Below are 121,896 nucleotides of genomic sequence, written 5' to 3'. Positions count from 1 at the left end.
TAGCATAAGGAGAAACCAACTATCCTAAAAACATTGTCAACTCAACAAACCCAATATTCTTAGATGCCTAGGAGATCAGTAGCGTAATGTACATCAAATAGTGGCACACACACATAATTACAGAGGAGGAACCATAACAGAGTGGGGAGAAACAAAAAACAAAACCAGATAAGCAGAGCTTCTAGCGACCACGTTTCTAAAATAAATAACATGCTTACCGAGGGAGAAACAACTGCAAAAGAGAGGTATCCACAGAGCAAGGAGTAACTTTGATAGAGTTTCCGGGAACACATTTCAGATCATACCAATGCCACTATCACTAATTGTAGACCTGAAAATCAATGTGGTACTAGAATTACAACTCGAAGAGAAACCTAAGCAACAAGCTATTCCAAACAAAATCAGCCCTTTTTCCTAAGTCCTGCATGGGCTGTATATGTTCCCCACCTTCCATTTAGGAGGTGTCACAATTTGGGACGGTTGAACACCTACAAATCAGGACAATGGATGGGATTACTTAATCTAGTGCACTACATGATAGGAGTGTAGGCATATCAAAAGCAAAACCATAAACACACCATGACGGGCATAATAGAACTAACCATCGTAGAAAGACAGTGAAGGTCCGAAAGCCAAATTGTAGAAATACTTAATGAACTAACCATCCAAGGATTAATTTTATCATTGATAACAACAAAATTACAAGTAAAAGACCAAGCTGTCGAAAACATTGATCACTTATTAGCAGATTGAAAAGCCTTCGGACAAAATAACTGATGGAATATAATTTGTAGATTGAGCACTCAAAAGATAAAAAACCAGGTTCTTTTGTGTGTGTGGGCCCAAGGCTACAAAGTAGGTCGACTAAACTGTGAATATATAGTGTGAACGACAGTTCTCAATATTGTAGCTTCCCGGACTACGTAATTATAGCTTGAGAAGCATATTTGTGGGCCCCTGAAAGTACTCAATCTAATACTCAACCCCTCAAATCACTAATCAACATTTATTATCATGATAAAGCAACAATCTAACCTGCTCCATACAAGTATCTCTGCCTCAATCGGAAGACAAAAGAAGAAATAATAAAACATGTCTAGCATCCACAAGCAGGGCAGCATCAAACATTCTCCATGCACAGGGTGAAAATTAGAGGACTTTCAGAATCCTAATTAAAGAATATTAACAGGAGATCATACATATAACAGTTAAGTGCCAAACTGTGTTCAATCTTATGCCTTCGTTGATTGTTAACACAATACAAGTCACAAACACCAAAAAGCTAGTGTTGGCTAATTCCTAGACATTTTGTTAAATTAGATAAAGAGTGTGCAGTCCTGCTTAGGTATTAGGGCTGCACATTTAAACAATTTGTAGTATCAAAATCAAACACAAAAAGTTTAAAAGATGACAAAAGTTTAAAAGATGACAAAGGACCCATGCTCCTAAGGCTAAAACTATCAAACCATATTGGAAAAAAGCTCCACAATTCACATCATATTTACTAGTGCAATCAGTTGAACAAGGCTTTTTAAAGTTCAATATTTTGGCTAAAATGCGCCAAAACAGTTAGATGCAGACTTGTATTCTTCAATAAGTTTCCAAATAACTCCAACAAATCTACTCAACAGATCAAAATTCAAATAAAGTTCACAGTGATAACTTTTGACGAACATGGATTAAAACCCCTATGAAAGGCTAATCATTTGTATACCTTAGGTTCCTTCCCTTTGGAGGGAAATCCTATGCTACCTGGACAAAACAAAGTAGCAGGATTACCCTATATGGAAGCCCTCCTTGCCATTTGAACGATGCACATTTTCACCTACACACATAAAGGACCAATTCAAAGTAGAACTTGTGACAGGAAAATCAAAGATCGTAGTCGAGGAAGTGTGCAGATAATCATCTAAGACATACAATGACTTAGTACATACAAGCATGTTTTGTGCATCATGAAGATGCAGAATATAACCTAGAGTTATATTCCCAACACATACCAGCACAGGGTCGCATTTGTGCCATGGCGAGCTTCTTGCCATCTTGGTGTTGTGGTGATGTCTTTTATATGGTTCTTGAATCTCCACCAAAGCATGCAAGGAACTCGTATTATGTCCTAATCAAAGCACATGTGTATTAAAAGTTAGGTCTTCGGTCGAAATTAAAATACATGTCCTAATCAAAGAACATGTGTATTATCAATTTTTTTATAAGAGCGAATTAATTAAACATACAAAAGGGTTCAAAGTGGCTAAGACATAAAAAGGGGAAAAGTTAACCAACAATTACTGTAAACCATCACAATATCCTAAACCATGATTCAAAAGTTTTCAGTCTACACTAGCTACGATCAAACAATGATTCAGACATTTTATTTTAAATCTACACAATGTTTCAGTCAAGCTAAACTAGGTTGAATTACAGGCAATCACACCGGATCTATATCTTTCCCATTTGTTGTTCAAAGCTCCTACATAATATCGAATGCAAAATGTGGTTGAAAAAATGAAGAAAAAGTATCAGATTTGTCATCAACTCATCACAAAAGTAGCAGCTCGATTTTGTGATAAGAAACCCCAACAAGAAGAAGGAATGAATTAGCATCAAGCACACTGAAGTGTAAAACAAAGCATCAAAGAATATGAAGAAACAGTATACTAGATACATTGCGTCTGTTGCCGAAAACCACCACATCATCACTGACGGAAAAACCATCAAAAGCCCATCGGACAAGAGTATAGATCTGTATATATGCTTACACTGCCTCACTAATCGCCTTCTCCGAAGCCCAAGAAAAGTTTCCCAACACTGAGAAATCAAGATGATTAGATAGGAAGTTTAAAGGGGAGGCTTATCCGAGATAAATTTCTGAAGTTGAAACCCCAAATAGGCAAATACGCAAGACAAATCTCGAAAGTTTAAACCCCAAATAAATTTCTGGACCCGATCAAGAATCAGAAACCCGGAATTCCACCACACGTATGAAAACCCTAGAACAAGAAATCATCAATAAGATATACTGATTGTATCTTACCCAGAGATAGAAGACGAGTGGCGAGCTCTTTTCGATTAAACAAGTTGGAGCTTGAAACAAAATCGCAGATATTTAGGGGGAACTGAATTTCAATCGTGCGGGAGTGCAAAAAATTTCAGCGCCCTTTTTCCTTCTTCTTTTACACGCTATGGAAAGTGAAAAGAACGCTATTGATTTCCTCCCTTTTTTCCGCTCTCTTTATCATAGCATTTTTAAGGAACGAAAGCCAATCACGCTTAACTTATTATAGCGAAGACCAGAAAATGTTATATTCTTATGCTATAAATACCCTTATTTGTTGTAGAGTGGTAGAAACTTTTCACCTTCCGGTAGGACAAGTGAGAAATTTCTAGCTAACCAGCTCAAACGTACTGCAGCAGCTCAAAAGCCCATTCACCTACCGGCAGGTCGAGTATAACCGGTAGGTCGAGTATAAGAGTTTTACATTCGAGATGTTGGCCTTTCTGTTTCCGGTAGAAAGTTTTGCATTCGAGATACTGGCCTTTCTGCTTCCAGTTTCTACCGGTAGGAACCCTTCACTTACTAGTAGGTCAAGTGCATAATTCTCTACCGGTAGGACTCATTCACCTACCGGTAGGTGGTTGTGCTGCTACAGTGTCTTTGAGCTGCTTTTCCTATGTCTTCCAAATTGCATTCTAAAGTTTCTCATCGACTCTAATGGGTTTGTTTACACATTCTTTCAAGTGTTTTGGAGAGTATTACTTGTTTCTCACTTAGAGTGGTATCCAGTGGGCTAGAGTGAACTCATTGTGTTAAGAAATGAGAAATGGACGTTATTACACATTGAAATACGAACGATACACCTGAATATGTCAAGGGATCCGATGAGTAGTATTGCAATTCGTTTTCTCTCGACTCATAGAATTCTTTAGATTCCTTTAGCATATGCTTTACAGACTCTAATTATAGAAACTAGAAGACCAGGCATCGTAGAGTCTAGTCATGGGTTGATATGTGGTATGTGAAGGTACGGTGAGAACGTGTGGTATTGTGGTATGCTTAACGGGAAGGGCGTGTATTAATTAATTAGTCGGAATCTTGATATGGTTGACAATTTGGAACGTTTTGAAATGTAATCAATGTGGTGGATTGATAAATCGTTTAGGATGCTTGAAGTATAATCAATATTGTGATAGAACTGTTTGGGATGATTGAATTGTGACTGACACGTATGGATATGACTAGCTTATATGTGATGTGTCCCAGAGTTATAAATGGGCATCACTTATATGTGATGTGTCCCGGAGCTTATGAATGGGCATCACTTGTATGTGATGTGTCTTGGGGATACGTGAGATTCATGCAAAAACTTTGATTGATGTGATATGAGATCTTGTGAAAACAAAAGAAAGATTGGTTTTTACTAAACTGGATTATTTAAAAAGGGAAAAAGATTTTTCTATAAATAAAAAAAAATCCTTCGATTTTTTTTGAGCGAATCAACGATTTTTGGTATTTGGGTACAAATCAATGGACTCCGGCATTCAGCCCGAATCAACGGAGCTCAGCCTACAATGGTCTTGAGTTTTCTTTGAATTGTTTTGAATTCAAAAAGAAAGGTTTTGTAATAAAGGAATTTGATGATAATCAATGTGAACGCGAGAAAGATTGTAGTACCGTACAAAGAATAATAAGATGATTTACTTAGCCAAAAAAATAATAAGATGATTTTGAATTGATTATAGGCAAATGTGGAACGACGTGAGTTTATTAATGTATTTAGTCAAAGAATTAAACGGTTAGTGATATTTATGTGAAGTCTATGACCTTTAGACTATAGCTTGCAGCTTGTTGGTAGTCACTCGTACTTTGGGCGTATCTGTCAATATTTACTCATTCATGGTGCATGATTTATCAAATTTACATATAATTTGAGCATAAAATTCTTTACTGGACTAGTGTAACTCAACCTATCATTTTCAGGTACATTACAGGTCACTGTCATGGAGTGCTTGGAGTGCATGCTGTAGTTATGGTTTAAAGCTATTTTTGGAAAGTACTCTATTATCCTTGTAAACTGAATCGCACTATTATGTACTGTATTTTCTATTTTGATTCGTTGTAGAATGGAGCTGGGCACCGTATCGTATTTTGGGGTAGTGTATGTACTATTGTGAGGATTTTGTATTTCAAATCTTATCATTATTTATGTTGAAAAATTGAGGGCGCGACAAAAGGAGGCCATCATTATGCTTTCAAAGGTAGTAATCATTATGCATGCCATGCATGCAACCTAAGGTTATAGTCTTAAACCTAATTACCTCCCCAAGGTCACTTTCCTAGATTTCCTAAGTACTTTTATATATATATATATATATATATAGAGAGAGAGAGAGAGAGAGAGAGAGTTAGGTTCCGGTGAGGGATCCCTCATTTTATTAAAATGCGGGACTTCCCTTCCCGATTGAATTTCGATGATCCGAGCCGCTCAAAGTGATCAGAACGTGATTTTAAGGGTCTCCGCGAGAAATCAGCAAAAAAAATGACCGGGCAGGGCTTCATCCGAGCAGTTTTCATTGAACGGTTCAAAAAAAACTGCTCGGATGACGCCCTTCCCGGTCATTATTTTTGCTGATTTCTCGTGTGGACCCTTAAAATTACGTTCTGCACACATTGAACAGTTCGGATTTTCAAAATTTGATCGGGAAATGAAAGTCCCTTATTTTAACAAAATGAGGGATCCCTCACTTGAAAATTCCTCTCTCTCTGTATATATATAAGTATATATACCTCATAGGCTATTTTAAACATCCCTATATAAGTTTCATTGGTGGGTATTAATTATCAAAACACATCATTGGCCGTCATTTTCCATTTTATTTTTGTTCGTTGTTTTCTGTATTTTCGGACTGATAGTGTCCGTTTTTATTGTACGGTGTCTTTCTTATATATAATATCTGGGATGATTTGGTTTGTCGAAAAAATAATGGTAAGTGCTTGGTAAGTACTCAATTCTTGGTGGTCCAAATATTGGTGCAATAGTATTTTGAAACAAGCCAATTGTTTCTCAATCAAACACTTTAATGCATGAAATATAATGAAACGAATCATTCATCGCTCAAAAAACGTGGTTGCAAAATGGGAAAGTAGCGGGACCCGTGAAGTATGGGCTATGGCCTGCAATGTAGCCTTTAGTTTGATGATAACTAATAAGTTATGATCACGATTAATGGAACGTACAATTATTCCGTCCCCAATCATCTTCTCTGCCACAAATGAATTTGTGAAAAGGGATAAGGTCTGGGGCACCACGTGACAATGTTCAGGGACACTAAATAATCTCTCTGGTTAATCATTGACAAATTAATAGTTTCCTTTCACCGCAAAAGAGTAAATAGAGAGTACCAGAGTACCTTTGTGGTAGGAATTACCATTGTGGAACTAACCTGGGGCCCCATGTTGTCCGTTAGGGTGTTGGCTCCATATATCTGGGCCGTTTATGCTCCGTAATGGATGACTCAGATTTCATCTCGGCTGTCATGTTCGGCAATGGACGACTTTGATTTCACCTCGACTGAGCGGTTGAGATCTACTTGATTGAGGTGAAATTTGAGCCGTCCATTGTCGAGCATGAATGGCTCGAATGAGGCCAACACCCATGCTAGACAGCAAGGTCCCATTTCAATTCTTTTGTTTTTGGTTATATTAACAATTTGTGTCCTTTCAAAAAAAAACAATTTGTGTAATTTTGAGCTGTGGCATTATTAATCCAAAAAATAAATAAAAAACCTCTCTCTCTCCCCTGAAACCCTGATCACCACATTTATCTTTCTTCTCCCTTCTTCTCTCCCCCGGGGTTTCACAACCCTTATATGGTGGCGAGAGGGGAATGTCATGATACTAGTTCTCAATTTCTCTTTCTATTTTCTAGTCTTTTGGTTTGTTTTTCTTGTGTCTCTTCATATCAACGACTTGTCGTCTGATCTGTGAGAATTTTGTCTCTTCTTTTGTGAGAGTTTTTAGTTTCGTCTTTGAGCGAATATTATGTCAACATATCAGGTTCTTTCAGATGATGTTACTTCATAACAGTATCTATGTCAAAAGTGTTCTATCCATGTATGATGTCTTTGTCGGAGCAACTCATGGTGGCTTGTTAGATCCGTAGCTTGAGAGTTCCTTAGCGCATTCATACATGGTTGGAGTTCATCTGAACGTCTAGGTATTTGTTATCCTTTTTCTTGGCTAAGACTTTATTTCTTTTTGAGACTGCTAGAAAATATGAAATTTTAGCAAAATATGTGTCAGGCGAGAAGCCTAGGTTGGGATGAATTGACATCACTTATCTCGTACTTTTCTTGTTTTAATTTGTATCAGTTCGATGATTAGTTTGGCTTTGACTAAGATATTTGTAAAGAATTCCGTTTTGTAAGTGTCATTAGGCTTATCAATACAAATTCTCTCTTTTGTCTCTCTCTCAAATAAATAAAATAAAATAACTTTGAGCTGCGTCACAATTTGGTGCATCACAGATTGATGTTATTTCTTATTCGTGTATTAAATGGAATAATCAATATATGTGGTTGGTGGGTTAATTACTGGAGCACATTATTCGAATTAATTAATGACATAATCCTATGAGTCTGGCCGTTTGATTAGGACTAAAAAGATAATCGAAAATGAATGTGATAGAAAGTATAATTGAAAAGGGTTGAGAGATTTAAATTAATGTCCTATTTCAGATAACTACTTCATGAGAGAGCTGATTTTTTATTTTTTTTTTGTGTGTGTGTTTCTTACAATAAAAAATAAAAAATACAACTTCTTGCATTTTTTCTCATCCTCTTTCACTTTTTGTAACTAAAATAGGCATTTTTTTTTATTTTTTTTGTTGGTGCCCTGAAGGTATCGATTGGGCATAATGTTTATACTATTTGGTTATTTATTTTTTGTTTTGTAGTAATCCAGTGGAGATCGAAAGACAATTAAGTGAATGATAATTGAAAAAAGTTGATGACAGATACTACAATAAAGCAATTCAGGGAGAAAAAAAAATGGTGTTGTTTTAACAGCAAGTCATTACCAAAGACATTTGTTCAAAAACACATGTTACTGCTAGCCATAAAATTGGTGCTGAAATAGACAATTGAAATGAAGCTTTACTTAATGAATAGACCATCTCGGCTGAAAGCTAATCGACAGATACCAACAATGAATCTGGCTTGTCTGCTGTCTAGTTTTGGACTGCAGGGACGCGGTCCAAGTGATCGCAACCGTCGGATGGTATTTTTAATGGTCAAGATTTGTTTTTATATTCTTATCGGTATGGATATACTTTTACCGGTAGAAATTTCAGCAAATCTGAAACATTGACTATCAAGATAAACTGTTCAGATCGAACCGCATACGCTTCTCTGCGGTCAAGAGAAGCCGGATCCACCAACAATTATTCGCAAAGAAATTGACTGATGAGCTAGCATGAGGGGACCCGGATCCTTGAATCCAACGGTACACTTTGATGTTTCAACTTCAAGATCATGTGGCTCAAAACCAACCATGCATTTCAACATTTCCCCCGGCCTCAAGTTTCTGTGATTCCATTGGGATTTCGTACAAGACGGCCGATTGCATGTGCAAGTAGATGACTTTAATCTGGCCGACAGAAAATTACTGAAGAATGCCAAGCAAATTTGTATCGGCCGGGACGGTTGTTTTACATTTTTTGTCATCGCGATCTATCTAGCTTTTCGTCGCTGGCCGGTGACTCAAGAGCGAATAAAAGCTTCATTTTCTTAACGGTAGGGGAGTTTTTATTCTATCGATTGGCCAAGATACGTCATCGACAGGGAGCTGGCCTTAGAGCATCCACAATGTAATAATCAAAATTGAATAGTCAAAAGTTGTCACATCACCTTTTGATTATCCATTTAAGAACTTAGCAATGTAGAGATCCACAATGTAATAATCAAAATTGGATAACCAAAACTTACCACGTCACCTTTTCAAACTACAAATTTCTAAAAACTTAAAACTGTGATAATAATTTGAATAGTTTTTTTTGAAAAAAATAGTTTAGTGATAAATATTAGTTTTTTTTGTGTAAAAAGGGTTTTTGAAAACAGCTTCTTCTTTTTTTGAAAACATTGTTGAGAGAGAGAACGTTTTGTGTAATGATGGGTGTACTTGATTAAGAAAATGTGGGGACCATTAAATTTGATTATTGGCAAAAAATTGTTAGTTTTGATTATTCAAATGCCAAAATTTGATGAGTTGCTAAGAGGTTGTTAAGTTTGGTTATTACAATGTAAGTACTTTTTTGAGCAAACATTGCTAACTTTAGCAATCTTTTGGTTTTGATTATTACATTGCGAATGCTCTTAGGCTTGTTCGTTCGCTTTGTCCGTCAATTTTTTGTGTGTGTGAAAGGATACATCGGTATACTTGTTTATTGTAACAAGCAGTGTTGAATTTGTAGTTTTTTTTTTTTGGTACAACAGAAAACCCAAAGACTACACTAGATCTCTCAATAGCCACTTCTCTCAAGTCCGCCTCTAGCAGAAGAATCATATATATCATCCGGCGGAAAAATGTGCGACACCATTTTCTATTAATTGCAGAAGAGAAAAATGTGTCACAAGCTATTCTTTGTTTCAAGTTTGGGTTTTGCATTAATTTTGAAGGGAAAGGGGAATTAATTGATTCAAATAAAGGAGAACTAAGTAAATTTTTTGTATCCCATGGATTGGCCCAAAAAAAAAAAACGAAAATGAATTGATGAATTAAGATCGAGGCATAGCCTCCCATCGGGGAAAAAAAATCACCAAGGCATAGATCAAGAATAATGATATTAAAAAATTAAGTTGACCAAACATCGTTAATTCAGTCACTGTGTAAGATAATTTGGTTCCTTTTTTGTTGCAAATATTGTATACAAAAAATAGTAGTAGGGGTTAAAGGGGAGTCACTGGGGTACAACTAGATAGCCACATCTTATTTGCATGGTTCATTCATGTGCTTAATTATGTCAAATCAATTTGATTTATTCCAATATTGTTTCATCCGTTGAGTTTTATGAAGTTAACGGTCAGAATCATATTTTTGAGCTCGGGAACGAGACATTTTTTATGGTTTTACTTCAAAAAGCTAGCTCACGGTCAAAACCAATCTAACAATAACAAGATCCCATATTGACAAGCTTTTGCTATTCAATTCATTCATTCCAGAGTTGTTATATATCACATTCCAGAGTTGTTATATCAAACTAGCTAGCTAGCTACATTATTTCAATCTAGTAGTTTTTAAGATAGATTTTCGGCAAAAAGAATGTGGCTTGATTCTTTAATAAGCAAAAAATAAATCATTAATGACGAAGACAATGATTATAAATAGTCAGCGTCGACGACACTTTCAAGCTAGCTTTTGTGTACGTAATTAATCTCTATCATTTTATCTACGTATACTTTAATTAGTACTTGCATGTAATAAAGTTAATAATTTAATATTTTTGATCCTTTCAAAATCTTGTTGATACTTGCATGTAATAAAGTTAATAATTTAATATTTTTGATCCTTTCAAAATCTTGTTGATAGTTTTACTTTACCTAGTTTTACTTTACCTAGCTCCTTTACTACATCTTTGCCACTATCGTCACCACCGTCGTCGCTACTACCACCACCCAAACTCCCCCACCCCCGTCCCGTTAGTACTACGCCATGTACCACAACCATTGTCGCACGTGCCCACCACTATCTTTACCCCCACCACCACCACATGCAGTCACTACCACCACCTCCTCCTGATATCCGTTGCTCCGTTAGTAAAACTAAATGAAAACAATCACAAATAATTTAACAAAAATCCATTTTATCTTTGTATCAATTGTTTTAACTCAGCTCTTAAGGTTTTCACTTTTCATCAACAGTTTTCCAACTTAAAAAATTTAACATTCAGTTTTTAGTATTTCTTATTAGCTTTCAAGTTGCGGTTTCGGATTCATCAAACAACATTTTAATTATCTTGTAAACATATTTCAACTTCCACCAAGTATGGAACATAGGGAGAAAATCAAGTACACCCAACTTCTGATTTTATGCCTTTTGATATGACATGATTTCAGCTCATTAATTTGAAACCTTAAACCCGACAAATGTTATATAATATACCCCCTTTTTTTTTTCTTGCTTATATAATATACCTTGTCTTAGCTAAAAGCTAACTATTTCTTTTCTTTTTAAGAGAGATACAAAACACTCTTTTGGAATTACCTATTTGTCAGCTTTTATATTGGATATTGGTAAAAAAGTAAAAAGCTGAAGTTCAAGAGTGCATTTATTGAAGAAATTAAAAATAGCTGCCTAAGATGTGTTTGGAAGAAATCATTCAGTATTAATAATGGCCATGTCTATTTAGTACTCTTCCTTTTTAATCTTTGCGAGGTTTGCGTCATTTTATGAGGTTAATCACACGTCTTGTTGAACAAAAATTTTAAAAGTGGAAAATAATGACCGATCGAAAACATAAATTTTTTATTATTATTTAAGATGACAAAAATTTGAAAGAAAAAACAACCTTTAAATTTTTTAGGTGGCCTTTTTTTAATTATCAGTCCATAGTTTGATACTTTCAACTCAAAAAACTTAATGAAAAATTAAACTAAAAATCGAATAGCCATTTCTTTTAAAAAGATTATTGCTATATCCAAGCACATCCTAGTCCTAAGGCTAAGTTGTGGTAAGGGTTTTTTTCTTGTTTTGTTCTTATTCAAAAAAAATTGCATTTGTTAGTTTTGTATCCAACTTTTAATGGATTATTGATTCTAGTCGTCAAGACGAATCGAAAAAATAAAAAATTATGACTTTAATCCATATATTTTTTAAAATATCCAAAATAAAGTCCAAAAAGCCAAAATGCGAAAAAACGGATTTTTAGGACTTTTCTTAGATATATTTCAAAACATATTTGAGTAAATGTCCTTTTTTTTTTTCACTTTTTCGATTCGTCTTGATGAGATAAACCAATAATCACAAGAGTTAGGTACAAAACTAACAAACATAAATTTTTTTTAAATAAAAACAAAACAAAAAAAAAAACTCAAAAATCTAAGCAGAATTTAGGCTCCGTTCCGGAAAGGAAAATAAGTACTTATTTTTTAAAAAGGCAATTTCAAGCTTAAAAATCATGTGTTTACGCAAATTATTTTTCTATTAATATGGATCTTATTTGATAGATCACACTGGAATCTTTAATACGGTGCAAAAAAAATTGAGAAAATATTTTTCATTTACATTATTTTTGAGTTTGAAAATGTGAAATAAATAATTATTTTTTGAAAAGGTGTTCTGAAACGGGGCCTAGCCTAACTAGTGTAATTGGAGTACATCTGTCATAATCCACAGTGACAAGGCCATTTTCGTCATTTCGTTATCATAATTCTGTCGGTATTAGTATTTTATTATCACAATTCTGTCGGTATTTAACTCTGGTCAATTTAACCAGAGTCACAAGTTAGCTGTTGTTAAGTACGGGTCTACCGGGCCGCTCGTGAGCTTCAGGAGACGAGCGTCGGTGGCCTTGTGGGGTCTTTATACTCTTAACCGCGAGTTAACTTAGAGAGAGACAGGGACACAGAAACAAACAGATCACTATATAGAGCGAGAGACCGATATATGTTCCCTGTACCTATATGTCTCCACATCTATAGAGAGAGAAGAGAGAAGAGAGAGAGAGAGAGAGGCGTGGATTCGTATTTAATTCAATGGGAGCCAAATCCAATGCTTCTCAGGTGGTAGCGAGTTTTTAGGAGCGAGAAAGCGAGTTTTTAAGGGGGAGAGAGAGAGAGGTTATGGCGGATTCAAGCGATTCTGTTTCCATTGATGTGGAAGCAATCTCTCTTGGCCGAAAGGTTAGTGTTTTACAGAGTTTGATAGAAATGTACTACACTACTTCTCGAGCTACATTTGGCTTATACGAATTTCATTTTGAAGTTTTGTTTTGTTTTTTTTTTAAAAACAATTTCTTTTTTTGAGATTAGAGAGCCATTTGGTTGATTTTGATTGAATAATGAATGCAGAGGAATGGAAAATTCAGTGTTATTGATTTTATTGGTGATTCATTATGTATTTGGTAGGTAGGATGAACTTACTTCTGCAGCATTATTCTGTTGCAGCTTCATTTACTCTTTTAGTGATCAATAATAACGTTGGTTTATTGTTTCATTATTGGAAGTTTAACGTGATAGCCATTTGATAAACGTTGGTTGATTGTTTCATTTATTTTATGCTAATAACAACTCATTGGGCTGTCAATACGGCAAGGAAAAAGGCAAAAAATGTCTTGAAAAGTGTAAAAGTGCATCGGAAACTATGTTTTTTTTTAATTTATTCTTCTTGCCTTGTAAATGGGCTGTCAATAGCATAACCGATAGATATAAGATACTATTCTCTTGGTACGGGTATGCATATGCATATTTTGTGTGTTTATGCTGCTATGCATTATGAAGGTTTTGCAGTTCATAGCTGAAATGGATGGCCATTGAATTAAAGTAATAGCTGAGTGAAAATATGCAAATATGGGCGTCTTTTATTCGAAATGCGTGTATTTGAACATTTTAGTGGAATGAGGTAGTTAGATTATGTTTTTTGCTTGTTATATCCTAGTCTTGACTTCAATTAATGTTCTACATATTGGTCTTGTTGCAATTTGATTTTGGTGTCGTGTCTGGACTCTTGTATTGTTGGGCTAGGAGCAGTGTTCTAAAAGAAGGATTTAATCGCCGATTAATCGGAAATTTGGCCTAACCTAACCAATTAGATCAATGCCTAGTCGGTTGAATTAGTAGGTCAAGAGGTTAATCGGAGTTAGTCGGTGATTAACCGGTGATTAGTCGGTTGGCGTCTAGCTGAGATTAGTCGATTAATTGGTTAATGAGCGATTAGTCGGCTATTCGGCGATTAATAGGGGTAAAATCTATAATTTTGGAAAATCAAGGGGTGTAACTGATATATATTCATACCAGTTTAAGGGCTTCGAATCACAGTTTTTAGGGCTTGTTCAACACCCACTCATCGATTGATCGATCTCGGAGTCACCTGTCATATTTCTGTGAAACCCTGAAACACGAGATCTCTGAGCCGCCTATCGCCCCCCCCTCTCTCTCTCTCTCTCTCAAATTCGAGATCTCCTCTCACTCCACTTCTCCACCGACCTCGAACATTAGTTTTTTTTTTTTTTTTTTGAAAAGCCCATACTCATATTGACACGTTAGTGATTTTGAAAACAAAATGTAGTAATATTTTTTTTATTAAATCTTAACACGAAGTGTAGTATTGTTTGGTGTATGTAAATAAAGTTATTATAATTGGTAAGTGACTAATAAATGAACGGCCCATACCCAGTACCAGCTGGTATTATAATCATGTTAATAGTTTTCTGTAAAGGAGAGATTTCTATGTCATATTTGAAAAACAATTGATGTTGATGAATTGATAGATGAATGTTCAATTTTTATAAGAGTTGTCATTGGGGAGTATTTATATATAAATAAATAAAAACCCGACTAATTGCTACAAGCCGATTAATCGGCGATTAATAGGTCTCGAAGCTCGAAGGTGGTCGACCGAGCGACGAACGCCGAGCGACTTTTAAAACATTGGCTGGGAGGGTGTATGACTGTCTTGGATGTGTTGCGTAGTGCTCAGTGATCATTTTTAATGTGGAGTTCTTGCAAGTACTACTGATGTCATGAAAGCGTGCAATTTTAGTCTTTTTTCCTTATTGAATCAAAGTGGACTACAAGTCAATAACTAATTTCTATCTGGTAATTAATCCTTTTACAGAAGTCAATGAGCTGTTTTAAGTGGAATAGTAAGCTATAATAATGATATCTTTATGGATGCAGAATACATTCAGAAAAAAATATGCTTGACTTGGGCATGCCTTCAGGTTTTTGTAAAGTTACGGAATCTCGAAAGATATAACGGAAGGTTTAGCTTTTTATTGGATAGCATACACTTATACTGTGTCAAATTTTTCTGGTATATTAGCTCCTGTGAATTAGGACTTCTGATATGTGATTTATGTTCCATTTTGATTATTTTCTTTGCTGTGCAGAAGGTTATTTGTGTGATTATTTGCATTTTCTTATCTTCTTTCAGGAGTACCTCGTAAAAACTGGCTGTGGTCTCGTATCTGTTCTTGTCTGTGGAGATCCGGATAAGCCAGCTCTTGTTACTTATCCAGATTTAGCATTGAATCGTAAGCACATTAAATGCTATGCTTATCAGTTGTTAGAAACTTCAATCTTTGACCCAATCGACGCTGATAGTGCTGTGTATTCTTTTGCTGCTGCCCAACGTGTTATTCATCAGTAATCTGTTTGAAATGTGATAAGAGTCGTAAGAGTTCCTACTTTTTTGGTGAAATGGTTGTCCAAAAATGATTTTGCATTTTGTACAATGTTTGTGCTAGTATCATATTTGTCGTATTATTCAAAGGAGATTGAGTTGATTGACCAAACTGTCCAAATATTTGGGAGGTTAAAACATATTTTAAAGAAGATGATTAAAAAAAAAACATATTTTAAAGAAATTAAGGACTTCTGTTTGTCACCCAAAAGAAATTTGAATGTTTGTCTAGTTGGAGTTTGCTTTCCTGTCACCATGATCTTCACCTAAAGCATCCTGTGCTTGTACAGTCGTACTAACTTCTCGTCCTTTGAGCAGATATGTCCTGCTTTCAAGGGTTATTCTTTTGTCCAGAAGCATTTTCCTTGCTGCTCCACAACTTCTGCATCTACCATATAAGTCCTCCTGGGCATGAGGTCTGTTAACTTGATACTTGACTGCTAATTGGGGGTGTGCTGATAATTCTTTCCTTCTTTTTCGCTTCTTTTTGTATCTGCAAAATTCGCAATTCTATTATCCACATTGTTTCTCATATGGTACTTTCTTCAAGTGCTATTGCAGTTGGGTGCGGCTATACTTAATCCTGATGACCCGGTGCTATCCGCGGAAGACTTAGCAGATCAGATTGCAGAGGTTCTCGACTATTTTGGGTAATTGTTGTGTTACACCTTTCTGTAGTATTTCAGGTATTTTTATTTTATTTTATATGGTTGTATGCTGTCAGCAAGTAGGCCTCTGGCTGTGGGTTTTGTCTGGAGAATGTTTAGATTGACACGTACCTATTGTACGACGAGAAACAGCTTTAGCCTTTTCCTCATCTTTCGACAATCAGTTTATCTTTCGGTGTATAAATGGAAACAACCTGATGTTTGTTGTAATTGCTGTTTGATTTTCTTTTGTAGACTCGGTGCAGTGATGTGTATGGGGGTGACTGCTGGAGCTTACATCTTAACTTTATTTGCGGTAAGATGAATCTTATGTAGACTGCCTAATTTTTTTCTTTTCTACTTCCGGCAATTTCCTTCTTTGGGAGGTTGTTGACTTGATTATTATACAAACTTGGTCACAGATGAAATATACACAACGTACTCTTGGTCTGATACTCATCTCTCCTCTATGCAAAGCACCATCATGGACAGAATGGCTGTACAATAAGGTTTCCTCTCTTAACATTTTGGTCATTATGTTGGTAAAATGCCATTCTTGCCTAATATAGCACATCTTTGCAGGTGATGTCAAATTTAATTTACTTCTATGGCATGTGTAGTTTGGTGAAGGATTTATTGCTGATGCGGTACTTCAGCAAGGTATTGTTCTGTGTCCAGTTAATGACAAAATCTCCGGAATTTTTTTTTCCACAGGGGTTGATTGGATTTTATATGATATTTTAGGAAGTTCGTGGTAGTTTGCAAGTACCAGAATCAGATATAGTTCAAGCATGCAGAAGAGTGAGTATTTCAGCTCCCCTCCCCTCTAGTTTTCTATATGCTGCTTGAGAAATGTGGAAAGCTGTATTCGCTAGTCAGAGAAAGGTCGGCACTTGTCTGATTTCTGCTTTGAATCTTATATTTGCAGCTACTGGATGAAAGGCAGGGTCCAAATGTTTTGCAGTTTCTTGAAGCTATTAATGGGTAACATCCGTCTCCATGGAAGTTATTTAATTTCAATTTAAACAAGAGCAAAAAATTGCAAGAGAGAGAGTGGGAGGGAGAGGGTTGGCATGATTGTTCTGGTATATTTGGACATTGGGTCGAAAAATCTGGAGTGTCACTGCCAAAATCCAGAATATTACTCTCCATAGTCTCATATGAGCATCGTGAGGAATTTTTCTGCTTAGCTTTATCCTTATACTAAATGAGACGGAAAAAATTGGAAGGTGTGTATACAGTTAACTTACCAACAAGTTTCGGTTTGGGCGTTCTTTTGTTTGGCAGGAGACCGGACATTACTGAAGGACTCAAGAGACTAAAGTGCCGGTCTCTAATTATTGTTGGGGAGAACTCTCCTTTCCATTCAGAGGCTCTACACATGACTTCAAAGCTAGATAGAAGATTCAGTGCGTTAGTTGAGGTATGCACTAGAGGCATCTACAATCTGGTTATGCACTGTTTACCTTAGTCTGTGTTTGGATCCAGTATTCATAGATACATAATATGTAAATAAACACGAATTTTGATTTTTGGCAGATTAAGTTATATACTCAATTTCCTTGCCCAATCAATAAAGACAACATGATTTGGCTTCTACTTGTCTCTTTCCTCCATTTTATTTTCCCTCCACAAGTTTTTAGATCCTAACACAACCTTTATGGCGGAGGAGCGTTTTCTGAGATTTTTGCTTAGTGACGAGTGTTGTATGTGTTTCTACAGGTTCAGGCATGTGGATCAATAGTGACGGAGGAGCAGCCCCATGCCATGTTGATACCATTGGAATACTTCCTCATGGGATTTGGCTTCTACCGGCCCTCTCAGTTCAACGTCAGCCCAAGAAGCCCATTGAGCCCGACATCCATTTCGCCGGAGCTTTTCTCACCAGAGAGCATGGGCTTGAAGTTAAAACCGATAAAAACGCGAATGTCGGTTCAGGTTTGAAAGAAGATCTTAAAGGTAGGATCAAGAATTTTGTAATCTATGTTTCAAGAAACATTAAATGTATTTTGCTTGATTGGATGGGCATTGTAAAGAAGGAAATTGCTGGAGGATTTGTAGATAATAAGAGAGCGGTAAAAAGGAAATGTGTAGAAGGAGAGATGGAAATTCTTTCATTTGTACATCATGAATGTTAGTTGGGGGCCGAAGTTATTTGTACATCCTCGAAATAAATCACTATTTATGTTGGCAAAAGAACGATATTAATAAGATTTGAGGCTATGGTTTATCTGTTGGTTACATTTTTCCCGTTAAGTTTGATTTATTTGTACATCCATGCCTCCATTTTCCCTCAACCGTTGGATCTCTCTTTTTCAATCTCAATCATTGGTTCAAATTCCATTCATAGTAAGTGTGACCGCATATTGTGTTTAATGTGTGTGCATAGTTTGGCCATACATTGTGGTAAGTGTGATCATAGTAAATTAGTAATGTTATGCTAAGTCAGTTCGTGTGGTCACTAGTAAGTAAAATTGATTTTTTTTTTAGAAAATCATAAAACCATCTCGTTTTTGTGACTGGTTTTGATCTAATGGCCGAGACTTATCTATTTTTCAATCTAAAGGATTATTTATGGGGGCATGATGCCCCACTACCACTGTGGCGCATGGACGAAAAATTCCCAACTATGGGATGGGATGGGATGGAAATAGGCAAGAAAGTTATATTAGCGGAAGATGTAAGCCTTTTTGTATTGTTGGTTAGGGCAGGAAAATAAGAATGGGGGCAGTAGATACTTCTGATAAGTTAGCCAACAAATGCCTATAAAATAAAAAAATAAAAAAGCCAACAAATACTATCTATCTGTATATATGGTCTCAATCCCTTTCATTTTGCTTTACTTGGAATTTACGTGATAATGCAAGCGATTAGGGTGGTTCATGCATTATGAAGAGTCCAACAGAACCCCCTTATGGTCTCCAATCATTTGGCGTATGGGCGAGACAGGATAACTGAGGGGAATATTATTTGTTTGTGAATGAAGAAAGAACCAACTGTAACGTAAGCATTCGCATTGTACACTACCATGGAATTCAAGTTTCGTTTTGATATCCAATATTGCATGAAATACTCGCGGCGAATAACAATAGTTACCGGATTTTACCTCTAATTGAGACAAACGCGTAGGAGTATATACAGTTTTAACCATGTTTAGAACATGTACTACTTCCACCAATTTGACGTTCAAATAACATTTGCTCCTATTTTCATTTTGTCGGACTTTATTTTCCGACTGTCAATTCATACAAAATCTTCGACGGTCGATGCTCAACTGACTTCTATGACTGGTGTCTGTTTCTTCATCGATCGTTCTCCCTTTTCTTCTACTCATCTCTGCGTACATTTCATCAATCATTGGCTTCCAGAGTCGAACTCGAGCATTTATAAACCAATTGGATACCTGGATCATAACCCACTCAGGGAAATGAGACGCCAATAAATGAGTTGAAAAAAATCGATGGGAATTTTGCATATACGTGGGTTCAAACTCGAGCGTAACTCAAGGTTCTGACAAAAATTGAACACTTTGTAGTTTCTATTTCTCCTTCAGAACATTTATGATTCTTTGAAAAAATTCTTGCAGCGAAGGAGAAAAATACAAAACCAGAAGCGTATGAACTACGATTGAAACCTATTTTGCCAGTAATGGAAAGCATGTAAAGATGCACCTCAAATACTGCAAATACCATCCAGTAAAGCTAGAGTTTATGTACCTGGCTCTTTGTCAAGCCACTTTTCACTGCAAGCAAATGCTTCTCTGCATCTTTAGGATACCTGAAATCCACAAAATTCCTCACTCAGACAGTCTATCTGACCGTAATAATAAGCCCAGGATCTCATGTTCTCCATACTAGAAATTTGTTGCTAGTCAATGAGCCAACTTTCTTAGTCATGATAGTAAGCTAATAAAATTTCGAATAATGGAACTCCAAAAGAAGGAAAATAAAGGCAATTAACATCATCGAAAAAGAAGAAAATGACGGGGTACGTATTGTCAATCTACAATCGAAAACATTAACTTCCACAATGTTTTAGTTTGGTAACTTACGGATGAAGAAAATTCTGAAACATCCATGTTCGCAAAACTGAGACAGATCTTTCAGGCAAGCCTCTCTGGGGCCTCCATAATGGATGATCTTTTCTCCGTAGCTGCTGAAGAGCCCATTGCTTCTGAACGAAAGACATCTCAAACGATCTCTCTTGATCTTCTTCCCTAGTGCCTCCTGTGTTGAAATATCCCCCGATTGCGAGGATTTGATTGCTAATCCTCTCCCTCAGGTTCTTATAAAAGGAGGAAACTGTTTGTAAGGCAAAACAGGCATGTATGTGGGGATCCAACTCAGTTGCAGCATGAAATAAGGATATTACTGAGTGAATTTCGTCCAAGCATCGGGTGTATTGCTCATCAACCTGAGTTCCGTAAAATTGAGATTGAAAAACCATTCAGCAACATATTATTATGTTGTGATATACCCACTTAAGATAACAAATATTGACGCAAAAACAAATACCACAACGGGTCAGTGGGACTAGAAGGAAACGAATCAAAAATTATGGCTATTAGCAAGAAAAAATGCATGTCCAGCTTGGTTCCGGCATAAACTAAACATAACCAAGATTGTTGAATCAGGTCAACTTGATCAAGTAGGTCTTTACTCGAGAGAAATTAGTATTAAACAATCTGCAGAGATGTTAGGAATTACAATATTCATATGACTTAAAAAACTGGCTACAGATTGCCAAATAAGAACTCTTACATACAAGCATGCAAATCTTTAAACATAATCCAAGCAACAAAAAGCTCCAATTTTATCATGTTCGGACAATAGAGTCCAAAAAATCATTTTCGTTACCAACAATTAAGAATCAGTTTCCCATACTGGCTGCATGGAAAACCAAATAACAAGTTTCTGATCGAAAAACAAAAGCAGCTACATCAACATACCATTTGAAGGAGAGCCAATAACTGTTTTTTCTTCGTTTCAACTTCCGATTGTTGTAAGCCAAGGTCATTTTGAACTTCACATTTACCATCTCCATCAGAACTCATCAGTGCATAGCCTCTATCAGAAAGGCAAGTTGCAGAGAATGAACAGCTCGCAATTTCTGCAAGTATTTCTTGAATTACACGAAGATATCTAGATTCAGATAAAAACTCCAAATGTTGGACCGGTCTATGAGAACCATTGCTGTTGCAAGACATTTCTGAGCCAAAGTGCTTTTGATCAGAACGACTGTGAGTAACACCAGAACAGCCTATTTCTGAGCAGTTATCTTGAATACTAGTTCTATGAATTACAGAAGGCTTGAACGTGGCAAGACTTAGACAAAGCTCATTACTAGATTTTGAGGAGCCAGAAGAATTATCTAAGGTCAAATTAGCAGTGTCTGATGGAGTCCAACAATTGGGAGTACCATTTCCTACTAATTGAAGTGGATGAAACTCTTCTCTCTCCGAAAATTCCACAGCAGTGTCTGAATAAGGAAGAAACTTGTCGAAATCCCATTCGTTGTTGATACTGCCAAGTATTCCGTCGTATCCACAGTTCACAGAAGTTGCGAATGCAAACTTTAAGGAGTCTGAGAAGTGATTTTTTGAACTAGAACCTTCCAAAAGCTCCAGAGGATTTACAATTCCACCAAGGAATTGCTCTTGATCATCGTCTGTGTTACTAATTGGTCGGGAACTTCTCAGTGAAGGATCTGTAATCTTGTTCATTTCAATGGGCTTATCACTAAGAATCAATGCATCGGGATGAACAAGGTCAATGGGATTCGATGTCATGTAACCACTAGGGAGATTGTTCATGGGCTGGCCTTGCAAAAGCACAGGGAAATCAGCCATTACATAGTTTTGGTTATTCAAAACAAGTGAGTTGGACTGAGGAAGGGAAACTGAGGTCGCGTGGGAGAACTCCCCATCGATAACACTGTAGTTGTGATATCCCATACCCATTGTCGCGTTGAGTGCTTCATTCTCGGTCATGTTATGCGAAATGGAGGAATCAAAAGCTTTGGGTGTAAGCAACCTCTAAATTGTTTTCAAGGCTTTACATTTTGATCTGCATATAACACCAATTTTGCACCTACAAAAGTAGACTTCAGAATCACCAAAATGATTAAGTACGAAAAATCGCAACACTTAAGAAAGGTCAAGAAAATGATGAAGAAACTTCAGAATAAATCACGATCGACTAGTTCCGGTAGTATAGCATGATATCAAAAACATCTTTGTAGAATAACGTATTTAAACCGTCCAAACTTCCGTCCAAATTGATATGTCAATTATGCCTTTTGAAGTCAATGGAACTCGTTCTGAAATTATAAAGGGAGAAAAGTGACTAAGGAATCAAGATTAGTAAGCATCTTCTAATGCTTTTCAACTTGCTGTCATAAACTAGGAAATTCATGCTCAGAGAGAAAAGCAGCAACCATGTTTGTGGAAAAACTTTACTTAAACATGGGCAATTTGGTAAAAAACATTATGCATCTATCTTGAGCACCAACTCTCATGTTTCCTTGTCCATGTTACATTAAAAGCCAACACAGGATATACCCTTATTAGGAAACTTGTTTGCAAACAGAAATTTTCAACAGAACACATGTTCATTCACTCCAGAATGACGTGACACTGGCATTTTGAAACAAGGTAACACCCAGTAAGCAGGGTATGAAAACCTCAAAAGTACCTTCTTGTTCTCTTCTCTTCTCAAAAAGAATTTTTCAAAAAATTCCTCCTAGATTCCTCCTAGATTCTCTCTACTTCCACTATTTTTCTCTCTATCTCTCTCCACTTATTATTCCTACTATTTTTCAAAAAACTTTTCAAAACACAATCCAAACACAATTAAGATTCCAATTGAAGGGTAAAAGGGGAAAACTAAAGGATCTTCCATTAAATTAAAGGATCTCAAAAGGCCACATCATAAAAAAAATTCTACTTTACGTTAGGAGATTTTTTTTCTTCTTGGTAACGGAGGAACAATCCTGCAACCAAGCTATTATATGGACCCAATTGCGCAACCCAAACCTCCAGAGAGTTAGCATAGCCACACAAGTCACGGCCCCCACTTACTGCAGTGTACTCACCTGGTAGGGAATCGAATCTCAGACCTTGAAGAGTACTCTCAAAGTCTGGGCATCCGCCCGAACCACTGCGGCAATCATTGGGTGTGTACATTAGGAGATTTTTGTCACAAGAAAAGCTAAAAACACTAAAACAAAACAGATAAGTTAATTACAGTCTTCCAAAAGGACCAAAACCCACCCCTATCACAGTTGGATATGCATTGCAATAAATAGAACTTGTTCAATGTAGGATGCAGTGGACCTGAAACCATGGCTAGCTAGAACAACTGGGTACACAAATCAGGACCAAGCTTGTTTGACTCCCGCCGCCAAGTGAAAAAACACTCTTGGAGTAACCGGAGCCTAAAAGTTTACTCGGTCATTAACCTCACCAACTTCAGACTCAGATAGGGATTAGTCGAGTTCCAAGCAAGTGGCCCACACATTCAGCTATGAGAAAAAGCTTACACAATCGCCAACATTACAAGCTAAGAAAGATAATAACCACCGTCTAGCGGAGTCAGGGGTCAGCAATATCACTTTGGAAATACAAGATACGGAATCACATATATTTGAATCAAAACTAAAAATGACATTTGACAAAAGAGCAAGAGGCAAACATGAGAAATGTAACCAACCTAGAAACCACCCGACAAAGAACCCTTTCTCTGCAACGCAACTTCCTTCACCCAGCTGCTATGTGTCAAGAAAAAAGAACCCAATATTCTGACCAACGATTTTGCATTGACAACTTCTTAGAATCTTTCGCACTATTCAAATCAAGAGACAAATTGGCTCGATTCCATAGCGATGGACACTAAGCGCAGATTTCGTCAGAGGACCCAAAACAAGCAAATGAAGTGCAAAGTTCAAAAGATAATTGGTTTTCCTTTCTCCCTCAGACAGTACATACGAATGGAACGCCATCAAACAGCACTTAAATGAGGCTGTTTACTCGTAAGATTAAGAAGGAAAATGCTAGTAACAGCTCATTAAAAACCCACAATTTTTTATGTGTTAAATAGCTTGAAAAATGTAAAAGTGCATCAAATATTGTTATTTTAATCTTCTTACCTTTGTTGAGGCGGTCAATTTCACAATCGTAAAAAGAAAAGGGGAAACAAGGTGGGAAAGCTGTAAAGGAATCATGCACAACCCCGGCTTTCCTCAAACCCACAAAAAGTTGGGGTTGTTTTCCTTTGCATGAGGGGAAAAGTGGTATGTTCAATCAAGAACCCAAAACCCAAGGGACTATAGAGTTTCAGACCCCATGAAGAATCAAGACCTCTTGTCTCTTTCTTTTCTCTCTATTTCACTCCACCCACAAGATTATGAGGCTGAAATGGGTCTTGGTAATTAAAGCACACACCCATATCGGAAGACCCACCAAAAAGCAAGAAACTGTGTGTCCAAAAAGCCAAGAAACAAGGAGTACAGCAAAGTGCAGAGAGGTGAGGGATGTATGCAATGGTATGGACCCATGCATTTTTTTTTTTTTGACGGTCGAAATGTCTCAGCCAGTTTATGTTAATTTCAACTAATTCTTATACTGATTCGGTCAAAGATAGGCCAATCATGTCGATATTAAAGAATTCACAAAAAAAAATTTCTCACGGTTTGACCTTGAAAACAAAACCCTGATCAATTATGTAAAGAATAAATCATTAACCAACTGAACTAATCCTAGGAGCTTGGACTCATGCATTTATGGAAGATAGAGATAGATCAGCAGAATAGACAAACAAGGGTTAACGTCAAGAGATACAGTATATTGATAGATACAAAGATACAGAGAGATGGGAAAAACACGTTGCTCTATTTGGCGGTGCAGTTCCACTCATATCTGTTGCAGGCCTTTCACTAATCATTACTACTGATACAGTATTTTGTATTTTTCATGTGTCAAGAATAAAATGTATATATTCAATTTCAACTAAACTCATTAACAAAAAAGAAATTGACTTATACACTCTCTTTCTATTACATATGGAGTATATATTTTTTTGTTTTTATTCATGTGAATTTATCTTTTTACCATTTATAAGTTCACTTTTTTACACATTAAAAGGCAATAAAGTAAATTCATATCAAATAAAGACAAAAAAAAGAGTGTAAGTTATAAAAAATAGAGTGTAGAAATCAATTTCCTAACACGAATCTTAACTTTATCTCCGTACTAGTTGAACCATTAACCTCTTAACACCTGGGACAGAGTAATGTTACTGGAATATGAACGCAAGAGATACGAGAAGTAAAATCAAAAGCATGATTAAACGTGATTTTCCGCTTTACAAAAAAAAAGAGCATAATTAAACGTGTAGCACTTGATCATGGTAGACATTGAAGCTCATTTTGTAAGACCTCATGCCAAATAGTAATGGTTTTGGATTGAGAAATGACTAATCATTGGATATATTTTTAGGCTGCTTCACTCCCTTTTTTGTTTTGGATTGAGAAATGACTAATCATTGGATATATTTTTAGGCTGCTCTATTCATTTTTTTGTTAACGTCACTTCCAATGATTAGTCATTTCTCAATTCAAAACAATTATTGTACTTGCAGGAAAGTGACGTTAACAAAAAAAAAGAGTGACAAAATTATTTTCCTATTTTTAAGGTGTCAAAGCTATTTTTTCACCTTAATTTTCATTTCTCATCATTGGATATATTTTGATGGTGTCAAAACTAGATATTTATTACCTTAATTCATCGCAGTTGTACGTACGTAGATCATTTTGAGGATAGTTGAATAAAAAAAGATGGTACTTTATTTGTCCCAAATTGCTCGTCCTTTTCAGAGAACTTTACATTTTGCACACGAAAAATAATGTATTAGCATGAATTTATTTCCCAAAAAATTTACACTGCTTTCAAAATCTCATTGAGGAGAAAAAATTAGTGTACATTTTTTTGGAAAAAATCTCATGCATACATTTTTTTCATGCAAAATGCACGATTCTCCAAAAAGGGCAAGGGATTGGGACAGAGGGAATAACACATAAATATTGATGTGACAATAATAAATGGCAAAGCCATAGTTGGTATAGTAAAGTGAATGATTTGATCAAGTATATTCAATTGAATTGATTTTCTATGAAGACGCTTTATAAAATTATTCACTACGAAATTTACCGTATGTGTGGGGCCTTATGGGAGCCTAACACATTGCATCGATACAAAATCTGTATTTCTATGTCCCTAAATTCTTACCTTTCGTAGACTGCATTGCTTGTGTCAAGTTTAGTTCAAGAAATGGCAAAATTATTCTTTGATTATTGGAGAAATTGATTTTCGCACTCTACTTTTTACAATTCACATTCCTTTTTTTTTTGGTTTTTATCCATATGAATTTACAATATTATTGTGGAAAAGTGTATTGAAAAAGGAGAAAAAAAGGCAACATTGTGAATTTGTTGAAATAAAAACAAATAAAAAAGAGTGTGGACTAATAAAAGGTGTGAAAATCACTTCCCTTCGATATTTTCTCCGTTTCTATGCAATATAGATCTGTTTTGGAAGATCTCGATGAGATTTTTTTATACGATGCAAAAAAAAAAATTGAAAAAATATTTTTCATTTACTTTATTTTTGAGTTTAAAAATGTGAAATAAGTTGCTTATTTTTTTAGAAGGTTTCTGGAATGGGGCGTTAGTCACATAATCCTTCAAAATGACCTACGATCGCGCTTTTCAATCCTCGCTATGTACCCACGCTATCGATCATCGCACTCACGAATCTAGTTCTTTTAAAGGTTTTTGAGCAACACTCTCACGCTCGTGCTTTTGCATCCGCACCAGCCTGCGCGCTTTACGTGACTTCGCGTTACTCCCCACCTCTCACTGTTCAAACTTTGACTCATTGGCAGGTCTTCTATTGATCTCTAGGGACACAAAAGAAAAGAGCCTTTACCGTTTAGCTATTTTAAGACAACAATCTAATGTGATGAGAAAGAAGAGAGTAACAAAACAAGGTAACGAAACAACATACTTTTGTTCCTCAGTCCTTTACTACTACTAATAAATGGTTATGGCAATTTTTGACTGTGTGAGAGAACAAGTGCAGCAATCTCCAGTTGTGTTTCACTAATTAAAATAAATACATAGTTTTTTAATTAAAGCTAGGTAATATATTGTGAGAGAATAACCTATCTCGTAAAAGCGAAAAATAAGTATTTAAAAAATAAAAATCTTAGTGGAACAAACCGTACATCTAGAAAGAATAATGTAGAGAGAGAGAGCCACCAGTGGGTTGTTCAAGTGGACAACCGGATCAAAACCCTCCATGGCTCCATCTTCTATATATCGTTATTGAGTTTGAGTTGACATAAGACCAAATGATTGGGGTCTCATGTTCATTTGTAGTTTGGTGGTTCAGATGATTGAGTTACGGGGGTCTCATGGGTCTCATGTTCATTTGTATTTTGGTGGTCCAGATGATTGTGTTATGGGGGTCTCATGTTCATTTGTAGTTTGGTGGAGTTTTGGTGACGGATCCCCCAATACGGTGGACAAACATTTTTTTTCTTTCCGACAGGTTCAACTATGGCTCAGATTCAGACAATTTAGCCACCTTTTTACGAATTTGGAAATCCTGTAGCATGGCAGCCCGCACTATACGGGTTGTAGGGCAATCGATCCGACCGTTTGTTTTGACGCCGAGGTTCAGATTTAATTTGAGCTCCTATTGATCTGAGCTGTCCATTCCTCGGATTAAAATATATGCCGTCCATTGCTGAAATAAATAGCTGGATCGACCGTCCTACAAAATCAGAAATCCTGTAGTGTAGTCCGCACTATAGAAATTGTAGGGTGACCGATTCAATCGTAAGAAAAAAAAGGAGAGGGGTGAGAAGGGAAATGTCATGATGATGCAAGCAAGGGGTGGAGATCGAGGTGGCATAGTAGGAGTATTTACTAGTGTGGGCCCCCATCTGTGTACCGTATTTTGGCTTCGCGTAGTGTAGGGTCTTGTATAGTGCTGCTGCCAGGTGAACGTATCGTGTGACGTGTGCCTATGGAAAAATTATTGGATGCCTCAGGGGCATTGTCACGACCACACATATTTTGTAGGAATTTAAGATTAAGTGTGAAAATCTCCCATAATAATGTATGGTGGGAAGAGACTTGGATCATCACCAATGGTCGCTTTTGATTGGGTGCAGGTGAGATCCCACCAATGGTCGAAGATCGTTGGGATCTGCTTCAGATCTGGCATTCCGAGAGCTGCCGGAACCAAGATCTATACCTCCAATTACCCATGAATTAGTGGGCGGATAAAGGCAGTGGTTGGGATTATTATTATTTTTTTTCCAGCCGATAGAAAACTAAGAATTAGTTGTTAGTGATTACCACGAAAGCTAGGATTTTGTTTTGAAGGGGATGGGTGGTGTTTTTGTTTTTTAAAATTATAGATCATATGAATTCATAACTGTGAAAGCGTTTAAAAGTATTTCAAATAGATTATGCATTCAAATAGTATTTCATAGAATAATAGAATTATTAGATCGTGAATGTACATTTGGTCATTACATTCTCATTTATTACTTATTAAACTATAGTATAGATGTCATTATTATTTTTAACAAAGAAGAAGGAGGTTCTCCATAATTTTTCGCAAATTGACTTCTTATTTAGTCAGGTGGCGTTCTTCTGGACTTATTTTTGAATTAAAAGTCCCAAATCAAGTTTACTTTATTCTCCTTAACTTAAGTCAAAATAAGTGTTAGGTTAACGCTTCCCAAACAAGCCCGTGGCTGCTTATGAAATGACAAAAATGCCCCCTTGTATTTCCCTTCAATGTGGATAACTTTCAAAATGGGAAGGGTAATATTGGAATTGTGTTTGTCTAGGCCAATTAAGTTTTTAGGAGAAATAAGTTTAGAAGAACACTTGATATAAACTTATTCCCAAATATTTCCAAAAAAAGTTTAGCTCCTATTTTAATGCCTACTTAATTTCCAGGAAAAAGTGATACGATTCTCCTTTTTTCCGGTAAATAAATGGGATATGATTTAGTAAATAAAAGTATAATCGTGAATTAGCACTGATTCTTTTTTTTATGGTCATAAGAAAAGTGCTGAATACTTAAAGAACAGAAATGACCAATATTGGTCTTTGGCAGATGGGAGGTCTTGAATGAAGCACATGTAATTCCAATGGAATCCTAAAATGGCTCTTAAGTGAGCCTCCCATCGAAAGAGCAATCATTTTGTCATTTTAGTACTACAATAGGCTCTCTAAATGGACTATTTTTTTTATCAGCAGAGAAAAGTTTTGATATCATTAAAAAATGATACAAAACATAAATACTGTAGTAATATACTAGGGAGCATCATGCACATACGATAGTATCTCACCTATCACTATACCTCATCTCATAGTTTTGTTTTTTAAAAAAAGGAAAACCCCCGAAAGAAACATCCAAATCTCTAAATGGACTATTATAATGGACGCGGGGGCTCTGCTGCCCGGGGGGCGCAGCAGCCCCTACCCACTCTCTTTAAACGGCACCGTTTTTATTAAATAAAAAATCTCAACCACCAATTTGCAATCCTATGGAGCAGAAACGTGATTATGAGAGCTTTAGAGACAAAATTTGATTATGTCTCTTTAGAATAATATGATCAGAATAGTAAGATCTTCACACCCGTTCAAACAAATTAAAAATTGGACCACTTAATTTTTTAACCATATTTTTTAATATATAAACGGTCTAAAAAAATTATTGCTCAAATTTTCACTCCGATTGAATCGGTACAAAGATCTTGTTATTCTTGTCATATTAGAAACAAAGATCTTGTTATTCTTGTCATATTATTGTAAAGGATCATAATTTATTTTTATCTCTAGGGCTTTCATAATCACACTTATGCTCCATAGGATCCTAATAAAGAATATATACTTAATATGAGAGCCCTAAAGATAAAAATGAATTACGACCCTTTAGAATAATATGATAAGAATAACAAGATCTTTGTACCGATTCAATCGGAATGAAAATTTGAGCAATAATTTTTTTAGACAGTTTATATATTAAAAAATATGATTAAAAAATTAAGTGGTCCAATTTTTAATTTGTTTGAACGGGTGTGAAGATCTTACTATTCTGATCATATTATTCTAAAGAGACATAATCAAATTTTGTCTCTAAAACTCTCAAAATCACGTTTCTGCTCCATAGGATTGCAAATCGGTGATTAAGATTTTTTATTTAATAAAAACGGTGCCATTTAAAGAGAGTGGGCAGGGGCTGCTGCGCCCCCGGGCAGCAGAGCCCCCGCGTCCCTATTATAATAGACTCCTGGGGCATATATACAATTGCTTAAGTATTGAGACTTGAGAGGCAATCCGAGAGAGAGAGAGAGAGAGAGAGAGAGAGAGAGAGAGAGAGGAATCCATCACATCTTCTTCCAATCAAGCTTTTTCAACCCACTCCAGGGCCGGCTAAACACCATTCTAGGGGAAGGATGAAGCCCCGATTCAAACTTTGTTTATGTATAAGATTAGGTTTATTTATTTGAATCGATTGACTAAATAAGAACCCTTTTCACTATGATCGAAACAAATAATTTTAATACTTTCAATCTGTTGAGTATTAGACTTGTCAAAAAAAAAATCTATTGAGTATTGGTGTGGTAACTCTCACATACATAGTTATTCAATCGTTTTTTTTATGCTTGTGCTTGGGTAACTGAGATGAATTATACTTGTAAGACGAATCGTGCTATTGAACATTCCGTGAAAGAGACAGATTGTACTAGTAAGACGGTCTATGCTATGGGATAGTCAATGCTCAATCTCAACAAATACCAAGCATGCATATAATATTGGCCCACTTATACCAATTTTAGGAGCGAAATTTAACTATTCAACTGAGGATGCTCTAATGTATAGAGTTGGTGGCAGCACCAGAGGTCTTGGGCGTCCCTTCATCTATAAGGATGGAACTACTAGCCCATTTACCGATCAGCAGGATAAAAATAAGTGTACATGGAACAAATTAAAGATTAGTCAATGCATTGTTTTGTAAATAAACAAAGTTAGTAAAGATTTCCCTAATCGGAAAGCCACACGACATAAGAAGACCAGTGCAGTTTACGTAATCCTCAATTAATTAAAATATATACTATAAGAGAAATTCTCTCGCCAAGAGGGGGAAAAGTGGGTTTTTCCTCCAAACCAATACTCTTCTGCCACGTCATCCAACAGTACACAACTAAAGCAAACAATACAAAACCAAGGGGAAAATCACGTGCTGTACTGTGTTTTGGACTTTAACTTGGGTTAAAGTTAGGAAAAATGACGGTTCATGATGTGTTTTGATAATTAATACCCGCTAAAGATATTTTCAGCATTAACAAATGTTAAATAAATGCTCTCAGCATGTCCTAAGCGAGTATTAATTATTAAAACATGCCATCGACCGTCATTTTCCCTTAAAGTTATAGAAAAATAGTCTTAGGTCCATTTTGTAAACTTTACAAGCCTACAAGTCCATTTGTTAATTTTGTAAGGTCTTAAGTCTATTTTAGGGTACCCTAAAGTTTAGGCACTTTCATAAGATTTTAGGGTGCACTTTTTTATTATAGAATAGGATACCCTAGGGTTTAGGCACTTTTATAGGGTTTTAGAGTGCACTTTCATATTATAGGGTTTAGAATTTTAGGCACTTTCATAGAGTACCTAAGGTTCAGGTTTTGTTGACTTGTGGCTTTACAAAACTATTAGGTGGACTTGTAAACTTATGAAATATCTATAATGGACATATCACTAAATCTCCCTTAAAATTAAACCAACTCCACATTAAACAGTACAACTGTACAAACCTCCATCATTTCCCTCTTTCAGCAAGTTAGCAACATTTTGAGCCAAAATTGCTATTGATCAACAGTACACTTTTTGAATTTTACCTGCTTTAACCCCATGCTAATACCCTCTATTTTATCTATTTTCTATTATTATAATGTTACTTTTTAGACTCTTTGAATATTAAAAAATATGATTAAAAATTATATGCTTCAAATTTTAATCCTTTTGAACAGGTGCGAAAATCTTATTTTTTTGATCATTTTATTATAAAGGATCATAATTAATTTTTGTTTCTAAAGCTCTTATAATCAAATTTCTGCTCAACAGGGTCCCTAATAAAAAATAAATACTTAATTATGAGAACCCTAAAGTCAAAAATTAATTATGACCCTTTAGGATAAAATGATAAAAAAAATAAGATCTTTGCATCAGTTCAAACGGTTTGAAAATTGGAGAACTTAATTTCTTAATCATATTTTATAAAATATAAACCGTCTCAAAAAAATAAGTGCTCCAATTTTTAATCCGTTTGAACCGATGCGACAATTTTATTTTTCCAATCATATTATTCTAAATGGTTATAAATGAATTAAAAATTAGAACGCTTAATTTTTTAACTATATTTTTTAATATCTAAACAATTTAAAAAAAAATAACATTGAGAGTAGGTAAAATAGAGAATGTTGGTGTGAGGTTGAAGTAGGTAAAATTGAAAAAGTGTAGTGTTGATCAATAACAATTTTGGCTCAAAATGTTGCTAATCCGCTGGAAGAGAGAAATGATAAAGGTGCATGCAAACAAACTCAGACAGACATGCATGACCATAAAGAAAGAGAATCTTTTGTACTTTTTGATTACGTGGAGGAGGAGTGGGTTTAACCCAAGTTAGGTTCAAAGCTCAAAACGTGATTATCCTCTTGATTTTGTACAGTTTGCCTTGGTTTTGTACTGTCGGCTGACATGGCAGAAGGTTATTGGTTTGGAGGGAAAACCTACTTTTCCTCCTCCCCTCCGGTGGAGAGAATTTATTCTCAAACTATAAATAGTAAAACGTCCTAATAATAAGCCAGCTATATACGTAGTAGTATATTCGAGTGAATCGAGCGATCATTCAGTGCTTTTAAAACATCATCACATTGTGCTCTAGAGCACTTACTTTTGCGCCACGCAGTGCTGTGGCCTTGAGAGATGTTCTAGCTAGAGCACGTGGTAGTGGTGCACTTACATATAAAAATTTTACGCGTCCTTTATTACTGAATTTTATGGACATGATCGTGATCCAACTTTCTATAAAGAACCCTAGCTGTGATTTTTTTTCCACCCGAGCACAAGGTCCTCGTCACGTCCGAGTTTGGGTGGGGTATTTTTGTCACTGTTTCACATGGGGTGTACTTCTCTCACTTTTTCACGTACAGCATGTGCAGAGTTAGAAACGTAGAAAACGAAACAGTTCGTGAGATGGTAAGTGTAGCACCTGTAGAGGAGAAATTGAGGGAAAATAGGTTAAGATAGTTTGGGTATATGTACCGTAGATCAGAAGATGCAATAGTTAAGAGAGCGGATAGAATAGCTCTAGGTAGCAATACTACGAGAAATGATAGGCCTAAATTGATAGTAGATACTGTTGTGCACAAAAATTTGAATATAATGTGTTTGTATAAGAGAAACACCATGTGCAGAGTTGAAAACACATTAGGGACGGAGATCTCTCCATTCCCCCAACGGAATAATGGAGATCAAATATTCGAATCCTCCTCCATCTTGTTGCATGTCTATAAAATAAATACCGTAAGAAACACTACAAAGCGCTTAAAAGGCTAATGCCTTGTTTGGATGGCGCATTTTGAAAAAAAAAAAATTTAATTTAAAAAAAATTTATTACCCGTATTTCTAATTATTATCTCATTTCTCTCTCTACCCTTTTTCACTCATTGCCTCTATCTCCAATTATTATCCTAATTTCTTTCTTCACTCATTATCCAAAAACTAAACTAAAAAATTTTCAAAACACCATCTAAGAATTGTTAATGTTGTTTGAAGTCAGTTTGCTTCCATTGATAAATGATCATTGGTAAGTGAATTTGCTTCCTTAGGCTAATAGTAGTATTTTGTTGTTTTATATACTCCTACACTAGATGAACATGTTTTTCTTTTTTCTTTCTTTCTTTTCTGTTGAGCTTGTGACTGAACATGTCTGGTGAGCCACAAAACAATTGGGTTACAATGCAAGAAGATAGTATAAAAAGAAAAAGAAGACAGAATGGATAACCGCAGAATTCTAAAAAATGCTTTCTTCTTTTTGAACTGCGAGCTTTCTCTAATCCATTTCTATTTCTTCAAAATAGAAGATGGATGATACAGATTGAGGAGAAATTTTGTAATTTACTCTATTTTTTCTTTACTTTTTATATTTTTTGCGAAAATTTCAGAGGGACCTATATCCCTTTTGGATATTTGATCCTCTACATCTAAATATGGTCCTCCGAGTTCAGAGGACCAAAAGTAAATTTGGAGAACAAAATCTCGAAAAACAAAAAAAGGAGATGGATCCCGCGAAATTTTTTCAAAAAGTACAAAAAGTAAAGTAAAGAGAGTAAAATATTACAAAATCTTCTCTCAATGTATCTATTCCATCCTCCATTTTGGATAAATACAGATGGGTTGGAGATGCTGGATAAAATAATCTATCTATCTATATTATAAAACATAACGGTTTTTGTCTAGGCATACAAAAGCATACAAAAACCTAGCGTCCTCTGAAACGGTCATACCACCTTTATATGTTGATCCTAGCTGTTCGATCAATAAATGTTTCCTTATATATAACCCTACTTAGAGAGATGTTTTCTAATATTTTAAAGTTATGTATTGACCTGCTGGAGGGTAATTATACACTTTTCTTTTTAATCTATTACCTTTTAGGGAGTATTTTTTTCCTCTTTTAAGTTGATTTCATTCGCTTAAAGAGTGTTGATAAGAACAAAAAATCATCAAATTAATGTGTTATTTTTAAATATTCTTTAATGTTGCATTGAACTGATGTGTGTCATTGTTATTTTATGTAGCTGAGATTAGATAAACTCTGTTTAAGCATATTTGAAAACAATACTTCTAGGAGATGTCAGTTTGGTTGGCAGGGCGGCCAACAATAGAGAAGGAGAATTCATTTAAACCGTGTTCAGAACGTGTTACATCGTGTCTTTAGACACGGGCAATCACTAGTTTGAATACATTCTATGCAGCTATTAAATTACCAACCAATAACTGCACTTTCCTTTCCTTAAGTTACCTTAGTTTAGCATTTTAGTTTCTAGTCCGTGTAATCTCCCTCTCTCTCTCTGAAATCTTATGTTTTTTTAGTACGCAAATGATCATCTCCAAAGTCAATATGGAAATCAAGTGTAATCTTACCAGATCAGATTTGCTTAAAAGGCATCCAATCACAAACAGTGCACATTCATGAATCCCCTTTTTCCATGCAGGCTTACTTTGCAATATACTCTTGCATGCTCCAAACACTCACCCATCAGTATATATACCACCATCGGTCATCGCATAAGTAATTAGAGCTCTCTTTCTCTATCTCTGTTCTGTTTTCAGCCTGACAATTATAGGAGGTCGATCGATCTACTTAATTGTGAGGCTGAAAATGGGCAAAAAATGCTCACATTGTGGGAATATTGGACATAACTCAAGGACATGCACCACTCACAAAGGAAGCCTTGTTAATGGGTTGAAGCTATTTGGGGTGCAACTAATTGACATGTCGTCTTCTTCTTCTTCTTCAACTGATTTTATTTCCATGAAAATGAAGAAGAGTTTGAGTATGGATTGGTTATTATCAGCTTCATCAACACCATCTTCTCCTTCTTCTTCCTCTTTTGCATCTAACTCGCAGGTTTCCCTGAATGATAATTCAAACAAGATGCCTAATGGGTATCTCTCTGACAGCGTTGTGGGGCGAACTCTGGAGAGGAAGAAAGGTGAGATGCCGATCGGATTGACTTTGTCAAAGTTATTTTATGGCTTGCTACAGTACTATTGTTACAAAGTAGATGTTACTGCACTCATGATTTGGTGCATGCTATTTAATTTTGGCACAATCTCAAATTCAAGCACTTCGATTAAATCCATCTCATTTCTGAATGTGGCATATTTGGTAAAGCCAAAGTTGCTACCAAATTTGACGCCAAAGATGACGTCTTTGGCAGCAATTTTAACTCACTTGTGGACATAATCAGTGCTTTTGCTATAAAATTTTGCCGAATTATGACATTGGCAGCAATATATTAACGGGTGAACTTGCTCTTTTTAATGGCTTTCACCTTGACCCATGAGAATTTTTCAACCCCAAAGGAAATAAGCATACTAATGATTTTTCTGAACCTATTACTTGCTACTCAGTTGCAACATTCCAATACTAGTCCTATTGCTTAATTATTTCCTTTCCATTATTTTGAGTTGAAGCGCGCAATCCAAATTTAATTGTTTTTTTTGTGATGATGAAAATGGTGGACATATGATACAGGGGTGCCATGGAGTGAAGAGGAGCACCTAATATTTTTGGAAGGGCTTGAGAAACTTGGCAAAGGCGACTGGAGGGGCATTTCCAGGAACTTTGTCACCACAAGAACTCCAACCCAAGTAGCCAGTCACGCCCAGAAATACTTTCTCAGGCAAAATTCTCTCTCGACGAGAAAAACCCGTCCCAGCCTCTTCGATTTGGTAACATTCGTTTCCACAATATTGTTTTCATGAAACCAAAATCACGACTCTGAATTTTTTGTTCATCAAATCTGTCTATGATGTGGCAATTATGACATTACAAATATTGAAACCATGCATGCATGATGGGTGTTCTTGTTTGAAATGAAAAGACCATATATAGCCGGCATCGATCATTTTTCAGGAACACCTTCATATTGTTTTAATTCTTTTGAAAGAGAAATGGCAAACTGAAATTTTGTTCAGAAAATTTATCAACGATGATGCGATAGTGATATTACTAAAACCATGATCATGAGGGTTCATTCTTGTTTCAAAACGAGAGGACCATTAATGAAAGGCGCATCATTTTGTTGGAAAACTCCTTTGAAATAATCTATTTTTTTTTGTTAAGTAAAAAGATTTTATTAATCTTTAGAGAAGAAAACAAAGATTAAAGGATCTTGGACACACCTGTAAAATGCCACCCGAGAACCAAAGTCAAAAGAAGGCAAGAAGCCAACTGCACCAAAAAACCTGAAACCTACCGCCAAAACCAAACAATGCCAAAAGCACCCTAAGGCAAACCTGAAACCAACAACAAAAAAAACCGAATCAAAATGCCAAAGAACAAGAAAACGACCCGAGGGAAACAAACCAAAAGCCGACAATCCTCGAAGTTAAAGTTCCAAGGAAAGAGAATTCCCTTCCTCGAAATCAAAAGCCGCCTCCAAGAGATCATCTACATCCAAATTATTGAGAGCACCGATTCTATCCCCTATTTCGATCTTTTTCCTCCATCTCAACGAATTTCTTTAACAAGAAATTTCTCCCCCCTCTAACCTCGATGCCCAACGTGGCATCTAGATCCAATGTTCTGCGAGCTTTCCGAAAAAGAGAGTACCTCTTCCATATATCATCAAAAGATTAATAAGAAGACGGGACCTTCTTTTTTTCTAGAATTCAAGTTATCAACCTTAACCCCAAATCAGCAAGAAGTTTCTTCTTTTTAATCTTTCTCTTCGATCTTCTCACTCTCATTTTCAATTTGTGAATTGCCTCAAGGGATGATTCTATGAATGCTACTCCCAAGGCCCACACAATTGTTCAAACGAGATCCATTAAGGGCACCTGACCTTTGAATCACCTTAGAAGGCCCAATATCTTCAAAACTATGGTCCAATGATTTAAGGCCAGGAGGGCCATGATCTATAGAATCTTTTTTTTTGTTTTTGTTTTTGATACATCCTTAGAAATAATCTTGAAAGTATCATAACCAATCGGTAATTGATTTCCATACTCAGCTTTTATTTGCCGTTTGCATTTCTTTTTTTTTTTTTTTTGAGGCTGTCAAACTCGACAGCACGTCAGCACCATATATATAAACAAAGAACAAATATCAAAAAAAAAAATTAAATTAAATACTAGAAAAGCCGCTTTACTTCAATGTCAAACCCATCACTCTGCTTGTGAAGGTGGGTGGAGAATCACCACTGGATCTGCGTCTTGATGTCTTCAGCTTCGCCATTTGAGAACTCAAGAAACCGTTGCCCTAGCCGACCAGATTTAAGAGCCAGACCCCAAATTTAGAACTTCAGATCTGAGTCTCCGTAGCAAAAAAATTGAGAAAAGTGGTAAATTTTTCTTTTCTTCATAGGGAGAGAGTGTCTCAACCATCTCCCCACCACAGAGATAAGGAAAGGAGAGAGTTTGAAGCAGTAAAGGGACAAGAGAGGAGAGTAAGAAGGATAAAAAAAACAAAAGTGCTACACACACAACGGTTGTGTAAAACACAACACACAACCAATCTCTAGCCGTCCATTGTTGTAATAAATGGTCAGGGTTCGCTCAAACTCTTCCCCATAAAAGTTAAACTTTTTCTTGGAAGAGTTTTTATAAAATCTAGACCGTCCAAATACATCTGGATGGTCAGTATTATGCACACAATCAACACAATGGTTGTGCAAGTAGTATTTTTGTAAAAAAGAGTAGCAAAAAAAAGGATAGAAAGATAGGAAAAATAGTGTGGTTATAGGGGGAGAGTGCTACGTACAATCACTTCATTTTTTCTTTGTTATGAGGAAATTGATTTTGGCATTCTATATTTAGCCATTGGTACTTTACTTTTGGTCTTTTTCTGTTTGAAATTACAAAAATACCCTTTAGAGTGGATGAACACTAACAAAATAAAAGGGTAATTTGATAAAATCACATAGGTAAGACGAAAAGTGGAGTGCCAATGGCTAAATGTAAAGTGCCAAAATCACTTTCCTTCTTCTAATCCAAAGGCTACCATTAAGTCTACAGCCACCGCACAAGTCCATCGCACGCATACGTGGGGCCCTCTCTCAGTTTTGCTCTTACGAATTCAGAAAACATGACTACCGATATCTAATTGAGCTGATTTTTTATGAGACCCCATAAAAAAATATTTTAAAATTTACGAATATTTTTGTGTGTTTTTGTTGGGTCCGAAGTGGGCCCTATGTACATGCAGTGGACTTATGCGGTGACATCTTTGGAAGGCTACCTAGCTAGAACCTCCTTTTTTGGCCATCACATTCTATATATCAATTGAGTAGTTGTGTTATTCTAGCAGGTCACGAGGAAGGAAGAACTGGTCCTGCAGTCTCATGCATCTTCAATTTCTCTGGGCTTTTGGCAAAAGAAACAAGCTTGCAGGGCCACCTACCAACCTTCATCAATTCCTGTTTGGCTACATGGGTCATGTGAATCTCAGTACTATATTGCTAATTCCAGTTTGGCAAAGTCCTCTGTTCACAGTGTAGCAGTACCTGATCTGGAGCTTACTCTTGCAGCCTCAAGGCCAATCATGAACCCGAGTCAATATTCATGTACTTTTGGTTTGAGCTATTAGGGGTGTCTAGTAAAACAATCCTCCAGAGCTCATGCTTATATACAGAAGTTAATTACATACATAATGTGATGTGTGTAAACTTATTTTCAGTTTGTATCCACAAAATAATAAGATCTTTTGAATGATGAACCTCGTATATATACAAAATAAACGATTTCGATCATCAAAATAAGACTCATCATAGGCTCACCTCAACAATACCATCCTGGACTGGCTCTATTCCTTATAGGTGTGATATTATTTGAATATTTTTAGGTTAGTAATATAAAAAGAGCATATGAGAGGATCGAAAGGATAGGTAATTATTTTTATTGTTTTTCTAGGTTCTGCTATTATTTGTATCTATTATGCTTTCTTTCTTTTTTTTTTAGCTTTTCTTGGTTCTGCTATTAGTTGTGACGCAGCGGAATTCACAAGAGACTAATTAGTGTATTAATCCATTTCTTTCCTTAAGTTGAGGAGAAAAGATTGGTTTTAACAAGAGAGGCTGTGTGATTTAAGTTTAGCGGTGACAAATATACTAAAAGAAATTGGCATACAATATATAAAGGGAAATGATTTTGCCACTCCATTTTTTGTTAACGCCACTCCCCGTGTATTTTTCCACCAAAAATACACTTGCAGGGGAGTGGCGTTAACAAAAAAGGGAGTGACAAAATCAGCAGCCACTATAATATATGCAATATCGTTATTTATTTTGGTTGAAAATTTAGAAGGCTACTTTACTTTTCTTTTTGGTGAGTTATATATTATCTACTTACTAATAGAATTGAGCGACTTTTTAAGTACTCTGACTTTGCACGAATGATTCAATGGAGACAATATATCATAGAAAAATCAACTTGTATGTCAGAAAATAAAAGTTATTGCACTTTTGAATTTGGTCGGTGGGCTTGAACCCACCAAACACAATTGTGGAGTCGCCACTGGATTTTGAACAAGTCTGGCTTTCCTAAAACCACCTCTTAATTTTCATCTTATTTCTGATTTTATTTTTCCAGATCACTTGTACACGAGGCCAACTGTGCACTCTTTCTATTTTATTTTAGGGTAGTGATAATGCCAAAACTGTCTTTATTGGTGCCAAAACTCTAGTGCATAAAAATCTTGTACATTGCACATGATACTAGCCTTTTGTGCATTGAGTTTTGACACTAAAAAAAAACAGTCTTATTTTACTTTTGAGCAATTGGAGCTTTGTATTGCTTCATTTTAAACAACAATCCCTTCATCCGAAGCTGGAGACTTCGAAGGACGGTTTTGATAGTTGTTTGTGGGATGGGGCTCAAAGAGCGGCTACAGGATTTTAATTAAACGGCGACAAAAATGTGCAAAAAAAAAAAAAAATTACATACAAAACACTATACAAGGTAATGATATTTAGCTTGAAAACTTATCAGGCCTAATTTAGTTTATTTTTTTTTATTGAGCTATTATTTACTCACCAATTTGAGTAAATTTTCATTTTCCCTGGCTTTGCACGACTTTGTTGAACTACATGATCTATTTACTCACAAATTTGAGTAAATTTTTATTTTCTCTGGCTTTGCATGACTGATTTAGTGTCGGCAATATGAAAGAAATATCAAATTACACGCAAAAATATACAAATTTTTAGTACATTTTTGAAACTTAGGGGTCCGCTTGAACCCCTGCAACCTTAGTGGGGCCGCCTCTGATGGGCTCGATTGTGATTTGTGAAAAAAGAGACCGGTCAAGTAATTGGACTCAACCTCAGGTGCAGTTAGCTGGCTTCAAGGAACCATAACTCAAAATAGCAGCTTCTTCCTTGGCTGCTGCAAATGTGTTTCGCATAAAAAGAGAAAGTGCAGGAAGCACTTGCTTGATTGCTGCAAGTGTGTTTCACATATGTATGGTGTTTAATTTCGAAATTGCAGGCTGAGGTCGGTCGTCGTCGTTTTCACATTCATTCATGATTATGAAATATGGTTGCCGGCCAAAGTTTCTCGTCGACGCATGAAACACGAGCTCATTAAGTCAAAACTTATATGGTTGCCACTCCATGTTGTTTTGGTTCTCGGTAGACCTCCTAAAACCAAATTAGAACTAGCAATTTAATTTTTGTTTCCCACACAAAGACTGGAAAACAGGAAAATAAGATACCAGGATAAGTAAAAGCATGAAAAATAAAAGTCTTCAGGTTAGCAGTCTCTTGGGGAGGGCGGTCCAGGCGCAATAGTAAGATTGTCCCAATGTGACTTGGAGGTCATATGTTTGAGTCGTGAAAATAGACTCTCCGCTTGTGAGGATAAAACCTAAGAAGTAGCCAAAGGTTGGCTACATGGGGCCGAAGCCACACCCAATTTGATAAAACCTATAATTACCTAGGAATTTTTTCCATACAAGACTCAACATTTTGGCCCCATAACTATACAAAAGAACTTAGATAAGAGTTACAAACTTGGATCATTTTCTCAGACATTTCTTTCTCTTTTGGGACAACAAGCCCACCACTCATCTCTCTCTTCGACCACTAAAAGAAAAACTCACTAATCACCTCAATTTTTCTCTCTACCAGGTATTAATTCAACATTAGACTTTTGTTATACTTCTAACCCTTAAAATTTCAATTATTATTATTTTTGCTTATGGCCCCTGCGTATATGAAATTCTAGTTCAGTTCTGGGTAAATGATATATTGATATGTACGTACATACAATCCTTCCCAAGACGTTGCAGAAACTGTAGCCTCGTGTATTGCGTGAGCTTAATGTTAGTTATGTCTTCTGTCTTCTTATTAGGCTAGGGATGACAACGATGTGGTTCGGTTCAATTATTGTCAAAACCAAAACAAAAATCGGAATATATACATAGAACCAAAAACATAACCAAAACTGTCGGTTCTCATTTTATTTAAACCATAACCAAAGCCATGATTACCTGTTCGGTTCCATTTTTCACCAAAATCGGTGGGCAACATATTTAATGGAGTTAAGGACACTAAATATCCAACAACAACATATCCGCAAAAGCTAGCAAACTGATACACTTCAAGAGACTAAATGAGTATGGGAGGGAGAGGGGCACAAGACTTTGACAAACCCAAACTTTGTACTTCTAATTTTATAGGTAGGTAGGCATATGTATACGGGTATTTGCGTAAATATTTTGTGGTTCCGTCATGGTTACGGTTCAATTTGGTTTTTGGTGCGGTTATCACATGAAACCAAAATCATGGGTAAAAAATCCGTAAAAACCACCCCAATCGGTTCGGTATGGTTCGAGTAACCAACAGGACGAGATTACCATCCCCATAAAAAGCATTCTTTTCTGCTGAAAATAGGAAACAGTTCGTGTAAGAAGACATGTTTGCAGCGGATGCCTACAAAACCTTTCGAGTAGTTCCCCTCGTTGGTGTACCTTTCTTTTTTCAGTGTTCAAGAGGATAGATGGGTTGTGAACAAGTATGGCTTTTCTACAATCCACTACTACTATTAATCTCATTCCTCTTTCTCTCTCTTTCCCAACTAACTTGTTTGCATGCCCAACTCTGCACTCAAGAACAGAGCTCTGCGTTGCTGCAATTTAAACGAAATTTTTCCTTCAATAAATATGCTTCTCAGCTATGTTACGATTTTGGAATCACTTCTTTTCCAAAGATGGAGTCTTGGAAAACAGGTTCTAATTGTTGTTCGTGGGATGGGGTCGATTGTGACGGTCTAATAGCAGTCTATTCCTTTCTTTTGCCCACCTCCAAAAGCTCAACCTCACTCACAATGACTTTTCCATGTCTCGCATTCCACCTAAATTCACTCAGTTCATCGAATTGACACACCTCAATCTCTCTGCATGTGGTTTTTCGAGCAAAGTCCCCCCTCGAGTCTCCTTCCTAAACAAACTGGTGTCGCTTGATCTCCGTGCAAATTATGGTTTGAGATTGGAAGAAGGTGGATTCGAGTTACTCATTCAAAATTTATCCAAGTTAAGAGATCTTGATCTTAGCTTCGTAAACATGTCTTCTCCCCGAATTCCTTGCTAAATTTGACTTCTTTAAGAACCCTTCGTCTTTCCAACTCTGGATTACATGGAAAATTCCCTAGCGGCATCTTCCATTTACCTCATCTACAGGAGTTGGATATAGGGTTCAATGATGCTCTCACATGTTATTTACCTGATTTTAAGAATTTGAGATATTCTCTCCAGTACTTGCTTCTCCCCCGCACAAGTTTTTCTAGAGAATTACCTGACTCAGTTGCTAATCTGAAGTCCTTGATATTTTTGACAATCTTTGATTACAAATTCTATGGTTCCATTCCTACTTCTCTCTGGAACCTTACACAAATTGCTGTTTTAATCCTCTCATCTAACAATTTCAGTGGTATTCTCCCATCTTCGATTTCAAACCTTAGAAATCTAGGGCAATTAGCCCTTTCAGATAATAACTTCACAGGTCACTTCTTTTCATTGGATGCAAACTTGACAGAACTTGAGCTCTTAGATTTGTCAAACAATTGTCTCACTGGTCCTCTTCCTTCACAAGTATTTGTACCTCCAAAATCTATTCCAGTTGGACATAAGCCGAAACTTGTTCAACGGTACAATTCCATCTTGGGTCTACGAATTACCCGCACTCATCTCCTTAGATCTCAACTAGAACAAACTGATTGGTCATACACTAGACTTTCAATCCTCTTTCCTGGAGATTATTAATTTGAGCAATAACAACCTACATGGTACGGTTCCAAATTCAACCTTTGAACTATGTAACCGTACCCACCTTATTCTTTCTTCAAATAGCTTTTTTGACACCATTCCTGAATCCAATAGATTTGGTGAAAATCTCCAACTGCTCGAACTGCAGATGAATAACTTCTCTGGCACCATTCACGATTCATTTAACATGAGAAATCGCTTGAGAACTATCAATCTTAATGAAAATGGGTTTGAAGGGCCAATACCGAAATCTCTGGTTAACTGCACAAACCTGGAAGTGCTAGATCTCGGAAGAAACAAATTCTTTGAAAAATTCCCGCATTGGTTGGGAAATTTACCAAACTTGCATGTCCTAATCTTGCAATCCAACAAATTCCATGGATCCATCGTGACTTCCACGACCAAATTTCCATTCCCCATGTTGCGAGTTCTTGATATGTCGAACAATCATTTTACTGGTCCATTGCCCATAAAGTACTTCAAAAGTTTCAAAGCAATGATGAATGTGTATGAGCAATTTGATTTGGAGTACATGGGATCGACCATTGAAATGAAAAAAAATCCATACAATTTTCACAGCCATTGATTTATCAAGAAACAAGTTTGAGAGTGAGATCATCGGTGGGCTACATTCGATTAGAGGACTCAACTTATCTCACAACAGCCTTACAGGTCATATACCAAAATCGCTTGGAAATATGACAAAGCTTGAATGGTTAGACCTCTCGTCAAACAAGCTCACTGGGGAGATCCCTCGACAACTCACAAATTTAATCTTTCTCGGAGCTTTTAACGTTTCGCGAAATTGCCTAACGGGGCCTATACCTCGAGGCAAACAATTAGATACATTTTCGAATGATTCTTACATCGACAACTCGGTGTTATGTTGTCCTCCTGGTGCTCCACCTCCTCCATTGTTGCCCTCGCCCCAATCAACTTTTTGAGGTTTGTTACATTTAGGTTTACGTTCATTGTTGTTATTGTTACTTATGTTTTACTGATAGTGGAGACTAGAAATTTCTTCCCACCTGAAAGAAGATTTTCACTCTTCAGTAATTTAAGGATGAACGCCACCTAGCAAGAACCTCCTCCTTTTTTTCCCATCACAATCTATCAATTGAGTGAAGATTTAAAAATAATAATAATAAAAATCTATCAATTGAGTTGTATTACTCTAGCAGGTCACAAGGAAGGAAAAACTGGTCCAATCTCATGAATCTTCAACTTCTTTGGGCTTTGGGCAAAAGACACAAGCTTGCTGAGCCACCCACCAAGCTTCAATTCCTGTTTGGCTACATGGATCATGTGAATCTCAGTCTATTGCCAATTCCAATTTAACAAAGTCCTCTGTTCACAATGCAGCAGCACCTGACCTGGAGCTTACTCTTGCAACCCCAAGGCCAATGAACCTGAGTCAATCCGGGGAAAAAAAAAACCCCGAGTCAATCATTTACTTTTGGTTTGAGCTATTAGGGTTGTCTGCAAAAACAATCTTCCAAAGCTCATAATACATTCTAGTTACATACTAACGTAACGCGTATGTAAACTAACGCATACGTACACTTATATTTAGTTTTTTGTTTTTTTTAATCCTCCACTTACGTGTAGTTTGTATCCAAGAAAGAATAAGATACTCTGAACGATGAGCATTGGTGTATTACAAGGAACTCAATCTTTATCAAGATATAGTTCACTTCTTCAATTGCAAACTTGTGTATTCCCTTGTAGTCCTATTGGTTTCCATGATTTATTTAGTTCTACCAGATCCATCAAAGAATGTGGAAATCAGAAAGAATCAACTACCAAATTCGAAGAAGGCCATCGAATTTAAGCAAGAGAAGAAGAAATCGAACCAGAATTACGAAAGCAGACTTCCCTGCCGAATTGCCCTATTTTTACGAGAGGAGACCTTCCCCACACCGCATTTTTATCTGTATAGCAGGCAACTTTATTTTGTGACGAGACTCTAGAGAGAGAGAGAGAGAGAGAGAGAGAGAGGAGGTGTGTGTGAGAGAGAAATGCGAGTGTGTGTGGTGATTTTGAGATTTTGCTAACAAAATCGTATTTGAGTTGTGTTGCAAAAACTGAAAATCAAAATCGTATTTGAGTTGTATTTGACTAACATGCGGTTCAAACACGGACAGTTTTAAGATTTTAGTTCAACAGCAACAAAAATATACAGAGTTTTAATGACACAAGATTCTATACAGAAAATAACATGGCAGTGAATGTGCGTAACAATTATACAGCATCAAAACTTCGAATGACTGACATGTACACTTCACTTCTACGCGTTGAACATACTGAATAACAAAGAAAATCTCAGATATCAATCTGTATTACATACAACAAGCTGAAGTTGTAGTTACATTTGAAACTGAAGTTATTTCACTGGAAGGTGAAATTTCTATTTGTTAGTTGCTTTGTAAGTCAGATAACCGCCATCCTTTTTGCCATTTTTTAGGCTCAATTTGCTTGATTTTCTCTCTTTGGGTCAGGCATGCATAGCAGAAAATAGCATGTGGGAGTTCTTCGTATGGCACAAAAAAGGGGATGATCAACTTGAGCTCTTTGGCACAGAAGGGACTTGGACCAGAGCAGAAGATACAAATCGGGCAAAACTGGAATTTCTTTCTACGAGTATACACAACAGTCATGAATCAAGAGGTCCCTTGGAAATTATGGATATCCGCTGCTTAGCTGTCTCCAAGCGGAGGTCGCCTTTGAATCCAATCTGGAGTTCAGGGACATGTTAAGGATGTAGTTCAACCCCTTTTGCCAAAATTGAACAATCAAAGAGCAGATGTATAGATATCACCACATGATTACCTCATTCTGAGTGTCAGGGTTGAACCACCGTAGTAGCACCCCAAGACGAACCACAGCAGGGATTAGCTTGAAAAGCAATGGAGTAGTAACCTGCGCTAAGAAAATTAGAATAATCAAACTGCAACATAAACAATCATCTGATTCGTCGTCGCCTTGACATTTTTGGTAAGTTCAAACAGTTAAATGTGCACGTTGACCTTGCTACACTTATATCCGTCAAGTCACTTTTATAACCTCACAACTTATACTGATGCCTCTCTTAAATCAAACATAATTGATGTATGTGGCTTGGATTGTTAAAAGATTTCAACCTCAGAGAAAGGGAAGACGACTTTTTATTTATGAATAAAAAAGAAACTATCAACATGCCGAATGACAGAATTACTCTTCTATGAGCAATGAAAATGATGCATTTAGACAAGAAACCAAGTTAAGAATAAATAAACGAAAACAAGATGTGGTGTAACTAATTAGCAAGATTGCATCGTACAATTCCCATTGAAAGGAAAGCGACTCAAATAAATTTAGGCAAAGAAACCAAGAGTAGCAACACATTGCATGCACTCGAGGAATGTACATGCCAATGATCACAGTGAATTTCATACCAGACTAAGAGCTGTTGTCCCAAGAAGCAGGAGGTACAGTTTCCCCTGGAGAAGGAAAAGTTTCACATCAATAAAAGCTTTAGTTACCACTTTCGTAGACTTCAGTATGGTGGATGTTAAATTATGGATTCAGATCCTCTCCAGTCCACATTTTGAATTGGACTAACAGTCCCAATCCTGGCCACTAATCTTGGCAATGAAGGGTCAAATTTTTTGATAAAAGACTATCAACAAGTCTAGACCACTAATCGTCAATATGGGCTGCAGATAGTTGAACTGTACGATTGAATCCAAAATGAGGACAGGACAGGATCCATTCCCGTTAAATTATCTGAGGATCTCATATAACAAATTCATTATGAGACTGTCCCAATACACACAAACAGGAACAATGTCTCAAAAAGATATGCTTTCCAACTTTTGCTTGCCACGGGAGGGGATTGAAGAAGGTTTTACACATACCAGGATGGAAAATATGAGCAGAATAAATTGCAGTTGCTGGACTCACCTCAACTAGATGTAGATTAGAAGCACGACTGAGAAGAACAAAAGCGAATTCCCCAATTTGTGCCAAAGACATTCCAACCTGCAGAAGAGAAACCAAGGTACCTCAGTAACGACACAACCCCGGGGACGGACAAAGATACAAAGTTGCCGTGTAATGTTTTACAAGAACTGAAGTCCTGTTGTTGTAGCCGAACCCCTTCACAACTACAGTTATTAGGATTGACTTTACGATGAACACTAATATAACTGATGCTAGTAAGATATCCACGTGGTTCCAGAGAAAATGGACATGGATCAGCATCCCAATACTAGCAAGAAAGAGGGCAGCAAATAAATTGCGAATGGGTTCAACCTGTGCAAACAACAACAAACAAAAACACTCCAGTCAGGTTACGAAGGACAACATAACTGGCATTACGGTTCATACATACACGAGAGTACTCTCAGTAACGGGGAAACATATTTCTTCAGGAACAACCATGGTAGATAAATTGATGTGTATATAGAAGTCATATGTATTGATGTTTAGCGGCATCTAGAGAGAGAGCACTAAGGCAAGGCCAATGCTATAGAGTCATCAGTTGCTCTAACAGTTTCAACAGAAAATGGACCACCTAACTCAAAACTGCCAATAGTTTAACCCCGACAAGCAGAGTGGCATCAGTTTCACCAATTGCTTATCTAATAATATAGCTAATCCTCCCCCGTTGTAGCTTCCCTGATATCTTCTTAGTAAAAAAACTAACATGGGCAACTTCCATGATCTCAATTGATAAACGCAATACGGAATGAATGATGTTACTTAAAATAAAAGGAAGGATGACACATTAATTACTTCCACGTGCAAACTTTATATGAGAAGCCCTAAATGCAGTGTAATCTATGCTACATTAGTTGATTATGTACCGCATGCTCGGTCCTTTAATGTGAGCCAAAAAATCATCCCTGTTCCAACTTGCAAGTAAGTAATCTTATACAGCTCAATTTCTACATTCACTACGATACCAATTCCTGAAGTTTCTAGATGGTCTTTCATGTTTTTTAGGACATGTTTTGTTTTAAATAACGATTCCGATACAAGGCTATTCTTCCGTCATATGGTAAATGCCTGCAGGTTAGAATCTGCAGGCAGACACTTCAGGTAAGTAATGCAAAAAGTTGAGCAAGTTATATCTTAGCTAACCATTTCTCTCAGCACTCTCAATGACTGCAGACCACATTGGCTATTAGCACTTTGTACATCTCTGTAAAAGTTTCTATTACCTTACAGTCAGTGGCTCATTTCAAGCCAGAAAGTGCAATATATCGTACTACAATTAAGACAGAGACAATCAGACAGTGTATTAAGTCTAGTGACAAGATGAGGTAAAAAAAAAGTTGGAAGCTGAGCAATTAAAAAAAGCCATACTTGTTCAAGGGTATGCTGAGCAAGATCAGTTGTCGATATCATCACTCCAGCAGCAAAGGAACCCAGTTCTAAACTTAGTCCCAGCTTATCACTACACTGAAATAATTATCCCAAGAAATAAGATAGTGCTGCTTGATATGCATCCAGGAATTCTAAAGCCCATAATACAACTCACGCAATCATATCCATAATCCCATAAAGAGGCAATAAACTATCAAACTGCATTGTTCCAACTTCCATGACAATTTTGCAGTTCAACCTCAATGAAGCATGGATACTCCACAAAAAGCACTAAGTATCTGATACATCTTGGACCCAGATAAGCACCCATATAGCCCGCTACGTATCTGATAAGGCTATACATTCCGATACGGATATGAGTGATACAGCCCGATAAGTATTAGATACGCCAAGGATTCTCTATCTATTTTATTATTTTTCAATTCAGGAAATGGCTCGGATCAGGAAGGGATGCAAAAGGGATGCAATTTTCAGAAGGTCATAGCTGGGGCAAACTAAATATATTGAGCTGATTTTTCGCAGGTACCCTTAAAAACATATTTTAAACAAGTTGAATGGTTTGGATCATAAAAATATAACCCGGAAGGCTCCAAACTATGAGGTCCACATTTAAGGTCCTTATTAGAAGCTCACTGTATGTATATGTGTGTGTGTAATATGCAGTCCGAATCAGGCAAGGGATCCCGGACGAAGCATTTCGTGCGGACCTCGCGTCTCACCCGTTGGATTGTGTTTTCAATGGTCCAGATCTGTTGATGGTTTATGAACAGTCATAAATGGTTTATGACCATCAGCAGATCCAGACCATTGAAAACACAATCCAACGGCTAAGAGCAAAGTCCAGATTTAAGCCCAAATCTGGGATCCCTGATTGGATCCGGACTGTGTGTGTGTGTATATATATATCGGGGTGGTTCCGGAGAAATCTATAAAAACATCTAAAAAAAACATCTCATAATTCCCGATCAAATTTTAATGATCCGAGCCAATCAATGTGATCAGAACGTGATTTTAAGGATACCCGCGAGAAATCAGCAAAAAAAAATGACCGGGAAGGGCTTGATCCGAACAGTTTTTTATTGAATGGTTCAACTAAAAACTGCTCAAATCAAGCCTTTCTCGGTCATTTTTTTTGCTAATTTCTCGCGGACACCCTTACAATCACATTCTACACACATTGAATGGTTCGAATCATAAAAATTTGATCGGGAATTATGAGATTGAGATTTGAGATGTTTTTATAGATGTTCCCGGAACCGCCCTATATATATATAGGGAAAGTTTCAAATGAGGACCTCTTAAAATGCGGACTCCCCTTTCCCGATCGAATTTCGATGATCCGAGCCGCTCAATATGTTCAGAACGTGATTTTAAAGATACCCGCGAGAAATTGGCAAAAAAAATGACAAGGGCGGGCTTGATTTGAGCAGTTTTTTACTGAACCGTTCAATAAAAAACTGTTCGGATGAAGCCCTTCCCAGTCATTTTTTTGCTGATTTCTCACTTTCTCACGGGTACCCTTGAAATCACGTTCTAATCACATTGAGCGGCTCGGATTATCAAAATTCAATCGGAAAATGGGAGGGGAGGTCCATATTTTAACTAAAATGAGAACCTCATTTGAAATGGACTGATATAGATATATATAAATATAAACCTTCCAGAATAAATCAAATCGAAGAATAGATTAAAAACGAGAAGGAAATGGAGAGAAGAAAGTGATGAACATATAAATCTGTATACGACTCAGTGGAGTAGACGGGTCCCTTGGTCATCTTTCTTCAAATTGGATTGTTCTTTGCTTCTGTTTGAGTCCATGGAGTCCATAGGTTCCCGGAGTGATGGGTTCTGAGAATTTACCCTTAATCTTTTATTTACAACAATAGGTCTAATATGTGACGGAGAATATACATATACATACATATAGCCATTTGCGTCCCACATTTCCCACTTAGAACTTCCTATATTGTTAAAAGCCATTTGCTTGTGCACTAGGCATACCACAATATTATTAATAAGTAAATGACTGTACTTCTATTTTTGGTTTCTTATCCACGAATCACATAATACTACAAGTGGTACAAATAATATTTCACAAAAGTGTCCCAGCCCTATCCATATCCTACCTGAAAAGATTTTGGCATAAGCCTGCTGTATTTGTTCCCGTACCCATGTTCATGCCCATAGTCCACCCTTACAACTACCCACATTAACCTTTTTGGATGTTCAAAACTATTGTGCAACAGAAAAATGAGTAGCTTGCATAACATGCCACGCTATACTTTGGCAAGATGTCAATTAAAAGTTTTGCACAAATAGCCTACTAAGAAATGAAGGCATTTAAATGAAATTACGAATGAGAAGGCATTCGATGTCTTTAGTAGTGCATCATCGAAGTGGGATATGTTTAATTACACAGCTTGTAGTTTAAATTCAGGTAACAATGACTCCCGCACTACCTCTACGCACCACCCTGCTGAAAAGCAAGGTCCTCGGGACTAAGGGGAAGGAAGCATTAAGTGCCTCTACCCAAACTATAGGAATAGGGCAAAAGGGTGATTTCCCAGGTCAAGAGTGTCACGACTTGAGTGCTTTTGCTTATGCTTCTTTGGAGGCAGCATTTCAATCTTCTTCCACCTAGTCCGGTTTACGTTCAGATCAAGTATTTCATATACCTGTCTGTGCTCCCCATTATATAAGCTTTGTACAGGGATCAGTCAATAACAACCTAGCCAAGAGGAATTTTTCCACTTCCAGGAGAAAAAGGTAGGGATGAGGAGTGCTAGGCTGCTAAGAAACAAGATGTGAGTAAGATGAGTATGGCTGAAATGAGAATGTTGAGATGGATATATGATAAGAATTTGCGAGATTTAGAATTGAAAATGAAAATCTTCATAGAATGTAAAGGGTGACACCGATAGAAAATAAGATGCGAGAAATAGAGTAAGGCGGTTTGGACATGCCTATCATAGATTGATTTGGTTGTTGGGATGACTGTTATAGTTATGGTAGATGACAGCACTAACAAGAGGGGTAGACCAAAATTGACAGTAGAGATGACAGTTCAAAAAATCTAGTTCTTTTGGATAACATGCAACACGATGCCCTCAATATAGCTCAAAGGAAAAGATGGATTCCTGTAGCTGACCACAATTGATTGGAACTTAAGGCTCAGTTTGGTCTAGGAGAAAAAGGGAAAGGTTGCCCATAGATCAGGTGAGAGGACATCCAACTCGTTCCTCTCCTCTCTGACCCCTTTGATTGTCCTATTGACAAGGATCTCATCAGCAGACAATTTTATCACCCCTGGCGCCATGACGTTGCAATCCTCATATTCGTCCCTCCCCACACTATTTATTGGCTCCTTTTGTACGAATACAGAGTATTCAAGGGTGGGTTTTTCTTTTTCTTCTGCTTTTAGTTTGCCGGCGTCAGTCCGGTTGTCTTTCCGATCTAGGTTCCTCTAGATTCGGCCCGTGCTGGTCTGGGTTTCCCCCAGGTCCAGCGGTTGGGGTAGGGGGCGTAATAAGGTAGTTAGGGTTTGGTGTGTGGTTGGAGTGAGGACTGCAGAGGTCGATGACTGTGTCGGTGGTGCTTCTTGTGGGTTTCCGACAGTGGTAGCAGTGGTGCTGTTGTTGGGGGTGTTCCGGTAGCAGCTCGGGTCCAGTTTGTTAGCCTGCATTTGTCATTGTTCTTGGTGTGTTCGGCTTCAACGACTCGATCTGATAGAGGAGGTGTGCAGATCTTCGGGAGCCATGGGTGAATCAACTAGTCGGTGTTTACTCCAGCAAGAGAGCTGTACTTTTCTTTAGTTGTTTCTTAGTTGTTGTTGCTTGTTTTTTTCAGATTTCAGCTATGCTTAATGTTACTGCGGGTTTGAGTTGGGGGTCTATTGGGATTCTCTACTACCTGGACCTAGATTGGTTCCTAATCTAGGCATTTCCTCAGTCTTGGTTCTGCAGGGGGTGCCTTGGTTCTGCACGGGGTGCTTGTGTCGAAGTTTTGGTAGTTTTGGTTCATTCTTGTATCATTTGATGGAATCTGTATTGCCTTCGGGCTTTGATATGATATGAAATTGACAGTTTCAAAAAAAACAAAGGTAATTGCGAATATATACGTAGGAATTTCCTTTCTAGCAATCAGCTAGGGCAGACATTTTGTGTTTGCTTACTCTGGCTGTCAAAGCCCGGAAAGACATGCTCGCAATAGAGTGTAACGTTCTGTTTAAGTCATGGACACTTGATGTAATGGTGGTGACCAAACACATTTACTATTAATGCTTCCTTTCCAAACCACTTTTTACTAATCAATGACGGGAAAGAAAAATGACAAGAAGACCAGACAGAACACAGAATTCAAGAGACCAATTTTTCTACTAACTTATGCATTGCAATTCAGATGAAATTTAAGCATGTCGATATTGATGCAAAGATCCAGAGAGATATGGGGAAGTAAAACAAACCCAAGCTACGAGTAGGCAGAACGCGACTGATGCCAACTGATAGAGTTCATTGGTCTGCAATAATGGCATTTGATCAACAAAGTTAAAAGTACATAAGGTAATGATCATGAACATGTACAATAACAGCCACACAATGAGAGAGAGAGAGAGAGAGAGAGAGAGAGAGAGAGAGAGAGAGAGAGAGAGAGAGAGAGAGAGATGACTAAAGGATATGCACACCTGTGATGATTTGGAAAGGTTTATCATCAGTTTAAGGAACCATGGTACGCAAGTACGCGATAGTATTGACAAAATAGCCAAAAACGCAATCAACACCACCAACCTTATCAAAAAATAAACCTTGTCATAGCACAAATATATAACCAATAGGAATGCACCAAACCACAAATTTCTTATATCAATTTACATGCATAAACATCAAATGGAAGAAGAATAACTGATATTGTATTTCACTTGGCTTTTAGCTGCATTCAGTGAACCATTAACCAGATAATTTTCCCAGTTGCACGAACACCACCAACACAGCACAAGACAACTACATTATGTTAGATGCCATAGCTATATTTGTTCCACTTAACCTTTCCAATGTGCTCATTGAAGTTATCTTCTTAAATGTATTCTGATTCTCCTTAATAAACAGAAACTTTTCGTTCCCTCAAATTGGGTCAGAAACTTACAGGGTTGTCATTGTTAAGTTTATATCATTTTGACAGTGTAGAGTCTCAACCATTGAATCTCATGGTGACATCCAGAGAGTTGGATAGATTTTTATTTTTTTTCCTTTTCTTTTAACCTTCCATGCTGAGAATTTTGGTTGGCATCCGCAAACCAAAATTTGTAAGAAGTTATCAAAGCTTTGTAAAACGATAAAAAATATATGAAGAGCTTGTATCTCATCCTTCATGTGTAACCCATAGCTAACAACGGCACTAGGAAAGTTGTGAGAAGTCATCATAGCTTTGTAAAACTAGCAAAACTTTTGAATAGTTTGGATCTCATCTATCACGGTCGTCACACAAATGTAGTACATATAACTTGTGGTTTACAAAAGCTTGAGCTGCACAAAGGAGCCAAGGTCTCCTAGACCCTGAGGGCCCATTTGTTTGACCAAATATGAGGCATATAACTTGTGGTTTACAAAAGCTTGAGCTTCACAAAGGAGCCAAGGTCTCCTAGACCCTGAGGGCTCATTTGTTTGACCAAATATGAGGCAACATATATTCACTGTGACAAAATATCTGGTGTTTGGTCAAAATCCCACAAAGTATGGGATATTATGAGGTGTGGTATAGTCAATCTAAAACTATTAATCCAGAGGGATTATAATACCGGTCACTATTAGGTCTGTCAAATAAACAGGTCCTAAGTATAAGACAACATAAAATGCAACCTGCACGAAGTAAGACGAATGTGCGATAGCAAGTACAATCACATAGTTACAACTGAAAGCAAAATGAAAGAACTTTTGACTTATCACTTGAGAGGAACACATCAATGTCCATGAAAAAATTTTCATTTTTCAGCTCAACTAATAGTAGCCTTGAAATTTCGCAACAATCAAATAACGTTATAACTTTGCATCTATACATTCTACACCAAGAATTACGCATCAAAAATATCTATCCCAATGAGGTAGCCACGGGTTCCTGAATCAAGGTTAAAATATACTATTTAAAATTAATTGAGCAATACTATCTACCTAAATACCCTGGACTATGTTACATGGAATAGGTGTCTGATGCAGATATGCGTCCAAGCGCCAGATGCATCTAATTCGTGCTCCCAAGGTTGTGTAGATAGCGCAAAATATTCATATTGCTAAAATGTAATATACAATATGAGAGTTGTATGTGCAAAAAATGGAAAACTCCTAGACATCTTTGCTAGATGATTGTAATATACACATTTTAAGACAATTCTCTTACTTGTGTCTCAATAAAAAGACAAAACATCATGTAACAATTGGATTAGTTTATTTTAAAAAAAGGTCCAAGGCCCTTTCGTCAAGCCCTAACGAGACTTGGGCTATTCTTGCGCCCTAGGCACACCTTTAACAACTACAATTGAGCAGTACAGCATTTGTGGAACCAAAGGGTTAGTACATTGGCCATCTCACTGTCGTTCGACAAACGGTAGCCGACACTTGCCAATATTGGTTTACTTCAACTTTCTCTAAGGTTTCATAGTGCCGATTTTTGTGTGTTTGGAGATCCTCCATCTTAAATGGGGACAAAATCATGATATATAGCATTTTCTCTAACTTTTTATACGTGCAAAACGATGCCTCGTGTAAAAGCCTCAAACACAAAGCTGAAGGCATCGAGGATTTTCAACTCAAAAAGATATATTCCATTATAATGATTTAGTCACTATTCAATGTAAGGCTCACATGCACTATACAAAAGAGATGTAATCAGAATGCGTCCATATTGGTCTCCACAAAATGCACATAATGACACTGCACATGAATTGGATGCATGAAAGGTAGGATTTGTAAGAATTCAAAGAAACAAAGAGAAAATGGTTTTGCAAATAGGAGATTCCACGAGTTACAAACTTACGATTTTGTCATGGACATTATTCCTTGTAGGACACCAGAGGTTCCACCCAGAACAGGAAGCAAGGCAAACAGCAAACCCACAGCACAATCCTACTAGGCATTTCAAAACTCAGCCCGTGACCTCCAAAATATTTAGATTAAATGTAGCAATAGTACTAGCATTATAAAACTGGTAAGACAACGAAAACCACTTCTAAACAAACAATGCAGCCAATGAGCTGTAGCTACATTGAAATCTGACCACGTCCCCCTGAGCTCAAACCTCTTTAACAATGTTCCCATTATGGATGACAAGATAAATGAAGAAGGGATGCCAACAAAAGGAACATGAATAAAGAACATACCTGCAAAATAAGGATTCCTATGGTAACTTGGCCATGAAGGGAATTTGTGCTGTTCTTCTCCATCAAATATTTTAACACCTACAGCCCAACATGATGTATCATCCATGAGTGTTATGAAGTAATTATATAGGAATAAGAGGGGAGGCCACGCTAGTGACAGATCCCGATAAAGAGTTACCACTGCTGTTGAGGACATTGAAAGAAATACACCAACAAATATCCCCTCAGTTAGTTTACCACCGCATAACTGCAAGTAGCATCCAGTTGTTAACATCAGAAGACTCACAACTGCAGCATTGAGGTTCAGAAAGATCATATGACAGATGTAAACAATGCAATCGCAAAACTTTCTAGGGTTTCTATCTGTTTATTCTATCACAGAAACTGCATAAATAGCATTACCACCCCATGCATGAACTGATAGGGTAGACTAACAAAGAATACAAAGACTATTGCAATATAAAAGCATCTCCAGTCTCACCATTTTTATTTTGGCATCTTGCTGCTATTACGATATCAAAACATATGGTAAAATTGTCACCATATCATCCATAACTGCCATTGAAGTAATAATGCAAGATACATGAATGCCCGCTACATCAAGATACGCCATGACGCCACGTAATTAATAGCTCAAAAGGTGTGGAATCCAAGAGCCCAAAATATACAAATAACCGTGAAAAGTTAAAGCAGTTGGTACAGTGCAAAGTAAGGCTCTTAGTAATATCTAATACTTCGTATTCATCTTTTGGTACCTTGATTTCATATGGTTCCTGTTAGTCAAGTGACATACTAGTTGCTCTACTCAAATAACTATTCCTAAGAAAAAACTCATATTGTGGAACCAAGTGGTAGCCTACCCATTTAAGGGGATCTATGCAACAAGATGAACTTGGCAATTAAGATTTTCTGCTAGATTAGAAGACTTACTGCTGCTATAATTCCACATAAGAACATGAATAGGACAATTTGGAGAAAACCTCCCAGAACAGCAACCGCGCGAACAACTCGAAGCTAGAAAAAACTCAGACATCAAAATATGAAAACTAATCTGACGCTTGGATATTTCTCAATGGAAGTATGAGGAGGCAACTCACCTTCGCTGTGGAAAACTCCAATCCCAAAGCAAAAAGAAGAAAAATTACACCAAACTGAGCCACTGTCTCTACCTACATCAAAAGTATTGTAAAGAAAGGGCCATGCAAAATTGCAAATTAAACGCAGATTGTAACAAGGGATAGAATGGGAATGAGGCAGAGGGCACAATCCAGCATAGTTTCAACACTTCGAGGTACTCTGAGCCGTAATGATGATATTAATTTTAAGGGGAAAAAAGTAAAGATGAATGACACAATATCAGTAAAATACACGAGTCCAAAATTTGATTTCTTTAACCAACTATGTTAAGTGATTACTAAGTACGTAAAATGACAGAGGACCAAGAGTAGTAAACCAAGCGTTTGATGTAATTATTTAGATAGCACTTCATTGAAAATTAGATTAAATTTCCAAATTTATTAGGAAAAAGACATTCAGATTGCTGTATATAGCGCCAGCATGAAAGTAAGCCAAGTTCTGGAGTATACATGTTTTGAAATGTAAATGGTTAGGCTTTTGATAAGTAATAGTATCATCACGTAAACTTCAAATAGGGCTCGTTTGTTTGACGGGGCTAATAGTGAGGGAAGATACAATTCCATCGGCTTAATAGTGAGGGATTAATAATACCATATCCCCAAGGTGTTGTATATCCCACACTTTGTAGGATTATATGTCCGAGGCATGTTTAATTTGGGTCGTAAATAGCATAACCAAACACCAGATATTTGGTCACCTTGGAGATATACTCCAACACAATGATACGTATCCAGTAAAACAAACAGGCCCACAAGGAATGGCAAAAATTGTGGATGTGCAGGTTACATGACATGGCCATTGGATAGGAGATTTCGTAGAAAACAATTTGATAGAGAACATGAAACATCTTAGCCATGGAGAAAAGCTACATACTTGCACCATTTCACTCACAAAGTCCAGCCCTCCAGGTCCTACAAGAGATCCCGCTAGCAGGTATCCAGTAATAACCTGTGATGTTATAAAGGAAAACGGTAATAAAAAAAATCCCGAGATTCAGTATGGAAACGTGGAATAGATTCAACTAGAGTAAGAAATATCAGACCGGTTGTCCAGCACAAGCAAATGCTATGCCACCACCGGTTGCAGACACGATGACAACAACCAGATCTGATATCAATCTATGGAAACCATGAATCAAGGAGTTGGGTAAGTACAAAAGTTGCCTAAGGAAAATCATTTTCAATATAAACTATGTCAACTTGGTAAGTTACCTCAAGTCTAATTGGAGCACTGGATATTTTGATTTGAAGTTAGATATGATAAAAACATTGTCCTGAAAATACATCACACCTGTTACAACACAAAAGTAATGGAATACGTACTAAGCGAGCATCCAATGATCCAATCTAACCTTGCGATCTATCAATGTAGGGGTCTCTTCCGCTCTGTTTTCATTATCCAGATTGAATACATGATGAAGTTGAAAGGGCCTAAAATAATGACTCGATTAAGTCAGGAAGCAAAGCTTTTGAAAAACAATCAAAAAATGGATAAAGAGAAAGCTCCTTATCCTAACAAAAAATCAAATCATTAATATAATTCCATAGATTAATGTGATAGAAGCATATACTTGTCCTCTTTCGTGTCATTTTTCTTGGTCTTTACTCTAGCTACAGTTTCCAAAACTGCCTGATAAAACAAGTAAAGATGATCTACTCAGAAAGAAGCTTGAAGATAGAAATCTTTTTCAAATGAAGCCAAGAGGAGAAAACCAAAAAGTATTTGTAAGGCAAGCTATTGATGAAACAAAAACAATGATTTGGAGTGAAAACTCCCAGAAGAGAGAGATGCAATGTCATAGTATGAGTGAGAAGAGAGACAATCCATGCTAACGTGATTGACCAAGTGTTTAAAAAAAATGATATGTGATATTCATCTTCCTCTTACCAAGGACTTCTGATTGAAGTCTAAAGATCTTGTCATCAATCAGTGACAAATAAATCACATCGGCACTGAATATATGGACAGTGTATTCATTCCCCACTAAGAATGTGCACCATAGTTGTGGAAATACTGAATTCAAGAGGCTATGCCTTGTTCTCTTTGCTTTTCAAAAAGCATTTTTCAAAAAAATTCCCCCTACTTCCAACATTTCTCTCTCTCTCTCTCTCTCTCTCTCTCTCTCTCTCTCTCCACTTATTACCCCAACTATTTTTCAAAAAAAAATTCAAATCCAAATCCAAACACAGAAACATGGTATCACCAACCTGTTGTTCCGCAACACTATTGTTGAAGCCGCCGGTATCATTTACTGCCAAATTAGAAAAGATCCCAAAAGCTTAGGAATATAATTAATGCTTACAACCATCTTTCCAGGAGTAAGATAAGTACAAGCATGGTAGCTCAAAACTACAAAATGTGAAAAGCCAACACTTGCAGAGCTTCTATATCGCGTGCATTTAAAATCAAAGCACAAATCGGCGCACATCAATGCAAGCTATTGACAAGTATTCTAACCACAGACATCACTAAGAAAATCAGACACAAGAAAATAACAACCCAATACAAGAATGGGAAAAGAGAGAGCAAAGGCTGACGAAACTATGAAAAGACTTGATTTCCTAAAACTGCCCAGACTAATTTCCCCATTAGAAGATCACAGACTGAGCAAAATCAAGAATATCCAGTTGGATAACTCAAGATTCCCAAGGTTTTGCCTTGTTACAGACATAATGGAAACTGTTGTGAGCCATGGATGTTCTCAACTACACAATTGGGAAACCACGTAAGAATCTCCGTATCTTGCATTCTTGTTTTCTATTCTTGATTATTCTACGCACGTTGTTTGTCTATTGGTTTGGCCGATTTCTCAGCAATTCTTTCCAGAGCAGAAAGAATGCACAATCCAAGAATCTAGTATTTCATCTCTATAATCTTTTATACAGTCATAGGACTATCAAGCAACCAAACAGAGATAGGAAAAACCCCAACCCCAAAGATCGATTAAACGAAGCATAGAAAAATCCCACAACTCAGTTTAACTGTTAATCTACAGTAAATAAAGATACTCAAGTTTTTCCCTGGTTACTAACCAAGATTTCAGTTCATCGTAATTCACATAATTCTCTTTGAGCGTGGCAAAACAACGAACGATTACACAAGCTAGCCGGACACCAGTTATAAATTAAAAAAAAAAGAAAGAAACGAAGGATATTCTAAGCAACCAAAAACAGAGACAGTAGAAAGGTAGATTAGAAAAACAAGAAAAAAAAAATCCCGAAGAAATTGCAGTGGGAAGTAAGGCACGGATCTAAGGACCTCCGGTCTGATCATTTTCAGTGAACTCCTTTTCCAGGGCTCGATCGATGATGGCAGCGAAGGTATCTTCTTTCAAGAAAGACCGAGAGGCATTGTCAGAACCACTAGTCGACTCAACAACGGTGAAATTGGAAACGACGTCGGACTGATCGGAGAGTGCCGCGGCGGTGGCGAGGGAGGGGGAAGGTAGCGAGGCCAGAGAGAGAAACAGGAGGAGAGAGAAGAGCAAGAAGAAGGAGGCGGCGCAGAGGACGGAGAGGCGGGAGAAGGATCTCCGCCTCATTGCGGCGGTTGAAGGTGGTTAGGGGGTTTTGTCGGTGTGCTGGGAGTGTCGCTGTTACAGAAACAGTTTGAGAGAGAGAGAGAGAGAGAGAGAGAGAGGTGAATTGGATTGTAGTGAGAGAATCAGAGAAAGACGAGAGAGAGAGGGAGAGTGTGTGCGGGTAAACTACCCAAGGTTACCGGATAGAAGAGGGAGAAAGTGGAGTTGGTTAAAATTAATTAGCCGTCGTCTACCAGATTGTCAAGGAAATTACTATCTGCTAAAGTTGGTATTTCCGCAGCGGGAAAGTCTTTAATACACGCCCCTTTAAGATGTGTAATACATGTATTTATTGTATAATTTATATTGTGTCACCTCATAAAAAATTACTTGTAGGACTGGTCATCCATAACATTTTATTTCGTATTGTAACTTTTATACTAAAAATTCGTAACTTTTTATCAATATTCGTAACTATTTTGCAATACATTCATAATATTTTGGAAATCATAACATTTTTGGCGTGTTTCAATGAGGGTGCATATGATACACACCAAAATAAGGGATGTGTATTGTAGCACTTCCCTTCCGCTACACTAAAATAGACTAAAGTCCGAGAAGTTATAGTTTCTCAAGTTAGTATTCTCATATGTGTTGGTGTCCAGAGCTATGAATAGTCTCAGGACCCCCTTTGAACTAGTAACTATCCCCCAGATCTTACTGAGTAGGGCTGCAAACGAATCGAACCGCTCACGCGCTGCTCGTAGCTCGACTCTTTAGTGGCTCATTCAAGCTCGGTTCGGAAGTTAAACGAACGAGTTCGAGCCGATTTTTTCAGCTCGTTTTGTAAACGAGCCGAACTTGAGCTAGGATAAACTCAAGTTGGCTCACGAACTGGGATATACATACTTAAGTTTAGAATTTTTATTGTTATTTCATAATTTGTTCTTTTTGTTTTCACTTTCTAGTCAACCAAGGGAGGCGAGAGCACACGCACACCAGTACACTCCCGCTCTATTGGAAAATGAAAGATATATATACCTTTACAATCAAAATGTTTTTAGTTGTATTAGGCCTATGCGAGGATATATATATACATTTTTCGTTAGTCTGTTGAAGCTCGTGAACAAGCTCGAGCTCGAGTCAAACTAAGGCCCGCTCGGCTCGAGCTCGGCTCGTTAAGTTTTCACTAAGCTCGAGCTCGGGTTCGTTAAAAACTTAATAAACAAGCTTGAATACTGTAAAGCTAGGCTCGGTTCGTTTGCAGCCCTACTACTGAGATATAAAAATGATTAAAAAAAATAGACTAAAGTCTTTTTCTATTTTGGAAACTTTTTGGCAGGTCGTTTTTCTCACATATATCAACTAAAACACCATTTAGCGAAGATAATTTGACGGATGCTGGGAGCGTGCTGCATAGCTACGTGCTGTGCAGCGTGCTGCGCGATTGCCGGTGCCGCCTTGCCGGCATTGGCCCGATGATCGGAGACGTCCACTGCGTAGAGCTCGTCGAGTATTGCAAGTGTACCAAAAATCAACCCGATCAAATATCGTTAAGTGCCTCATCGGAACACATATAATTCGAAAAGAATGGATTCAGTGATTTTGATCCAGTGTTTCGTATCCATTAGGATTCATTTTTTTTCCAAGTTATATATGTTCCGATGAGACACTTAACGATATTTGATCGGGTTGATTTTTGGTACACTTGTAGTACTCGATGAGCTCTGCGCAGTGGACGTCTCCGATCATTGGGCCGATGCCGGCAAGGCGGCACCGGCGGCCGCGCAGCACGCTGCACAACACGGTAGCTGTGCAGCACGCTCCTAGCATCCTAATTTGACTATGTCCTTTAGCATGTGGTCAATAATATAGCAGAAATGCACCCCTAATATATTTTCCGAATTTTATTCTATGATACGAGTGTTAAAATTCTCCTTTCAATTGTTACAATTATACAAGGTTAAGGATTATGAATTGCATTCTACGGAAAGATAAATTTTAAAAGCCGTTTTTTTAAAAATATATAGACTGTAAAAATTCTCCTTTTAAATATTACAGTTATACTAAGGTTAACTATTACTAACTAAGTAGACCGTACGATAATTAAATTTGTTAGGGGATTAAGCGATTATGGAGTAATATTCAGTGCCCTAGGTAATGTTGCCACGTGGAGTCTAGGCCTCTTTTCTACTACACATTGTGATGGAGTTCATATATTTTGCCTGCCACTGAAATGTGTGGTAGAAAAAAGGTCTTAGGCGCAATGTAAGGCATTGAATAATTATTTGGTGGTTATGTTTCAAATTGCGGAATACTTATTCAATCAAAAGTGTCATTCTTGTAGGAGTCCAGAGAACGCAAGGCAGAGAGAGAGAGAGAGTCGGGGTGGGTTCCTCCCCACCCCCTCCGCCGTCCCCCTTCCCCACCTCCCCCTTCTTTTGGCCCCCTCCCCCTCCCACTTCCTTCCTCCTCACCACTCAATCCCCCATCTCCGGCCTCTCTCCTCTCCTTCTCCTTCTTCGCTTGCCTGGCTCAAAGTTGTGAGGTGGTTAAGATTCTCTGCTTTGTGAGTTGAGATTTCCCACTCTTCCCTCTATTTTTTGACTCAGGAATCAGATCTAGGGTTTTAAATTTGGTTTTTCTTGGAATCAGTGTACCGGCGACGAAGACGGCTTCTGCCTCTAGTTTGTGGTGGAAAAAATTCGAGTTGGAGCAGCGGGTTATCCAGGAGGGCTTGCTTTGTGTTCATATCTGGCCTCTCAACTTCGGCCTCTCCAACCCATCCTTACGAGTATGTTCAACGGGTCCGACTCCGGCATCGTAGTTCCATACGTTTTTTTTTTCTATTTTCCCTGTTTTTCTTTCCGTTTTTGTTTTTATTTTCTTTTGTTAGCTTTGTATTTTGGGACCGGTAGTGTCCCCTTATTGTACTGTATATGTTTTGGCCGGGTTTGATATAATATTGAGATGATTTGGTTTGCTCGAAAAAAGTGTCATTCTTGTAAACTTTTTCTTCTTTTTCCTTTTATGTGTTTTGTTCGTTTTTTTTAAAATTTTTGTTTTATTTTTTTGGATTAATCATCAGCTTCAATGAGAGGAGTCTAAAAAGTAAAAATTTATGACCTAAAAAAAATTTCACTAAAGACTAAAAAATACGAAACAACTGTCTTTTTTATCTGAAGTGTTGTCTTCTATAAATTTTTTTCAACATCAGTCCACATTTTTATACTTTTCTGATTCGACTCGTCGAGACTAATAATGAACTCGAAATTTATGACGAAAAGCTTAATAAAAGAAAACGAAAACTATAAATTACTGGAAAAAAGTTTTAAGACAAAAATTTAGAAGAATGGGCCCTAAGGATTGTGCTCTCTATTAAGGCTTCGTTTTCACTAACCAAAACGGTCATAGACCACAATTGTGGGTTTTCTTCTTATTCAAGTTTCTTTCGTGTTTGTAAGTTTTGCGTCTAATTTTTGTATACTATTGGTTAGTTTCGACAAGAGGAATGGAAAAAGTAAAAAATACTCCATCCGTCTCAATTTAAATACTCCCTACGGTTTTCATTACATTTTCAAACCCTTAAAAAATATATTTCTAAATATGATCTTTTTTATTTTCTTACACCAAATTAAAGTACTCAATCACCAAATTAAAGTGCTCATTGAGAACTATAATTTGGTGTAAAAAAATTTAAAAAATAATATGTAGAAATATATTTTTGGATTTGAAATTGCAAAAAACATTGTAGGGGTATTTAAATTGGGATAGAGAGAGAGTATGATTTTCACACAAGTATTTTTGAAAACATTCAAGAAAAACTCAAAGTAAACTTTTTGAGTTTTTGTTGGATATTTTCTAAAATACTGTGTAAAAATCATTATTTTTTATTTTTTCGAATTCTCTTGTCGTGAGCAACCAATAATACATAGAAATTTGGTACTATAAAACTAACAAAAGTGATTTTTTAAAAATAAAGATGAAATTAACTTTTTGGTTAACGAAACTAGGCCTAAAAAATGTCACTCCAATGTCAAGGGGCCAACGGGTCCATTGCCAACACGATTAGTCGCGTCAGAGTCAGACAAAGGGAAAAGGACAGAAAAACTTTTTGTATTGAATGGGTGTCTATGTCTATGGCATTTATTTATTTATTTATTTTGTCTATGTCATACTCTCTCCGTCCCTTTTTAAGTGTCCTGCTTCGTAATTCCAACTTATTAAAAACACATCATCATTATACCTTTCACATCAACTTTTTCCTCCACTTTCTCTACTTACCCATCATCATTACACTTTTACTCACTTATTTTTCAAAAAGAAATCTACTTTTAGGAATAAAATAGACAATGCGCCAACTTTTACCCACTAACTTTACAAAATGGACACTTATTAAGGGACAGCCCAAAATGAAATACAGAACTATAAAAAAGGGACGGAGGGAGTATTAAACACGGATAATGAAGCTTTTTGGTGGAGAATCAGACTCTAACCTCTCTCAAGTTGGTGGAGTAGCACTCTCTCGTAAAAAGAGTGATAGAGAAGGTTTTTTCCATCTTCACCAAACCCCAACAATAGAGGAACCGATAAGAGAGTAGACTAGATCTGCACCAAGCTAAAACTGGTTCCCATCACAGGCTGAATGATCACCACTGGATCCATTGCAGATGCTACCATCATTGCCGTTGGAGAGCTCAAAAAACTGTCTCAACGTTGATCAGATCCAAGAGCCAAAACCCAAAGCTAGTTCCCCAAATCCATCGTCAAGGCCGATCAGATCTAAGAGTCAAAACCCAAAGTAGGTTCTCCAAATTTGGGTCTCCCGAGTCCAAAAATGACGGGGACAGGGGAAATCTGGAAACACACTCACATTTTGCCCATTTCTCATATAAGAAAAAAACATTTTACTCTATAAGAAACAAAAACATTTTATTGAGACATGATTTATGCAAAACCTGCAACTAGTTTTACTTATACAATTGTTTACAGCCAGGGGAAAAGAGGAAAATTGGAAAGGTGATGGTCATTCCCTCATTCAGCCGACACCCCTAGGTTTCCGGCAACTATATATACTATCGACTTGTTCACACATTGGTATTATGTACATACTTCATTTGCTTTTACATTTCGCTGCACACTGCTATAAACATTCTATATACTTATATAGTGATCAACTAACATAACATCATCTGAGACAAACCGATTTGAAACCTGACCCGAAGACCTTGATCTCCTCAATATAACATCAAGCTCCGTTAAACTTTTCCTGAAGAACCCACCACATCTATCAGGCCTTTCTTTGAAAGATTTTCGATGGAGTCTGCTATTACTCTAGCGCTGGATTTCATATAACCACCTGAAACGCAGATAGTTAAGTAGGGTGTCCCTTACCAACAACACAAGAGGAAGAAAAGGAAGACTGGAGGCAGTATATGAAGTTCATGGACCTGAAGTGAGCATGACAAGAGGTATGTTCCTCTCACGGGAAAATCTGAAAACCTTCTCGTCTCTCCTTGTTATCCCATCAGGACTTATCTGTACAGACAACCCATTAAACACTGCTGATATTATTACGTAATTTCCCCAAGAACAACGGTGAAACCAATTTTTATGCAAAGGTATATTTAGCTTTCCAAATGGTGGTGTAACAGCTCAATCTTTTCAACGGTGGTAATTTGGTAAAAGATAAATCATCTCTGGCATTACAAGAGTTAAGCATCAATGCTGTAAGTTTTGCTAGACCTCTTTCCTATCCCTTCTAACTGTTGCACAGAATTTCTAATAAACCAATTCTGGTCATCTGGCCAACCATGTTGAGCCGGCATAGAAACCGATGGAAAGTAGAGAACAGCGAAATATGATGAGGTATGTTGCCAGCAAAAATAATAAGGGATAGGTTTAAGGAACTGCATCTAGGATGGAAAACAAACCCCTCGTATTTTAGCTGTTCCTGAAGCTTCTCTCCCAGTTAAGTATCTAGGAGTACCTCTCATATCTACTAGGCTAAGATATGCTGATTGTGTGTGCCTTAAGGAAAAAATGGTGGGTAGGATTGCCTCTTGGGCCAACAAATTGTTGACCTACGGAGGTAGATGTCAGCTTATTAGTTCTGTTCTTACTGGTATTCAGCACTATTGGTGTTCCACTTTCATCCTCCCTCAACAACTTTTGAAGGAAATTGAATCTGTTATGAGGGCTTTTTTCTGGAAAGGGGTTGAGTTGAAATCCCTGGGGCTAGGATCAGCTGGAGCTCAGTGTGTTGTCCTAAATCTGAAGGGGGTCTTGGGTTTAGGCGTCTCAAAGACTGGAATAGAGCAACAATGATCAGGCATTTGTGGGCCCTGAGTATGAAGGCTGACAATCTCTGGGTTAGATGGATCCATAGCTTCATGATCAAGCAGCATTGTTTATGGCACATGGAAATCCCGGTGGACTGTTCTTGGACTTTTCATAAGATTCTAGGACTCAGAAATATTGCTTCTACTTTTATTAAACACATTATTGGGAATGGGGCTTCTACCTTTCTTTGGTTGGATCATTGGCACCCATTAGGACCACTCTTTTCCAGGTTTGGGGAAGGGGTTGTCTACAACATGGGTGGGTCTTTGTCTGCTAAAGTGAGTTCTATTGTTGTGAATCACAGTTGGAGGTGGCCAAGACCCCGAAATGCTATTAGTCAAGAAATCATGAGGCATACCCCACAGGATTTGCTTCCCCATCCTAAGAAGGAGGATAGAGTAATCTGGACTCTTACTCATAATGGTATTTACTCTGCTAAGTCAGCTTGGGAGGCTTTAAGGACACCTTGGGAGGAAGTTCCCTGGTATGAATTGGTATGGTTTAAGCACCAGATCCCTTGTTGGGCTTTGATTCAGTGGCTGGCTTTCCATGCCAAGCTGGCTACAAATGATAGGCTTATGGTTTGGGGGGTCACCAGTGATAAGAGCTGTGTTTTATGTGGGGGTGTAGAGGAATCCCATGACCATCTTTTCTTCCACTGTCCCTTTTCTGCAGCTGTTTGGTGCTTGCTTTTGTCAAAATGTAGCATCTATAGAGCTTCTTGGTTTTTGCGGGATGAGATAGTTTGGAGTATCCATTTTTGTAAGGGGAAAACCATCAAATGCACAGTTTTCAAACTAGTTTTTGCAGCTGCCATTTACCATATCTGGAGAGAAAGGAATAATAGGATTTTTCGTTAGAGAGGTGAGGAGTGGCAGGCTGTGGGCGATCAGATTGTTGAGAGCATTCGAGCTTGTTTATATGGATGGTGTAATGTGGACTCATCTGAAGCTAATCGAAGGTTGTTTGAGGCTTGGAGGGTTCCTCTTTTTGTTCTCAAATCTGTGTAAATCTCTAGTATAGGTTTTGTTTTCCTGGCCCTTTGTTGGGTAGGAGCTTTAGTCTTCACTTGTATAGCCTGTTGGAGTTCAAGGAAATTCCCTTGCTACTTTTTTCCTTTCTTTTGGTTGGTTATAAAATACTTTAACTTCCAAAAAAAACTCTCTTGCTATCACTTTCACCAGTAGTGCATGTCCATAAAGTTTATGTTTTAACTTCTTCCATTTAAAGCAAATACGAAAGAGACAAAATGGTAAAAAACTAGCAACAATTATGCGCTTTGCTTGTGATCCCATTTTCCAAAGCCCTAATGTATACTTTGTGAAATACCTAGGACTTGAAAGAAAAAAGAAAAAAGCAACAGTATCCAACTTAACTCTCAACGCGGCTCAAACAACTAAAATACAAAATTTCCGTGGCTGGAAAAAAGAAAGTAAGCAGCCATCCACTAAGAGATTCAATGTGTTGTCATGGCTCATGGCCATGCAATGAAATGTGCGCAGAGTTTTCTCCTGGTTTCCTCGTACAGTCAAAACATCTCTTGTCCTCCCAAATTCAACCACTTTTTCTAGCCATAATGGGACCTATTTCTTCTAATCTTCCTCTCTCACTATGTAACGCACTGTACACAATAAGATTATACTGCACAAACAATAACCAATTGAACCGGTTATGGAATGGTTACGATACTGCACCAGTAATTTGTTTGTAATTCCATTAGTATGAATATTCATTATTTAGTTACACGGTGTCAAAATGCACATGCCATTGCAACTTCTAAGATCATACCAGTAGCATGTAAAACTCATTTAACAAAAATAAAAATAACATCCAACTGTCTGAACAAATAAGAGAACATAAAAGTAGAAAGAGCAAGGGCATTGCAACAGAAATTACCTTCAACCTGCCCAATGGGTCTCCATCTAGAATATCTGTGCCAGCATTGTACAACACCAGCTCAGGATCAAACATACGCCCCGCAACCTTAAAAATAGTCAATATCCTTAGCAACGCTTTCAACAGAAATAAGTATTATCGATGAAAGCTTCCAAATCATAGGCTCTTAACTCCCTTAATTCCTTGGTACGAGGTATGGAAAGTACAAGTTCTCAATGTTTCCCATGCAATATATCAGCAACCCAAAGGAGAGATTGTATGTGCATATTGTCTCTGTTAATCAAAAGCTTAAGCTTTAAGGAAATCGGCTAAACATGTATATCAACCTATTCCACACTCTTCCTCATGTGCAACCCCGCCTTGCACGTAGAGATGCAATCATGCAAACAACATATCATAGAGTGAAACAAAATGCAACGGGGAGAAGCATAATACAAACAGGGACAAATGCAAATGCAGAGACTGGAACCCAAGACCTCCCATAATGAAGGCTCTAATATCATGTTATCAATTGTGCAAAAGCTTTACACTTTTATGAAATGGGACCAACGTTGTGTATCTATTCAATAGTTTCTTCTCCCCTCCTACGTGTTCCTATTTGTCCTTTTCCCTTTCAAATCTGTACCTATTTGTCCTTTTCCCTTTCACATCTGTACGTGATAAGCTAGTCGAACCTGTACAGGTCATCCAAAAGGGAAAAAAACTCATTCATATGTGCACGTAGTTTTTGCTCGTCTACTTCCATTTTTTGTTTTCTTTTACCTATTTTGTTGTGAATTGTGATAAGCCAGTCACCATCCACCAAAATCTCTGTCGACAATTAAGGAAAATGGATTGACAAAACAAAGGAAGCACATTGCCGTAGTTCTTGTATGACCCTAGAATTAAAAGTTGGTTTCCGACCTAGCTGAGCACGCACAAGCTATTGTCAAACCCAGAATCATTGCTTAGAATAAGGTCGTCCAACTGTCATACACACGATATTGGATACAATGCAAAAAACGTCCAACTGTGGAGCACTATAGAAACATTATAAGTCACTCTGCTTGTAGTTCTAACGAAAAGGACATGCTAAAACCAGTTCAAGTTAGCGATGTCAAAGAATTCCTCCTGGAGGTATTCTCAAGGACAATTTCCAGAAAAGTTGCATCAATCAAGAAGAAATGGCGAGGTTGAGCAACTGGTCATCTTGTCATCAACGCTTACCTTTAGTGCTTCATCTAATTTTGCCAAGTATTCATCCGTTGCAGTGCCACTCTGTAGAACATAAACGCAATGAATGGAAGATGGTACGTTAAGAACAAAAACAAGGAATCTATACGTCAAGGACATGGCTCACCGCTACTTCAACCTTCTGACTAATGTATCTCCTTGCCTCATAATCCTACATAAAAAAAAGAGCAGTAAATGAGAAAGAATAACTAAGATATCAATACCTAACTTAAAACTAAAATTTTCATGTTGTTCAGGAGTCTCAATGGACTAGTTAGTCTTCATATTACAAAGAAAAAAGCCATGCAAACAGATGGCCGCTTGAAGCCAAAGATACAGCTTTTTAAAAGAAGACAACTTACAAATGGATAAATTTCAGGATTGTACATATCCAGAATATAAACTCTTCCTGTCAGACAATCAAAAAAGAAAAACTCTTCCTGTCAGTATCCACAAAGAATCAATTAACACGTGATACCACAATAACTGTCAATAAGACTGCCATGATTATTTGCAAAATCATACTGTCATCAGAAAAATCTTTTTCATGGCCATTTCCTTGATGAGCATCAAGATCAATTATCATCACCCTGCAGACAGATGATTTGTAGTTAATGATGACAATAAAGTTGTTGTAATTGACAGTTTCAACGTCTCAGCTTGTAAATGCACAGCCGTAACGATATAAGTTCCAAGTGTCAGTACCTCGAAATATGTAACTGGACAAATGCATAGTGGATACAGAGAGATATGTCTGCATAAACACAGAACCCCCCTCCCTTATCTCCAGAACAGTGATGGAACCCACCACCAACATTGATAGCCCAACCTCTCTCTTTTGCAAGCTTTGCTGCCAAGATGCTTCCTCCAACCTACAGTTGAATTAGGTCAGTGTCAGCCAACCCTCACAAAAAAAGACTGTTAGATCACAGAAATACAAATTTCACCTGCTTGCGGAAGGGGTGAAGAACTTTCTGCTGCACAAGAAAATTTGGCAACAGAGCTACCGGAGGGACCTGAATATCATACCTCACAGGTGGTCAAGAATCTTAAGAACATCAGTAGAACACAACCATCAGCTGAAACTATAAACTCATTAAGTTAGACTAGTTTGTTTTCTGGTTATCACTAAATGAGATCGTTCAAACGGTCCTTCACATAAGAACTGCAGAAGGCATCTATGATAGTCTTGACAATAAGGAACATTTGGAAAAAGCAGACGAGAGACTACAAGGAATTCCATAACAACATAAAGAATAAGAGATTAAAAGATACTGCAAGGTGAAAGAGTACCTCAATTATGATGGAGACTGTCGAACTTCTTTTTAGGCTATTCAAGTATGACTCTGAGTGCACCTGGCACAATTACCAAAATTGTTAGGCATAAAAAGTTAAACTTAATCGATTGGATAATACCAGGAAGGCAGGAACTATGAACTTGTCTCCCCAATTCTTCCTCCGCAAACCGCAATACATATAGATTGGATTGATAAAATGAGGGGAGAAGTGACCAGAAAAGAACTCACAAACAAAAAAGAAATGCCTACTAGTTTTGGGCACTAGGCAACATCTAGATGTCCACCATAAAATACATAATGTAGGAAAAATTAACTTTACCTTTGCAACTATCAAAGAATAAACGAACGAGTGTGGTCATTAAAAATCCTGAAGCTACTTATGAATTTACATGCTGTTCAAATGTGTTAACTGGCAAGAGACCTCCACAGCTACTGGCAGCCTACTGCCAGAAATCAGTTGAGTGCCACTGTTATCTATTTAAACCCTCCGTTACTCTTTGCGGGAGCGAAATATATATTCCCCACCCACACACAGAGAGAGATGACTTCGTAACTAGCATTAACTTTGCTTGATGCTGAACCCCATAAAAATTGCATTGAAGATTGCATCAACTTTCCATTACTATATGGCAAAAATCCTAATTCTAAATGAGCAAGAGTTATATTGAAATGCAGCAGGTACCACTAGAAGATCGTCTTTTGTAGCTTCTCGAGGCTCAACTATGCATTTGTTGTCCAGAACACCACCTGCGATCAGGAACCGGCAGATGCGACCCCACTTAGAAGAATCAAATGGGTGCCTACATTCATAAAAAAAAAACAGTGGTTAAGCAGTGAAAGAGATCATTATCCAAACTCACATTATCTGCAACTTAAAGACCAAAAACCAATTGAGATCACAACTTCAATTCCACGGCCAATGAATATCTTCGTGAAAAAATGATTTTAAATAGACTGCAAAGTAATGTGATTCAGAATTCTTTCCCCATTGGAAGAAAAAAATTTGGAGGTAAATAAATTTCAAAAACAAAAATTTGATCACTACGGTTTTTTACTCTGACAAATAATGCAAAAACATGTCAGTTGTTGTTTATAGCACAACAAAATTTGTGCTGCAAGTAAAAGACCAGTTACAGGAACTTAATCCCATGAACCAATACCAAAATCAAGTGTCATTTTCTTGAAGTAAGGAGATACATTTATCTTTTTTCCCATAAGGCGAGGAAATCATTCAAAGCAACACTTGATAAACCAATCATTGATGCTTTATAACATTAAATTGCAGCTGATGAAACTGTGCAGTGAGTGAGAAGCAAGTCATGGTAATCCATGAATGGCACAATTCTAAAATCAAGCGAACATTGCTCTAGTAAAATAGCATGTTTAAAACCCTCGCTTCCCACAACCATATATATAGGCAAGGAGTTGATATGAAATGCCAAGGTACTCAAATTCTTATTAATGTTTCAGCTTTTTAATATGTACGGCTTTAGACTTCCAATACGCCCACCCAAATTTTTTTGTCAAAAGCTGAATTTCTTGCCACAAACGGACAAAAGTCTTTCCACAAAATGGATGCTTCTCAATGGCACAAGCACTCGTCTAAGTCATTAAACGAATCTCCTCTCTAGCCAGCTCGTTTCTAAAAGACTCATCGCAAGGGAGAGAAAATACCAATAATCTTTACTTTTTCATTCTCATCCTTTCTCACCATTTCAAATCTAAACAAATGATTGGATTCTCCTTTTTCTGAATGTTCATGACATCTTTTTCTACGACTCCTTTCTAATGTACTAGCTGAAAAGTAAGATAAACCCAATGAACTACTTGAAGGTCCTTATTACAGCTACATCCATCTACCTATCACAACTAAGACCACAATCCTATTCTCAAACTTAAGGAGAGAGGAATTAGGGTCGTTACAGCTTTTCAATGCCGAGGAACGCGATATCGTAGGATGGGGAGTAGATAAGCGGAACCTGATACAAGAAAGTTAGAGTTCAATCAGTAAGGACCGAAGTTCCGACGAAATACATTAGAGAGGAGTGAGACTGTGAGGGCGTAAGACCTTAGAGAGAGGCACGTCGAAGTAGAGCTTGCTCGACAGAATTCGATTTCGCCGGAGAGTTTCGGCGTCGGTGGCGGTGGAAGAAGGAACTGCGGTTGATGAAGAGGGTGCGGTCGACATGGTTGGAGAGAGGATTGACAGTTCGCTGAAAATGTGTCGACGGAGAGATTTTGAGAAGGATTGATTGCGTAGAAGACGATGAGAGAGAGAGAGAGAGAGAGAGAGAGAGAGAGAGGAGTTGAAAGTCGGGAATGTAATGCGATTCCGAGTTGACTCGGAGGAATATGTGAGGATCGGGCTTGCAGAATTGAAGACTAGACCAGAAGGCGGATGAAGCCAACGTATTCATCTCACCGCTAATGCTTTAACAGCTCGTTTGTACGCGAAATTAGGTTTGGAGGTATTATGTAAGAAGGGAGATTGGATAGCAGGAGTATCTATATCTATATAATATGACAGGAAAGTTTTTGAATTCCTAAATGTCTCCTATATTTTGGACTCTAGGATCGGTACACATCCATATAATATGACAGGGAAGTTTTTGAATTCCTAAATTGTCTCCTATATTTTGGACCCTAGGATCGGTACACATTTTTTCGACGGCTGAGATTACAGTGTAGAAAACTGAGGGATAAATTTGGAAAAAAAAATATACTACTGAAAGGCCACAATTTCGGCTGAGACTGGTTCCCTGTGATTTGGGGAATTAATGTTACCACATTTACCAAATATTTGGAATGGTATATAGATTGTGTGTATTTGGAATGGTATATTTGGAAAGTATACCCGAAATCAGCTATCCGAAATCACAGGAGGATTGAATGGCATATTTAGAAATCAGTCCAATCAGCTAGCCGAAAATTAGGGTGGTTTTCAAACGTTTTTTTGTTTAAATCAGTAAAAAGATCAAATGTTTGTTTATTATTAGATTTTATTCTTCATACTATCTTATACCTTCTAAAGTTATATTTTGGATCCTAGGATCGGTACATATTTTTTCTGCGGCTGAGATCACGTGATAGAAAACTGAGGAATAAATTAAACTTTTACCAAATCTTGATATCCAGATTTGTTGTGAGGGTAAAAAAAAAACTTGGATTGTAATGACTTCCGAAATTGCCGATTGCCAAATGTAATGATTTTCTAAATTGCCAATTGTAAAAAAGGAAAGACTCATTAGGAAATGCCAACACATTCAATTCAAAAAAAAGAGGAAAGATTCATAAGGAAACCTTTTCAAATTGCAAAATAAATGAAAGATTCAATTACATTAAATTTGATTTTGTAAATACTTACATTTTTTGAACATTCCCAATCACACATTCCGGTGCCTAATTCTCTCTCTCTCTCTCCCCCCTCCCCCGATAAACTGAAAAGGAAACATAAATCCTCGACATGGCATGGGCAACATTCTGTGATTAAGGATTCGGTGATTTTCGTGGCTGTAGATTGATGCTGTGAAAGGGTCAGAGGTAAATCTTACAAACTGTAGTCCACTAAGTCACAGGGTATGGATTATTTCAATTTCTAACATTTTTTTTCCCTTAATGCAGGTCATTTAACTTATGGGTTTACCGATAAATCAACGTACATGATATTCCACCAACGCCACTACTTCAACCCATTCCAAGTTAGTTGGTTATTCATGGTACTGCTTCAGATTCTATTCATCTTCATTTGTTTGTTTGTTTCTTGCAAGTATCTTCGTTTTATTGTGTCCCATTTACAGGATGAATAGCGAGAATATTAATCCTAACATTGCTCGATGCAATCGAAAGTTTAAAATCATGAGTATATAATCTTAATCATGAGTTTATATAGCCCATGTTATATATGCATGGAGAGTGTGAAAGTATGAAGAACAATAAAAAAAAGAAGAAAGATATGAAAACTACATATTTGTTCTTTTTATTACCGATCTTATTCTCTTAGTTTTTCTTTTTCTTTTATCATGATTTATGCTTCATTCTAGGTTTCCTGAAATGATTTTGTAAGGAAGAAGGGTGGGTTTTGTATACTGCATTGTAGCGTCAATGCCTCTGGTGGTTTAGTGAGTTTCGTGTATTTTGATGGTTTTTGATCTAGGTGATTTTTTTTTCCTTTAAGAACGGCTAAGTTTTTCTTGTGTTCCTTTTCTACTATTTTTGCTTTATCGATTGCTAAACTTTAATCATGTTATGTAGAAGGAATGATGCTACCTTATCCCCTTTTGTTGGATTACAATGGACAACTTTTTGTGGGTTTCTTCATTTGTGGTCTTGGATTGAGTACATAAAAAAAAAAAATCATATTATTAACCCATCTGATAATCTATGGTATTATTTCAAAAGATAAATCTCTATTACTCCTTATACCTCCTTACAAGGGCCCTAACATGTACTGTATGTAATAACCAATATTCTAGATAAAATTATTCTTTTGAGGACCAAGCCCAACCAAATTTGCACAACAAATTTATAAGACATCAATGCAATTATATTTTGCTAACACAATAATTTAATTATATTTGGCTCTTCTACTCTTAACACAATCCAATTTATGTTGTAGCTTGATGTGTTTTATTTTAGCAAAAGCTAGAGATGTCTCTAGCATATGATTCTGGCATTAAGCGGGTAATTCATTAGCACACTTTTGTCGGGATAAATTCATTAATTTTTCATTGGTATCTTGCTTAAGTAGGTCAGAGAATTTTCACATGACTCTACGTTTTACAGCAACAACGGGTAATTGGTAACAATAGGTGAGGCATCCAAGTATTTGTCAGAAATTGAAATATTTCTTTTTGTCACCATTTTGCATGATTAAAGTGGTAACAACATTTTTTTGGCATAATTAACGCATGGAGTAATTATAAACCTTTTTTTTTTCATTTTTTTTAAAACTTTGTCTCATTAGAATATGTGTAGTTATTGACACTCTTTTAAACATTACCATACATGCATCGATGAAAATATTATGATGTTAACAAAACACACCGCAAACTGGAGTTTTGTGTTCTTTTTTTTGTTGTTGTCACTCATTTAATATTATGAGTTTCTATATATATCTTTAAAATGTTTTATGTTGTTTTCTCTTTCAAATTTTAGATAACTTCTTAGGACTTTAACTAACCATGGATAATCTAAGCGTCTATGGCTATGTGAGTTTAACCGTTTCATTTTATACCTTGGTCGTAAAAATCAAATTAATTGTTTCCTATGCATTCGGTGAATTCTTCATTTTCTTATGCAGCTCGACGGTGACTTGCAGAAAATGTAAGAACTGTTTACTCAATTGCATTGCTTAATCTGAATTTATATATTTGATTCATATTTGCTTTATTTTATTTTTTCAATACAAAGATTACGTGTCTTCGAAAAAAAAATGTAACTGTGGTGATTCATGATGAGCAAGATGTTAATCGTATTTTTATGCATGGGATATGCCTACCAATGCCATTATTACTTTACTCCCGCTGTACCGTAAGGGGTCAACAAATTGATAAAAGGGATGTGGTGCCATACAATACATACCTTTCGAGAAAATATAATTTTCATATCAATGTGGAAGTTTGCCATGGAATAAAATGTGTTAAGTATATCCACAAGTATATCTACAAAGGTCATGATCGTACCATGATGGTGTTGAGAGATGAATAAACAAGATCTAAAATTAAGGTAACTATTATTAGTCACCATTTTACTTTTACAAGAAAGGATTCTTGCTCATTAATTATTTTTTTAGGCTGTTATTCATGTTCCTAATTGTGCTTTTTGGATGAAGTAGAAATGCGTTGATACAAAAACTCTTGGGAGGCAGATGGAGGGACACATTTCAAGAAAATAAGACCTATGTTGAACACCTTTTCCCCCCTTACATTTGTGTATCAAATTTGATTCTATATAGATTTTTAGATTTTTTATGCATGTTAAAATTGGATTCTATGAATGCAACATGGTATTGGTTTTGAGTTTTATGGTTTGGATTAATATAGTTTAGTGTGTATCCTATCCATGCAATTAACTCGGTATATGTGATTATCATTGGTAGTGATGTACACATGGGTAGAGGATTAACAAATAAAACTTTTTATTGCGGAGTGTTGCAGGCATAGGTAATTAGCATATCAAAGTTTTGCAATAACAAAAATATATTGCATCGAGACTAACATTTTACCTACAGTGTAACATGTGGTTTGATGAGCTGTACTTTGGTTGTGACTGCGTGTTTAATTGATTATAGGCTGAGTATTCATTTCATTTTTGGGTTAGGTGTTCCAAACTACTAAAATTGGGTGTTCATATATATATTTTGGTTGGGCATTCAAAGAAAGGCTAATCAAATAATATTTAAGCAAAAATATTTATTCTGGGTGTTTATGTGACCATTTTTCTTAAGCTATACAGCTGTCTCTATCAATAGATATGTTGTGTTATTGTTAGTTGAATTTGTTGGATAGGTGTTGGTATATTTCACGCAAGTTTAGTATATTAATTTGCGTGTGCTGATTGTTTGAGCCGTATATTGTACGTGAGTTTAGTACTATTTGTTTCTGTGTGCTGATCGTTCAAATCGTGCCTTCAGGCACGACTCCGAATCAATGCCCGTGCTTGAACCGTGGTACACTTAAATTTTTGACTTGCTTGAATATTTTTTGCACCTCAATTTGACATGCGCATATACCATACTTTACTTTGTTCCTACCCAATTTTTTCAACATGTCCTCCCTTTGCTCATTGTTTGACCCGTACCTTTAGTTGTCTTCAAAACGTGCAGCGCCGTGCCTTTAGGCACGGGCATTCGCTAGTCTATATAATATAACATAGTGGTATTTGAATCCGTATATTTTCGACCATTAAATTGGTACACATTTTTTAAACGGCTGAGATTACAAGATAGAAAACCTAGCAATATACTATTAACCTAGCCGACAAATTGTTTGCAAATCTCGACATTCCTTTATCACAAAAGATTTAAGATTCTTTTATAATCAGAACCATGTATGGAATGATTCCTTTATAATCTCAATCACGTATTGCTAGATGCCGAGATTTTGGGATTGCTAGATGCCAAGATTTTGGGAGGGTGGGATTATCACATTAGATTTAAGATTTGATTTAAACTTCTATTAACCTAGCTAAAAAATGGAATCATTCATGGAAACCTATAACGAATGTGAGATTTTGGGCGATTCGTTCCCAGTGATTCGGGAAATAATGTTACCACAATTACCAAAATTTCCGAACTAAAGAAAAGGAAACATACAATTTGCCTAGCCGAATAAACCTTCACTACTCATGCAAGATCGATTTAATTTTTTTCACAAACAACTTTCTGAGCGAACGATTAGTAGACAACCTGCTGTTTGAATGATTTTCCAACAAACGATTTTACACAAGCATACGTGGAAACCAACAAACAATTTTTTTTCACAGGTATACGTTTTTTCACGTTTTCCAACTTCTGAATGACCATTCCTGATAGTGAGGTAAGTTCAATTTCTTGAATTTTTTCTCAATTCTTATGCAAGAGATTCAAACATCGAAGGATTTTTTCCAGTTCTCATGCAAGATCGAATTTTTTCTGGAACGTTTTTTACTCATATTGCGTTTCTTTTGCCGAAAATTGGGTTCAGCAATGGCAAGGGATTCAACATCGAAGGATTTTTTTCAGTTCTCATGCAAGTTCGATCTTTTCTTTGAACAATTGGGTTAGTTTTATCGAAAATTGGGAGAAAAAATATGAGTGTGAGAGAGAATAGTTTTAGTTTTTTTGACAACCTTGGATCTTTTACGTTAATCCTAACTTTGTTGTTTTCTTCTACCTTCTTCTTACTTTATAATATTTTACTGCAAGAAAGATTAGCAAAAATATATTTAGAGAAATTCGTCGAGCCTAAATTTGAGGTATTATTAACATTTTTTTTTTGGATTGGATGGTTTTCTTTCTCATCACATATGTTTGAGCTGTGCCTTTAGATTTTCTGTGTTTTTTTTTAATTTTCTCTTCCTTATATTTATGAGACGAGATTGGTTGGTATTAACTCATGTTTCAGTACCACGTCAATTTATCAAGTCCACCATTTCCTGATAAAGTATATTGTGCTAATTTATATAGATATACTTTTGACATATTTGATGCATGCTGGGCAATGTTTGGCGCACAGTAGTGCAATGTTTTCACCTTTTCCTGTAAAATCCATGATGTTAACAATTTAGTCTCTTGGGTAGTGAGGTAAGTTCAAATCACGATTATTTTCAGTTCACAATTTTTTTCAGCTAAATTTTTTTCTCAATTCTCATGCAAGGGGTTCAAACATCGAAGGATTTGATATGGGGCATATCCTTCTATCCGTTCCGCTAGGAACTTAATGTGCGCCAAACATATTATTTTGTATTATTCTTACACAATGCTCACGACTGCAACCGTTGGAATTTTGAAAACGATTTTTTATAAATATATGTGATGATCTTGCGCACAAAATTCGCACGTTATTTGCCATTCCTAATCCAACTGAGGCTCATATTGAAGATTATGGATTTGTCTAAAACCCGTATTATAATCAACTTTTAAATGTCTCAACCAACCAAAAATTAACTTCGTGAGCCCGAGTTTGTTGCTATTTCACTTGGAAGCTTGCAACTATATTCTTAGTTGTTACTTTAATGTGTTTAAAAAAGAGGACCAGAAGCATCTTAGAATTTAGTGAATTGCTGAACTTGAGATTTAGGGACAGTTAGAACGCTAATTGGCTATGTGAAGTTGAAACGTTTCACCATGGCTGCTGAATTGTCGCCAGCTCAATCAATTACTTGGTTGTCTTTTGTTAGTAAGTTTAGTGAAACTAGGTGCTTTGCTATTTGTGTTCTATTCTTGCAAGTATAGTATTAGTTCTTGACTGATTTTGAGGGAATAATAACACCCCCGCCGTGCCTTTAAGTTTAATAAGGCTTCCGTCCAATTAAAATTAATATTGAAATGTTGGAATGGGATTTTTGGGTATCATTTTTCATTATCCGTAACCCTTTTACTGTTTATATCAAATTAGCTTATCCCAATCTTTTGGGTTCTTTCCCCCACTTTAGGCATCTTTCAATCTTGGGATTAGAGTAACTTAAAGGCAATGGCTAGGAAAGGGAAGGCAACACATGTGGGCAATGGAGAGGAAGATTCACAGGTATCACCTTTAGGCATATTTTCTATTTTCTTTTGAAAAAAACATCGGGAGTCAACTAACTAAACTACAGTTTGATAGTGTTTTAATTTTGTTTGGAGTATTGGGATTACAAAAATAATTCTCATAAGATTTGCTTCTACACATACTTTAGGCACAAAATGGTAAAGAGCTATCAAAAGCATCACTCGCACAACATGCACGACGAGACCGAGAATGAATTTTAAAGCAAAGCATTGCTTAGAGATCGGAACAACACTTGCCAAATCCAAATGTAAGACTCCTATGAATCACAGGAAAAAAAAAGGTCAATTATCAATATCTTCTAACCATGCTTTTTAATAATTGTTATTTCTCAATTGGCTTGGTACGTAAAGGTTCAACCTCTCCAAAACAGCAACATTGCCGTCCATGTTCACGAGGTAAGTGGCCATACAAATACGGATTTTTCTGCAAATCCTATTTAATTAGTAACCCTAATACATTATACGTATCTTTTAACAGGAAATACAAAGAGTAGAAGCAATGGCTAGAAAAGAGAAGACAACGTACATATGCAATGGAAACGAAAACTCACAAGTATCACACGTTGACCCACATTATATTGATTTTTCATTAGACCAAAAAAACATCGATACCCCTTTCCAATCAACTTGCTAATGTGGTACTGCTACTTTTTTAAGGAGTACAGTTTGATAGATAGTGTGGTATTGCTACTTTTTAAGACTCTTATGAATCAAAAACATTGTCGACTATCTACATCTTCTAACAATGCTTTTTAATTTGTGCTTTTTCTCAATTGACTTGATATGTAAAGGTTCAACCTCTCCGAGACAGCAACATTGCTGTCCATGTTCACGAGATAAGTCGCCATACAAATACGAATTTTCTTGCAAATCCTATGTAGTAACCCTAATACATTATACGTATCTTTTAATAGGAAATACAAAGACAAAAAGCAATGGCTAGAAAAAGGGAAGGCAACGTACGTATGCAGTGGAAAGGAAAACTCACAGGTATCATGTGTTGACCCACATTATATAGATTTTTCATTAGAAAAAAAAAAATATCGATACCCCTTTCCAATGAACTTGCTAATGTGGTAGTGGTACTTCTACTTTTATAAGGAGTACTGGTTTTAAACTTATCAATACTCTTCTATAAAAGTAAGGAGGGTTGAAAGTAATACCCAAACATCACTACCCCATTCCAATGAAGATAAAATTGACGGAAAAATGATATTCTAGGTAACCAGCGGTAATATGATATCAAAAGCAACATTGGCCCAACGTGCACGTCGAGACCGAGAGAGAATTCAATCGGGACAACGGTCGCAAATAGATCAAACCAGGGAATGTTCAGGACCAATCCCACATGTGAACTCTCCATCTATAACACCCAATCGTCGTTCTCTCAACTGCTTCGGGCAGGGATCAAATGTCACTCAATCTGCAAAAAAGTGACAAAGGATTGCACAAACTTCCATGTCTCCGTACTTCATGCTAAACACATCTTCCCCCCCGCACACGAATTGGTAAGCCTTTTTTTTGGATGATTGCATCTCCCAGATTTTAACATCTTCAAACTACTCGTATTTTTCCCAACGAATATTTCTTAATTTTTGAAGGCCTACTCTTACCGACCAAGTGGAACTATGTTGTGAGGACGGATTGGATGACGAAGTGGAAATGCCTATGAATTTAAAGGGACCTAGCCGAGCTCACAACAATTTAGGAAGGCATTATCTTGGCAAGATGGATATTGAATGTACAAATTGTAAAGCCCTACATTGGATGGATGAGAGATTGACAAAATCTTCTAGAAGTTGTCCCTTATTTGGCACTTGCTGTTTGCAAGGAAAGGTCAGGCTACATACACTTCTTACACCCCCAACGCCAATTCGAGCATTGTATGATGGGGATGATGACCGATCAAAATCATTTTGAAAGCATGCTCGAGGGTACAATGCAACCAATGCTTTCACCAGTCTTGGTGCTACATTGGATCCACGAGTGCGGGCTGGAAACGGTCCTACATCTTTCACTACCATGGGGAATTGCGGCATCGAACAAGTTCACTACTGCCACAACATGGAAAAGATGCAAAGTATGCACAACTGTATATTTTTTATCCTACTTCAGCTTTGGAAGTTCGGAATCGTAACAATGAGTAGTTGAGAAGGGATGTACTAGAAACTATCCAAGAAACTCTATTGCAAGTTAATCCATTTGTGGATAAATTTCGTCACGCATATGCAATTCTGGATCAACTAGACCTGGCGGGACAAACTCTACTAGCCCATCTTCATTATAGTTCGTCAAAAGATCGACGAACGTATAATCTACCAATGGTAGATGAGATTGCGGTAGTTATACTAGGAGATGGTTCTAAAGCCAGCGGCATGAGAGATATCATCTTGCATTTGAGAGGAGATAATCAATTGATGCAAATTAACGAATGTCACCCAACGTATTTTCCATTACACTACGTCTTGCTATTCCCACATGGAGAACTTGGATGGGAACCTGAGATGAAACAGTGGGATGTGAAAAATAATCGACCTGCGACAGAGCGACTAACTCAAATGGATTTTTATAGTTACCATTTATTTGAGCGTACAACAAAGTATTCAACCATTTTGAGGGGAGAAAAATTATTTCAGGAGTTCTTGGTAGATGCTTGGGCAGCAACTGAGCAGAATCGATTGACATACTACAAGCTTAATCAAGCGAGACTTCGTTCTTCTCTATACCAGGATTTGACTGATATTGGTCCTGATGGCTTGAACCCTGATCAAATTGGTCAAAGGTTTATTTTGCCATCTTCATTCACTGGTAGCCCAAGACATATGTTTGAGATATTTCAAGATTCAATGGCTATCACGAGATATAACCATCACCCTGATATTTTCCTCACCATGACTACAAATCCCAAATGGCCGGAAATTACTTCAACTCTATTGCCTCATTAAACCGCTGTTGACCATCCTGATTTGGTTGCCCGTGTTTTCGAGTTAAAGAGAAAGGCTTTGATGAAGGAGGTTGAGAAAGATAAAGTGTTTGGTCAAAAAATTGCCCACGTATACACTATTGAATTTCAAAAATGTGTTCTCCCACATATGCATGTACTATTCTTTCTTAAAGGTGGGGATAAAATCCGTACTTGCGCTCAAGTTGACCAGTTAGTTTGTGCTAAAATTTCCAAATCCAGAAGATGATCTTGAACTGTTCGAAATGGTCAAGAGTTGTATGGTACATGGGCCATGCAGTGCTCAAAATCCACATGCATCTTGCATGGAAAATGGAAAATGCACTAAGAAGTATCCTCGCGACTTTGTAGAAACCACCACCATGGACGAAAATGGATATCTCATCTCTCGCCGTCGTAATGATGGGCAAGTGTATATTGTCAAGGGGCATGAAGTTGACAACAAGGATGTCGTGCCATATAATCCTCATCTATCCAAATTGTTCAACTGTCATATTAATAATGTAGAAGTTTGTGCAGGGATGAGATGTGTAAAATACATTCACAAGTACATTTACAAGGGTTACGATCGGACAACAATGGTGTTGGGATCAGCTAATGAAATTAAGCAATACCTTGATGGAAGGTATATTGGACCACCAGAAGCTGCTTGGCATATATTCGGTCATCATATGCACGAAGAGGTTCCAACGGTTACCCGACTCGCTCTCCATTTACCTAGAATGCATCGCGTTAATTTCAATCCCAAAGAATCATTGGAAGACATTATTTCTAGAGCTGCAGTAGAAAAGTAAACTCTAACTGGGTTTTTTGCATGGTACGCTGCCAACCCTAATTCTACACCCTATACTTATCAAGAATTTCCACAGTATTTTGTTTGGGATCGGACAAACAATGTGTGGACACCAAGAAAGTTTGGATTCGCAATTGGGAGAATGTACTTTGCCAGCCCTAATTGTGGTGAGAAATTTTATCTACGTTTGCTATTGACTATTGTCAAATGACCAAAATCTTATAAAGACTTGCGCACAGTAGACAATGTTGTTTATGATACTTTTAAGTCGGCATGTGTTGCTAGAGGGCTTTTGGAAGATGACGATGAATGGGTTCAATGTCTTCAAGAGGCTACAATAATGAAGACTGGGTATCAGTTGAGGAGAATGTTTTGTGTTAATCTTACACAATGCTCGCCACTGCAACCGTTGGAATTATGGAAGCGATTTTTTATAAATATATGCGATGACCTCGAGCACAAAATTCGCACGTTATTTGCCATTCCTAATCCAACCGAGACTCATATTGAAGATTATGGTTTGTATCTTCTCAATCAGATGCTTGAAGAAATAGGTAAGAATTTACATGACTTCCCACCTATGCTGCAACCTACCGAAAATTGGAGCACAATTGTTGGTGACAGATTGATTTTGGAACATCGACAACTTCAGATCCAAGCCCAAGAGGCAAATACAGAGACTAATATCGGCCACCTTAACATTGATCAACACAATGCTTATGATGCCATTATTTGCTCTGCCTTTGGAAATAAAGGAACTACTTTCTTTTTGAATGGGGGTGCCGGCATAGGAAAGACGTTTTTGTATAACACCATTGCACAAAAAATGTCGTAGTCTCGGGCATATAGTGGTTACTGTTGCTTCATCCGGAATTGCTTCTCTGTTAATGGAAGGAGGTCGCACTGCACATTCAACATTTGCCATCCCATAAGATGTGTTAGAAAATTCTGTCTGCGGTTTTACCAAGCAATCTCTACAAGCAAAGTTATTTAGAGAAACAAAATTGATAATATGGGATGAAATTCCTATGCAACATAAATATTGTGTTGAAGCAGTTGACCGCACATTATGTGATATCCGTGACAATCCTAAACCATTTGGGGGTATCACCGAAGTGCTTGGGGGGGGGGGGGGGGGGGGGGGGGAGGGGGATTTTCGTCAAATTTTACCAGTTGTACCTAAAGGAGTTCGTGAGGAAATTGTTAACGCATCACTTAGGCGCTCTGATCTATGGGATGATATATGTATCTTGACATTGAATTTGAACATGCGATTGAATACGACAGATCCTGAAAATGCTACTTTCGCAAATTTCTTAATGGAGGTAATATTGCATAATAATTTTCATCATTCTTGACGTTGATTATTTTTTTAATGAATCAGTAATTCTTCGCACTTTTGTTTGATTATTGATTTATGCTTCAATATTTTTTTTGGTTGGAACAAACCCTCAAGAAGTGGTACACCTTCCATCGACAATAGGTAGATGTCAAAATCTACATGAATTAGTGTCGAGAGTTTATCCTCAACTGGATGTGACAAATACATCAACCCCAATATTTTTAATTGAACACATGATTCTCTCTGCTCGGAATGATGATGTGAATGCTATAAATGGTACTGCACTAAATATTTTTCTAGGAAATAGATACACTTATCTAGCTGCAAATAAAATGTCTGAGGATGACGGAACGGATAGAAGCATCACTAACCGGTATCCCAACGAGTATCTTAACTCATTAGATCCTACTGGGGTAGCCTTTTAAGCTCGAGTTGAAAGTGGATTGCCCTATAATATTGTTAAGAAATATTGCCCCAAAAGATGGACTTTGTAATGGTACAAGAATGATGGTCGTCAGGTGCGGCTCCAGTATTATTGAAGTCAAGATTTTAATAGACGAACAATTTGGCAAATTGGCCTTCATACCAAGAATATCTTTATCGCCGTCATCTTCAGATTTTCCTTTCCTTATGACAAGGCGTCAATTTCCAGTTCGCTTGGCATATGCTATGACTATTAACAAATCACAAGGACAATCTGTCAAATTCGTTGGAGTCGATTTGCGCACACCTGTATTTAGTCATGGGCAACTATATGTGGCATTATCAAGGTACAAGTCTTTTGACCGTATAACTGTCCTTCTCCCCAAAGAAAAAACAGATTCCATTACCAATATTGTTTACCCTGAAGTTTTACTGTAGTTTGCTTTATCATACTAGGTACAACGAGTTGTAAAGTATTATAATTTAATTTTCCTCTGTTATCATATATTATCCCTTAAACAAATAACTTGGCGTACTAACTGGTTGTCTGTTGACATATCATTCTTTTTTAGGATTGTGATCGAGAAGCCTCGAAGCTCAAAAGGAACAATATGCTTGAAGATTTTTAGTCTTGATATGTTTCATGTTCTCCTTTTAGATGTCTCCTCGAGGTTTTAGGATTGTGATCGAGAAGCCTCGAAGCTCAAAAGGAACAATATGCTTGAAGATTTTTAGTCTTGATATGTTTCATGTTCTCCTTTTAGATGTCTCCCTAAGGCACGCATCTTCATTAAAGTATATTATTTTTTATTTTCATCGGTGTTTTGGATGATGTTTTTTGATCCGATCAAGATTTATGCATTTGAGTTTGTTCTATGCATCTTAATTGGTTAAATTTGTTGTTCAGTTTTAATTTGCGTGTGCTGAATGTTCGAGCTGTGCCTTCAGGCACGGGCATTCGCTAGTTGTTTAATAAGGGATGACCCACATTGGTGTGATGTTTATGGAGGTGTATTAAATAGTACTTGATTTGGATGAGGTATTAAAAATGGGAGATAAAATAGTATTTAGTTTGGATGGAGGATTAATTGGGGGTATAGGGAAGGGGGATTGATGTAAAAAGCTGTTAAATGACTTATTTGCCCTTATGCAGTGTTTTATGACAAAATTTGTTAGTTTCATTATAATTAGAATAAATACGTGTTTTTTTTTTGAGTTGCAATGGACAGAAATAAGAAAAAAAGTGCAAAGCTTGATTTGGGGGAAAGCTAAGCAAAAAAAATTAAGTGTTCCAAATTTCAATCCATTTGAATGGATGGGAAGATTTATTTTTTTGATCATTTAATTCTAAAGGGTCATAATTAAATTTTGACTCTACAACTCTCGTTAGTTAGCTCTAAGAAAGTCATACAACCAAATATCTTAGGGCTAACCAATGAGAGCCCTAAAACCAAAAATTAATTATGACCCTTTAGGATAAAATGATCAGAGGCATAGGATCTTCGTACTGGTTCAAACGGATTGAAAATTAGAGCACTTAATTTTTTAATATATAAACTGTAGGTTGAAAAATTAAGTGTTCCAAATTTCAATCAGTTTGAATGGGTGGGAAGATTTATTTTTCTGATCATTTAATTCTAAAGGGTCATAATTAAATTTTGACTCTAGGACTCTCGTTGGTTAGCCCTAAGATATTTGGTTGTACGACTTTCTTAGGGCTAATCAACGAGAGTCCTAGAGTCAAAATTTAATTATGACCCTTTAGAATTAAATGATTAGAAAAATAAAATCTTCCCACCCATTCAAACTAATTGAAATTTGGAACACTTAATTTTTCAACCTACAGTTTATATATTAAAAAAATTAAGTGCTCTAATTTTTAATCCGTTTGAACCGGTACAAAGATCCTATTTCTCTGATTATTTTATCTTAAATGGTCATAATTAATTTTTAGTTTTGGGGCTCTTGTTGGTTAGCCCTAAAATATTTGGTTGTACCTCGGGGTGGGAAAGGGGGATTACGAGGGGTACAATCGTCCAAAATGGAGGCGGATTAGGGGGGATTCCACAACAACAGATCCAACCTTACCCATCGCTAAGACCCTCTCAGCCGGTCTTAGCTGGTGCTGTCGAAGAGGGTCAAAGACAAAACCCCCTCCATTTGAACTTGCCAAATGGGGTGTTGGGGTGGGGCACAGGTACTAAAATGGGGTATATCACAATAACCCTTCACAATATCCCATCCAAACAGGCCATAAGAGCATCCCTAATGGGGATGTATTTTAAAAGGGGATGGATAATTATTTTAGATGTAAAAAGTGGTTAAAAGTTAGTTGGATGTAAAATAGAACTTATCCCTATTCAATAGTGAGATGTAAAAAAAGGATGGATAATTAACTAATTTTCCCTTCTCCTTCATTTTCCTCAACTTTCTTAACCCTAATTCAAGTACTACTTCCGTTGAAAAATAAATTTGGTATCTAGTAACCGAGGACTTAAAAAAAAAAATTCGGAATTAAAAAAAAAATTTATTCCGAATTTTTTTTTTTACTTCTCATTCACTTCAATTACACCATTTACTCCCATCAATTCTCAACCACATCATTTACTTGATTCATTTACTCCTCACTCTCAACTACACCATTTATTTCAGTCATTTACTCTCATCCACTCTCAACTACACCATTTACTATAGTCATTTACTCATATCCACTCTCAACTACATCATTTACTCTCATCCACTCTCAACTATACCATTTACTTTAGTCATTTACTCTCAACTACACCATTTAGTTACCATCTATATATACTATCCTCCCCATTATTCATTCTCACACTCAAATCTATATATAGTTTCCTCTTTCCAAAAAAAATCATCATGAGCAGTTTAACCCAAAGAATATTATTGAAAGAATTTGACGGATCTTCCTCCGATGATGATGAGATTGCAATTGCGCAATTGATCATGGTCAGGAAATACTGAAAATTTCAAAGAAGACGCCAACAAGGAGGTTATGTTGGTTCTACAAGCGGTCGAGCCTGGATCCCTCGTGACAGAGTTGCTGCCGACCAACGACTCAATGCTGATTACTTTTGTGAGTATCCACTCTATGACGAAAAGTTGTTTCAGCAATGTTTTCGAATGAATCGACCCTTATTTCACAAAAGCTTGGGTAAACTCCAACAACATGACATGACGTTCGTCCAAAGGAATGATGCGACCGGAGTTGCAAGTCTTTCTGGTATCCAAAAGATGACAGCAGCTCTAAGGATGATGGCATACGGGACGCCTGCTAATAGTCTTGATGAGTATCTCAAGATTGGGGAAAGTACAGCAGTTGACTCTCTTCAAAGCTTCTGTAGAGGCGTTATCTCCATTTTTGAAGCAGAATACCTGAGAAAACCAAATGAAGCAGATACTGCAAGGCTCCTACATGTGGGCAATCAACGTGGTTTTCCTGGAATGCTAGGTAGCTTGAAATGTATGCATTGGCAGTGGGACAAATGTCCAACTGCTTACCATGGCTTCTTCAGCGGCCACATCAGAAAACCCACTATCATACTTGAAGCAGTTGCATCGTATGATTTGTGGATTTGGCATGCTTTCTTTGGCATGCCTGGGTCATTCAACGATATCAACGTGCTTGATCAATCTCATCTCTTTAATGATCTCAGTGCCGGCCCTTTGAGCCCATTTTGTTGTTAACGGGAGTCAGTACGACATGGGGTACTACCTTGCTGATGGTATCTATCTAAAATGGGCGACTCTCGTCCAAACCATTTCTCAACCACAAGGAAGAAACAAACAACACTTTGCAAGGATGTAGGAGGCATGTCGCAAAGATGTTGAAAGGGTATTTGGCGTACTCCAAGCACGCTGGGCAATTGTGAGAGGACCGACGCGATTCTGGAATGAGGAGGATCTAGGCTACATCATGAAAACATGTGTCATTTTGCATAACATGATAGTTGAAGACCAACGTGATCACGATGCTAGTGATGAAATTACTGAACTTCTTTCTTCCAACCCAATTCAAGTATCGAGAGATGTCATACTTGCATTGGTCGATTTCTTTAAAAATAACCGCATGATTTGATCAAATGAGGTACATCATTCGCTCCGCAATGATCTTATCGAACACCTAGGGGCCCGTAATGGAGATGAAGAATGAGGTTCCCGTGTCTTGTATTTCATTTTCGAGTCTTGTACTTCAGTAGCTAAATAAAATGCATTTTTATTATCGAATAGTACCCAACGATTACATCAAAGTCAAGATTATTACATAATTGCTAAAGACTATTACATATGACAATAAAAAATTATTACAATCAATAATCGGGAAAAACAGGAAAATAACCGTTCGAACTTGAGCTAGCTGTCCATTTAGCAAAGATTTCACCCTTGCGATATTGGTAATAAGCCTTCATTTGGGGGTCTTGAACCAAATCCAAGTCCATTTGCATAATCCTATCTTCCATCTCTTTTTCCTTCATTGCTGCATTCCTCTCCTCAAGCGTCACCCTCCTCTCATCATTTGCCGTAGTCCTTTCCAAAGCCGCGACTCTTCTTGCTTCCATTTCAGCTCTCCTACCTTCCTTGTCAGATGTAGTTTGGTTGAATTTTTCCATCAAGTTTATCCATTCATGTTACTCATTTTCTATTTTTTTGGTCTTCAATAATTTTGGCCTTTGATGCTTTACATCTAGGACGCCTCTTTCTTGGAGACTGAACACTACCTCCACTCGTAGGATTGCTATATTCCAATGTAGTCGCTGTGTTTGGAACTTGAGAGAAATCAGGAGACTCTAAGTTTGGATTTTGAGAGAAATTAGGAAATAGAGGGACCGAACTCATATCCATTTGTGAATATCTTGGGTCGGACAGGTGTGGGGTTAAATCTGCCCACTTCATACTGTGTTTTAAGATTGCCCAGCAACAATCCAAATTGGCAAAAGATTTGTTCTCAGTGTCTTTGTAATGTCTCTTCGTTAGATCAATCTATACACATGATAACAAAATTATTTAATTAATTATCAAAATAATAATATTAACAAATTCTTATGAAAACAAAAACTTGATAGAAGCAAAATAATACCTCATTTTGTTATGAAAATAAATTCTTATGAAAACAAAATAATAATACCTCATTTTGTTCTGTCATTCCACTTTAAAGTTGCCTTTGAATTTGCCTTAAATGTCCACGATATTTGTTGCAAGCCTGCTGGATGACTTGCCATCGAGACTTGATAGAAGCATCTGATCGTACATCGCCTCCTGTGAATTCGGTATATTTTTTTGCAACTCGATCCCATAATTTAGATCGTGGTTGGTTGGTACCGATAATTGGGTCTTGACTAACACACAAGTAAGCATTACAAATTGCTTCATTGTGATCGGAGTTGAACAATTTTCCTCTCGCACTACGACTTCCTTTTGCCATAATTGATACACTATTTTTTTTGGAGGGAGTTTGTGGAGAACGAAGAAAATTTTTGTTGTCTAAAATCCTATTAACATATTAACATACATTTATGGGCAGGGAAAAAAAATGACCGTTGCAAATTTTTTTCATCACCAAAACATCCGTTGGGTCACCAACGATCGGATCCTAATAAAAAATATATATATACCAACGGTCGGATTGGCTGGGATTCCAACCCAACCCAACTTTACTCTTTCTCATCTTTCTCATCTGTTCTCTCTCTCTCTGAACATAGACGCCCCCCCCCCCCCGTCCCTCTCTCTCTGGTTCGTAGAACCCAGCCCTCCTCTCCTTTTCTCTGAACCAAAGGGAAATCATAGCCGGAAGGGCACAGCCGGCGGCATGCATATGCGCCGTCCATGGATCGTCAAGAATCGGGGTAGGAGACGGTCATTTCCAGATTCCGGCGTGTTCTACCAGATTCCGACGTGTTCTTCCAATTGCCGACGACTTTCCGATGAAATCAAGTAACCTCCGACTGTCCAAAATTCCGGTACAATCAGTTGGTGATGACCTGTCAATTTATAGTTGCAGCCAAAAGGGGATGCAAATATACATCTCTCTTTCCATTTGTGCTATTTTCCATCTCCGAAATTGTTATTTTACATCCCCATTGGAGCAATTTTTTTTACATCTGGGTGCTATTATAACTATAACACTTGGTTTTACATCCCCATTGAAGATGCTCTAAGATCAGTTATCGGTTGATGTTTGGATGTTGGGCTTGGATATTTGCAAACCACAATTTTTTCCCGAAAATGCTAATGCAACATACCGTCAGAACACCCGGATATTTGCAACCCACAATTTTTTCCCAAAAATGCTAATGCCACATACCGTCAGAACACTGATCGAGCACTTAGATTTATCTGATTGAACTGATTTTTCACGGCTTATTAGACTCTTTTTTTAAAAAATTGAACGGCTCGGATCATCCGTGCGGGACCCGAAATGGGCTCTGCGTGCCCGTCGGTGGGCAAAGCCGCGTTGATTTTTTTCATACAATCCCATTTTCTCCATACAACCCACAACACACCCTTTCCTTTAACGCAATTTACTCTATACAACCCAACAAATTCACCTAAAGTTTCCAACACACGCTTCCCTTCTTAAAACTGGGTTTGGGAGATGAAGGAGAACTGGGTTTGGGAAATGAAGGAGAACTGGGTTTGGGAGATGGAAGAGAGCTTTGGGTTTTCGATGTCGACAGCAGTGACGACGGAGCTTTGGCTGGTGGAGGAGAGGGGAGGGAAGGATAGTTGAGGAGGAAGAAGAAGATGAAGATGAAGATGAAGATGAAGGATAACTTAGTCATTATACATCAGGATATTTTTGTCTTAAATTGTGAAAAATTTTACAGGTTGTATAGAATAAATAATGGGTTGCAAATAGCCTCGCCCATGCCTGTTTTCCAATTTTTCAGAAGTAAATTTTAGAAACAATCTCTCTAGTTTCCATTGAGTCTTAGTTTCGTCTTTCTAGTATTAAATGCAACGCTTTTAACCTTGAAGTTTGGTTAATATTCCTACTAAGTCAAATAGATAACATTTGCTTCCCAAACTTATGAAAAAGTGCCTAATGAATGGCAATTTTAGCATTTCAAGGCCTTTTCCCATGTCTTTCAATTCAACTCCTTAACCATATGTCTCAATTCAACTCCTAAATTGGTCATTTTTTGTCAATTTGAGAAGCAAACGTTATCTATTGGACATAATAGGTGCGTCAATAAAACTTCGGGGTTAAAAGCGTTGCAATTGCTATTAAGGGGACGAAGCTGAGACTCGATTGAAACTAGAGGGACCATTTCTAAAATTTATCCTTTTTTTCAAAAGTCATTTTTTTCTCGTCATAAAATGTCCAAATGGCTACAAAGACCAAAAAGCGAGAGCCCTCGGTTGGGAAGAACGATCCTCAACTTTGGGGTTATCCATATGGATTGGATAGGATCTCACCAAGTACAATGAAACAATACCCATAGAGGGTAAGAGAAAATCCACATAGGGAATAGGGAACTCCACTAAAGGAGATAAACAAGAAAAAATTTAAAATAAAAACGACAAAATGAAACCTCCGGTCACCTGAGATGTCCCCGGAGCCACCACCTCGAATCCAACCACTTATTCACAGAGGAAGCGCTAAACCACCCTAAAACTTCTTAATCTCAGCAGATTTGACCCCCCGAGGTTTGGATCGAAGCCGAGGGAGGTGGGTTACATCCTCCATCACTGTGATCGATGGAGGTAGCAAAGAGCTTTGAACAGACAAGATCGCGAGGTGGAGAGGTGACCGACAAGTAGAGAGAGGGGGGAGGAGGCAGCGCCCCCTGCAGATCTTGTGGTGAAAGGGTAGGGTTAGGGTTGGCGCTTTTTGGAGAGAGAGAGAGAGAGTCCCCACTAAAAATATGAAAAGTACTCTAGTAAATTTGAATGTACATAGAATGAACAGCAGTAGCGTAGCCAGTAATTCACTCGTGGGGGCATATCATTAAACATGTTAGAAATATTTTTTTTTCTTTCGATAACCGGATGTTCAGACTAACCTGTGCTCACATCAACTAACGGCCATTTAAATTAACGGCCAAACAAACTCTCTAATGGCCTCAAGATTTACAATTTCCTATCTTTTACTTACAATAAACAACAATAATATTTTAAAAAAATGATGTTAGAATGTAAAATATACTACCATGCACATATAGATAACGGATCTTTATGTAAAACAAATAAATTAAAAGAATCATTTTGAAAACTTGACAAAGATACTAAGTGATGTAAGTGATATAAAAGGAAAATGTGTATAATTTTTGGATACAAATATCATGACCATTATAAGTAAAGGGTAAAAGTGAAATTGTTAAACCCCAAGGGGTTGGCTTAGTAGTCAAGGCTTAAGACTTAGTGGTTTGCTCATTCCCAAGGTCTCAGGTTCGAAACCTCCTGGATGCTATCAAATCTTTCAGGGCCAGTCCATACAGAGCTTTGCTCTGATTTTAATTGAGACCTCCGCAAGTGAAAGATGGAATTGGTCATCCAGAATTAATCTAGATGCGCAAAAGCTGACCCAGACACCTGAATTATAAAAAAAGTGAAATTATTGGAAATTGCAATAGGGGCCGTGCCTCCGCTGTCCGCAAGTGAAAGATGGAATTGGTCATCCAGAATTAATCTAGATGCGCAAAAGCTGACCCAGACACCTGAATTATAAAAAAAGTGAAATTATTGGAAATTGCAATAGGGGCCGTGCCTCCGCTGGTCCTATGCTACCTCCACCGCTGAAGAACAGAACATGTAGAGAAAATTTAGTTTGAATAATTGACGCTTTTTTCTCTCTGTAAATTTATAATCCATAGGCAGCCTTAATTTTTCATTTTTTAGTGCATAGAGTCCCATTTTATTTCTTCACCCCTTCAAACTCACAATACTTAGAATTAACAATGGTTAACAATAGCTTATAACTTCAACCAATTTGAGAGGGACCCATCTGGGTGTTACCCTGTAAGTTGTAACTGTTGGGGACCTACCTAGGTGTTACACTGTATAAAGTGTTACAACAGAAACACCGCTACATGGTGCTTCAATCCTCCATCACCACATATTCACGCGGACATGCAAATGTGTGATGGTGAACATTTTGTTGAAGCTGAACGTTTAACCCAAAACCATCGACTTTTAACTTTCCCAAAAAAACCCTCTCCAAGCTTAAGTCCATCCGCTCTCCCACGTAGCTTGAAGAATCAAGGCGGTAGACCGAAGGACGAGAATTCATCCCCACCCGTTAAAGTTTTGCGCGTTCTATCATACTCTTTTCAATGACAAAAGAACATCTGCATTTTTTTCCAAGGCTTCTAGCATTCTAACAGTTTTTTTAAACAATAAGTACCAAACGTAAACCATCCAACCAGGAGGAGAGCGAAAAACATAAGTCCGATCAAGAACGGCCACCCGACCATGAAAATACCCAAACACAACACCAATGTAAAAGGCAAAAAAGATCTCAAGATTGACAAGGGGCTGACCCACCGTCCCTTGAATAGTACCAAAACCGCAACATTCACCATGTTCCAACCCAACGTTCCACCATAACAGACTCGGTTCAGACAACCAGCAGCAAATGAGTGGCAGTTACAGGTGAAGAGGTTATATGATTTATGCTGGAAGTGGCGCTCACCGGAACGGAGCGCATCATCCCATGTGATTGCAGTCCCATACTCTGCATGCCTGTAACGGTGTTTGCATGTGTGTCCCACAAGGTTCGGAGGAAAGCAACACTGTTTGGACATCCCAATTCAAAAACAAAGTTGTCAATGCACCAAATTTGTGGAGTTCTAACAGACAAATACTATAATCTTTCTTCTGACAAGGGATCCTCTGTCCTCGAAAGTTTCTGTGCCTCCATCCCACGCTAGAAACATATGACTCTCGAGAAGAATGGATCAGAATAGCAAAAAGTTCACAAACCAAGCATTCAACGAAAAAATGTAACAGAAACTAGACATTTGGCTTGTTACTGTGTCAATTTTTAACTGCTTTTTTCTGTTTAATACTTCATCTGTATACTTATTCTTGTTAAAGAGGATCCCATGCCGTTTATCCCTCTGATTATTGGAGTACACATAAGAAAATGTGAACTTGTGAAAGATTTTCCTGTACACGTACGAGGTGTCTATAAATTCACAAATATATGGAGAGAGAGAGAGAGAGAGAGTTAAAAACACATTAGATGGAATTTGAGAACAGTCACGGAAGTGTACCTGCTCTCTGTCAAGTTGGACGTATCTGGCTACGGCGCCAAATGCAAAATCATCAACATTCACAAAATTGGATCCAGAGAAATCTAAAACAGCTCCATCCTCCCTGCATATGCCAACATGTCCAATGAAAGGAGCCAACCATGAGACGACCGGAAGGGGAGTCCAAACTAAACAACAAGGGAACTTTGATTTCTTTGGATCAATTTCACCCCGTGGCCACAGGCCATGCTGAATTCTCTGTGTAGAAGAGGTATCTTCAACATCATAAGTTGGTTTTAGCTCCATTATAGAAAATCCTCTTGGAGATGTAACCCTTTGTGCACTCTTCCGTTGCCAAACACGTCCATGTCAAAAAAAAACCTCAAAAGTTATGGACTTGCTCCTAATAAAATGATAGCAAAAAATTCATGGTTCGTTAACCCAAGTGGTAGAACATCTTGGTTTGGATTTCATATCAAAACACAGCACTAAACAAAGTAACACTTGCAATTTAGTAAGTCACATGAAAAGTAGGTGTTAAGACCACAAGTTGCAATCATTCAGGTCCCAGTACAGATGCAATGACTCGTAATGAAAGAAAAATGATGCACAGACAGGACGATCATTACTTCATCATCAACCCAAGGATTCTCCTATTCCACGAGCATGGTCCTCCAATAAAACATGCACTCAAAATGCTCAGAAATTTACTCTTTCCTTGCCCATGATTACTAGAGATTGCCCAGAGTCAGAGCAAGAACTACATTTCTGTGAAGCAAAATCTTACATCGCCTGGGTACCAAAGTAATATAAAGTATGTAAGTATGAGGGCACCCTGAATTCGATAGCTAGCTTTTGGGGTTGAATTCTACCCAAGATCGTGTAACATGGTATCAGACTATCAGAGCTAGGTACCAGAGATGGGTAGGGTCCGTGTCTCTGGCTTGCACGTGGCAAGTGCTGCCGAGTGAGCACACTGCGCATGAGGGCACGCTCACTTCAATAGCTAGCTTTTGGAGTTGAGTTCTACCTAAGACCATTTACTTGCAATTTTAAAAAGTTTCATTTGTACACAACATGTATTTGAGTACAACAAGCCAGTGCAAAAGAGTCGAGACTAATTGATCTGACCCATAAAGTTATTTGCCCAGCCCTGGTACCTTTCCCATATTGCACTTCAGATTTCAAATTGTTCAACCCATTTCAACCCAAATTTTCTAATACCCTTATTCAAGTTGAGCTTTCAAGCTTTGTCACCAATCACCATAAATATAACAAAGAAGCTAGTGGTAGTATGATACTGCAATTTCCCTGGAATACACCAAAGTTCACCACCAAAAGCATTCAAACATAGATGACAGATCTCTGAAAACATGATAAAATTAGAGAATTTTACATCAAGGCAAATGGCCCATGAAATGATGAAATATAGATATGGCTTCACCAGTTCACAGATGACACTAAATCAAAGTTCCCAAATCGCATGTAAAGACAAGAAAATCCTAGATCACTTTCTACAAATCATTCAAGTTGGCATTAAGACTACGCAAAAGACTTCTGTTGCAATGGTTCAAACTTCGGGTTGGAGACGAATCCGAATTTATGAAAAGCCGAGAAGGGTGATGGATTCTGATCCATTTTCTTGCAAGCCATAGACTTGGACATGGCATGTAGATGAAGGGCGGGGGTGGCAGTTGATGGTGGTGGATGATAGGTAATCCTACAAACCAGGTAGATTCAGGGTTAGGTCAAGATGAGGCCATTTCAGGATTACAATAAATCTCTCACGTTGTTGTGAGGAGAAATTGAGGTTGGAGATAACTAATATGGGTCAAATAAAATCATCTACTTGGTTTCAAGTTTGATGATTTTATGCACGATTTCCATGGTTGCTCCCTTAGTCACATAATCCTTCAAAATGTAATGCGCTCCCGTTCTTAGTCCTCGCCTTAATTGCACGAAGCGGGAGCAGAAGCAGGGGCGGGAGCGAGAGAATATAGAAGCTCCCAAGGTTTGGAGCATGAGAGGAGCGTGTGCATATATTATGAAAATAATGTACCATAGAGTATTCACTTTAAAATACAATCATTTTAGGAACTAAAAATATGGGCAATGTCCACCATAAACGTAAGAAATGGGCTAGTGTTACAATATAGTACGATTTTCTTTTCAAGATATCATGACTTGGGCTAGATATATGAGTTCATCAAAGACCAATTAATAAACCAAAGTGATAAATGATAAATCCCTGTTTTTCTGTATAAAGATCATACAAAAGCTCCCATCTTTGTAAGGAGGGAGCTCCCATCTCAATGGGAGCGGGCTCCTGTCAAGCTCCTTAGTTGGAAGCGCAAAAGCGGGCTCCCAAGGTGGGAGCGGCACCACTTTAGGAGCTCCTTGCAACTACTCCTCGCGCTCTCAATTCTCGCTCTCGCGGATTTTAGTAGTTTGGGGTGTATTTTAAAGACGCTTTTATGCTCATGCACTTGCACGCGAATTATGTGACTTCGCATGGTAATATGTTAGAAGCAGAATTGATTATGTTCCTAATGGTCATTAATCATTATGCCAATCGGCAATTGGTACTTTGAGTTTGTACCCCCTTCTACCTTTCTAATTAGCAGTATCGCTCTCTCTCAATCTCATTTCCCTCTCACCCACTGATTCACTAGTAATCTCAAAGAAACACAAAGAATCGATTTTGCTCATGTAGTTGAGTCGAAGAAATTACTCCTTCATTTGGGTTCAACTCAAAACTAAAAAACGGGAAAAAAAAAATCCTAGGGGAGTAAAGTACTGCAATTACTAGAAACCCAGAAAATCCCGAGGCTTAAAACCCTGCGGTTAGCCGTCATTTTCCCCACAATTATCCGATTAACCAAAAGAACCAATCTCAACAAGATGAAATGAAATTGCAACGAAATCACACGAATTGATGGGTTTGATACTGACCTGTATCAGTCGATGATGATGGTGAAGCAGATTAATTGGCAATCTGAGGGATGGGTCGGTGCCGGAAATCACACCACCGCACTTGAACAATCAATTCTTTTGAAATGGAAAATAGGAGACAGAGAGATGGGAACGTGCATGAACCTTCCACCAGTGTCTACTTCCGCCGGCCCACGGTGGGTGGGTGCATGAACCTTCCACAAATGTCTACTTCCGCCGGCCCACGGTAGGTGGGGGCCCAGTGCCTACGATTTGTGCTTGAATGACGTCACCTGTGGAAAATGAAGGTAAATTAAATTTTGTACCAGAAAGTCTACACACACATAATCTGTGCACAGATTGTGCACAGATTTTATTGTGGGGCCCACCACGGGTCCAACACAAATCATCCAAGCCATTCATTAAATGTAAAATATTTTTTCAAGAGTTTTCGTAAAAAATAATCTCAATCCAATACCTATAGGTGCTCGATCCAATCATATAACTTTTCATTATCCGAAAATCTGAATGAAAAGTTAGATAGTTGGATGAAGCACCTATGGGTATTGGATTGAACTTATTTTTTACGGGAACTCTTGAAAAAATGTTTTACATTTAATGAACGGGATGATTTGTGTGTAACCTGTAGTGGGCCCCACAACGAAATCTGTTCACAATCTGTGCACAGATTGCTGTGTGTGTAGCACAGTTCATTTTGTACACCACATTTTGCGGAATCTATTTCAGAATTTCATATAAATAATTGGAGTTATTTTAATTTATTTCAAGTATATACTTATTTTTAATCGTTTTTGTAAAAAATTAATTCATTTGGATATCAACAAGAATTTGAGCAATTTTCATTTTTAAAATTTGCAGGGTCATAATTGAAATATTATTAAAATAACATTCTAATTAATTTCATCGCTATGAGTTGTTATAAACAAGTAGATCCCCTTTTTATAAGCTCATTTTGGGCCGAAAAACTTAGGGACGACCCTGATTATTGCACATAATATTACAAATTTTCATATATAAATAAATAAATAAATATATATATATATATATATATATATATATATCCTACTTTTGGTATTCTCATTTTTCAAATCAAGTAAATAATACATAGTAATTTCATCAGTGTTTTGGTTTTTGCCAGCAATGAAAGAGAAAGAGAACCCATATATTTTGTGGTGCAATTACGCTTTGGTGATCATGTCTGAGTACTACATTTTAGGTACAATGTGATGTGTTATTGATATAATGTACCCCATTTGTCATATAGTTGAACACATTCTACCAATGCAATGGTGACACCTCACATGGTACCCAAAATGCTATACTCAGGTATGGTCACTATAGCGGTGTGTTGAAATAACCAGTGTAGACTCGAGTGGATCTTCGGCTCGGATCTGAGCTTAGGTGAAGCGCCTCAACTTGATCTGCACAATGAACACCCATCGTAAGTAACTGGAGGAGGAAGAAAGGTGTGGAGGCTTAGGGTAATATGAATGATGTACCTCTCTAGGGTTTAGGCTTACTCTTTATAAAAAAGTAATCAGGGCTGGCCCTGGGCATAAGCCCACCAGGCGACCACTTAGGGCCTCCCGTTTTGGGCCCTAAAATAGTGGGCATATATTAAATATTAGGTATTTGAAATATTTTTACAGCTAGGCTAACGTAGCACAGCGGTTAAGCGTGCGTGTATGGAGCGCGGAAATGTGAGTTTGATTCCTGGCGGCTTCTGTTTTTTTCCCAAAGTTTTGGAACATCTATACAAAAAAGGTTTCCAAAGGTTTCAAAGGAAGATTCTAAAAGGCGGTACAAGTACTTCGCCACCGAACTACAACCGTTGTCTGTCTGTTATCTTGAACAACTTATTAATATACTTAAAAATGAGAGGCCCCATTTTCAAACGCCGAATAGGGCCTCAGAAATCTGAGGGCCGGGCCTGGAAGTAATAGAACCTCCAAACTTAACTAGAGGAGGAATAGAGGTGTGGAGGCTTAAAGTAGTACTAGTGAGACGTTGGTTCGTCACTAACAAACAGAGGAATGCGTTGCCTATAGTAACTGAGAAATAACATGTGAAACTTAAAGCATTATGTAGAAAGCATTTGATAGATCTATAAAAACAATCTAATAATCCACCATTCCTATTCTCTGGGAGCATGTCAAACAGAACATGTTGAGTGTGCTTGATATTTTCTCAAGTAATGCAACGAATCATAGTGCAGAGATGGTGTTAAGGGATTTTCGCGGATTAAGTGGTGAGAAGTTATGGATCAACACCACCAAATAGTGTCTATTAAATTAGAACAACCATAGTAGGCCTCATAAGGAGTGAGTCATTTACAAAACATCATGTTTGCAAGGAAGTTACAACAATTAATGCACTAAACTATTGTGCACTTTTTACAATACCAAACATATTGACATATTTTGATAAGACCATTAGTACTATGGATAGATCTGTTCCACGTTTTCAGAACCAAAGATAAGAACATGCTAGTGGGCACCATCCATGTCGAAAATGAACACGATGATTTTGCCAACATCTAGTGAGTGAGCGTTTAGGAATTCAACCCAATTCGACTCTTCTAATTTCCCTGTCTTTCAATTAACAGGCCATGTCCTTGTCCAAAAGTGAGCTAGAACTCTTCAATGCCATAGTACACTAGCTCATTTTAAAAATGGTAGGGAAGGTACTGCAAACATATGCAATGAGGTGAGAGGTTGATTGATAATGCACAATAAGATCAGAATGGTGATAGTAGTTTTAAGAATTTTTAGCTAACCATTTCGTGGAAGTCAAATGGCACCAATTACTTGCAGAATTGGATGATAGGATCAAGATCCCGCAAGCTTATTAGGTTAATGGAAGTTCGAATTATATCTGTACCAGAAAGGACTGTGCTCAAATTAATCATGTATATGTATAATGTGTGCATAATAGCAGAAAGAGATACTTACAAATCCACTTCACACAACTTTGGCATTGTATCCCAATCTAGATCAGCAGTGGCATGTATGAAAGGCTTGAATTCTCCCTCATCAATCTCCCTAGAATGTGGTGCAAATACGTGCATGTCACGCCCCGCCTCGCAAAATGGCACCCATTGTGGGCCAGAGTCGATGCGGCCATGTGGCATTCCAAATCACCAACCAAATAACCACTCAACAACAATAAATAACTCAGAATAAACCAACGAAAAACTTCACATTAATATTAACAAAAGAGTCGACGTTATACACCATATCATTACGTACTTGGCATACTAAAGTGTAAGACATCCTTGTTACAAAACAAGTCGATAATATGTACAAGACAACTCACTACCATCGACTCAACCAACAACCTCAAAGCTAACCAGAGCCAACCCCAAAACGACGACCGATGGTGGACCATCCTACGAACCCTTGCAATCTGGCAATCCAAAGGAAAACTAGGAGTGTGTGACATATAGAATATATCCAACAAAACTCAACATATACAACCAAGTGGACATCCACAATTTATATCCATAACACATGCATTGACACGTCTGCCCTATTCCATGTACCCAAGGTATTATGTCCCGCATACCAAGTTCTCATTCATCGTAAATAGAACAGCACGGCCCACGACAAGGTGTGACTCACTCCACAAACCTTATACGGGTACAATCAACACACATCAACATCCATATCAATAGCTAAACCAACAATAGCATGATACACATCCAACAACATGTTAACATCAAATTGAAGACATGACTTATCAAACACACTCACCTTTGAGTCGACCGAAGTACGCCAAACTACAATTTCGGCACCTCCCCATTACTCAGTTCGTTATCTAGCCACACGCTTAATTGTATTAGTAATGAGTTCAACAAACGATTAGCACAACAATATAAAGCTAATAAGAAACTAAACGATGCCCAAAGAATTCAAGTATAGCTATCTCAGAGGCCTAGAAGTATACCAAAACACACATGAAGTTCAAACACAACAAAACCCTCCAAAACAATAAGATATTCTACAACCAGCCTGTCTTTAAATGACTATAGCATTTTATAGGCTTAGAATTGGATCATGAAACCACCACCGTCAGAAAGTAGACTTCCAGTACACCAATATTGATATAAATTTTGTCCCAAATAGATTCCGGATGACAAAGTTATGCTCGTCCGAAGTCACACAATTAGAAACATAAATCTGCAGTTTCTGCAAATCAACCAACTTCGAACCAAAAACTCTGTTTACCTACAAAATGTTAAGGTACATCCCCTACATTTTCTGAAAAGGTATAAGAGTCTAGTTTTCAAATCAATAACTGGTTTGCAAACCCGATACATGTGCTAAGAGTTATGCCCGTTTTACCAAGATGTGTCGATGCAGTAAATTTGAAATTCAGCAGCACAGTCTGTGATCGAAAAATCATTAAAAATCGTACACTTAATATTTTTCGATGATTCTTGCGCCAAAACATTACCAACTCAACAATCTTTAAGACCCATAAGGACCCATAACCAATTAACTTGTTTAACTATAATGAATTGGGTGAAATACGCAGCTCTGGATACTGTCCAGATTTTCTAGAATTCACAGGACATCAAAGCAACTAAAACCATATCAATTCACCTCCAAAACATGAGATATAATCCATAAAACATGGAATTAAAGACAAAGGTATGGAATCAAGTGCAAGAACACAAGAATTATCAAAATCAAACCCCAATTCAAGCAAAGAGATATAATCCCTAGCCTTTCTCCTATTCTCCTCTTCTTTCTCCTTCTTGTCGTCTCTCTCTCTCTCTACATGTATAGATGAGTTCTAGGAGAAGAACACGTACACTTTGTTCAGTTTACCTTTTACTTGGAATCTTTTTGAAAACTCAGTTTTGTTCCCTTTTGAAATCTATTTTTAAGATGGCATTCTCTTATTTTGGATCCACAGTTTTCCAAAAGGGTTTTGATTCCCTATATTGCAAACTTTTGTCTCTTTCCTCTCTCTCTCTCTCTCTCTCTCTTTGTTGCACAACCCAGATAACCCCTCTGTTTTTTTGGGTAAATACCAATGGTCCTACACAAATGCATATATTTTATAAAAAATGAATAATGGCCAATTTTTCAACCCAAATGCCCCAATTCATTAGTGAATTGTGGTATAGTAAAGTTGAGATTTTACAATTCAATTGCTAGAATGAAGGGCCATTTTTTTTCCTGGTTAGCCTTGATAAGGCCCTTTCATAATTGAATTTTTCTATTTTCGTTTACCAAATATAAGGTAAATATAAGGTATAATTCATATATAAATAAATGATACGATGTTAATTGAAGAGAAACTCAAAAATTAAACATTCATCCATGCAATATAACACTAATTAATTAAAGTTTCAAACGATAAATAAAAGAGTACACAATACTCCGTTGAAAGACATACGTATAGATTCATCTAAAATAACTCCTACAACCACACAAGGATATCAAACTACCATTATTATAGTGGCTACCACCACACCCAAGCAAAAAACCATAGCGAGAATAAGGCCGAGTCCAAACCAATCTCTAGTCGGACGTGTGTAATCTGTTGAGGATCCCGTCACATCATCTGCCAATGGGAGAAGAGAAGGCGGCGTCGTTTTCTTAACTTGTTTGGTGAAATTCACCCAAACATTGTAGGCCTCATCCTATGAAGCATATTTTGTATGCAAAGCGCCTGGGAACCTGCTCACTACAAGCTGGCCAGTCATCGTAGATGCCTCACTTCTTCCCCATGAGCACAACGTAGAATTTTTGGCCTCCCATACTTATTGTGTAATAGTGCTTAAAAGAGGGAGTTCAGTCGTATGAAGTAATTTTTAGGTAAAGTACAAAAGTAGGAACACAGAATAGTACTGAAAAAAGCCGAATAACACCATGAACAACATGACATCATTCTAATACATTCACTATGACCAAAAAACACAGACCCTAATTCAGAAATTGAACTTAGAATTAAATGTCCTAAACCCATTTTTCCATTAACATCAAGAAAACCAAAACCAACATTAACTCCTACCGACATCCAAGTACAATCCGAATGCAACAAGACTTAGAATTAGTTTAGTACTATAACACATAAATTAAGCTAAGTTAACATGACAAATTTACTGTAACTAAACTAGTACAATGCTATAAAAATCAATATGCATCCCAGATTTCAATAGCCATTTGGTCCTGCTTATGCGCCATCAATTCCAAACCACACGAGATGTGTTCAAAGGCTCTACTTCACCCACATCATCATCGACCTCTTCATCAGTTTCTCCTTCCCATTCGACATCTTCATTATAATCGTCAAAATATTCATCTCTCCCATGATGCATTAAGATAAAGTTATGGATAAAACAACAAGCCGTAACAATTGTTGGTTGACGGATGTTGTCATAATTCGACATACCCTTTAGTATTGGAAACCTCTTTTTCAAAACCCCAAAGCATCTCTCAATTACATTTCTCAAGGACAAGTGCTTATAGTTGAATAGTTCGTATGGTGTGCGGAATATTGTATTAGCCCCATCCCATTGGTCCATGTGATATCGTTGTCCTCGGTACGGAGCCAGATAACCTAGCATATTTGTGTATCCAGAATCGATCAAATAGTACTTATCTAAATCATAAATTACTCTTGTAAGTATAGTGTGGTTCCTACTAGAACAGATCCAAAAACAAATATAAGAAAAATCTTCTTAAAATTTGAACTTACTAATTGGTGGATGTGGGAAGTTAAAGTCTGGATTCGACACTACCGCAAAGAAAACACGTCCATCGTGGGTGCTACCTTCCCAACCTGGGTACACAAATGTGAAATTCATGTCGAAGAAACACACAACCATTACATTTTGTGTTTTGGAGGATTTTCTTCCGCAAAATGCTAATTCTCTAGAAACCGGTACCCAAGCATCTATGTGGGTTCCATCTATCGCGCCAACACAATCCTATCGGGATTTTCAAAAAAAGGCATTAGTGTAAGTATATCTTTTGTGTTGTGTGTTAAACGGTATCATATGTAATACATTCTTACTTGGAACCATGGATATTATCTTCCATCATGGAGAATTTCAGGAGGCGTGTCGAGACCCATATTTTCGAAAATTGTTTAAAAGTTTAATTAATGATAGGATATGGAATAAATGAGGAGGGTTTATAGGGTTTATTTGATGGAGGGAGTGCAAGTGTGATTTGTGTGTGTCCTAGTATATATGTGTGTGTGTGTGTGTGTAAGGAATCATAATCCCCAACTCACTCTCTCTACCTTTCACAGCTCTTTCCCCTCTCTCTCTTTCTCTCACTTTCTCAACCAAAACTCACCTATCAACCTCCAAACCATCATATTTCAACCTTCAATCGATCATCTACGCACGATACGAGCCTTGAATCGCATGGGTTTGGGCTTGGAGTCATTCTTGGTTGATTTCGAAGTTGGAAAGCTAAGGCTCGCTTGCTTGATCTCGTATTTGAAGCTTCTAACCTTTCGGTAGGGATTTTTTGCTCATTCTATGTATTTATGAGTGATTGTTGTGCTTTGATCGTGCCATGGATCATTGGGTTTTGTTGTCGTGCGTGTCTTTGAAAATCTGTAGAATCGCTGCTCGAAATGCTATAGTATCAATACAACAATAAGTGTTATATCAATACTACAAGGTTATCTTTCTGGACAGTGACTGTTGTATCGATACAACTTTAAGGTGTATCGATACCAGGACAAGTCCAGTTTTGCTCTTGTTGATTTTCCGTTGATTGTTTTGACTCCCGATCACTCCTAACACCTTCTAATCACCTCCAAATCACTTCCAAACTTGATTGTTCGTACTTTAAATGATTCATTGATCAATCTATCATCTTAAACTTTCGTGGTACAAAAAAAAACGTGTCGATTCCTATGAGTAAGGTGTCCCGTCGTCGTCTATACAATTGAAGGTTTATGTGGATGTTGTGGCGTGTTTTATGAATGATATTGATTGGTTATATGTTGAGCATGAGGTTATTAAGGAATGTGAGATGAGAAACAAGAAATAGAATGATACGAAGAAAGCCACGGATCCACTATAAGGTGTGATGCCAGAAACGGGATGCCCGGGGTCCCAAATGCCTGGAAGTGCACAAGAAAGCCACGGATCCACCACACGGTGTGATGCCGAAATGAATACGGGACGCACGGGGTCCTTAATGCCCGGAAATGAAATCGAGAACACTTGACATAATGAAAATGGAGAACCTTGGAAATTATTGAGTTACGTGCTTATGGATTGTGTTGGTCATTCAGTCACATGTTCCTGTTCATTTGTGAAACTTCATTGTTGATTATGTTCTTTCTAGTACATTTATTATTCATCGATACATAGTTTGTGCATAGAACTCTCTACTGGGCTAGTGTAACTCAATCTATAATTATTTTTAGGTATATCTCAAGGGCATTGACATGGAATGCTTGCTGTGCATTTGACCATACTTTTGAAAGCTAACACGGAGGAATTACCATGGCATCTTTTGTAAAATCTTTTTGAAGATGTAATTGTAATTTCATATTTATTCTTTTGACTTAGGAAAAATATGTAAACCTCTAAACTCTCTTTCTTCTGACGAATATTTGGAATTTGGGGCCAGAGTGCCAAAATTGTAATCATTTGAACATGATAGTCCTCTTGTAAATGGTATTTGGGAAACCTTTTGGATATGAAAATGTATATATTCGCGATGGATTTTCATTTAGAAATGTTATTATTTTTATTTTGAAAATCGTGGACGTGACAAGGCGTTTCTTGAAGATTTGGTGGTCGAATAATAAAGGGAGTGAGATTGCAAATAGCATGACGCATGATGTTGAAATACTTGCTTACAGTATCCAGAGAATGCTGGAAGCGATCAGCAACAACTCTATCCCGTGCATTTTGTCCGCAAATGTACAAGAATATAGCCAAAGACTCCTCAATTGAGAGATTCTTATGATCCCATTCAAATAGTCCTGTCAGCACATAAAATATCCTTTATGTTACGTGGATTGGATTTCAAAAGAAACGTGGTATATTCTTGTCCTGATAAAGGACATATTCTTTGTGGAATTTTTTGTTTCCCATCTTGTTCCATCATAACGAGTGTTTCGAGTTCCAGCAAGTCATCATCATCATTAAAATCATCCTCTAGTTGGTGAGGCAAAATTCCACTTGATGACATGGTGATTTGCTTACCTTTGCCAATCTGTTAGAAAAAAGTACTAACATTTTAAAAAAGTTCAACAAACCAAGTTTTCAGATTATGTTGGGCTCCTTCTCTAAAAACTAATGATATGTAAGCTTGAAACTATTGTTGAACAAAAGAAAAAAGAAGAGTTACTTTCGGGCCAATTTTCTGTTATCATTCCATGCCTTTTGTGGTCTTCAGAAACCATTATGCTTGGACAACACTGACACAGTAAACTTTCTGCAAGCAAACTATGGAGTAGAAAATTGGATTCTTAAGACCATGGAACTCTACCTAAAGCTATAGAACAATGTATAAAACTAGATTGTTCTAAAGTCATGACGAGTGTTTTGAGGATTGCAATAGTAGATTGGGACTTGAAAAAATGACTCTACAATCCACATCCTTGATCTACAACCAACACAAGCAAAGTTCTAGGAAGGCTCATGCATTCACCTACGTTAACGGGCACACATATAAGTCTGACCATGGGACCTCACGAAACCTGTCAACAGAAGTCCACACAATGCAGGGTGCCTGGTGTTTGAGGGGAAGGGATCAAAAGGGGCAGGTAAGATGCCATGATCTTGGGACCCAACAATCATTAATGCTCATGAAAATCAGTTACTAACACCCAGATACTGATGTCAATTAATATCCTAAAAAATCTCCACTAGAGCAACAGAGATACAGCTAGAGAGGATATGGGTATTCACAAAATTTGTGAAACACCCAGATTGTGATCTCAACTAAATTCCCCAAATACGTATTGGAAATACAAGTCATTGAGAAATACAAGTCCAACTAATGATCTAAATACATATTGGAACCATAACTAAAACCATATAACTAAATATGTATTGGGTTTCCTTTTCCTTCATATTACTAGATTTTTTGCAGTTTACCATATAACTAAAACCCATATCAGTCGTGCCAAACCAATCCTTTTAAAAAAAAACCACCAAACACCAATAAACTTCTCACAATGATTTCAAATTCGCAGCATGAAAGGATCACAAATTATTCTTACAACACAGACTACTACTGGAAATTAGAAGTCACAACATAAATTGTTCATAAAGTGAAAAAATAGACATAAGGCTCATAAAAAATAGTCACAACACAGATTACTACTGGAAACACACATCTTTTCCATACCACTTGAATTTAAAACAAACTCATGGACTCCCTACCTAAGTTCATAAAACATGCATTAGGTTCACAAACCATTACTCGACCTCCCCATCTCTTCCCATCGGTTCTCGGATCCAAAGCGGTTGATCCAACCCATTCTTCCATTTGGAGTCAGCTTTATGAAGCCTTCCCTATAATTGACTCCCTCAAGAAGCTTATCATATGCCTTATAAAAGGCAGTTTCACCAACGAAGGGCTTTCGTGGGTTCATTCCTTTGAGACAAGCCTCAATAGAGTAATTTTTGGCCTCAAGACGTTGTTGTGTCAAGGTCTCAAAATACTCTTTCTTTTTTTGGTTTGCGAAAGCCACCCTATCATAAGTCTCTTTTTGCTCACATCGCATTGACTTATTGCTTGTTCCACCACTTCCATTAGACATTCGCTTTCTGGAATCAACTGACAAGCTATCACTTCTCCTTATGGCCTTTCCTTGATTTCTCAATGCTTGCTCCTGCTCTAACGAGGGGGCCCCTAGGGAGTTGGGTTGGCCAAAGACGCCTGTGGCCAACGAGCCTTCCTAAAGCTCGTCCAAGAGGCAAAATGGACGAGCCCTTTACCAATAATTTTTCTGGCATCCTTATTTGCCTAGAACGAATAGGAAAATTGGAAATTAGAGTCCTATAAGGTGGAGTGGTGCTGGTATAAGTCAAATCATGGTTCTCTAAGGTTTATATACCTGTAAATACGTTAGCCACACTTCCGCCAATGCAGTGGCTGTTTGACTAATCGGGTCCCAACCCAACCCACTTCGCTTGGTCAGGTCTTTCAATAGCCTGTACTCTTATTTGAGACGGTCAAATTTCTGGTGGATCTTAATAAGTGTGTAGTCAGTCTTATTTGTCCTCTTCTTTAACTCCTCTAGGATTGCCGCACATTGTAGGGAATTAAACTTGCGACTTTTTTTCAAGTTTGTTGAATGGTCTTTCCTCGCCTCTTCGAGCATTATTTGGAGGAAAAATTCGGTATCTCATAGCTCCAGTTGTCGGGATCGAGTTTTTTACGACTCATTATAGGCTAACATATGGGAAACAATTAACGCATGTTACACATTACCACAGTGAGATGACATATGCAAGTTCACGTGATGCCTAATCAAATCAACATTAATAAGGAGTAAGAGAAGTACCACTTGGACACTGTTCTCGCCGGTGAATGAGTTTGCCGAGGGTGTAGGAGATGAATCACGTCTTTTCCTCTTTGAAGTTGGAGTTGAGGGTTCAAATTTCAGTGATAGTGGTTAGCCTAACAACAACAAAAAAGATCAAACAAATTACCCACAAGTAGTTGAAATAAATTACACAACTGTGAACCAAACAAACTGCATAAACATGACTCCTATTCTTGAATCATTACCAGCCTATTCCATGATACCGCATCTTCTCTCTCAGCATTTTACCAAAGAGCTTCTCTAGTTAGTTTTAACATCCCTAACTTCGCATACCCAGAAAGCCTATTGTTCCAACAATATAGTATTCGTACAGACATATCCCCAACCACACTACATACATGACCAATTGATTCCACAAGAAAAAGTAGCTACAAAACAAATTTGTTCCAAGAATGCGACCAAAAAAATCCACAAAAAAATAGTTGATTTTTATAGATCTGAAAATTGTGTCAATTAATTTTGGTCCATGTGACTATCATGATTTGAAAAACAATAGAGGGAAGAATTCATAGCCCAAAAATAGTTGATTTTTTTAGATGGATCTCTTTAGCTTTCAAACCCAAAAAAAAAAAAAAAAACAGATCCAGAACACACCAGTTGTTGTTCTACCAAAAATTTCCCAAATTTTGTGAACCATTTTAGTTCTACTAGAACAGATCTAGAATACTGCAGTGCCGACAAATCTGATTCCATTTTACAACACTAATGGACAATTTTACCAACTTGATTACAGATCAGACCGACAAATCTAACCCGTTAACAAAAAAATCAAATCGTATAGCAGAAAAAATTGAACTCACAACCCATGAACAAAATTGAACCATACCTCTAACTCTTCGAACACAAGTTGATCGGAGAAGCCATTTACCGCATGGAATGCTATCTTTGCTTGGGCCTTCCGTTTTGTTGGAGTAGGTGGTTATTAAAGAGGTAGACGAATGCGTTTGACGCCCTTTACCCATTTTTATAGAGCAAATGTCTTGTAATGAACAGGAATCGATCAAATAATACCAGCTATATTCCGAAGAAGCTCTTTGATTCTCGAATCCTTTGAGATTTCTCGAATAGCATGGCTAGAGAGAGAGAGGGGGGGGGGGGCTAGGGCAAATCTAATTTAAGATAGGGGGAATCGTCCTAATCTTCTCAACACAGAGAGAGAGAGAGAGAGGTGAAAGGTAGAAGGGGGCAGGTTTACGTTAATGATGGGAGTAAATGAGGATAGGTGAGTATAGGGGATTATTTCTCCAAACTGGGAACCGAACGCTAGTTTAAGTTTTTGAAAAGTGCTAAACTTCTAACTGAACAAAGCCATACTAGTTCTCTGTTGATAACCTTAAAAGTAAAGTTATCATGTGTATGCTAGCCCACAAGCTAGTATACTCTCATTCACAATCACACACAAGCCCCCATGCTTCTAATGTATGCAATTTAACCCCAAGACGTATAATTCAATTAAATACGTGAATTAAAATACTAAATATCTGGGACAGGTGCGACAATGCAGATCAAAGGTTGCGTGGCCCATGTAACCGAATAAGACTTTGTATTCTGGTTATAGGCTTCGGTTGAATGCAAATGTGTCCCAGCCAAGTGTAATCTCATTGTTCTTTACTTTTGCCACGCCTCGCCCCGCAAACGGCACCCAAGGTGGGCCTGAATCAGCACGGCCACGTGGTATTCCACACAAGACCAAACCACACTCCACAACAAATAGAATAAACACCTAATGGAAGATTTATCACCTTAAAACAAAAAAGTGTCAACGTATCAACTAACCAACCACACCTCACATAACTAAAGCAAATCACATCTTACTATTACAGAACCTCAACAACCGAACAACTTATATGAAACCCATATAACTTAAACGTTCAAAATCTCTTAGTTACAATATATACAAAATCAACTTCTAGATTCACTATCTACAAACCAGCTCGTTCATCAACAACACTCGAAGCTAATCCAAATACACCTCAACACGTTGACCAATAGTGGACCCACTCTAAGCCACCTACTATCTGGCAATCCAAAAAGGAAAACCAGAGTGTGTGAGACATAGAAGTGCTCGATAAATATCATAATACCCGAAGGAATATCCGCATGATCATGAACATGAATCACTAACATAACTAAAGTACTCAATTGAATACAATAGTTAAAACCAACATATCCTCCAAACATAGTAGTAATAATCAATGAACAACCACATGTATATAATCCAAGGAATACAAGCGTAAATGTAAATCAGTCAATATGTAGTGGTACGTCTGCCACATCCCATGTACCCAAGGTATTGTGTCTCGCACACCATATTTTCATTCATCGATAATTAGACGGTACAGCCCACGGTATGGTGTGACTCACTCCACAATCCTTTAACGAGTACAATCAACGCACAACAAGCATATATTATTGGCTAAATCTCAAATAGCATGATATGCAAACATCGCTATGCAATATCTCATTGAACATAACCATATCAAACACACTCATCTTTGTATCGACCGAGGTACACCAAACTTACGATTTCGGCACCTCCCATTTGACCGGCTTGTTACCTAGCCACAAGCTAACCATATTAGCATATGAATCCATTGGAATGTTTAAGTAAATATATGATAACACCCCATAACACTTTTACCATGTTAACACATGCCCAAAGGTTAACAAGGCCACCAAACGTCCCCTAATCCATTTTACAACCATTTGATATTAAGTTACAGAGCTAATAAGGTATTAAATGATGTTCAACAAACTTAAACATGTCATCTCAAAGACCTCTAAGTATCCCCAAGCAAGCATAGAGCTCAATCATAACATAACCCCAAAACCGGTAAAGAATCCAATAACTATTCCACCGTATTCTAACCATAACTTCTTTTAGGATTATAATTAGGTCATGAAACCACCACCAATAAAAAGTACGTTTTCAGTATATGAATTTCGATATAAAATTTGCCCAGAACAGAGTCCAGATGAAAAAGTTATGCTTGTCCGAAGTTCACCTGTCTGACTGGTACCAATACCACCAAAAACTTGGTACCAACTGGGCAGAACCAAAATCCAGAGATTTGAATACCGGTACCACCTGGGTTTTCAACGAAAATTCAGCTTGTTCTTCTTCGACTTTCAATCTTTTCCTCTATTCAAATCACATCTAAAACTCATCAAAACCACACCAAATCATGCTTAAACTCATATATAACAAAGGGCTTCGCAAGAGCTATCAAATAAAAGAATCAATTCATGTTTTAAGTATAAAACTCATGAGATTCAAGTCTAAGTTCTCGATTTCTCTAAGAACTCCAACACATACCTAAATCAACTTGAACCCAACTATTCTAGGTACTAATTCGGCCTTCAAAACATGAAATTCAACATAAAAAAACATGAACCCAAGCATAAAGAGCATGAGTTACCTAGTTAAATCTTCAATTCAACCAAGCAAGATCACCTATAAAAGTTTTCCCTTTTTCTTCTTCTTCTTCTCATCTGATTCTTTCTCTCTCTCTTTACGTTGTGGTAGAAACAGGAGAAGGAGGTAGATATTTAGAGAATATCTCCTCAAGAGCAGTTATATGGTGTAGCCATATCACTCCTTCACTTATGCAACCAACCAATAGTATTTAGTTAAATACCCACTAAATATAATTAACCCCATAAACACATAACTCAATTAAAATACGAGTTTAAAATACTAAATATTCGGAATGGGTATTACAAGTTTGGCATAATATGTTTGAGTACACCAATGTAGAACAACTATACCTTTAGTCGAGAAATGAACAAATGGATGGAAATCCTCTGGAATAGTCTACATTGGGTACTGATCATGTTAAGTGACTCCATCTAAAATTTGTGAATTAGAATATATGAGGACTTAGGAGAGTAGATAAGTGTACTTACAACTTTCATGTTCCGACCAACGGTGTCCACGTGGTGGATAAACCAATAGAATCCCAATATTATTGGAGTGAACCACGATTTAGGATCAGTTCATTAGAAACTCACAATAATATAATAGTACTGTAGACACCCCAATTTGGACCTCGAAGGCTCTATAAATGCCCCAATGATGAAATAAAGGAAACAATGCCTTCGAGAGCGTGAATGTGGATTCCCATAGCCAACAAAGTCTAAAAGCCCTAAAAAGCCCAGAAAAACCCAAAAGCCTAGGATTGAACCTGGAATACTGCACGGGACACCACTATACCGAACGATATAATAGAATTTATTACACCGTATGTGGTTATGAGTAAGGGTCATCATTTATCCAGAAGGCCCACAACCCGCCCTTAGCCCGCCCGGCCCATTGGGCTTTAACCCGGCCCGAATCCGTGAAACGGGCGGCCTAGCCCAGCCCGTAGTTTGTAATGGACAGGCTTGGGCCTATGAATTTTTAAGCAACCCGCCCGTGGTACCTGCCCAAAAGCCCACCATTAGCCCGTGGCATGTTTCTACCTTTCTTGTTCTGCCGAGTCACCGACAAGCCCGTTGTAATTTCTAACAGCTATTTACTAGAGATCAATGGCTCATATCAAACCAACAAACTAATGAACTTGGGCTGCAGCAACACAAGATAAAATTCTTTCTCCAACCCTAGCTATAAATACTATTTTTCTGCTGTTGAGATCAAATCCAAAAGCCATCTGCTCTCTCTCGCCTCTCAATCTCTCTGCTCCACAGTTCTCTCCTCTTCCTCCCATTCTCTCACACTCAAACAACGATCATCTCTCTTCTCGCAGATCTCAACTAGACAACCATAGTCCGGTCTCAACCACAGTCCGACGAGCTCAATGAGACGAGAGCGACCATCTCTCTGATCTTCGCCTCTCCGCCGCCCTGTCCAACGACCTCCTCCGCTCTCCGCCTCTCTGCACTCAACTCTCTCCGATTTCCCCTATTCTCTCCAGTTCTCCTGATCTGTAACAGATTTTATTTCTTTCAATTTTATTTGCATTTTCGTACTTATTAGTTGTTATTTACTTGTTATTTAGTCTTTTTTTATTTAGTATGGCTAGTCATCAAATTTCCGTGAACCTAGAGGAAGAAAATGAGATACTTAAAATTGAATCTATAGGATCACCAACATCTCCCACTTTTTCTACTCTACCCGGTTCATCTTCTGCAAATCCTAAAGAAAAATCTAAAATGTGGAAGTTTTTTAAACGTGAAAAAATTGTTGTTGATGGTGTTACATTGGAGAAAGCCAAACATTATTTATGTGGTAAATTGTTTGCTGGTAGTGCAAACGATGGAACTTTACTACTTCTTCAATTAGTTAACATTTGTCTAACTTTTCAAAAAAATTATGCACTTTATCAATTTAAAGATGTATTAAATGTAATGAGATCAAAATTTGATAAGTATTTTAAAACTTTACCACTTATTTTTTGTTTTGCTATTATCCTAGATTCTCGTTTGAAAATGGATGCATTGGAACAATGGTTGAAAGTACTTAATGACAATGAATTAGAAGTAATAGATACAATGATTTTGGCAAAGACTAAATTAGCTAATTTATTTGAGCACTATAGAACACAAGTGGGAGTTGTAGATAGGATACCAACAATGCAGACCATGAGCCGGCCACATCGGCAATTGGAGGGGGAGCAATGTCATTGCTTAAAATTAGAAGAATGTCTCATACTTCTATTGTTAGTGGTGTTGAGTCCTAATTAACACGTTATCTTAACCAACCAGCTGTTGAAACTAATGATGATGAACCATTTGATATTTTATCTTGGTGGAGATCACAAGAGTCTAGGTACCCTGTACTCACTATTATGGCTCGTGATATACTAACAGTTCCGGTTTCTACTGTTGCATCTGAAGCTGCTTTTAGTGTAGGTGGTCGAGTAATTTTTGAAAAGAGGAGTAGTTTAAGCCCAAACACAGTGGAAGCATTGATTTGCTTAAAAGATTGGCAATTGGCAGAGTGGAGATTGCAACAAGCTGAACAAGAAAGAGACTTGCAGATTTAACGAAAGATATGAAGATTGGGCGTGCGGGAACTATGTAAAATCAATCCAATTAGTCAAAGCTATCTCGCAAATATTTTGGGTATGAGCAGGCAAAAGGGGGGAAAATATGCTTTTGCATATATTTAATTTAAGCTTCAAAATTATTAAATCATATTTCCGTTACCCACTATCTTCATTAGTTATTCCCCCTAGCTCTTGGCTTCCATAAATGTTTGCCAGAGTTGGTGTAACAGGCGAATCACAACAGTGAGGTAGGCATAATAATATGGAGGGCATGGCGCTGGAATCAAAATGGTTGGAATTTTAAGCAAACCCCAAAGGCAAACTAAATTGTTCGTTTACGACTTACACTGGAGTAAAGTTAACACCAAAACCAATAGGGCCAAATTTATTGACAAACCCCCACAAGAGCGAACCAAAGTACGGGGTTTACATATTTCACTACTGCGGGAAACACACAAGCCCTACACTAGCGTACGAGTAAAATGACCATACCAAACCTAACACATATTTATTCCACATATTAGGCATGCAACAATCAATTCAGTGACCGTTTGGCATCACATTCACTGGGTTGTGAGTTGTCTCGTGCATCGTTGCATCCTTTGTAGTTCTCTCAATTGCCCTATCCTCTTCTTCCCATACACTTTCAACCGCCATGTACGGCTCAATCTACACACTGATATACTTCATCAAAGGCAACTTTGGTTCCTGGGCGAGAATTTGATCACACACCCAAACTGCATCCCTTGTTGCGTGCAATCTACGCATCATAGCACACACTTCTTGCTTGAGTTACTAATAAAGACCGCAAGCAGCTCTGCTGTTGCTACCTTCACCAGCCGTGGTTTCACTCTGTATTTCTTCCCCAGGTAATGTTGGAATACGTGTAATAATTCAGGGCCGGCCAGGGGTAAGCCCCGCAAGCCGGCCGGCTTGGGCAACCCCCCGCAAGGGGCAACAAAAAAAAAATTGTATGTATACCAAAAAAAAAAAATCCAGCAAAAAATATATTTAGGGGCATCATCCAAAAAATTTTGCACAAATTTTTAAAAAAAATAAATATGTATGGTTTCCACCTACTTTAAAAAATTATGATACTTAAGAAAATTAGAAGAGCAAAGAGAGGTTTTCTATACCTGGGGTAAATAACAAATAAAAAGAAAATTAGGATGGCAAATTATTAAGAGAGAAAATTAGGAGGCCTATCAGATAAGAAGAAAAAAAGAAAAGGGACGCTATAGCCAAAACAAGAAGGGACGGGTGATGTAATTCAAGCTAAATGGACAAAACAAGAATATAATCTTGTTTTTGTTCTTTTTTTTTTTGGTTGTTGCTTGTATGTTTTTTTTTTTTTTTATACTTAACACTAGTGGGCAACCAAGCGGAAGGTCGGGTTTGGGCAATCCAAATGTCAGGGCCGACACTGTGTAATATACCACGGCCGCTGGTTGTTGTTCAAAGCCCCTTGGTCTGCCATCTTTGGTATCTTACTTGCCAAGTTTGCCTGAAAATTTTACGAGCAAGTGAAGACTAAGTATAGGTCATAGAGGTTTTCCAAAGCACATCTTAGTTTGCTATTTGGAGGCGTGGGAAGAGCAGTTTACCTCAACCAGAGTGGAGACCAAAGAGCTGAGGCGAAGTCTCCACAATCGGACTGGTGCGCTATATTCTAGGGGTGTCAAATGGACAGGTTTGAGTCAAATTGGATAAGTTATTAATGGGTTGGGTCTTTAATGGGTCATTGACCCATTTAGACCCAATTAGTTATGAGCCCAATTACCCATACCCTACCCAACCCAACCCATTTATTTGAAATCAAACCCGCCCCGCCCATTAACCCGGCCAATTATATATATTAAATTTAAAATGACTAAAATACCCATATACACTAAAATGACCATATTTTACCCTTATACATTTTAATGACCAAATTACCTCTATATAATAAAATTACCATAATACCCTTATATACTAAAATGACCAAATTACCTTTATATACTAAAATTACTGAACCGAACGGAGATTCTGTTGAAATTTTAGCATCTAGTAAAAAATAATTCGAATGAATTGACCAATTTTTACGTCCAAAAGCAAAACGTAGAATGATAAGCCAATATTGTGCCATCTAGCTCTTTACCCCTCTCTCTCTCTCTCTCTACATTATGGCATTAAGCTCTTTACATATCTCTCTCTCTCTGCAACTGAGTTTTCCTTCTGTTATTGAAAAGAATTTGAAATCATGATTGGATTGTTGATAACCCCAGTCAATAAGTAATCGACATCAAGGATAAATTTCTATGCAGCTGCTACCACGACGCAATACAACGGAGAAACTGTAGATAATTTTTGTTGTACAGCAAAATTCACAATACCAATACCAATACCAATACCAAACGACAATCTGAAACCAATCTCAACAGACCGAATTGGTGATGTTAATTCATGGCGCTCTTTGATCACTGAAAATACGAACCCCTTCTCCCTCATTTTACTCCTCCTTCTCGCTGTCATCTTCGACGGCGAAGCCCGACGCAGGTATCGTATCAGTCACCGTCGCCGCCGACGTGGCCGCAGAAGATCTCCTCTTGGACGACGACCTGCTAGCCTCCACCACCGCCGAGACACGAGACGAATCGGAGAAGAATCAGGAGGAGATCGAGGATAAAAGGATTTTTTTCCATGGGTTATATGCATAACTTATTGGGTTATTTAAGTGAACCCATTAAGACCTAATTAATAAATAGGTTAGACGGGTTAGACCCATTCTGATTCAATTAATAAATGAGCTGGGTTGAGTTTATTTTTTAGAAGGTGGATTTGAATTTCTTAATAGGTTTGGGTCAATTTGCCACCCCTACAGTATATCCCAATGAGGAGTTCACGGCACGTATAAATATTTCAACGATGTTAGTCAAGCCATATCCTTTTGTGCTTGGAGAGCATAACCCAACTATCCTATGGCAATAGGAAATAGTACACACAAGTAGTACAGACCTGACAACATTATAAGTAGGAGATTTCATTCACAATTTGATTACATATGCCAACTCATGCTAATATACCAATCCACCCCTCTTTTCCCTTTTTCTATCCCTCTGCCTCTACGAGTTGGCAAGTCCTTTTCGAGACCTATAGAGAGGACAAGTGCAATGATGTCAGAAAGATCAAGATGAGATTTGGTATGTACATCCGAGCAATCAATGCAAGATTTCTTCCAATATTTGTTGAGCATTCATGCTCCTAAGCCATGCCAACCTAGTTCTGATTATCCCCATACCAGCTCATACAACAAAAGTGTTATTGAAAAAAGACAGAGCAGACCTCTTTTATGGGTAGTATAACCCAACTGTATTAAGTCAGTAGGAAGCAGTACACACAAGTAACACAGACCTGACAACGCTATAACTATAAGTAGAAGATTGAATTCACGCTTTGATTATATATGCCAACTCATGCAAGTGTACTAATCCACACCTCTTTTCTTTTTTATTCCCTATGCCTCTGCAAGTTGGCAGATCCTTCTCGGAAATATAGAGGACAATCATCCAACGATCATGATGCAATGATTTCAATGACGTTAGAAAGGTCAATATAAGATTTGGTATGTACACCTCAGCAATCAATGCCAGATTTCTTCCAATATTTGTTCATCATTCCTCCTCCCAACCCATGCCAACCCAGTTCTGATTGTCCCCATACCAGCTCATACGAAGAAACACTAATCAAGGACAGAGCAAGGACAAAAGAGTGAGTGAAAAAAATAGAGCATACCTCATCGAATTCGGAGAAGATTATTATTCAGTTTTTCTGAAGATTTACTCCACCCCTCTCGGAGAGGATCAAGAACAAAGCAAGGTTTGACATCTTGATCATACCTTCATACCAGTTATTGCGCAGAAACTTTGAAACAAAAATAGAGCAAGCATAAATGCATAGAACGAGAAGTTTAAAGCATGCCTCATCAAATCCACACAAGATTATTACTCGGGTTCCTGCAGAACCTTTTCATTGCTGGCCTAATCAAATAGATTCCATAGGGGGACAGCAGACCAAATCCATGAACAACTTTACGAAACCACCCCCACACAAAACCTCAAGGCATAAACCAAAGCGCG

The 121,896-nt window shown here is 37.4% G+C and overlaps 7 protein-coding genes and 1 long non-coding RNA gene across 17 annotated transcripts; 3 read left to right on the top strand and 5 right to left on the bottom strand.

Annotated features, from left to right (window-relative positions):
- Nucleotides 1–1,416: 1,416 nt before the first annotated feature.
- LOC131306723 (uncharacterized) lies at nucleotides 1,417–3,255 on the bottom strand. Of its 2 annotated transcripts, XR_009193986.1 has the most exons (4): nucleotides 3,035–3,250; nucleotides 2,659–2,808; nucleotides 2,001–2,116; nucleotides 1,417–1,825 (listed from the first exon to the last, which is right to left on the bottom strand). It is a non-coding gene; the product is annotated as an uncharacterized LOC131306723 (long non-coding RNA). The 2 variants fall into 2 exon arrangements; XR_009193985.1 differs by having other exon boundaries at nucleotides 2,001–2,808; nucleotides 3,035–3,255.
- Nucleotides 3,256–12,554: 9,299 nt separating this feature from the next.
- Nucleotides 12,555–18,282, top strand: LOC131306721 (protein NDL2-like). The gene is made up of 11 exons (XM_058333138.1): nucleotides 12,555–12,894; nucleotides 15,146–15,245; nucleotides 15,713–15,810; nucleotides 15,956–16,044; nucleotides 16,297–16,357; nucleotides 16,464–16,550; nucleotides 16,624–16,701; nucleotides 16,786–16,842; nucleotides 16,970–17,025; nucleotides 17,329–17,464; nucleotides 17,764–18,282. The coding sequence occupies exons 1-11, from the start codon at nucleotides 12,835–12,837 to the stop codon at nucleotides 17,983–17,985; spliced, it is 1,044 nt and encodes a 347-aa protein (XP_058189121.1). The 5' UTR covers nucleotides 12,555–12,834; the 3' UTR covers nucleotides 17,986–18,282.
- Nucleotides 18,283–19,072: 790 nt separating this feature from the next.
- On the bottom strand, nucleotides 19,073–24,540 carry LOC131306720 (homeobox protein ATH1-like). 4 transcript variants are annotated; one of them, XM_058333137.1, is made up of 6 exons: nucleotides 23,751–24,540; nucleotides 20,990–22,130; nucleotides 20,413–20,454; nucleotides 20,093–20,325; nucleotides 19,758–19,818; nucleotides 19,073–19,444 (listed from the first exon to the last, which is right to left on the bottom strand). In XM_058333137.1, the coding sequence occupies exons 2-6, from the start codon at nucleotides 22,028–22,030 to the stop codon at nucleotides 19,280–19,282; spliced, it is 1,542 nt and encodes a 513-aa protein (XP_058189120.1). In that variant the 5' UTR covers nucleotides 22,031–22,130; nucleotides 23,751–24,540; the 3' UTR covers nucleotides 19,073–19,279. The 4 variants fall into 4 exon arrangements, with proteins under 4 accessions (XP_058189120.1, XP_058189117.1, XP_058189118.1 ...); XM_058333134.1 differs by having other exon boundaries at nucleotides 20,093–20,454; XM_058333135.1 differs by having other exon boundaries at nucleotides 20,093–20,454; nucleotides 20,990–22,736; nucleotides 22,890–24,538.
- A 10,947-nt stretch (nucleotides 24,541–35,487) lies between these two features.
- Nucleotides 35,488–39,625, top strand: LOC131306719 (transcription factor MYBS3-like). Its single transcript, XM_058333133.1, has 3 exons — nucleotides 35,488–35,903; nucleotides 36,449–36,645; nucleotides 39,224–39,625. The coding sequence occupies exons 1-3, from the start codon at nucleotides 35,570–35,572 to the stop codon at nucleotides 39,500–39,502; spliced, it is 810 nt and encodes a 269-aa protein (XP_058189116.1). The 5' UTR covers nucleotides 35,488–35,569; the 3' UTR covers nucleotides 39,503–39,625.
- A 6,728-nt stretch (nucleotides 39,626–46,353) lies between these two features.
- On the bottom strand, nucleotides 46,354–61,741 carry LOC131306718 (K(+) efflux antiporter 6). 3 transcript variants are annotated; one of them, XM_058333130.1, is made up of 20 exons: nucleotides 61,308–61,741; nucleotides 60,257–60,300; nucleotides 59,620–59,678; nucleotides 59,401–59,479; nucleotides 59,261–59,322; nucleotides 59,092–59,167; nucleotides 58,923–58,997; nucleotides 58,010–58,081; nucleotides 57,843–57,926; nucleotides 57,091–57,159; nucleotides 56,913–56,990; nucleotides 56,570–56,658; nucleotides 54,228–54,330; nucleotides 54,009–54,062; nucleotides 49,526–49,621; nucleotides 48,281–48,469; nucleotides 48,119–48,196; nucleotides 47,611–47,655; nucleotides 47,006–47,095; nucleotides 46,354–46,910 (listed from the first exon to the last, which is right to left on the bottom strand). In XM_058333130.1, the coding sequence occupies exons 1-20, from the start codon at nucleotides 61,588–61,590 to the stop codon at nucleotides 46,830–46,832; spliced, it is 1,806 nt and encodes a 601-aa protein (XP_058189113.1). In that variant the 5' UTR covers nucleotides 61,591–61,741; the 3' UTR covers nucleotides 46,354–46,829. The 3 variants fall into 3 exon arrangements, with proteins under 3 accessions (XP_058189113.1, XP_058189114.1, XP_058189115.1); XM_058333131.1 differs by lacking the exon at nucleotides 49,526–49,621; XM_058333132.1 differs by lacking the exon at nucleotides 59,620–59,678 and having other exon boundaries at nucleotides 61,308–61,449.
- A 4,741-nt stretch (nucleotides 61,742–66,482) lies between these two features.
- LOC131306717 (histone deacetylase 2) lies at nucleotides 66,483–74,736 on the bottom strand. 2 transcript variants are annotated; one of them, XM_058333127.1, is made up of 13 exons: nucleotides 74,386–74,735; nucleotides 74,241–74,296; nucleotides 73,000–73,117; nucleotides 72,313–72,375; nucleotides 71,967–72,035; nucleotides 71,725–71,891; nucleotides 71,545–71,609; nucleotides 71,382–71,428; nucleotides 71,147–71,191; nucleotides 71,014–71,064; nucleotides 69,808–69,894; nucleotides 67,020–67,107; nucleotides 66,483–66,928 (listed from the first exon to the last, which is right to left on the bottom strand). In XM_058333127.1, exons 1-13 carry the CDS (start codon nucleotides 74,503–74,505, stop codon nucleotides 66,828–66,830), a joined length of 1,077 nt encoding a protein of 358 aa, XP_058189110.1. In that variant the 5' UTR covers nucleotides 74,506–74,735; the 3' UTR covers nucleotides 66,483–66,827. The 2 variants fall into 2 exon arrangements, with proteins under 2 accessions (XP_058189110.1, XP_058189111.1); XM_058333128.1 differs by lacking the exon at nucleotides 71,014–71,064 and having other exon boundaries at nucleotides 74,386–74,736.
- A 15,540-nt stretch (nucleotides 74,737–90,276) lies between these two features.
- Nucleotides 90,277–90,789, top strand: LOC131306957 (uncharacterized). The gene has a single exon (XM_058333388.1). The coding sequence runs from the start codon at nucleotides 90,277–90,279 to the stop codon at nucleotides 90,787–90,789; it is 513 nt and encodes a 170-aa protein (XP_058189371.1).
- Nucleotides 90,790–96,375: 5,586 nt separating this feature from the next.
- Nucleotides 96,376–100,523, bottom strand: LOC131306715 (protein REVERSION-TO-ETHYLENE SENSITIVITY1). 3 transcript variants are annotated; one of them, XM_058333125.1, is made up of 3 exons: nucleotides 100,248–100,510; nucleotides 97,317–97,640; nucleotides 96,376–96,833 (listed from the first exon to the last, which is right to left on the bottom strand). In XM_058333125.1, exons 2-3 carry the CDS (start codon nucleotides 97,599–97,601, stop codon nucleotides 96,411–96,413), a joined length of 708 nt encoding a protein of 235 aa, XP_058189108.1. In that variant the 5' UTR covers nucleotides 97,602–97,640; nucleotides 100,248–100,510; the 3' UTR covers nucleotides 96,376–96,410. The 3 variants fall into 3 exon arrangements, with proteins under 3 accessions (XP_058189108.1, XP_058189107.1, XP_058189109.1); XM_058333124.1 differs by having other exon boundaries at nucleotides 97,317–97,698; nucleotides 100,248–100,508; XM_058333126.1 differs by having other exon boundaries at nucleotides 96,691–96,967; nucleotides 97,317–97,698; nucleotides 100,248–100,523.
- Between the last annotated feature and the right edge of the window lie 21,373 nt (nucleotides 100,524–121,896).

This window comes from Rhododendron vialii, chromosome 11a (assembly GCF_030253575.1).
Source record: "Rhododendron vialii isolate Sample 1 chromosome 11a, ASM3025357v1".
Classification (NCBI taxonomy): domain Eukaryota; kingdom Viridiplantae; phylum Streptophyta; class Magnoliopsida; order Ericales; family Ericaceae; genus Rhododendron; species Rhododendron vialii.
This window is presented reverse-complemented; position numbering and strand designations above follow the sequence as displayed.

Bases quoted from the DNA above. Each gene is read 5' to 3' on its own strand.
- LOC131306721 (XM_058333138.1), top strand. From the start codon at position 12,835: ATGGCGGATTCAAGCGATTCTGTTTCCATTGATGTGGAAGCAATCTCT. The intron at 16,702-16,785 runs GTATTGTTCTGT...ATGATATTTTAG, and splicing joins TGATGCGGTACTTCAGCAAG to GAAGTTCGTGGTAGTTTGCA. The intron at 17,026-17,328 runs GTAACATCCGTC...TTTGTTTGGCAG, and splicing joins TTTCTTGAAGCTATTAATGG to GAGACCGGACATTACTGAAG.
- LOC131306720 (XM_058333134.1), bottom strand. From the start codon at position 22,030: ATGACCGAGAATGAAGCACTCAACGCGACAATGGGTATGGGATATCAC. The intron at 20,455-20,989 runs GTATGTTGATGT...TACGGAACTCAG, and splicing joins TATTGGCTCTCCTTCAAATG to GTTGATGAGCAATACACCCG. The intron at 19,819-20,092 runs GTAAGTTACCAA...TGTGGATTTCAG, and splicing joins TTTCAGAATTTTCTTCATCC to GTATCCTAAAGATGCAGAGA.
- LOC131306719 (XM_058333133.1), top strand. From the start codon at position 35,570: ATGGGCAAAAAATGCTCACATTGTGGGAATATTGGACATAACTCAAGG. The intron at 35,904-36,448 runs GTGAGATGCCGA...CATATGATACAG, and splicing joins AACTCTGGAGAGGAAGAAAG to GGGTGCCATGGAGTGAAGAG. The intron at 36,646-39,223 runs GTAACATTCGTT...TTATTCTAGCAG, and splicing joins GTCCCAGCCTCTTCGATTTG to GTCACGAGGAAGGAAGAACT.
- LOC131306718 (XM_058333130.1), bottom strand. From the start codon at position 61,590: ATGAGGCGGAGATCCTTCTCCCGCCTCTCCGTCCTCTGCGCCGCCTCC. The intron at 49,622-54,008 runs GTTTGTTTTACT...TAATTATTTCAG, and splicing joins TCTGCCTACTCGTAGCTTGG to TGTAGTGATAAGCTGGGACT. The intron at 47,096-47,610 runs GTATGAAATTCA...TTCTTAGCGCAG, and splicing joins GGACAACAGCTCTTAGTCTG to GTTACTACTCCATTGCTTTT.
- LOC131306717 (XM_058333127.1), bottom strand. From the start codon at position 74,505: ATGTCGACCGCACCCTCTTCATCAACCGCAGTTCCTTCTTCCACCGCC. The intron at 71,429-71,544 runs GTATGATTTTGC...ATTGTCTGACAG, and splicing joins AAAAGATTTTTCTGATGACA to GAAGAGTTTATATTCTGGAT. The intron at 67,108-69,807 runs GTAATTTCTGTT...TTGTCTGTACAG, and splicing joins ACCCATTGGGCAGGTTGAAG to ATAAGTCCTGATGGGATAAC.
- LOC131306957 (XM_058333388.1), top strand. From the start codon at position 90,277: ATGACGTTCGTCCAAAGGAATGATGCGACCGGAGTTGCAAGTCTTTCT.
- LOC131306715 (XM_058333125.1), bottom strand. From the start codon at position 97,601: ATGGAGCTAAAACCAACTTATGATGTTGAAGATACCTCTTCTACACAG. The intron at 96,834-97,316 runs GTACACTTCCGT...ATGTCCAAACAG, and splicing joins TCCAACTTGACAGAGAGCAG to TGTTGCTTTCCTCCGAACCT.